At 38.9% G+C, this 127370-nt stretch overlaps 2 protein-coding genes across 5 annotated transcripts; one reads left to right on the top strand and one right to left on the bottom strand.

Moving 5' to 3' along the window:
* Window positions 1–8003: 8003 nt before the first annotated feature.
* Window positions 8004–67382, bottom strand: hcfc2 (host cell factor C2). 2 transcript variants are annotated; one of them, XM_028817563.2, is made up of 17 exons: window positions 66934–67382; window positions 65804–65952; window positions 64016–64176; window positions 63563–63771; window positions 53144–53228; window positions 49048–49154; window positions 44722–44910; window positions 41458–41688; window positions 41251–41348; window positions 37809–37920; window positions 21809–21882; window positions 21302–21415; window positions 20622–20807; window positions 14904–15195; window positions 14737–14812; window positions 12841–12899; window positions 8004–9328 (listed from the first exon to the last, which is right to left on the bottom strand). In XM_028817563.2, the coding sequence occupies exons 1-16, from the start codon at window positions 67091–67093 to the stop codon at window positions 12896–12898; spliced, it is 2247 nt and encodes a 748-aa protein (XP_028673396.1). In that variant the 5' UTR covers window positions 67094–67382; the 3' UTR covers window positions 8004–9328; window positions 12841–12895. The 2 variants fall into 2 exon arrangements, with proteins under 2 accessions (XP_028673396.1, XP_028673405.1); XM_028817572.2 differs by lacking the exon at window positions 66934–67382 and having other exon boundaries at window positions 64016–64231; window positions 65804–65943.
* Window positions 67383–72397: 5015 nt separating this feature from the next.
* On the top strand, window positions 72398–127042 carry glt8d2 (glycosyltransferase 8 domain containing 2). Of its 3 annotated transcripts, none has more exons than XM_051929117.1 (11): window positions 72398–72631; window positions 80401–80485; window positions 90046–90088; window positions 93415–93507; window positions 98441–98645; window positions 104103–104220; window positions 107513–107597; window positions 111596–111687; window positions 114405–114571; window positions 122014–122126; window positions 125306–127042. In XM_051929117.1, exons 3-11 carry the CDS (start codon window positions 90070–90072, stop codon window positions 125476–125478), a joined length of 1065 nt encoding a protein of 354 aa, XP_051785077.1. In that variant the 5' UTR covers window positions 72398–72631; window positions 80401–80485; window positions 90046–90069; the 3' UTR covers window positions 125479–127042. The 3 variants fall into 3 exon arrangements, with proteins under 3 accessions (XP_051785077.1, XP_051785074.1, XP_028673384.1); XM_051929114.1 differs by having other exon boundaries at window positions 72405–72631; window positions 111596–111708; XM_028817551.2 differs by having other exon boundaries at window positions 72411–72631; window positions 98444–98645; window positions 111596–111708.
* Window positions 127043–127370: the final 328 nt, after the last annotated feature.

Raw genomic sequence — 127370 nt, 5'->3', positions numbered from 1 at the left:
CCTACTCTAAGGTCCATGGTGCTCTGGAGCACTTATTCATTAAGGATATCTCTGTATTGCTCGGTGTATTCAGCTTTCTCTTAACCCTGTCTAGTCTTCCAGTCCCTGCCACAGAAGAAAAACCCACACCATGATGCTGCCACTGTGCTACATGGTTGGAATGGTATTGTGCAGAAGATGTACACTGCCTTGTTTCTCATAGTCAAAGAGTCCTTTAGGTGCCTTTTGCAAGCTATCTTCTGTTGTCTGGCCACCCAGATTAAAGTGTTAACGGTGGTTTTCCTTCTAGAATGTTCTCCCATCTCCACCCAGAGTAATTAGAGCTCAGCCAAAGTGACCATCTGGTTCTTGAGCACCTCTCTTACCAAGGTCCTTCTTCCTGATTGCTCAGTTTTGCTGGGTCACCAACTCTAGGAAGAGTCGCGGTGGCTCTAAATTTCTTGTAAATATTGTGGAGGCCACGGTGCTCTTTGGCACCTTCTATGCTGCATATATGTTGTTGTAGTCTTCCTCAGCTCTATGCCTTGATACATCAATCTCACGGATTGGTTTTTTCCTCTGGTACACATTGCCAACTTGGGGACCGCCTATAAGACAGTGTGTGCCTTTCCTAGTCCTGTTTCATCAAATGAATTGAGCACAGGTGGACTCCAAACAACATCTCGATGAGGATCAACGGAGTGGGATGCACCAGAGCCAAATTTCAACTGTCATTGCAAATGGTCTGAATATTTTGCATCAGTTGTTGTTAGTTAAGAGTAGATGTGAGCACAAGACTAAGACCTTAAGATACCTGAGCTCTTCCACTTGCAGGTGGCTGCTCACCCTGTACCTGTGGGGGAACAAGGCACGCTCTACCCTGAGAGGAACATGACTTTAGATTTGGAGGTGCTATTTGTTATCTCAGCTATGAACTTTTCAAGCTACCACAGTGTGATGAGGCCAAACGTACAACGAACAGAAGAGCTTCAATCCTTAGACTCCCAAACTGGGTACTCTCCAAGCTTCAGGTGGGACTTGATACCCTGTCCATGAAAATTGTAAACAGGAGAGAGAAAAGATGATCTCTCTACAGAACTCAATACCCACATTGGACAGAATTGGCTTCATTTATAATATTAATCATTTTTAATTTAAGAACACAACTCCCATGCTCTTGAAGCACCTTCCACAAAATACTACGACATACGGGCCCTAAACGTTTTCCAAATCCACAAAGCACATGAAGAAACAACTAGCAAATTTCCATTACTCCTTAAAGATCTGCACAATGGGTAAACAGTTGTTATAGTTTTCTGCAGCCAAGACAACATTCAATATTGTTCCTCTTAGATCCGAGGTTCAACTATAGGAGACTCCAGTTGAATACCCCAGCATAGGCTTTCTTAGGAGTCAGATCCCAGCATAACTGGACTATGCTCACTTGTACCTGACTCTACACAACACAGAAGACTTTTCATTAATGTGAACATCCCATCAGTATCCAGCACTTTCAGCAGCTCTGGTCCCACATCCTTCTCCCCTGTCCCCTTGTCCCTACTCTCCACAGCAACCTCAGTCATGGAGATGGACTCGATGCCATCTAATGCTTTGAGCATTGGATATTATTATTACCTGCTCAGCTTTAGGAGATTCACAGGGCGCTCCTTTCTCCTCTCAGTAATACCCCAGTTGAGGTTATTTTTTCTTTACTGCTGAGAACAGATAGGAAGTCCTGCAAGTCCTCTACCCCATCACATCACACACGTTTTCCAGTGATTTTCAGTTATATATTCAATTTTTTTTTTTTTTTTTTACATAATCTTAGCATGTCAAGAGTAGTTGTGACTCATCAGAATGAAAATCAACCATTGTAGAGATTTGCTTGTGGGCATAGGTGGCGCAGTGGTAGTGCAGCTGCTTTGCAGTAAGGAGATTATGGGTTCGCTTCCTGGGTTTGAGTAGTGAGAAAAGCGCTATATAAATGTAAAGAATTATTATCATAAGAGCGGACAACCAATTGGTGATCACCCAGAAGAACAATACATGCAATGCAGCTACAAGAAATAATGAATGGGGGTATTATGGACACTCGCAAATAGAAGAAAAGCTCATCCATCTGATGTCTCATATCAGAAATACCATGGCAGGATAGAAAAAGGTGGGGGGAAAAAAAAAAAGGTCGGAGTGCATCTGAACTCGCCATACCTGGAATGCATTTCCACAGCACTATTGCTTTCCATACAATATGACGAGATACACAATTTAAATCATCAAGATTGACATCCTCTCAACTAGTAACCATATAACGAGTTAACAACTTAACGGCTTTTCTGTAGCAATGGAAGTTAATGAAGCCAATTCCGACAGGTGTCCCATCCATCCATCCATCCACTGTCTCCCGCTTATCCGAGGTCGGGTCGCGGGGGCAGCAGCTTGAGCAGAGATGCCCAGACTTCCCTCTCCCCGGCCACTTCTTCTAGCTCTTCTGGGAGAATCCCAAGGCGTTCCCAGGCCAGTCGAGAGACATAGTCCCTCCAGCGTGTCCTGGGTCTTCCCCGGGGCCTCCTCCCGGTTAGACGTGCCCAGAACACCTCACCAGGGAGGCGACCAGGAGGCATCCTGATCAGATGCCCGAGCCACCTCATCTGACTCCTCTCGATGCGGAGGAGCAGCGGCTCTACTCTGAGCCCCTCCCGGATGACTGAGCTTTTCACCCTATCTTTAAGGGAAAGCCCAGACACCCTGCGGAGGAAACTCATTTCAGCCGCTTGTATTCGCGATCTCGTTCTTTCGGTCACTACCCATAGCTCATGACCATAGGTGAGGGTAGGAACATAGATCGACTGGTAAATTGAGAGCTTCGCCTTGCGGCTCAGCTCCTTTTTCACCACGACAGACCGATGCAATGCCCGCATTACTGCGGATGCCGCACCGATCCGCCTGTCGATCTCATGCTCCATTCTTCCCTCACTCGTGAACAAGACCCCGAGATACTTGAACTCCTCCACTTGGGGCAGGATCTCGCTACCAACCCTGAGAGGGCACTCCACCCTTTTCCGGCTGAGGACCATGGTCTCGGATTTGGAGGTGCTGATTCTCATCCCAGCCGCTTCACACTCGGCTGCGAACCGATCCAGAGAGAGCTGAAGATCACCGCCTGATGAAGCAAACAGGACAACATCATCTGCAAAAAGCAGTGACCCAATCCTGAGCCCACCAAACCGGACCCCCTCAACGCCCTGGCTGCGCCTAGAAATTCTGTCCATAAAAGTTATGAATAGAATCGGTGACAAAGGGCAGCCCTGGCGGAGTCCAACTCTCACTGGAAACGGGTTTGACTTACTGCCGGCAATGCGGACCAAGCTCTGGCACCGATCGTACAGGGACCGAACAGCTCTTATCAGGGGGGCCGGTACCCCATACTCTCGGAGTACCCCCCACAGGATTCCCCGAGGGACACGGTCGAATGCCTTTTCCAAGTCCACAAAACACATGTAGACTGGTTGGGCAAACTCCCATGCACCCTCCAGGACCCTGCTAAGGGTATAGAGCTGGTCCACTGTTCCACGACCAGGACAAAAACCACACTGTTCCTCCTGAATCCGAGGCTTGACTATCCGACGGACCCTCCTCTCCAGGACCCCTGAATAGACTTTTCCAGGGAGGCTGAGGAGTGTGATCCCTCCGTAGTTGGAACACACCCTCCGGTCCCCCTTCTTAAAGAGGGGGACCACCACCCCGGTCTGCCAATCCAGAGGCACTGTCCCTGATGTCCATGCGATGTTGCAGAGGCGTGTCAACCAAGACAGTCCTACAACATCCAGAGCCTTGAGGAACTCCGGGCGTATCTCATCCACCCCCGGGGCCCTGCCACCAAGGAGTTTTTTGACCACCTCGGTGACCTCAGTCCCAGAGATGGGGGAGCCCACCTCTGAGTCCCCAGGCTCTGCTTCCTCATTGGAAGGCATGTTAATGGGATTGAGGAGGTCTTCGAAGTACTCCCCCCACCGACCCACAACGTCCCGAGTCGAGGTCAGCAGCGCACCATCCCCACCATATACAGTGTTGACACTGCACTGATTCCCCCTCCTGAGACGCCGGATGGTGAACCAGAATCTCCTCGAAGCCATCCGAAAGTCGCTCTCCATGGCCTCCCCAAACTCCTCCCACGCCCGAGTTTTTGCCTCAGCAACCACCAAAGCCGCATTCCGCTTGGCCTGCCGGTACCTATCAGCTGCCTCCAGGGTCCCACAGGACAAAAGGGACCGGTAGGACTCCTTCTTCAGCTTGACGGCATCCTTCACCGCTGGTGTCCACCAACGGGTTCGGGGATTGCCGCCACGACAGGCACCGACCACCATACGGCCACAGCTCCGGTCAGCTGCCTCAACAATAGAGGCACGGAACATGGCCCATTCAGACTCAATGTCCCCCACCTCCCTCAGGATGTGGTCGAAGTTCTGCCGGAGGTGGGAGTTGAAGCTACTTCTGACAGGGGGCTCTGCCAGACGTTCCCAGCAGACCCTCACAACACGTTTGGGCCTACCACGCCTGACCGGCATCCTCCCCCACCATCGAAGCCAACTCACCACCAGGTGGTGATCAGTTGATAGCTCCGCCCCTCTCTTCACCCGAGTGTCCAAGACATGTGGCCGCAAGTCCGACGACACGACCACAAAGTCGATCATCGAACTGAGGCCAAGGTAGTCCTGGTGCCAAGTGCACATATGAACACCCCTATGCTTGAACATGGTGTTCGTTATGGACAATCCGTGACGAGCACAGAAGTCCAATCACAGAACACCGCTCGGGTTCAGATCGGGGGGGCCATTCCTCCCAATCACGCCCTTCCAGGTCTCACTGTCATTGCCCACGTGAGCATTGAAGTCTCCCAGCAGAACGAGGGAGTCCCCAGAAGGTATGCCCTCTAGCACCCCCTCCAGGGACTCCAAAAAGGGTGGGTACTCTGAACTGCTGTTCGGTGCATACGCACAAACAACAGTTAGGACCCGTCCCCCCCACCCGAAGGCGAAGGGAGGCTACCCTCTCGTCCACTGGGGTAAACCCCAATGTACAGGCTCCAAGTCGGGGGGCAATAAGTATACCCACACCCGCTCGGGCAACTCCAGAGTGGTACAGAGTCCAGCCCCTCTCAAGGAGATTGGTTCCAGAGTCCAAGCTGTGCGTCGAGGTGAGTCCGACTATATCTAGCCGGAACGTCTCAACTTCGCGCACTAGCTCAGGCTCCTTCCCCTTCAGAGAGGTGACATTCCACGTCCCAACATTTGTCGATTCCCACTGTCTGTATAAAAACACCTACTGCAGCATTATTTGGACAATGTTGTAAGTTATAAAAAAAAGAATTGTGTTCCCCAAAATATGGTCTTATCTGTAAATCTCTTTTCAGTTTTGGGCAGCTTTTTATCACTGCCGGTTAAATCACTGGACTTGAACTGCTTTAATTACAATAAAAACTGGACAGACGGTGGCGTTCTATAACTTTTGACATATCTTCACATGAAGACAGCGGAAGTGCATTTTCCATATAACTGCCTATATCTTGCTATTCACACGTTGCAGGTTTGCGGATGTTCTGGCTGTCTTGATTTTAGGCCTTTCACCGAGTGTTAGTTAGAGATGTCAACAACTGTGCACTATGGAGATACCCGCGATCACACAGTATCCGTCCACCATCAAACTCTTTGTTTCATGCCTTTCGACTTGGCTCGGTGAAGACAGCCCAGGGCACCCTGACACAAATCCAATAAAAATCCTTTAAGGTAGGTGTGACGAGGCTCCCAACAGGCTGGATATATAATGGGTATCAGCTTCAGCCCACTGGTCTCTTATAAATGGCAGACTGAATGTTGGGTTTGTGAGCTGGTGGCTGGAGATGCAGATATGCAATGGATAATCTTTTGGATAGGCTTTCTTTATCACAGCCATGCTCTCTATCCAAATGTATGATCTCCAGTTTATGTCCTTCCCTTTTCTATTTTCTCATTTCTTCACGTAACCAAATGTAACACAGAAAACGTTTCCGTGAAAGAAAAGCAAGCTGCAACCATTTAACATCATTTCTTCAAAACTTTTAAGAACTAACAGTTTACCTAGAAATTGTCATACTATATTATATACTGTTGCACCCCGGCATGAAAATATTATAATAAACTCAAGCATAAATCTTAGTATTCCAGATGTTCAGAGTGCCATAACATGAAATTAACCTATTCTGTGTGGCAGCCACTGCCTTTTGAGCTGATCGGCACAAGAGGAAGCCCGAATACGAAGCACTAAGCAAATATTAACTAGGTCTCTGAGCACATCGAATACAAAGGATTTAACGTTATTTTAGCTACATTGGGTTTGACATATAAGATGGGTTTTACAATGTTTTTAGCGTTACAATGCTTTTGGGAAATGCAGCCCAGATGACTCGGCTACAGTGTTGCTGAGCTTTAGCCAAATGTACTTTGAAATCACATACACTTACCGTATATACTCACGTATAAGTCGTGAGCTGAAACCTGAAAAATTGATCATAAAATCAGACCCCGACTTATATGCCTGTTCAAAAATGCGACACATTTTTTTTTTTTTTTTTTTACATCTTCTTGCCTCCTGCAGAGGAGAGATGCTGGGTATATTTGGAGAAGGATGCTAAGGATAGAGCTGCTAGGGAAGAGGAAAAGAGGAAGGCCTAAGAGAAGGTTTATGGATGTGGTGAGAGAGGACATGCAGGTGATGGGTGTAACAGAACAAGATGCAGAGAACAGAAAGATATGGAAGAAGATGATCCACTGTGGCAACCCCTAACGGGAGCGGCCAAAAGAAGAAGAAGACATCTTCTTGCCTCCTCCAATCTCGCATCAGTTTCTCAGACACATTGAAGTTTGTTGCAGCAGCGCAGTTACCAATTTCTTTCAACAACGTTTAATTTAAAACCAGCTTCATATTTTCTTGTGATCGAACGCTCCATCGTAGATAAGGGATGCTCTTACGATAAAGGTGTATGAGGGGGTGAGATACATAACACACAAATCGGTGCAAACGTCGCTTCGGAATAGTTTGGGTATTAATGTGTGGGCACATAGGCACAATACATAGAAAAAAAAGGCAGTGTGCTCCGTGGTTACTCTGTCAGGTTGGCGTTGGCGTATCATAATCTCTTGGACCAATAGGGTGATTTTTCCGCATTCGACTCATATGACCAACATTATAAGATACCAGAAGTTATACGCTAAAATCAAGTCCCGACTTATCTGCAAGTTTATACAGTACTAGTGTCCTTGTACTTTACCATTCTGTTTGTTATGGACAACTTCTAACTAAGACAGACGTCCAATAGGAAATCATTGATCAGATTCAGATTAAACTGTTCCTCCAAATCATGCCATAGCAGGCGTCTCTATAATTTCCCATGTCTCCCAGGAGGACTCCAGAATCAGGAGATGACGATAACCTTTCAAGAAGTTAATACAGTGTCTTTTAAAAGACCAGTCAAGTTACTTCTGTGCATGTCAAAGTTACCATAAGTTGACCTTGTCATCCACCAGAACAAACTCCCAACTATGTGGCACCCACTCTCCGGGGTTGTGAGCATCCCCACACCTGCCTAGGTCCTCTACCAACAGGCAACTCCAGAGTCGAAGGTGATCTCCCCTAACACAGAAGTGACATTACAGAGCTAATGCTGTGCACAGAGGGGAGTCTGATTATATCCTCCTTCATGAGCTCCAGCACCTTCCCCGCCACTAAGGTCCAGGTCTGTGCCATACTCCACCCCACCCACACCCATCACCTTGTGGGTTGTGAACCCACATGGCATCTTCACATCAATTTTTCCTGCCAAGTCCGACTGGGCCCCGCGGTTCATCAGCCACCAGGTGTTCGCTGGCACATATCTGCAAAGTGAAGGAGTGGGACAGAATAAGCATTCAGTAACTACAAATAAAACATTCAATGAAAACCTTATTAATAATACACATTATAATAAATTTAAAAAAAAAAAGATTCTCACAGACAGTCTCTGAAATTGTGATCATTTATTACAGTATCAATACAAGAATAAAAAAAAAATCAATGCTTGCCTTTTAGGCACATGAAAGTTGAAAAAACTGTTTTGAAATTGCTGCATAATTATCAAAAAAGATAATATACGTGTAAATAAAAACATGTCAGATTAATGTAAACACAGCTTGGCAGTTCAATCTTTGAACATTATCATCTCTGCCTGAAAGGAAGAAGTCAATTAACTGGAATAAAAAATATTAGAGAAAACTTTTTTTAGTGTAAAATACATTCAACTTTTTTTCTGCATTAGAAAACGGTTATTGGCAAGTGGATGTGTTTAAACGGAGACTAGTCTACTTCACAAAAATACAATAAATTATTAAGTAAAAAAAAAAAAAATTGCACTTGCCTCTAATCATTTACAAAGGAACAAAACCTGAAAATTCTCAATGGCGTATGAATAAATGACCTTGAGTTTTAATGAGGGCCGAGTAGTACCTGATATCAGAGACCCCCGTCACAGAGCTCACAGGCATGCCGCGGCTCCACTGCCTGAGTGGTCAAAGAGGTGATGGAAGACCAAGTGTCGCTTCTTATTTATTCTCTAATTGACCTACACGTAGGGCGGGCATTGAAACCGTCCTGCGCGTCACACGTGGAGACAAAATGTGTACCAAACTGTACATGGATACAAGTCCATTTTCGGTTGCAGTACAGAATGGTTAAATGGACAGCATCCTTCTGTTTGATATCTGAAGTAACCTTTTATTCATGTGAGCTCCACCTGATTAGATTTTACACTATGAGAAAAATAATGTATAAATTAGAAAACAACTGGAGCAACACCCTGAAATGCAACATTTAAAATACTGTACAAATGTACTATAAAAAGGTGCAGAGTTACATTTCACATTCACAGACACAAACTGGACCCACTGTACAAGTCACCAGACTTTTCTTGAGCTAAATACAAATCCTAAACATACAAATTTCTGATGTCCGTTCAGTAGAATAGAACGACAGAAGGAGACCTCAGTGGTGGGACACATTTCCCCTTCGGATTAAAGACAACAACAGAGATACACTGTGCATATATTAGAATGATTATAACACACTTAAATATAGTGATCCGGGCTTGATAAATATACATATTCATTTCTGTACAAAGTAATTGAAAAAGCCACATACATCAAATTAGAAAACAGTGGAAAGTACTATTTTGAATTGTAATAGACAGTAATTAGTATGTGATTTTCTTTTTTCACGTTTCCAACATAATTGTAAATGTCAGTTTGTTTCTTCCCGCTTCAGGCTGATCTTCAATGCCCATGTGCTGTAAGACATGAAAGACAAACATGTCCGCTTTAGGTCAAAGATGCATATTTCATACAATACGTGACTACCGATCATTACATTACCAATACGTAGTGTGGCATAAGACTTTGGACTTCAAAAACCTGAGGCTGTGGGTTTTAATCCTGCTACCAACACTGTGTAACCATGAGTTTGTGGTTCAAGTGAAAAAACAAACAAAATTTAACCAAATGTTGGAAGTCACTCTGGATAAAGGCATCAGCTAAATAAAAAATAATAATCTGTCATATGTGTGCATCAGAGGATCACCTTCTGGGCTCACCTGAAGTATGCAATATCACCTCCGGGATAAGATGGGTTGTAGTCACTAATAGTATCGCCACTTTTTCCCTGCACAGTTCTGAGAAGACACCCAGGGAAGGCAACTGATCCTGAGAAGCTCTTTTCCTTCCTGTCTGGATAGTAAAAAACCTGACATCCCCAAAAGAAGGCATTGTATTTTGGACTTGAGCCACCGTAGGATGGAGCTCTCGCAAAGCCAGACCCGCTCTACTAAGCCCTTTGAGTTTAACGCCCGGTGTGAGAGAAAAAAGGGAACTATCAAGGGGTAATATAGCTTTTGTATAGGAAGTGTTTTGAATGCAATATATATTAAAAGAAATATATAGCGTTTGTCTTAGAAATAGCATGAAGAAAGGGTTAAGTAAAGAGACAGAGTGTCTGGTGGCTTAAGAAATTGGCTGATGTCGTGTGACCAGTAAGACCCGCCAGTCGTCACCTACGCAGTTTTTCATAAAAGAATAACCGCAAACCGTAAGAGATATTGGAGACTTTTATTTTGGGTATGTAAGCTGGCTATGCTCTTTGCTTTAAAAATTTCACGTCTTTTAAGCAATCAGAGTAAATATTTAGAAGGTCTAAGCCAATGAACCAATCAGAGTAAATGTCAGGATTAATTCGACAGTGTTATGCAACTTCAGTTGTCTATAGCTTGTGTCTCTGCCACTATTCTGTGCCCATTTGCTGACAACCTCTGCACAGGGTGCTGCCCCTTAGTTTATTGCTGTAACAGGATGCACCCTTATCAGCATTTGCTAAAGTGAAATAAATGATGAAATGAAAAAGTTTTCTCCTGCCTGGTTCCTGACTCAAAGATGTCCTAGTCCTAGTTTCTAACTCCCTAGTTTCCAATTTAAGTTCTTACACAATTCTTTCTTGAGGCAGATTCAGCAGCAATGTGGTGTATGTGGTGTTATGGGTCCACAGCTCTTCCAGCAAAGGCCAGTTCGTTTTAAATAAATAATCGCCGCGCTCGTGGCTTAGCGAGGGGACGTGGTGGCTATAGCAAGCTGCAGGGCGATCTGCGGTGTGGGCGTTTTTCGCCTAAGTGCACAGGTGAGAATCTGCCCATATCCGTGATCGTTCCTGTGGCTAATGGGCTGCAGCTGCTATGTCCTCTCCGCATATATAGATAAGCGCGAGCCGGTTAAAGAGAGAAAAGTAAAAGGAAGGAAAGAGAGAACGGGAGGTAGCAGGAAGCAGGTGGAGAAAGCCGGTGTGAGGAAGGAGAGCGAGCGAGCAGGCAAGAGCAGGCTCGCATTAGAGAAAGCAGGCAGCTGGAAGGAAAGCCTACGAGAGGAGTGTTTGGCCGACACTCAGTGGGGCTGAAGGAAGCGGTCGCTCCAGCTGAGTGACCAGTAGAAGTATCGACTTGGCCGTTGCTAGGAGTGGGAGTCGAGAAGGCTTTGGGCAGGTGTAGCCCCAGCGTGAGTGCCTTGGCCGATGGGAAATATCCCAAGTCTCGGTCCGGTTGGGAGCCCGACGAAGCCAAGGAACGGAGGGCTACCGGACCTGTTTGAAGGACAGCTGATCCTGCAGGTAGGTGACTCTCCTGTAGAGCAGACCAGATGGGCGTAGCAGGGGAGCCGCCATGGAAGCAGAAGACACCGGGCTTGTGGTTTTAACATTACTTCCTGTACTATTTCACCTCATGGTTTTTTTTTTAGAAGAGTTTGTTTATTGATTTTAACCTCCACATGTTTTTTGGATTATTTATTTATTGGACATTGCACTATTTATGAGAACACTGATTGTTTTGATTGGTCTTTTAATAAAAGCACTTTTGCACTTTATACATCATCCCCTTGCTCAATTGTTATTGCCTCACTGTCTAGCTCATCGGTGACATTGCCGACGGTGATGGGTTCAAGGGCTCCGTAATAGAAGAGTGGAGCATGGAGCTGAACCTGCATCGTCACAAGTAATTGCCTGTTTTTGTTCCTAATGCCATCGAGCTCCTATTAATTTAAAAGTTTTCTGTGCCTATATTAAACGGAGTGGCCCTATTAGTACCCTAACTTAATTGTGATCTCCTTCTGATCTGTTACTCGTCCACATATAATTTATTACATTCGCCTATTTGCACTAAAAAGTTCTCCAATGTTTGAGCCACACAATAAATCTATTAATAAAAGAAAACAATTAGAAAATATTAATGCTATAAACCGATTAAATTAGACCTACCAAACCAGCAAAGGCTTTGTTTAAGCACATTAAAGCCCATATGTCTACACTTGTTAATTATTTCATGGAAAGGTCATGCAGTGCCAAGTGCTACTATCACTCAAAATGGTTCATCTGCAGTAGCCTCTCCTCTAACTATGACAAACAAGTACCTGCTTTGGTAGTTTAATTAAATAATGATGTGGTGTGGCTGAATTGCCTGAGGGGGTGGGTTTCCAGGTGGACTCAGCTACATTTCCGAAAAAGTTTTGCAAGGTTCTTCCGGGAGCTGTGCTAGTGGCTGCCTTTTACGGGGAGTTTGTTCCCTCTCATTTTTTGGGGGGGTTGATCAATTTTTTTTTTCTTTTTATAATTATCCATCCATCCATTATCCAACCCGCTATATCCTAATTAAAGGGTCACAGGGGGTCTGCTGGAGCCAATCCCAACCAACACAGGGCGCAAGGCAGGAGACAAACCCCGGGCAGAGGAAATCCTGTTGTCACAGACACTCATCAAAGGCTATAGGAGGCATCTAGAGGCTGTTATATTTGGAAAAAGGAGGCTCAACTAAGTATTGATGTAATATCTCTGTTGGGGTGCCCAAATTTATGCACCAGTCTAATTTTGTTATGATGCATATTGCATTTTTTCTGTTAATATCCAATAAACTTAATGTCACTGCTGAAATACTACTGTTTCCATAAGGCATGCCATATATTAAAAGGAAGTTGCTACTTTGAAAGCTCAGCCAATGATAAACAAAAATCCAAAGAATTAAGAAGGGTTCCTAAACTTATGACTGTAGTTCCACACTACTATGGCAACTTCTTACGGTATATAAAGGACATTCTACTTTATTATTAAACTAAGAAGTTCAAGTCTGAACCAGGCTCTTTGCTGCATGAATATTAATGAACTGTATTATTTCTAGCAAATTATTCCAGTACTTTCAACTATAACAGCAAGATGTAAAAACAACTCATTACTGTACAGTCCATGTTTAAAGGTAAACATGCAGTTACTTACCTGAAAATTGTTTTGTACAGCCTGGAGGAACCCAGAATTGAGACAGATCTTTACATCAACTATCAAGAGAGAGAAAACAAACCTTAAATCTTTACAGGTACATTTTCAACTGAAATATAATAATATTTTTTGCTAATTTAATCATAACTTCTAAATTTCACTTTGGAGTTAATAAAGTTTATTGAATCTACTCGACTTAAACTTTTAATCCATGTTTTCATTCACTACGAGAATTCTCTACAAATGTTTGAACTTTCTCTTTCCAAGTCACTGCTATAAGGTTAAGTTTCAAAGATTTTGCAACATTGTAACCTGTTTGGAGGCCTGGGGTCCTATTGCTCCTGACCTTACAGATATTGTATGACTATCACTATGTCATGAACCTGTCTATGTCAGTTCATAGAAAACAAGAATTGAGAAGTTGTGTGTGTGATTTGTGTGTTACAGGATCGGATTTCTTTGTTATGTGCTCAGTAAAGCGACGATGTTTTACCTCAAAAATAGGCATGTACAAGTCAATAGAGGTATCCAAAAATGATTGGACAATTGTGATAGATGTGGAGAACTTGGGATGAACATCAATGTTAACCACTGATTAAAAGCAGGAAAAATGAACAGACCACAGCTCTTACTAACAGAAGAGAAGTAATAACGGAAAGTTCACTGTATTTAGGAGAGGTCATCGATTTGCACATGATGAAACAGGCCGTGCATAACTAGCTTCATGCTTAGCCAGAAAATGTTTTCTCGGAAAGCATTCAGATATTTCTAGACCACTGGTGTAACTATACTGTAAGTAGGGAGACTTCAAAGTAATCCACTTGAAATATCTCTAATATAAATAATTTTTTTGAAAAATAAAGTGCAGAAACTTTTTGAAAACTCTTCATACCAATTTTATTCCCTCTTAAGAGTCATCCTAAATAGTCAGGGAGAAGCACAGCACAGCTGGGATCTTTGTCTAATGTGTAGTGTTATTTCTTTGCATTTTCTTACAAATAAAAATGAGGTCTACTGCTTTTCTCAATGACATATGCTATGCCCCAAGCTCATCTACATTGTTTTGTTGTTCCCTTCAAGGACACTATATTGCTACTCTGTAACTGCACTATGATCACATGTCCAGTACATTAGAAATATTTAAACGAGAATGGGCTAGTCAGCCCAACAAAGCTCGCCAGTCCCATCCACTTAAGTCCTCCTAAATAACATCAAGTCGAGTTCTGAAGGTCCCAAAAGTCCTACTCATTTTAAAATAACAATCTCGATCCACTGTACTAGTCCCCCATCATAATTTTAAACACTTCAATCATGTCTCCTCTTAATTTCATTTCACTTAAACCAAAAAGGCTTAATTTTTCCTCATGTTTAATCCCCTGCAATCCTGGAATCAGCCTAGTCGCTCTTCTCGGGACTTTTTTTAGCACTGCTATGTTATTTTCTGTACACGGGAGACAAAACTGCACACAGTACTCCAGATGAGGCCTCACCATGAGTTACAAAGCTTCAGCATAAACTTCTTGGACTTGTACTCTTCACATTGTGCTACATAACCTAACATTCTCTAAGCCTTCTTAATGGCTTCAGAACACTGTCAGGAAGTGCTGTACCCGTAACATAAAAAAGATCAAACAACAAGACTCCACAGTAAAAAAGCACTTTGCATCAACATTAAAAATCCCAAGAGTGCAACTCTTTCCAGTGATATAAGATATGCAGTATACTGGGTCACCAGTGGAATTCAGGCTTATTACTGTAGCTTATAAGTGAAACACAATATGAAAGTGACACTGTTTATACTCCAGAGCATAAAATAAATAAATAAATAAAAACAGGAACAGGATTAACTATTCACTATTCAATAGATATGGAGATTATATTTAAGAAAACCCTTACCTTACAGTCTGCTGATGAACCTGTTTACCAGTATCACCGGCCTGTAATGGATGTGCTGATTTTGTTTTAGATGGTTCTTTAAAATCAAAAATACAAAAAACAAATATCATTCTGGTGTGATGTCATTTGTTTTTATGAAAGCTGCTTTATTAACAGATCCTACATACCTTGTAACCATCTTATTTGGGTGGCTGGCCCATAACCCTGTTCATTCTTGGCAGCAATACGGAAGACTACAGCAGGCCTGGAGGTATAGTCAATATGTGCATTGGCCAGCTGGTTAGCCGTTACAGTACAGTACGTTTTCACACCCCTGTAAAGGCGGATGAAGGCTAGCGGGTTGGAATTCCCACTTGTGTTGGAACGACCTTTCTTTACTGCCAGATAAAGGGAATACTCCAGGATTCTGCCTGAAGGGGAGGACGGAGGCTCCCAGGTAATATGAATGCTTTCTGCAGCCTAGAATGAGAATACATTTCATATAAAATAAATTCATTTTGAGCAAGTAAACTACTTCATATGCATATGGCAGCCATAACGGGTGCACAGGCTGTGAACACAAGAGAAGGATGAGAAAATCTATAATATGTACGCTTAAATGCTTCTAAGTAAATAATCTGTACTCTTACATGATCTATATATACACATGCAACTCCTATGCTTTAAATGCTTGCTGTATATATACTTTTAAACTTCCATAACTCCTTAAGAATTAAATAATTAAAAGCAGAAAACACTTCCTTATACATCATAGTTTGATAAACACTCAGTATTCATTGGGAATTAACTTCCCTTGCTATCCTCTCAGAAGTACTTTAAATTTTGCTGTTGAACTTGCTGAAGACCAAGTAACATATGCTTCACCATGTATAAAAACTGCCAATGATAATAATACCAGAAATATCTAAAGTTTTGCAAGCGATGGCGATTGAGAAATTGGCACACGTGTTTACACTCAGAAATGATGACAATGAATGCAGTAATACGGTTAAAAACAGACCCATGTAGAAGCCTTAAATACGTGAGTTGTCTAAACTGGAGTTTCTGGTGTGTGTTTATTGCCATTTCATATATATTCACTGCATTCATTTCTGCATGTTATGCACTGCAATCATTTACAGATGCTGTGTACCTTTATACTATATAAGCTACAAGGGAATATATGCACAAGGTTCATCCATCCATCCATTTTCCAACCCGCTGAATCCGAACACAGGGTCACGGGGGTCTGCTGGAGCCAATCCCAGCCAACACAGGGCACAAGGCAGTAACCAATCCTGGGCAGGGTGCCAACCCACCGCAGGACACACACAAACACAAACACACACCAAGCATACACTAGGGCCAATTTAGAATCGCCAGTCCACCTAACCTGCATGTCTTTGGACTGTGGGAGGAAACTGCACAAGGTTCAAATTTGTGAAATCTAAAGTGTCCTCTGTAAGTTGTAGAAAGATATAAGGATATATACAGTGCCTACAGAAAGTCATCATACCTCTTTGAAACAGTTGCTTTTTTTTTTTTTTTTTTTTATTTACAGCACGACATCAACACCCATTACTTTTTCTAGCTTTATTTACACATTTTGCCTTACAACATTAAAATAATGAAAAAAAGGCCACAGTTCTGAAAAGGATCAATATGAAATTAAAATCTAGAATAATAGGATTGAAAAAGTGACCAGTCCCCTTTTTTAATATTTGCAGAGCTATCTTTTGCTAAAATGACAGTCAGTAGTGTGTTTAGACATGTCTCTACCAGCTTTGCACATCAACAGTGGGTAATATTTGCCCATTCTTCCCAGTAGAATTGTTCAAATTCAATCAAATTTTGTGATGACTGTTAGTGGACTGCTCTCTTCAAGTCCATCAAAAGATTTAAGTCAAGACTGTAACTTGGCCACTTAACACTAGAATTACTAGAGTCTACGAAAAAAACTCGTAGATCCGGCCCACCTTAAAACCATTCTCACCTCTCTTTTGTCTTCTAAATGTGCCGATTAAGACGAGCAGCAAAAAGCCGGCTATTCCATCCCCCACCATCACAAAACGTTCACTAAGTTTTCCCAGCTCATGCCTTGTTTGATTATCTGGGAGTGACTGGAGTTTTAGAGTGGAAATAATAGATCGTTATTTGGAACGCATGCATTTCATGTGTGTTCCGTTTCTACAGTAATCTGTATAAACACATTGTTAAAACAGAAACTTTTTCATATTTTAGTAATAAATGTTACAAAATGTAGGCATAAACTATAGAATGTGTGAAGCCTGACGGCCAAACATCAAATAAACACTTTCACAAAAGGTTCAAGGATGTAACAACGCTTTCCATGGCGAAATGCTGAGATTTGCTGCCTCAGAGCACGGCAACCCTGCAGCGTCGTACAGACCCGAGTTCGATTCCCCGCTGGGGAGGAAGTGTTTTTTTTTTCCTTTGTAGCCTCAAACGGACATAAAATTTATAAATTGGTATGCACTGTAAATCATTAAGTTTAAAATGTCGATCGCGGTTATTTCTGTTGATTAATTCATGCTTTTTTACTTAGAGTCACAACAGGAGCTTATTCAGCTTGTGATCTGACTCTAAGTAACAGCGCCAGTATAAATCACACCCAATCTGATGCTGTTCATTTTCAAATAATATTGCATTACTTCGACGATGTTTTTTGATTGGTACTATTCGCGTCATAAAATGATTTCTTCAAAACATCACATATACAGTGCATCCGGAAAGTATTCACAGCGCATCACTTTTTCCACATTTTGTTATGCTACAGCCATAATCCAAAATGGATTAAATTCATTTTTTTCCTCAGAATTCTACACACAACACCCCATAATGACAACATGAAAAAAGTTTACTTGAGATTTTTGCAAATTTATTAAAAATAAAAAAATTGAGAAAGCACATGTACATAAGTATTCACAGCCTTTGCCATGAAGCTCGAAATTGAGCTCAGGTGCATCCTGTTTCCCCTGATCATCCTTGAGATGTTTCTGCAGCTTAATTGGAGTCCACCTGTGGTAAATTCAGTTGGTTGGACATGATTTGGAAAGGCACACACCTGTCTATATAAGGTCCCACAGTTGACAGTTCATGTCAGAGCACAAACCAAGCATGAAATCAAAGGAATTGTCTGTAGACCTCCAAGACAGGATTGTCTCGAGGCACAAATCTGGGGAATGTTACAGAAAAATTTCTGCTGCTTTGAAGGTCCCAATGAGCACAGTGGCCTCCATCATCCATAAGTGGAAGAAGTTCGAAACCACCAGGACTCTTCCTAGAGCTGGCCGGCCATCTAACCTAAGCGATCGGGGGAGAAGGGCTTTAGTCAGGGAGGTGACCAAGAACCCGATGGTCACTTTGTCAGAGCTCTAGAAGTCCTCTGTGGAGAGAGGAGAACCTTCCAGAAGGACAACCATCTCTGCAGCAATCCACCAATCGGGTCTGTATGGTAGAGTGGCCAGACGGAAGCCACCCCTTAGTAAAAGGCACATGGCAGCCTGCCTGGAGTTTGCCAAAAGGCACCTGAAGGACTCTCAGACCATGAGAAAGAAAATTCTCTGGTCTGATGAGACAAAGATTGAACTCTTTGGTGTGAATGCCAGGCGTCACGTTTGGAGGAAACCTGGCACCATCCCTACAGTGAAGCAGGGTGGTGGCAGCATCATGCTGTGGGGATGTTTTTCAGCGGCAGGAACTGGGAGACTAGTCAGGATAAAGGGAAAGATGACTGCAGCAATGTACAGAGTCATCCTGGATGAAAACCTGCTCCAGAGCCCTCTTGACCTCAGACTGGGGGCGACGGTTCATCTTTCAGCAGGACAACGACCCTAAGCACACAGCCAAGATATCAAAGGAATGGCTTCAGGACAACTCTGTGAATGTCCTTGAGTGGCCCAGCCAGAGCCCAGACTTGAATCTGATTGGACATCTCTGGAGAGATCTTAAAATGGCTGTGCACCGACGCTTCCCATCCAACCTGATGGAGCTTGAGAGGTGCTGCAAAGAGGAATGGGTGAAACTAGCCAAGGATAGGTGTGCCAAGCTTGTGGCATCATATTAAAAAGACTTGAGGCTGTAATTGCTGCCAAAGGTGCATCGACAAAGTATTGAGCAAAGGCTTTGAATACTTATGTACATGTGATTTCTCAGTTCTTTTATTTTTAATAAATTTGCAAAAACCTCAAGTAAACTTTTTTCACTTTGTCATTATGGGGTGTTGTGTGCAGAATTCTGAGGGAAAAAAATGAATTTAATCCATTTTGGAATAAGGCTGTAACATAACAAAATATGGAAAAAGTGATGCGCTGTGAATACTTTCCGGATGCACTGTATTTGTTTTGAGATAATGAATAGAGCTGCAAATTTCAGGTGCTTGTTCAGTGTAATAGGAACCATAGCACAGAGAGGTGTGTTCACTGCAACAAGTACACATGTCATAAATGTAGGAAGGGAGCTTTTGGGTGAGCTATAGCACGTCTTTATGTGAAAACAGCAGTTTCAGATGTGGAGTGTCTGATGATTGCATATAGTGCTGAAGTTACTGCTCTTTACTATGCTTTCCTCTGCATGTCCTGGAGTACAAAAGAAACAACATACAGCAACATGTGGGGACTGGCAAGATTGGGGGGAAAAAAAACACGCGGTCATATGTATCGTGATACACTGCAGAACTATAGCGCGTCTTTATGTGAAAACAGCAGTGTCAGATGGGGTAGGGAAGGATCCTGAACGCGACAAGAATGAATAGTGAATTAAAAAAAACCAAAACACAGCTAACCTTTACAAATATCAGACTGAAATCAAATGTATCTTTTTATTCTAAAATAGTAAAAGTAAGAGCAGTTCACTTCTCAAAAGGGAGTCGAGCAGGATCAAACTCGTGACCTTTTGATTCCCAGTCAGCAACTGATACTGTTGCGCCACGGGGCCGTCGTAGTAACTGAGTGTCAATGTCGCACACTAAGGCGGCTTTTTTTTTTCTGCAGTTATATTTTTGAATAAAAGCACACTTGTTCTGTTATATTTGTAACTTTCGTGAAAGTGTTTCTTTGATATTTGGACTTCAGGCTTCATACATTATATACTGTAGTTTATGCCTACATTTTGTCATTTACTACTAGAATATGAAAAACGTTTCTGTTTTAAAAATGTGTTTACTGTAGAAACGGAACACACATGAAATGCGTGTGTTCCAAATAACGATCTATTATTTCCACTCTAAAACTCCACTGCACTCCCAGATAATCAATCAAGGCATGAGCTGGGAGAAGTTCGTGCACGTTCTAAGTCGGTGGGGGGATGGAATAGTCGGCTGTTTGCAGCTTGTCTTTATCTTTACATTTAGAGGAAAAAAGGACGCTGGCAGAGAGGTGCGAACGGATTTAAGAAGCGATTTACGGTGGGACGGATCTACGAATTTTTTCGTAGGCTCTGGTAATTCTAGTGTTAGACATCCACCTTCCAATCCTTAAAGGAAAAGTTTAGTACATTACAAATCAAAGTTTACATTACTTCTTCACAATTATGGTACATATTAGTTTGCCACGTGAATCTGCATTCTAAAGTGAAGCACATTTTATAAATTAAAAAATGCCTATCCTGTTACTGTGTTTTATGATGAAGCTTATGTGAATTATGTATCCAATTTAACTTTTAAATCTTAACTGTTGACTCAACTTAATAATGTTAAAGATTTGATCCATCTCTACACAATTTGACATTATATATTATGTAATAATATTATCTCCAGAGAGATCTGTAGAAATACTCTGGGAAATGCTTTAAGCAAATTTGAGGGGCCAAAATAATTTTCTATGTCTTGCACACAAATACATTGTATTAATAACAAATAACTCCTAAGCAAAACTAGAAAAAAATACCTTGGTAATCTTGACAGCTGAAGGTGCCCCAGGAAATCCAGGCTGACATGTTTTGTATTCACTGGTTTGACTAAAAGGTCCTTTCCCACAGCTATTTATTCCTGCGACCCTGAACCTGTATGTAGCACCTGGAGACAGAGCTTGCTTTGCTCTACTTTCAAAATCCTGTGCACCAACCATCTCAACCTAAAATTTAAAAAGTAATTAAAAAATTAACCTATTTGATCCTACGTATTTTACCATCAGATTTAGGTTGCTTGTTATATGTTTTAACAAACTACTACAAAAATTACTGATTTGCCCAAAAAAAGATTTGTTGATACTGATTTAAAAAAAAAAAAAAAAAATCACATCTATATCCAAAGACCTTCAGTACTCTGATCAATTAGAATCACCACATCATAACAGACTTTCAAAATTAACATCATGATTGGTTACATTTTCTAACTATGCAGCTGGGTGTACAAACATAATGGTTATGATTCTATAGCTTTCATGCCACGTACCAGGGTAGAGACTGGTGGAACTACTACCGCTCACCTTACATTAAGCACGTCTCACAAAGATGAGCTTGAAGCCAAAACAAACTGGAAATATTTAAACCAAAAATTGGTATATTCTGTATTTTATCAAAACTTTCTTATTGAAGCTACATTGGTCAAATCTTCAAATGAACTTACATTGAGTTGTCTGTCTACTGCTGGAAGGCAATAATGCGTCACATCTGAGAAAAGGGTTTTAAAGAGTCCCACATCATACCATGGCTGATCTTCCTTCTTTAAATCATCAGCTGCCTAACATAAGAAAAAATAAGGTTACATTATACTATAGTTGGGTAATATACAGTTAGGTCCATAAATATGTGGACAGACACAACTTTTTTCTAATTTTGGTTCTGTACATTACCACAATGAATTTTAAATGAAACAACTCAGATGCAATTGAAGTGCAGACTTTCAGCTTTAATTCAGTGGGATGAACAAAACGATTGCATAAAAATGTGAGGCAACTAAAGCATTTTTTTAACACAAACCCTTCATTTCAGGGTCCTATTTAATGATTGTATTATGTGGAAGAAGACAAATTACCGTATTAAAAGCACAAATACCTTCTGTTTCAGCATAACATAAGCAATAATGTTACTTGAATGAAATAAATATATCACAACTGTGTAAAAACATACTCACAGTATGAGAAACTGCCCTGGATAGTGGTTCATCCTCAGTTTTAACCAATGACACAGAAGTATTGTTATTATTGCCTGAAAAGAATGACAATTTATGTCAGCAAATAAAACTAAAATAAAAAACAAGATAAATAAAATATATGATACAATTATTTCATAAGAACAGTTACAGCATGTAATTTTACCACCAAGAATGTTTTCAATATATTTTAAATAATAATATATTGTTGTATACCTAGGTATAATTTTATGACAGACCCAAAAATTCTTTTTATTCCCTTATCTCCTGGTTGTTGCAGAATTATCAGTAAGCATAACTTAATGAATTACAAAATGTTCTATTTTTCATTTTGTCTAGCTGTGGTTGGAAATTGATTTATTTTTAATTGCTTATAATTTGTAAATGAGGAATGCGTGCTGCAGCAAAACGGACATGGCAACAGAAAAGTTCTTCAACTTTCAGTTTACCATTTTTTGTTTTTGCAATAAACAACTACTGTCAATTTAAAAACAAAGGGAATGTTACAGATACAAAGTAGCTATAATAAATTACATTTTTAGCAAAAAAATTAATCTTTTTAGTGAATATGCACTTCGAACTACAAGGTCTGTGTGCTAAATCTGAAATTCAATAGAGTATAAAATTAAAATTAGCATAAAAACTTTATGCAATATGTACACGTAAAAAACATTGAGAACTTCTTCGTATCTGTGAATTAATTAACAATTAATTAATTTTAGGGCAAACCAGACCTGTTTAGGACTTTGTGCTACAGCACAGTTGAACATTTGGGTAAATATCTAATGCTATAAATAGATGTACATTGCAAAAGTATACAAGATATTTCTCAAAATATATCTGATTTGTAAGTGATGCATAAACATATTGTTCCAACCTTCCAATTTTTAGAGAAAGTTTGTATTCAAGACATTTTAAAGATTTACTGGTTTTCAGCAGATATCGTAAAGTTAAAAAGTAAAATATGCTACTTGCACAAATACTCAGATCTAAAACATTATTTAGTGGAGTTACCTTTTATTTGCAAGAACAGTTTTAAAGTGTTTTGGGGTAGGTGTCTACTTCATTTGCACACATACACAGGCAGACTTGGTTCAGCTCATTGAAGTTTTTAAGGCAGGGGTTATGGACCATTCACAATTTTGATTGAAATGAGGTCAGACTTTGGCACTATATTATACAAACTATTTAATTTGCTAGGTCCTTTAAAAAAATTATTATACTCCTGCCTTTCAAAGTGTTTAATTGAGATTCCTCGAAAAGAGGTTGTGAAAAATTACAGCAATTGCATCTCCAATTTAGAAAAAGTTAGAATGGTATGGAAAATGCAAATAAACAGAAGGCAGCAACTTCAAAATTCACGTTGACTTTTAGTCCATCATAAATAGTTTAAAGGCAAGAAATTTAATGTTTAGTCTGGTCAAATCGTTTTTTCATAAATACACAACCTTACCATTGAGGACCTGCAACACATTCCAAAAAAAAAAAAAGCTGAGATGGGGCAATTTAGGGACAATAATGTCATAACAAAAAAATATAACAATGTGAGTAAAAACAGACGATGTTCAACAGGTAAGTGTAGTCATGCTTAAGCTGCATCCAGAAAAGACCTAATCCTTTAGGAGCAAATATGGGCAGAGAATCACCAATTTCCCCACAAATCTGTGAGAAAATCATTCAAAAGTTTAAAAATAATGTTTCTCAAAGACAGATTGTCAAGTATTTGGGCATTTCACCCAATTCATTTCAACAGTGCATATAAGTATAATTAAAAGACTCAAGAAATCTGGAGAAATGTCAGGGTATGAAGGAAAAAGGCACAAGCCTAAGCTACCTGTATGAGATCCCACAGACGGCGCTGCATCAAGAAATGTCATTCATCAATAAATAATAAAATGATATGGGCCCAGAAATACTTTGGCAAACCTTTATGAAGTAATACAATACATAGTTGCATCCACAAACTGTACTGTGCAAAAAGAAGCCATATTTTAACAGTGTCCAGAAGCACTGTTTTTTTCTCTCAAGGACTGGAGTCATCTGGGACGGACCTTTACACAGTGGAAATGTGTATTGTGGTTAGATGAATTAATACCGAAGGTCTTTTTTGGGAGAAATACATGTTGTGTCCTCTAGAACAAAGAAGAAAATGAACATCCAGATGGTTACCAGCTACTAGTCCATAAGCCAGCATCTATGATGGTACAGTGTTGTGTCAGTTCCCAGGGCAAGGGTAAACTGTACTTTTGTGAATACACCATTAATGCCAAAAAGTACATACAAATTTTGGAGCAGCATATAATGCCTTTAAGGCGACATCTCTTCCATGGACGCTGATGCATATTTGAGCAAAACAATGCAGAACCACATTCGGTACCCAAAGGAAGAGAATGCATGTACTTGACTGTCAGGGCAGCAGTCCCCAATTGAGAATGTGTGGCACATTTTGAAATACAAAATGCAACAACAAAAACCCAATACTGTCACATACCTTAAGACTTTCAAAGAAAAATGGGACAAAATTACACCTGAAACACCCAGTAAATTGGTGTCTTCAGTACCTAAATGTTTATTAAGTGTTGTGAGGATGAAAGGCATTGCTACAAAGTAGTAAATTGTTTACTGTCCCAACTTTTTTGGAAAATGATCCAAGTAACAAAATCAAAATAATCCTTTATCTTTGAATAAAAAAAAAAATCAGTTTTATTATAAAATATTGGGCTGTTATTTTCTTTTCAGGTCAAAGATCATTTACTTTCATTTACTAATCACCACATTCTTCTTTTATTTATGTTTTACATACAGTTACAACTTTTTCCGAGTTTGGATTGTTTAACACATTACTTAATTGAGTGATATTAATGTATAACATTCTTTACTCAATTCCATAAAAATTGCTTAGTAAATATGTGGCTGCTGCTTCCTACATCAATACAGTTCAAATACAAGAGCATAAAAATATGGCACATATCAAAGAACCTCCAAGGTTTACTTAAGCTGTATAAAATGTGTGTTATTGCCTTTCGAGCTAATATTTTGTGTGAAATCAAACTGAAACTTGGATGTACCCAAAGCAGTGTGTACCCAACACACTCATATCCACAGCAGTTTGTACTTCTACATTAATTAATAATTTCCTAAAGCTGTACCACTGTTTGTTGATACTTAATAACGAAAAAAATGCCAGTCCTCAGTCAAGTGCAGATAGTGGTGTACAGTAATCCCTCCTCGATCGCGGGGGTTGCGTTCCAGAACCCCCCGCGAAAGGTGAAAATCCGCGAAGTACAAACCATATGCTTATATGGTTATTTTTATATTGTCATGCTTGGGTCACAGATTTGCACAGAAACACAGGAGGTTGTAGAGAGACAGGAACTTTATTCAAACACTGCAAACAAACATTTGTCTCTTTTTCAAAAGTTTAAACTGTGCTCCATGACAAGACAGAGATGACAGTTCCGTCTCACAATTAAAAGAATGCAAACATGTCTCTCTTCAAAGGAGTGCGTGTCAGTCAGGAGCAGAGAATGTCAGAGAGAGAGAGAAAAGCAAACAAATCAATAGGGCTGTTTGGCTTTTAAGTATGCGAAGCACCGCCACACAAAGCAGTTGCAAGAAAGGCAGCAGCTCACACCCCCTCCGTCAGGAGCAGAGAATGTCAGAAAGAGAAAGAGACAGATAAAAACAAACAATCAAAAATCAATACGTGCCCTTCGAGCTTTTAAGTATGCGAAGCACCGTGCAGCATGTCGCTTCACGAAGCAGCTGCACAGAAGGGAGCAACGTGAAGGTAATCTTTCAGCATTTTTAGACGAGCGTCCGTATCGTCTAGGTGTGCGAACAGCCCCCTGCTCACACCCCCTCCGTCAGGAGCAGAGAATGTCAGAGCAAGAGAGAGAGAGAGAGAAAAGTAAAAATCAAAAATCAATACGTGCTGTTTGATCTTTTAAGTATGCGAAGCACGGTGCAGGAAGCATATCGCTTGATAAAGCAGCCATATGTAAGCCCAGCAAAGAAGAGAGCAATGTGAAGGTAATCTTTCAGCATTTTTTGAGGAGCGGCCATATCCTCTAGGGGTGCGAACAGCCCCCGTGCTCACAATATATTTGAGTTTTATTTAATACGTAATACGCGCTCTGGTTGGGTAGCTTCTCAGCCATCTGCCAATAGTGTCCCTTGTATGAAATCAACTGGGCAAACCAACTGAGGAAGCATGTACCAGAAATTAAAAGACCCATTGTCCGCAGAAATCTGCGAACCAGCAAAAAATCCGCGATATATATTTAAATATGCTTACATATAACATCTGCGATAGAGTGAAGCCGCGAAAGTCGAAGCGCGATATAGCGAGGAATTACTGTACAATATAAATTTTATTTTCAACTACTCAAGAGTCATGTGTTGAGATCCCAGCCCAGTCACTGACTGAATAGATTTAGCAAGGTAAATTCTATGGGTTTATGTGCATTTCCTCTCATATTCAGAAGACATACACTTTTGGGATGAATGGTTACTCTAAATAAAACAAGTCATAAAAATCACTAATTTCAAAACATTTGGTTAGATTGTACAATGTATCTTGTGTTTGCACATTAGCTCATATGGCTTTCATGTGTAAATGTGCTCATTCAAAAGTATCTGAATACACTTCAACATTAATTGTAAAAGTCAGTTTACTACGAAGGCTTGATTTTTTGCAACTCTAGAAATCACTATTATCAGAATTCGTGTTCGCAAAGATGAACGTGCATGCAACAGTGAAGAAACATTCCTGTCAGAAAAATTCATTTTCACTGGTGCCGTAATCTGGATTTAACAGATTAATTTAATAGATCAGTGCTGACTTGACACCACTGAGCTATTTACTGCTGCAAGTGTAAGATGCGACGACTCAAACAAGTAGAACTTGTTAATGCAATATATATGTGTCGTCATCAATTGGTAGTCAGTGGCTCTATAAGGAAGACATTTTCCTTTACCTCAACTAAGAGGATGCAGATACTTTTAGTACCCATTTTCATGCCGTGTTAGAAGTGTGTGCTTGCAGTGGCCACATAACTATTAAACATAAAAACAATAAAATATTAATAAGCAAAAGCAAAAATATTACTACAATGAAGATTAAATAACAGACTTTCACTTGTAATATATAATTCTATAATTTAACTGCTTTTATATATATATTTTTTAATTTTATTGATTTTATTAAAATCAAATAACATTCCACACACATAACTCAAGTTTTACAAACAAAAAAAAAAAAAAAGGTATGAAACAAATCAAACCCCACCCCTGAGAAAGAGCTAGGCCAGCAGTGTAAAACTTTATGCTAGTAAAAATAAGTGAAATGATAAATCTATAATAATAAAAGGCAAAGCCCTCACTGACTGACTCACTCACTGACTGACTGACTCACTCATCACTAATTGTCCAACTTCCCGTGTAGGTGGAAGGCTGAAATTTGGCAGGCTCATTCCTTACAGCTTACTTACAAAAGTTAGGCAGGTTTCATTTCGAAATTATACGCGTAATGGTCATAACTGGAACCTCTTTTTTGTCCATATACTGTAATGGAAGGCAGCAAGATGGCCGTAGGAGACGGAGTTGCGTGTCGCGTCATCACGCCTCCCACGTAATCACTTGAACTGACTGTGAACTCAGTACATAGAAAAGAAGGAGGAGACCCAAAGAGCGCTGAAGAAAACATTCATTACACAACTGACAAGGTAGCGAAACAATAAGAAGCGAGTGAGTGACGCATACAAGCATCTTCATAAGACACAAGGTATAAAAAAGCACGGTGTAAACCGTAAGTCTAAATTAACTTTATAGAAACGCTCCCGCTGCCATTTGCAATACCATATTCGCGAGATACAAGTTTAATGAGAAGACACGAGGTATAAAAAAGCACGGTGTAAACCGTAACCTTAAATTAACTTTATAGAAACGCTCCCGCTGCCGTTTGCAATGCCATATTCGCGAGATACAAGTTTAATGGGAAGACACGAGGTATAAACGAGAGTTTGCATCACTTTGTAACAGAGTTAAAATTGCAGTAGCGAGAAACTTTTAACTGCTGGGTGTTAGCTAACATTAAATAAACCCGAGGACATCGCAACATCACACAAGAGAGCGGCTCACGTGAAGTGACTGAACGCAGCAGGAGTGATCACTTCGATGAATCAAACCTGTTCAAAAAACACATTACACAATTGATAAGGTAGGAAAAGAATATGAAACAAAGCACGGTATAAACCGTAACTTTAAATTAAGTTTATAGAAACGCTGCCGTTTGCAATACCATATTCGCCCCTGCGAAGCGCGGTGATTTTGCTATATATATTAAACTATTTCAACCATTGTATGATCTGCTTCTAGCAACTGAAAGAGGGCACCGTGGCAGAAGTTAGCCGACTTGCTCACCAACCACAAGCGTTACCTGGTAGGTAACCACCCATACAATCAGATTGTGAATCAGACTACGAATGCCTGCAATGTAATTACCCCGATCTACATGCTGTCAAATGAACGAACCACACGCCGTGGCACAACGTTAGGGGCTTCGCCTCTACGTCCGAGGATCGATTCCCGTAAGGGAGTGCAGTGAGTGTGTACGCCTGATGAGCCCACAATTACGGCGAAACATGTGTCGCATACTATGCATCTTCAAAGCACGGTGTAAACAGTAAGTTTAAATTGAGTTTATAGAAACGCTCCCGCTGCCGTTTGCAATACCATATTAGATGACTTTGTAACAGAGTTAAAATTGCTGGAGCGATAAATTTTTAACTGCCGGGTCATGTCGCGTGTTCTTGGGTAGGTACACCAAAAAATGTATACATTTATGCATGTAATGGGCAAACAAAAAATGTACTATACCCGAAAGCACTACAGTAGTACTCAATGTATCTTTACTTCTTAAATGTTAATGTTTTACTGTTTAATAATTTATACGCTTCTTATATGTTGTTCAGATTCTTTTATCAAAATACCAGTAACAGCGCACTGCACGATAACGTGGAGTGAATACACTTGACATGACCATTCATAGTATTTATCCTCTTTCTCTGTACGTTTACCATTCGTGTGCTCAGAGGTTGATGCGCTTGCCGCTTAATGAGCAGCTCTTCACCCTAGCGTCCCGCTGCTTCTCTTCTTTCGTCGGCATCTTTTCCCGTTAAAACTGATTTTTTTTTAAAACTTAGTATGTTTTCTTTAATTTTTCAGTTAAGCTGGCACTTAAGTCTTCAATCTGCCTCAAGAATGATTAGCGAAGGTGGTAGAGAATGAAAACGGCAGCTGTACGCATCCGCCACGGACGCACTGGTGCGCGCAGCTGTGAGTTGATTCTACAATAAAATAAAATAAAGATGAAAAGAGTAATAACTTGCAGCACCGCTATTCAATTACACTTGCCTAACGCCTCTCCTAAGGGGAAATACTGTGGGATCTGGGCATCCGTCAAAGCAGCAATCACAGGCCCGATTAGAAAGTGGGAAGCTGTGATTTGTCGTCTCCCTCCCATGTAACAATCACAGCCCGCGTTGCAACGCACTATGTATGTATATGTATATATGTGTATGTGTGTGTATATGTATGTGTATGTGTGTATATATATATATATATATATATATATATATATATATATATATATATATATATATATGTTCATATGTGTGGGAAAGCGAATAGTAGACATGACGTAGTACAGTAATCCCTCCTCCATCGCAGGGGGTGCGTTCCAGAGCCACCCGCGAAATAAGAAAATCCGCGAAGTAGAAACCATATGTTTATATGGTTATTTTTATATTGTCATGCTTGGGTCGCAGATTTTGACAAGACAGAGATGACAGTTCCGTCTCACAATTAAAAGAATGCAAACATATCTTCCTCTTCAAAGGAGTGCGTGTCAGGAGCACAGAATGTCACATAGATAGAGAAAACAATCTCTAGCAAACAAATCAATAGGGCTGTTTGTCTTTTAAGTATGCGAAGCACCGCGTCACAAAGCTGTTGAAGGCGGCAGCTCACACCCCCTCCGTCAGGAGCAGGGGGAGAGAGAGAGAGAGAGGGAGAGATAGAGAGAGACAGAGTTTGTTTTTCAGTCAAAAATCAATACGTGCCCTTCGAGCTTTTAAGTATGCAAAGCACCGTGAAGCATGTCGTTTCAGGAAGCAGCTGCACAAAAGATAGCAACGTGAAGATAATCTTTCAGCATTTTTAGACGAGCGTCCGTATCGTCTAGGTGTGCGAACAGCCCCCCTGCTCAATCCCCATACGTCAGGATCAGAGAAAGTCAGCGCAAGAGAGAGAGAACAGTAAGCAATCTAGCTTCTCAGCCATCTGCCAATAGCGTCTCTTGTATGAAATCAACTGGGCAAACCAACTGAGGAAGCATGTACCAGAAATTAAAAGACCCATTGTCCGCAGAAATCCGCGAACCAGCAAAAAATCTGCGATATATATTTAAATATGCTTACACATAAAATCCGCGATGGAGTGAAGCCGCGAAAGGTGAAGCGCGATATAGCGAGGGATCACTGTATATGTGTACCAAATTTCAAGTCAATAGGTGAAACGGTTTGCGAGCTACAGCTGATTTAAAATCCTGGACAGACAAACGAATAGCCACGGTAGCGTATTATAGAAGAACATTTTACTGTTTAATAATTTAAATTTAGATGCAATGTGCTTCTTATATATTACTTTATATTCTCATATGATAATGATGTTAATGTTGTTTATATTGATTTCTATGTTATTGTAAGTGCTCTTTATTTGTGGAAAAATAAATTTGGCAATTAACAAACTTATTTTATACATACTACATTTTATTTTTTTCTCTTGCACTCAGTGAGCGAATCCACTGGGTAATCAGCTATATATATATGTGTAGATATGTATATATATGTGTATATATATATGTAGATATGTATATATATATATATATATATGTGTATATATTTGTAGATATGTGTATATATATGTAGATATGTATATAGATATGTAGATATATATATATAGATATATAGATATATATATATATATATATATATATATATATATATATATATATATATATATATATATATATATATATATATATACACAGTAATCCCTCGCTATATCGCGCTTCGCGGCTTCACTCCATCGCGGATTTTTCGCTGCTTCGCGGGTTCCTGCGGACAATGGGTCTTTTAATTTCTGGTAAATGCTTCCTCAGTTGGTTTGCCCAGTTGATTTCATACAAGGGACGCTATTGGCAGATGGCTGAGAAGCTACCCAACTTACTTTTCTCTGTGTCTCTTGCACTGACTTTCTCTGATCCTGACGTAGGGGGTGTGAGCAGGGGGGCTGTTCGCACACCTAGACGATACGGACGCTCGTCTAAAAATGCTGAAAGATTATCTTCACGTTGCTATCTTTTGTGCAGCTGCACGGTGCTTCGCATACTTAAAAGCTCAAAGGGCACGTATTGATTTTTGCTTGAAAAACAAACTCTGTCTCTCTCTATCTCTCTTTGTCTGCTCCTGACGGAGGGGGTGTGAGCTGCCGCCTTCAACAGCTTTGTGCCGCGGTGCTTCGCATACTTAAGCCAAACAGCCCTATTGATTTGTTTGCCAGAGATTGTTTTCTCTATCTATGTGACATTCTGTGCTCCTGACACACACTCCTTTGAAAAGGAAGATATGTTTGCATTCTTTTAATTGTGAGACTGAACTGTCACCTCTGTCTTGTCATGGAGCACAGTTTAAACTTTTGAAAAAGAGACAAATGTTTGTTTGCAGTGTTTGAATAACGTTCCTGTCTCTCTACAACCTCCTGTGTTTCTGCGCAAATCTGTGACCCAAGCATGACAATATAAAAATAACCATATAAAAATATGGTTTCTACTTCGCGGATTTTCTTATTTCGCGGGTGACTCTGGAACGCAACCCCCGCGATGGAGGAGGGATTACTGTATATATATATATATATATATATATATATATATATATATATATATATATATATATATATATATATGTGTGTGTGCTGTTCTAGTTAAGGGTTGAACCAGAAGAGGCTTAAGATTAGCACCATCTAGTGGTGAAATTAAACATTCCTATACTGTACTTGAGGAACAGCCTGTCGCTGGGCGATGATGTCATAAAGCTGCGCCCCAGAGAGTAAAAACAAAACAGAGAGCATGTTTGTCTCACTTCCTGCTTTGAACGTTCAGTTTGGCTTAAAAGGCATTGTCGGTATGTAGAAATGTTTATAGAAGTTCAATTCTCTGTTTTTGATGCATGTTTGTGAATCTGTTATTATTTAAAGAAGTATTTTAAAGGTTCTAGCAACTTTCCGCTGTTATAAGTTTTCACTGCACTATAAAAGTACTTGTGAGCTACCTTTTTCAGACTTTAACAGCTTTGCCAGTGCGCATAGATAACGTGTCATTCAAGTGAAGTTATTTATTTATTTTTTATATGTTTGTAAAGAATAAGTAATTCTCACATTATTGTATTTACAATTTATTTGTAGTTTTACCCTATTCCAACTGGCTTCAGTAAAGAAAGCAAACAGAAAACTCTTGTCTGTGTGGTCATTGGAAGGGAGTTTATCTGACTGTCGACTCAGGCAGGGCGCTTGAGGCAGAGGGCAGGACAATGTGTCTGTGTATATATATGTGTGTATGTATGTATGTATGTGTATATATATATATATGTATGTGTATGTATGTATGTATGTGTATATATATATATATATATATATATATATGTTGATATGTGTATATATATATATATATATATATATATATATATATAAATATATATGTGTGGATGTGTGTATATATATATATATATATATATATATATGTATATATATATATATGTAGATATGTGTATATGTAGATATGTGTATATGTATATATATATATTTGTGTGTGTGTGTGTGTGTGTATATATATATATATATATATATATGACAGCAACACTCATAATAACAACACAATTACATTGACAATCATGTTACGTTATTTTTAAAGTGTTTCCTTTTCTTTTTCATAACCTGTTTAACACACTACTTCTCCGCTGCGAAGCGCGGGTATTTTGCTAGTTTATAAATAAATAAAGATAGGTGGAGTAAAAGAGGGGAGAGAACCTGCTTCATCAATTTAAATGCTTATTCTAAAATGTTATTGATTAGATCCTGCCAGGTTTTGAAAATGTTTTGCACAGATCCTCCAAGTGCAAATTTGATTTTTTTCCAGTTTCAAATAGTATATAACATCAGTTACCCACTGACTTAGAATAGGTGAGTTAGGATTCTTCCAATTGAGCAAGATAAGTCTACATGCCAGTAGTGTAGTAAAGTCAATTACAGTTTGTTTGTCCATTTCCACTTTAAGCCCATCTGGAAGTACAGCAAACACAGCTGTTAATGGATTAGGAGGGATTGTGACTCCAAGGCTGTCTGAAAGGCATTTAAAGATTTTGGTCCAAAAAATTGTTAATTTGGTGCAGGCCAAAAACATGTAGCCCAGTGAGGCCGGAACTTAACTGTAGCTTTCTCATGGTGGATCTTGCCCTGGAAACTTTATGGACAGTTTTAAACAAGAGAGATGCGCTCAATATATAATTTTGAGTTGAATAATTCTATGCTTTGCGCATATGGAGCTCAAGTGAATTCTGTGCATTGCTACTTTCCACTCTTTTCTGAAATGTTGAGTAAGAGATCCTTTTCCCACTGTTCTTTTGGATCTTTGAAAGAGAGGGACTGTAAAATGTTTTTTTATGTTACAGAAATGCTGTCTGAGTCCTCGAGACTGAACAATATTTTCTCTGGCATAGAGATAGGTGGGAGGTGAGTTTCGAAAGTTTCGAATTTGATTGTAGTGAAAGAGATGTGTTGCTGGAAAGTTAAATTTGGAGTGTAATTGTTCGTAAGATGCAAAGACATTGTCTATGTACAGATCTCTAAGTGATTTAATCCCGAATGTTTTCCAGGCATTAAAAACTGCACATGTTTGAGAGGGTGGAAATAGGTGGTTCTCATGCAGAGGTGCCACAGATAAAAACTTCTCTATCTTAAAGTACTTCCTACATTGGTTCCATATTCTGATTGAGTGAAGCACAATTGGGTTGTTAGTATATTGGCGATAACTTGTATTTATTGGGGAGCAAAGCAAGGAATATAAAGAAGTACTGCAGGATTTTATTTCTATTGCGGACCAAGCCTGTGTATGTTCACCTATTTGTGTCCATGTCCATGTTTGTATGTTTGCTAGCCAGTAATAAAATTGAAAGTTAGGTACTGCCATACCACCTTCTGCCTTAGGTCTTTGTAGGACCATCTATGCCAAGTCTTGCTTAATTTTTTCCATACAGACGGAAAAATGTTGTTGATAAACAGCTTTATATTTACTTGTGATGTTTACATCTAGGTATTTAAACTGATCTGCGATGATAAAAGGGAAGTTGTCCAATCTAATATTGTATGCTTGAGAATTCACTGGGAAGAGCAAACTTTTATTCAAACTGATTCTGAGACCAGAAATCTTTTGAAATTCTGTTAGTGCTGTTAGGACTGCAGGCACAGAATTTTGTGGATCTGATATATACAGTACCATATTATCTGCATATAGAGAAACTTTCTGTTCCAGTCCTTTTCTGATAATCCCCTTTATCTCAATAGCATTTCAACAATGAATTGCCAGTGCCTCAACGGCAACTGCAAAAAGCAGTGGTGACAAGGGGGAATCCTTGTGTGGTACCACGCTCTAGTTTAAAGTAGTCTGAATTGATGCTGTTAATACAAACTGAAGCTTCTGGATTGATACACAGTAGTTTGATCCATGCACAAATGTTCGGACCAAACCCAAATTTCTCCAATGTAGTGAAAAGGTAGTTCCATTCAACCATGTCAAATGCTTTTTCTGCATCCAACGATAATATCATTTCCAGGGTATTTGACTTTGTTGGTGAATATATTACATTAAACAGGCGTCGAAGACTGGAAGCTGTGTCTGCCTTTAATAAATCCAGTTTGGTCTTATGATATTACCGAAGTCAGCACTTTCTCCATTCTCCTAGCTAGGACTTTGGAGAGTATCTTAATATCATTATTCAGAAGTGAAATTGATCTGTACGAATCACATTTTAATAAGTCCTTATTTTGTTTAGGAAAGACGGTAATTAATGCTTGACAAAAAGTTTGAGGTAGGATTTTATTTTCTCTAGCTTCTGTAAATGTTGCTAATAGAAGGGGAGCTAGATGAGTTGAGAATTTCTTTTAAAATTCGGCAGGGTAGCCATCAGGGCCTGCTGCTTTACCACTCTGCAGTGAGTTTATAGGATCTAGTAATTCTGATAGTGTCAGATGTTTACCCAATTCCTCTGCACTAAGACTATTTATTTTTGGTATCTGTAACGTGTGCAGAAATGCATTAGATTGTGTCTTGTCTTCTTTAATCTCAGTAGAATACAAGGATTTATAGTAGTCTCTAAATGTGTGCATTATACTTTTATGGTCAATGATTTTGTCTCCAAAATCAACTGCTTTTATATTTTAATACAAAAACATATCAAACCTTGCCTTATATCACAAGCACACCATTTAACAGCTCTACTTTTAGTGACAGTTGAATGGTTAGTTCCTGGGCTTTTGATAAAGAATTTCATGCAGGTCGACTTTTTGCAAATAATACCATACAGCTATTAAAATATGTCTTAAGGCTGTGCCTACTGTCTTGTGATTTCCACTTTAAAACATTCTTACAGTGAACACTACACATAGCATTTTCAAGCCTTGTTCAGTGTAGATCCACACTTCATTAGTCGTTTTGTTCCAGGTTCTTTCAGATGACAAGCAGATGAAATTTCACATTGACAGCAATAGGACACTAAGATTTTTCATCTTTCATCGTAAGGTACCATTAAGCCGGGATTCACAACAACTTGAAAAGAGTGTCTCTTACAGTCTTTGCAAGAATTTAATTGTTTGCATTTTAAACAGGCATGTTAGATAACTGAAGTACTGTATAGGATGCTATTAATGTAAAAATGCAAAAAGATTACAATTTCTACCTGAATCGTTTGTTAAGGTTATGCCAAATTATGTGACTTTTCCATTTATTTTTCAATCACAGCCTTCATTAGTGAAGCGAAGGAGGTCAGTGGCACACTCCCATGAAGTCAGCTACATAATGTGACATACTGTATTACTCTTTCCAACTAGTTCTCTACTTGCACCAACAAACTCTACAGGGCAAGATCAAACCTGCGAACGTTACAATCGAGTTCCAGCCTCACTGGCTCACATGTTCTGGGCCTGCACCAAATTAACATCATTCTGGACAAAAATTTTTAGGTGCCTTTCAGTCAGGCTTGGTGTCACAATCCCTCCTAATCCACTAACAACTGTGTTTGGTGTTCTTCCAGATGGGCTTAAAGTGGAGAAGGACAAACAAACTGATTGCCTTCACTACACTATTGGCACGCAGACTTATTTTGTTAAACTGGAAGAATCCTAACTTTGCTCTTTTAAGTCAGTGGGTAACTTATGTTTTATATTATTTGAAATTGGAAAAAATCAAATTCTCACTTAGAGGTTCTGTGCAGAACTTTTTCAAAACCTTTCAGGATCTAATCAATAACATTTTAGAATAAGCTCTTAAAGCACTGAGGAAGTAGATTCTCTCCATTTCTTTTTCTTCTCCATTTATCTGTATCCGCCTATTAAACTCTTCAATTTATTTATTTTTACTATTTTTAAGTTTCAGTCCGTTGACCATGCTCTCTTTCTCAAGGGTGGGGGTTGATTTGTTTTCAATCCTTTTTTTTTGTAAAAATTGATCTATTTGTATGGAATGATTACAATAAAATCAATAAAATAAAAAAAAAAAATCTAACAGACTTGATTTTGTCTATAGGGGTGGGCTTTGTATGCTTGACAACTGACAACAAATGAATGCTCATCCAAAAATATAATGTAATAATATAATATGTTTCATGTTTTACAAGCAAAGACAGATTGGAAAAAATAAAAAAAAAGGCAGAGACTGCAGCTAAACTCATTGCTCACTGTACCAGTTAACCCTTCATAGGCTATCAAGGAGCATGTTATTGGCTGTAGCAAAAGTTACAACATGGTCAGAGATTTTCAGTCATTTAAATTGACATGGTCCAGTGACAAGATAAGCAATTACAGTCTGCAAATCTGTCATACCCTAAGACTAGAAGTCACAAGCTTCAGCTTCTCCAATCTGATTAACACAGGTGTGAGGCAAATCTTTTACTTGTACCCATAGGACACCTGCAATTATTTTTTCCTTGTAGCCATGGGACTGAACCTGCTGAAAACTCTATTTTGGGCTAGTTTAAGTAACAAAATGAAATACAACTTTTTTTTTTTTTTTTTTTTGCAAAATATGCCATTTTATCTATTAATTTTTTATTTTTATTGTAAAATTTTTATTTTACTGTATAATTTTTATTTGTATACTGTATTGAGGATTTGTTCTGTTCTGCATGTTGTATTGTCCCCCTTCTTTTTGACACCCACTGCACGCCCAACCTACCTGGAAAGGGGTCTCTTTTTGAACTGCCTTTCCCAAGGTTTCTTTCATTTTTTTCCCTTCAAGGGTTTTTTTTGGGAGTATTTCCTTGTCTTCTTAGAGAGTCAAGGCTGGGGGGCTGTCAAGAGGCAGGGCCTGTTAAAGCCCATTGCGGCACTTCTTGTGTGATTTTGGGCTATACAAAAAAATTGTATTGTATTGTATTATATTTTTACTGATTGTTCAGCTAGAAACCCAGAACACTGACTTTTATCTATTAAATAGTTCAGTCTGCTGATAAATGGAAACAGGAAATACAGAGGAAAAACAACACTTAACTGTAAGGTCTCATAATCATGACACAAAACTAACCCTAACCATAATAGCTGGCAATGCACCTACACCATGCAGGATTGATTAAACATTTTTTAACTTAATAATTACCTGAAGTACAAAGCTGTTCTGTTGTATGACACAGGTTCATGTGGTCAACAGCATTTCCTGAAGTATTAGTTCCAAACTCAAGTTCACTATCTGAAGAGCCTGATAGAGGTACCTAGACATATATACAGACCCATGTTATGCTTATCAGCAAAAGAAAATCAAAACTCAGATTTACTCTAATGAAAAATACAACGCACAAGAAAAGAAATGCTATTTGTTTAATTAAGAGTGAAAAACATTAGTGTGCAAAATGTCCTTCTAAATTTTTTACTCACATGTACAAGATCTCTTCAAATGACAGAAAACGTCTGAAGATAAAATGTTTTTATAAAAACAAAATTAATATGGGATTACATACCTACAGTTGAAAATGTGAAGCAGAAATCAAAAAGCATTCAGTATTCTGTGGCATGCTTTACCTTACTTTATGGATTCAACATTTAAAATTACATTATGAAAACTGCTTAACAATTGGAAACTATAACTTGATGCGAGTATAATGCATGCTATAAGGTTACCTCTTTCTTACCAAAATAATAGTTATGCCACCTATGTATGTTTTTCAGGCTTGCTTGTGCAACAGCATTATTTCTTCCTTTACTAATAAAGGTTAGCCACTTTACAAAAAACTGTGTGACTGAATAACCCAGTAGTTTAAGAAACAATGTTTCTCTGTACATCAAGAAATACAGAACTGTACTATGCATAGTGGAAGCCTTAGTTCAACAATATCCAGAAACACTACCAACTTTTCTTGGTTCTAGGTGATCTGAAATAGAGTGCGGAGAAAATGTGCTATGGCCTAATAAGTGAACCTTTCAAATTGTTTATGGATAAAACAAACAATGTGTTCTTCAGGCAAAAGAAGAAAAGGAATATAGTGACTGTTACCAAATCTACCATGGTATGAGGTTTTGTTAGTGCCCACAGCATAGGTTTCAAGGACATCTCTGAAGACACTATTAACACTCAAGAATATAGATGCACTTGGAAGCAAAATATTCTGCCTTCTACAATGCATCATTTTCAGGTATGACGCCACTTATTTCAAAAAGATTATGCCAAGCTACATGACAATAATGGTGCTTCACAATCAGAAAGTGCAGGTGTTAGACTGGCCTGCATGTAGCCCAGACCTGTCTCCCTTTGAAAATGCACATTACTAAAAGCAAATTATGACAAAAAAGACCCTGGACAGGTGGACAGCTGAAGACTTAACAATTCTGTCTGCTTACTAGTAAAACTGGTGTCCTCAGTTCACAACCAATTACTAATTACTAATAAAGGGAAATATAATAGAACACAGTGGAATACATCTCCCTTCATAATTTTGTTTTGGAAACATGTTGTAAGCATCACTGAATAAAGCTGACATGGGATAATATTTAATCTCTTTACTTTTTATTATATTCAATTTAATACACATCAAAGGAAATTAAAAAATCACCACTTCATGCTTTTATTTGAATTTTACATACTGTGAACACTTTTGGAATTTGTTGGAAATAGTTTTTTCACAAAAGAAAACTGAAATACAACTTACAGGACAGTATTAAAGGCATCTTTCCCTAATACTTCATTGTTTAACCCTTTGGCAATGATGACAGCCTTCTAACATTTCTTGTAGACATCTGTAATCTTATTTCACCTTTCTCCTAGTCTCTCCCAGTCTTCAAGAGTTAAAACAACTTTTAACTGAGTATTTGCAGTATTCCCTTCAGCAGAGTTCAGTTGTTTCTAAATGTTTTCTTAATTCATACAAGGCCTTCAGTACTAAAGGCAGCAAAGCCACCCTAAACACTCTAGGATATACACCATATTTAACTGTTGGTAAGGTGGAGTTTTCCTTACAAGCTTAACAAATTGCCTGTCTGCAATTCAAAAGAGCTTTATTTTATTTAATCAGTCAGCAGAACATTTTCCCAGAATTTTAGTTTCTCTAGGTAAGAATAGGCAAGGATCAGTTGTGTCTTTTATGAATCTTAACTACGAAAAGAAAATCCGAACACATCTCTCCAGTTTTGATGTCATTACATTGGTCACCTGTGCCATTATACGGCTTATGGTTTACAAAGACTTAAATAATCTCACTTCATCCTATATTTTGGAATGCCTCTCACCTTACACTCCAAATCATAACCTTGTATCTTCAAATGAGTGTCTGCTTTTAATTCCAAGAGCTAATCTTAAAAGAAGTGGTGAGGCAGCCTTCTGCTGTTATGCACCTAAAATCTGGAAAATGCTTACTGATAGAAATTTGCCAGGCTAATACGGTGGAGCACTTTAAAAACCCCATTATTTTAACATGGCTTTCTCATGGCTACATTTTAGTGTAACCCTGATATACTCTTTATACATTGAAATATTGTTTTTAATCATGGCTTCGCAACCCTTACTAACCCCTACTCTCTTTGTTGTTCTTTTTCCGGTTTTCTGTGGTGGCAATCTGCGCCACCACCACCACCTGATCAAGGCACGATGCAGTCCCTAGATTGATTGATTGAAGGCCAGATATCCACATGACCATCATCATCTAATTCTTCCACATGAAACCTGAAAACCATGAGGACTGATTTAAATCATTTATATTAGGTAGAATGGCCAGTGGGGGCTGGGCGGTCTTGTGGCTTCACAACCCCCGATTTTGTTTTTTTTTTTTTGTTTCTTTTCTCCAGCCCTGCAACAACAATTACTTCTATTCAAACAGATTTAAATACTTAAAAAAGTGCTATTAAGTATGTTATGGCAACTTTTCCGTTTTTAATAATAATAATAATTCATTACATTTATATACTATTTACATTCCCATTTTTTAATTGAAATCCTGTGCTGCTCTGTTTCAAACAATATATACAGACCACTGTCCAGTTTTTTCAAAAGATATTGTATGTGATATGTATAATTTACTGTTTTCTTAAAAAAATCTTTTAAGTACTATTTGTACAGTTCAAACAAAATACCTACAGCGAACTCATGTTTCTTCAAGAACATCTACAAGAAAAATCACATGATCAGCATGAAGTGGGAAGGTGTGATGTCAAAAGTGGTAACTCTGAAACTTTCCATCACACATGAATGCAGGACTCTTGTCTGATGGTAACAAGAACAGTACATGCCCATCATTTACCTGGTATTTCAAAGCTAAACATAAAGGTAATTAAGAGAAGCCATGCCAACCAATATTTCACTTTCAGAGTTTTCTTTCCCCACAACTGCTTTGCAAGGGATAACCAGTCTTCTTTTATAAAACTCCTACTGAGTTTCACTCTAAAAATGTGGAGCATGCAATGAGCAGACTGTGACCCAGTGGATAGTACTCATAACTCACAGATCCAAATTCACAGGCTTAAAGTCCAGCATGGGTACGCTCTCCATATATGCATTTTTTTTCCTGGATACTCCAATTACCTCCCACATTCTGAACATATACAAAATGTCTCACCTTCAAATTATCCACAGGATGCTGGGACATTAAAGGACTGAAGCTATATGTGATGGCTGCAATGCCCACATTTTCATTCTGGTTCGTGCTTGAGTGATCTATGGAAAATATACACAGTAAAGAAATAAATGTACTTTTATTGCTTATGTTCTCCACATCATTATTAAAATTTAATAAGGAATAAATACAAGGCTCAAAAATCCTTACTTGTTATGGATGAGAGCCTTGGCAGTGTAACTCCTTCTTCAGGGCAACCCTCTTTTCTTGGCATTTCAGTGGAATGATTTAATAAAGTAAATGGTGCTGAGGTAGGTAATGGGAAGACCGGCTGAATCTGAAGTAAGTAAGAGTCTGCAGCAGTCAATGGGTGCCAGGCCACATGAAGTGAATTAAGAGTTGCTTTCACTAAATGTACAGGTAAAGGAGTTGTAGGTTTTCCTAAAACACAACCCATACATTTATAAGTCATAGTGTATTATTTTTTCATTAACTGATTCTCATTTCATAAAGTCTTAAATAAAAATGTAGTCATTCATAAGAGGCTAACTGCAGCAAGTTAAATAATGGAGACATTTTATTCAAGAGTATATGTAAAATACAGGAACAAATCATTAACTGACAAAAGTGAGAATTTTATTTAATCATGAAAATTTTATAGTATCAATTTAGAAATTAATGGTAGAGGCCATTTTATCATGAGTCACTGTAACAATTCAGAAACTGCTATTTAATAATGCAAGCTCTATATAAATTATGACATCATTACAACAAATACCAAAACCATATTCAACTCTACGAACAATTTTTATTTGTGGTTTGAATCATAGTATACATTTTAAACAATATCTTTATACTGTAGATGCTCCAGAGGACGAGTGGGCATCCCGCCCATGACAATGGCAAATTCCTTACCTGGACGGGATGCCAAAATGGAAGAATGGAATAAGTGGGGGCAATACCTGGCTGGTACGCCTTATGATTCCCATCCTGATTGGGATGCCCAAAGATGTCAGGAACCAGCAGGGGAGCAACTCATCCCCCACCTTTCCAAGTGGCAGTGTCGGACATGTAGGGTCCCTGCCTGGATACCCACTGGGCTACATCAGAGTTGGAGTCCGGAAGTGCAGTGCTGTAGGGCTCCATAGGGGATGGTAGAGGGCACTGCCAGGGGAGGATCTCCCTGGCTTTCTTGCAGCCACGTAAAATCACCGGAAGTACTAGAAAGTTTGCTTTAAAAGGAGCCCACTTCTATAGCTCTTGAAGTCAGAGTCAGGCAAAAGTGGGCAACACACAACAGGAGGATGGAAGGAGGAAGATTAATTTGTATACTGTGTTTGTAATTGTATTTATATATTGTTATTGGAAGGGGAGTTGAAGAGGTGCTTGAGGAACAAATAAAAATCTTATTTTATCTTGTCAACGTGTGGTGCTTTACTATGTTTGTGGTATGGGGCTCTCGTTACAATATCTGAAAAGGCTCTATGGTGTACATGTTGAAATGTAACAAAATTTCAAAGGGTAACCTAAAAAATTGGGACTTGGTACCTTAACAGTACAAAAAAAATTTTTTTTTCCAGTGTATATTAAGTCGCCCACAAACACTAAGCAACCTTGACACAAGTGGTTGTGAACGATGCAGATGGGCAAATATCACTAGAGGTTTATGCCCTTTCCTACTTGCAAGTCTTCATGATTTGAGGCTAAACCACAGCATTTGTAGTAACCAACAAGAACACATGAGAAATGTATACACACACAGGTACTACCTGAGTGAAAAACCAAACCCAGGACTCTCATATTTTGAGCAAGCAGTGTAAACTGATGCACAATATACATAATGTTCCAGCCTTAAACTCAAAGTTGATGGAAAAGGCTTTGGCTCTCCATAATTCTGCAATGGAAAATGTGGATTATAATACATTAATTTACTGTATAAGGTTGTATAGGTTTCTTTTTTTCATTCTTCCTTTCTATCAAGGGCCTCCTGGTTCATGTGGGCAGAAGTATGACATGCACACACATTCACATTTGCAGTGGGGTTGCAATTAGACATCCAAGTACATGGACAAGAACACTAGAAGGGGGATATAATAAGTCCATAAATGTGTCAGTTTGTAGACAAATACTTTTCTGGATGACATCCATTATTCTATGGGTGCCTGACCTTCTGACTAAGGTCAAAAAGAACATACTGTAAGACATTTTGTCATCTTGGAGTTAGCAATGCCAGGCTAGGGGGATTGGAACAATATTGCTCCTTTACGGGCACAGATATTAGGAGAGTTTTCTCTGAGGTACATTTTTTGAAGGTTATCAATGGATAAAGGCATTACTCACTAGTATGAACAAGTCTACAATAAAAGACAATTGACCATGTAGTAATAGGAGTAAAACTAATTATATAATGTTATCCAAGAAGCCCAGTTCAGGGTCTTGTGAAGCACTCAGATACTGCCACAGGGACAGCACTCTCAACAGCATCTGCAGCAAAAACATGCCCAACCACAGTCTCACATCTAGTTTGACTTGGCTATAAATCTTATGACTGTTGAAAACAAAAGTGAAGATTGGGAAGTCATGCTTATTCTACCAAGAAATAACCATAGTTTCAGTATCAATGTTGTGAATAACTTCAAATTTATCAAGTGGGTAGTTTCAAAATTGATCCTAATGGACTGCAATACTGTAACTCTGCCTGGTTAAGTTTCAAATGTTCCATACCAGTGCTCGTTAAGATCAATGAAGACGACATACATTCTTCCTTTGTTTTTTTATGCTTTTGTTACTTGAGTGTGTCCTTTGGGAACAGGTAAGGCTTTGAATTTTAAGTCAAGAGAATTTCAAAAACGGAGTTTACTTCACATGCATTTTTTGCAAAAAAAATTATTAACTGCTGATGACGTAGATCGTTTTGTCTGTGCTGAAATTCCAAACAGAGAAACCTATCCTGAATTATGCTACAAAGTCATTATACACATGTCTCACTGACCTCACTAAAAAGATTCAGTACATTGGGACTTGAAAGATTCCAAATATTGTTTTTACAGAAGTTCAGAAATAAAACTGAAACTAATGAAATAGCAACAGTTCAAAGAAAAAGAAATATTAAAAGTGTGTATCTGGAAAAACAAACGGGGGTTGGCGAGCAAAGCAAGCAGGGGACGAAGCCCCTAGTACAAACTGAAAAAAACTTTAATCTTAGTCCTTCTAAATGCTATTATTGGTATTATAATTGAGACACAGAAAGGCACTAAGTACTGAGGAGCTGTCTATTTGTTTTTTGTTTACTCTATCTTAATCTTCCTCTTTCTAAAACATTATTTTCTTTTTACACAATCCTTATCAATAAAGCACAAAAAAAGCTCATTCTAAAACAATACTCATGCCAATCACACATATCCCCATAATAAATTGCCTTTACAAATAAGAATATGCCATTTTAAAAGCTGCATTAAACTCTTCATAACCTACCAGTCTCCAAGTACCACAGGTCCTTACAGCACACTTGATAATTCCAAGCTTTCCGATACCCGTCCCTTCCACTCCAAATATAAAGTCGTGAGCCAATGGTTGCAGCACAGTGACCAGCTCTAGGCCTTGGACCACTCTTCTTTCCATCTTCTTGCATTTCTGGCTCTAGGCAACTCCACACCATGCTATCTGATATAAAATATATACCTCACTTTTCTTTTTCTAAAAGTAACTCTTAATACATGTTTGCATTATAGATTTTCTATTGCGAAATTAGGAAAACTTACTGCATTTACAGTTTTTATTTTTTACCATAAAGAGTACATCAAAAACGATGAAATAATACTTTTGGACATATAATAATAACAAACCATAAAACCATGTCTTTTAATTTGGTTTGGTGTATTTATATTCAACAGAGCTACTGGAGAGTGGCAAGTGAACTACATGTACTAGTTAAACCACTATGACTAGAAAAAGGTTCCTAATCTTATATAGACACAGATAAAGAAGGCAGCTAATGAGTGAAAATACATCCTGTAGACTGTGGAAAGTTAGTCAGAAAGTTTGAAATTTAAAGAACACAACATCACATGGTCTAAGCTACACATGTCTTAAGTGAGACTAAAGGATATACTGTCATATGAAAAAGTTTGGGAAACCCTCTTAATTCTTTGGATTTTTGTTTATCATTGGCTGAGCTTTCAAAGTAGCAACTTCCTTTTAATATATGGCATACCTAATGGAAACAGTAGTATTTCAGCAGTGACATTAAGTTTATTGGATTAACAGAAAATATGCAATATACATCATAACAAAATTAGACCGGTGCATAAATTTGGGCACCCCAACAGAGATATTACATCAATACTTAGTTGAGCCTCCTTTTGCAAATATAACAGCCTCTAGATGCCTCCTATAGCCTTTGATGAGTGTCTGGATTCTGGACGGAGGTATTTTTGACCATTCTTCCATACAAAATCTCTCCAGTTCAGTTCAATTTGATGGCTGCCGAGCATGAACAGCCTGCTTCAAATCATCCCATAGATTTTCGATGATACTCAACTCAGGGGACTGTGACGGCCATTCCAGTACATTGTACTTCTCCCTCTGCATGAATGCCTTTGTTGATTTCGAACTGTGTTTTGGGTCATTGTCTTGTTGGAATATCCAACCCCTGCATAACTTCAACTCTGTGACTGATGCTTGAACATTATCCTGAAGAATTTGTTGATATTGGGTTGAATTCATCCAACCCTTGACTTTAACAAGGGTCCCAGTCCCTGAACTAGCCACACAGCATGATGGAGCCTCCACCAAATTTGACAGTAGGTAGCAGGTGTTTTTCTTGGAATGCGGTGTTCTTCTTCCGCCATGCAAAGTGCTTTTTGTTATGACCAAATAACTCAATTTTTGTCTCATCAGTCCAAAGCACTGTGTTCCAAAATGAATCTGGCTTGTCTAAATGAGCATTTGCATACAACAAGCGACTCTGTTTGTGGCATGAGTGCAGAAAGGGCTTCTTTCTCATCACCCTGCCACACAGATGTTCTTTGTGCAAATTGCGCTGAATTGTAGAACGATGTACAGATACACCACCTGCAGCAAAATGTTCTTGCAGGTCTTTGGAGGTGATCTGTGGGTTGTCTGTAACCATTCTCACAATCCTGCGCATATGCCACTCCTGTATTTTTCTTGGCCTGCCAGACCTGGGTTTAACAGCAACTGTGCCTGTGGCCTTCCATTTCCTGATTACATTCCTTACAGTTGAAACTGACAGTTTAAACCTCTGAGACAGCTTTTTGTAGCCTTCCCCTAAACCATGATATTGAACAATCTTTGTTTTCAGATCTTTTGAGAGTTGCTTTGAGGATCCTGTGCTGTCACTCTTCAGAGGAGAGTCAGAAGGAAGCACAACTTGCAATTGACCACCTTAAATACATTTTCTCATGATTGGACACACCTGTCTGTGAAGTTCAAGGCTTAACGAGCTAATCCAACCAATTTGGTGTTGCAAGTAATAAGTATTGAGCAGTTACATGCATTCAAATCGACCCAAATTTTTGCACAGCCAGTTTTTCACATTTGATTTCATACAACTAAATACTGCTTCACTAAATATCTTTGTTTGGAAAACACCCCAGTACTCGGATTTTTCTAGGAAATGAAAGACATTCCACTGTTATTTTTTTGTTGAAAGTAGAGTAAATTATTATGCAGGCTGAGAGGGGTTCCCAAACTTTTTCATTTGACTGTATTTTGTTATATAATAGTAACACATATAAGTATACAGTGCCAGAAATTATTCAGACCTCTTCTCTTTTTGCACGTCTTGTTAATGCTAAAATTATTTAAATTCATTTTTTAATTTATAAAACAAACACTCAATACCCCAAAACAACATTGAAAATAGGCTTTTACAAAAATTTGTAAATTAAAAAAAAAAATAATGAATCTCATTCTCTTGATGATCGTCTCAATGTTTCTACACTTAATTTGAAGTCCACCTGTGATACAATTCAATTGACTGGAAATGATTACTAAAAGGCACACACCTGTCCATATAAGGTCCAACAGTTGACAATGTATATCAAAGCAAAAACCCAGCCATGAGTTTGAAGGGACTGCTATAGAATTTAGAGACACAACTGTATAAAGGCACGTATCTGGGGAAGGCAACAAAACTGTTTTGAAGCATTGGTTCCCAAGAGCACAGTGACCTCCATAATTCTTAAAAGGAATACGTTTGGAATGATGACAACTGTTCCTAGAGATAGCTGCTAACCATATTGAGTAATTGGGAGAAAAGGGTCATGGTACAAGAGGTGACTAAGAACCTAATGGACACTCTGGCAGAGCTCCAGAAAACCTGTGTGGGGAGCTGAGAAATTTCCACAAGAGCAGCCAACATTGCAACACTCCACTAATCTGGGTTTTTTGGTAGAGTGGCCAGATGCCACATGAAGATTGGTTGGAGTATGCTAAAAGACACGTCAGACTATGAAAACAAGACTCTCTGGTCTAATGAAACCGATATTGAACCGACTGGCCTCAACTTTAAGTTACAAATACCTGGAGGTAACTAGGCTGTGCTCATCAACTGCTCAATACAATTCCATCTGTGAAGCATGGTTGTGGCAGCATCATGCTGTGGAGTTGTTTTCTGTGGCACACACTGGAAAATTATTCAGGGTTGAAGGAAAGCTGAATGGAGTAAAGTACAAAAATGAAATCCTGCTCCAGAGTGCTCTGGACCTTACTGACCAAAGGCTCACCTTCCAACAGGACAATGACCCTAAACCCAAAGCAAAGACAACAAATGAATGGCTTATGGTCAACTCTGTGAATATTCTCAAGTGGCTCAGCTGTCCAGCGACAGTCTCCGTCGAACCTGACAGAGTTTAAATTGATCTGCAGAGAATAATGGCAGAAAATTCCTAAATCCAAGTTTGCAAAGCTTATTATATTACATCATATCCAAGAAGACTCCAGGCTGTCTTGCTGCCAAAGGTGTTTCAGTAAAGTACTAAGTAAATAGTCTGAATGTGTGTCTCAATATAATATATATATATATATTTTTTTTTTTTTTTTTTTTAATACATTTGCAAAATGTACTAAAATCCTGTTTTTGCTTGGTCATTTTGGAGTATTGAGTGTTGTCTGACGAGGTAAAATTGATTTTACATGATTTTAGAATAAGGCTGCAACATAAGAATATGTGTAAATAGTTCAGGGGTCCGAATACTTTCTGAAGGCACTGTACATATCAATAGAAATGTTTTACATTATATACAAAAATCTAGAAAACTATATACAATGAAAAAAAAAATTTGTGCAGAGAAACAGGAACTATGATTAACATATCAACTCATTTGTAAAGCACAGTCAAGGTAGAATCATAATTTGTATGACCATCTCTGAAAATGTCTCACTGCTCTTTACTGAGCATGCACGTGATGATGGCATCACTAAAATGAACTCTGAATTGTGGTGAAAAATCTTGTCTTTTTAAAAGAAAAGTTTTCTTCAACACCACTAGTGAGTAATTCACCATGTAGGCAAACAATAACCCAAAATACACTACAGATGGCATGTTGTGCAATGGCTAGCAACTGATACTTATGGAGTGCAGACAAGACATTTATGCATATAAGGGCTACGCTACAAAAGGTGGAGGAATCAGGGTGAAAAGAAGACACATTTTCTAACATGGTTTATTATACTGCATATGCAAGTCAATACTTAAATAAGAAAGCTACCATTTGGTACCAGAAAACAAAAACAAAAGTAAATTTACATGATAATCATAAAAATGCTTGAACTGACCTAGATTCAGGAGAAACAGGGAATTGGTGCATGACCACTCGCTTTCATACTGGTTTGTTTTAACTTCACTCCTTACAACTGGAATCCATCCTCCAAAAACATACATCCTAAGAACAACAAAGAGGCACATTTAAACTACTGAAGGTACTATTTTAAACTATAGTTAGTAAAATATTAGAAGAGAATTTTGTACTTTCTGAAATATGTGTTCAATAAAACACTCACCCTGTGCCTATACTGTAAACATTTTTTTTTAAATGCAGCTTGTACCCAAGATAACTCTTGAAAAGACTTATCCTTACAACAGTAACTTATTTTATTATAAAACCACCTTTAATATTTCCATTCACAACCATAGCTGTAATAGCCTTAATAAAGTGTCAGAATATTATGCATTAGATGTGTGTGACGTGACTCTCTGCAAGCCAACTAATTGTTAATACCTGGTTTTATGTGAAATTCGCTCATAGTTGTCTCCAAACACATCTGACGCAGCAAGTGTAGACTAGTAGGACAGACTAGTATGCATGCACACTAAGAGATTGAGTGTGCTAGTAGAGGCATAAACGGTCACCACTCCAAATGTTACGCTAGCATAGATATTTAAAAATAAGTGAATAGACAGCATCATGTGACAAAATACAGAGGCATCCATACTTGCAATCTACATTGTTTAATTGCTAGAAGTGGATCATCCTTTCTTGCATGGAGGTGGCTTGGCTTTGAAAAGATGGATGTGGCTCAAAAGATGGCAAAATGCAAACTATGCTGGAAATCTGGAAATCAGTTGTTGTTAGAGACAGCTTGACAACTAACTTATTTCACTGACATGAGTTAAGTGAGATTTTTTTTTCCCATGGACGTTTTTCACATCCTTTGACACTGCCCAGCATGGATCACTTATCAGAGGCATTGAGTTTGAATATTCAATATTTAATTTCTTATGAAAAGTCCACTGCTCTTCACCCTGCTGACCACGACTGCACAGGAATTGCCGAGGAATTAAACACCATTTCCACATTATATAAAATCCTATTAGAGTCCCTACCTTTCAAAGATCCAAGAGGACATTGGGAAGAAGATCTCTTAATCAATATATCAGAAAAGGAGTGGAAGGTAGCAAAGCAGAGAATTCACTCGAGCTTCATATGCGCAAAGCATAGAATTATTCAACTAAAAATTATGTATCGAGCTCATCTGTCTCGCTTAAAACTGTCCAAAATGTTTCCAGGGCAAGATCCAACCTGCGAACGCTGCAACCAAGCTCCTGCCTCACTGGGTCACATGTTCTGGGTCTGCACCAAATTAACATCATTTTGGACAAAAATTTTTAAGTGCCTTTCAGACAGCCTTGGGGTCACAATCCCTCCTAACCCACTAACAGCTGTGTTCGGTGTTCTTCCAGACGGACTTGAAGTGGAAAAGGACAAGCAAATGGTGATTGCATTCACTACACTTTTGGCACGCAGACTTATTCTGTTAAATTGGAAGAATCCTAACTCTCCTCTGATAAGTCAGTGGGAAACCGATGTTTTATATTATTTGAAATTGGAAAAAATCAAATTCTCAGTTAGAGGATCTGTACAAATTTTTTTCAAAACCTGGCAGGATCTGATCAATATTATTTTAGAATAAGAGAAATAACTATTACCGCATTTAATTCCCTTTTCCATCTCTTATTTACATATATATTTATTTCTCCCTTTCCTTTGCTTATTGTTGTCTTATTAAAAAGCCCTAAGCAATTCTCCTTTAGCTAAGCTCTCCTTCTCAGGGGTGGGGTTTGATTTGTCTTTAATTTGTTTGGTTATAAATTGATCTATTTGTATGGAATGATTACAATAAAAATGAATAATAATAAAAAAAAAAGAAAATCACGTCCTGCCCACATCCCACTCAGCATCAATGGTTTAGATGTGGAAACTGTTAGGATTACCAAGTTCCTCGGTGTGCACATAACTGAGGAACTTACATGGACACATAACACCTCATCACTAATCAAGAAAGCCCAGCAGAGACTACACTTCCTGAGACAACTGAAGCGAGCAAGTCTTCCCCCTTCCATCCTCACCATGTTCTACAGAGGCACCATTGAGAGTGTTCTGACCAGCTGCATCACTGTCTGGTATAGCAACTGCAACATATTCAACCGCAAGCGCCTACAAAGGATAGTGAAGACAGCAGAGAACATTATTGGGGTGCCTCTCCCTTCACTACAGGACATATTTTACGAACGCAGTGTTCGCAAGGACTGCAGCATTGTGCAGGACCCCTTACACCCCTCACATGGACTTTTCACACTTCTGCCATCCAACAGAAGATACTACAGCATCAAAGCCAGATCTGCCAGGCTGCAGGAGAGTTTTGACCCCCAAGCCGTTAGACTCCTTAACACCAGGGTGCCCCCTGGGACCTTCTACACTGCCTCAACCACCTCTAAAAACAGAACTTTTATACATTAGAGCCACTGTCCTGCAAAGACTATTGTGCTTGTAGAAAAGAACTGAAAATCTCATACTGACCTTTAAGTATTTTGACACTCTTGTTATCCTTCTGCTGTGAAACATTCTGACCTGTCATTGTTTACACATGTCTTAAACAACTATTATCATACACTGATCATTTCAGTATTATCTATTATTTATTATATTACATATCTTACACATCAATATTGCTGCTACTTCTTTGTCCTGTCTTTGCACAATGTCTTGTCTTGTTTGTGTTTTAATTTTTTAATTTAAATTTTAGTTCTATTTTTAATTTATTATTTGCACGTCATGTTGTTACACTGTGGACCCTGAGCTTCGCAATTTCGTCTATCTGTATACTTGTATATGGTTGAGATGACAATAAAGTTCACTTTGACTTTGACAAGCATGAGATTAAAAAAAATTCTCAGCCATCACTACAGACTACATGCAGTAAGCAACATTTAAAAATATCTTTAGGGTGTACTTTTTCTTTAAATATGTCAAATCCATTAACATCACTAATAAGCAACAGTTAATGTTCTATAAATAGAGCGACCCAGAGCTAGTACAATATTAGAATTTTACAAACACATTTTTGAAGATGCAAAATGTTGTCTTTATATTGCACACCTCTTCTATATATTTTTTTAAGAATTTCACTAGCTCAGAATTTAACTTTTTTTCTTTACATTCTGAAATATAAGAAGCATATCCCTTACCAAAGCATAAATTGTAGAGTGGATGGGTCAATTGAAAGTGACAGTAAAATAGAACTTTGTCACCTAGAGAATGGTAAAAGAAACTTATTGTAGACTACCACCGACAAGAATCTTTTTCTAAACCATCAACATAAAAATATTTTGCAAATGTAATGCATTTTAGGCCATTTTAAAAATAAACCTTCGACAGGAAACAATATTAATTATTCAAATCCAAGCAACAGACCTCAAATGGTGTAAAATATGGAGACAGAACCCCTCTACTAAAATACAATTTGTCAAGTGAGAAATAAAATGCATTTCTTGGAGAGGTTTGTGTACAATTTGTGTCCATATATTGGACTCTTTTTAGTAAGGGTGTTTTTTTAAAAATATTGGAAATAGCTTAGGGTGAAGGGCTAGTTTCAGCTTTATTCCCCCTTACAAGGTGGTAACGTATTATTTGTACTTGATTGTGTCAAATATAATGCAAGAGAGAGATATTTAAATATTTACCCATATGAAAGATTTGGTGGAAAGTTTGCTGTTTTTCGCATCAGCTAGAATATTTGAAGAGAGATTAAAGTATGTGACAGAATATATATGAACATTAAAAATGAAGATACAACATCAGAAAACTCTATTACTTTAAAATTGATCTTCCATATTTGACAAGCTACTGTGATGTCTAAATCAAAGCACAAGTTACAACAAATTATAAAGGCTCATATAACACAGTATATAAATTTAAAGAATGCAAAAACTAATGCATGTTTAGCTATTGTCGGCAAAGTTACGTTCTGGCTTTTATATAAGTGTTCAAAAATGTGAAAGTGGTGGCAATCAGACTAGAGAACTGCATTAAACTCTTTTTGTCATAATCAAATGGTCAGTGACTCTGAAAAAAAATGTAGCAGTTTCACTTACTTATTTCCAATTATGTTAGACGAGTGGAGACTCCTGGGGAGGGGTATGGGTCCTTTTGCTTCAGGCACTGTCCAGGTCATTGTGTCTTAAAAGATAAAACGCCCTTAGTTATACTACATTACATTTAACCCATTCTTGAATGTCAACTATTTCAAATTAAAATTAAACAGACTTTTTGGAATAATACTTTTTTGTTTCCAAAACATTTCCTCCCTATAATGTGAGGCGTTCAACGGGTCTGTATCGAAGGAGTGACATAACAAAGGAGTGACATGAATACCGTATTAAAGGAGTGACATTTTATTGGAGTGACATAACGATGGAGTGACAAATTATGATTAAAATTTTATTTAAAAAAAAAAAAAAAAAATTATAAAAATTATTAAAATTAACACAACTGAAAGTACGCTCGCCAAAACAATCATTGTCGTCTCACCACTTGGATGGTGGTCACTCCTTTGAAATTTATATCTGAGGTTTCACTCCTTTGTTATGTCACTCCTTTGAATAGGACCGCGTTCAACATGTGGCTTATCATAGCGAACATCACATTTTTAGTAGTAAAATACCAACAGCCAGTGTGCACAAAAAAAATAAAAGTATAAGCATTATTTCTGTAGGTCAATATCTAATGGAATTAACGATTACTTAACACATCATATGCACAAAAATCAGATCCTCCAAAGTCGTCAAATCATGTTTAAGAATGCCTAAACCATGTATTGTAAACCTGTTGAAAAATCATATATTATATACAGTATATATAATTTCTATAAAATATAAGCATATCTATCTATGTATCTCTCTCTCTCTCTCTTATATATATATATATATATATATATATATATATATATATATATATATATATATATAAAATCATCATCAGTTGTGTTTACCCAGATTTCAACATTAAACACTTTACCCCCTTTATTTTCATTTACACCATATAAGAGAAATGTATATGAGCCTAAAAGTGGCTTTTATGCACTGTTGCCAGTCATTGCCTATTATGATATTGTGCTTGACATCATCTACACAGCAACATTTGCTCCTCATCATACTCAAAGTGCTCAAGCATGCACTTTGTTTTACTGTGTAAACCATATACAGTACTGTGAAAAAATGCTGTAAACAAATAATGCTTTCAGAAATATAAATAATGATTGTTTATTGTTATCAATTTACAAAATGCAAAGTGAGCGAACAAAAGAAAAATCTAAATCAAATCAATATTTGGTGTTACTACCTTTTGCCTTCAAACTAGCATCAATTCTTATAGGTACACTTGCACAAAGCCAGGGATTTTGTAGGATTATAGTCAGGTATATGATAAACCAATTATACCAAACAGGTGCTAATGATTATCAATATCACATGTAGGTTGAAACACAGTCATTAACTGAAACAGAAACAGCTGTGTAGGAGGCTTAAAACTGGGTGAGGAACAGCCAAACTCTGCTACCAAGGTGAGGTTGTGGGAGACAGTTTCATGTCATGGCAAGATTGAGCACAGCAACAAGACACAAGGTAGTTATACTGCATCAGCAAGGTCTCTCCCAGACAAAGATTTCAAAGCAGACTGGGGTTTCAAGATGTGCTGTTCAAGCTCTTTTGAAGAAGCACAAAGAAATGGGCAATGTTGAGGATCATAGACGCAGTGGTCGGCCAAGGAAACTTAGAGCAGCAGATGAAAGACACATCAAGCTTATTACCCTTCGAAATCAGAAGATGTCCAGCAGTGCCATCAGCTCAGAATTGGCAGAAACCAGTGGGACCCAAGTACACCCATCTACTGTCTGGAGAAGTCTGGCCAGAAGTGGTCTTCATTGAAGAGTTGCAGCCAAAAAGCCATACCTCCGACATGGAAACAAGGCCAAGCAACTCAAGTATGCACGAAAACATAGGAACTAAGGTTCAGAAAAATTGCAGCAGGTGCTCTGGACTGATGAGTCAAAATTTGAAATATTTGGCTGTAGCAGAAGGCAGTTTGTTCGTCAAAGGGCTGGAGAGCGGTACAATAATGAGTGTCTGCAGGTAACAGTGAAGCATGGTGGAGGTTTCTTGAATGTTTGGGGCTGCATTTCTTCAAATGGAGTTGGAGATTTGGTCAGGATTAATGGTGTTCTCAATGCTGAGAAATACAGGCAGATACTTACAGTATCCATCATGCAATACCATCAGGGAGGCGTATGATTGGCCCCAAATTTATTCTGCAGCAGGGCAACAACCCCAAACATACAGCCAAAGTCATTAAGAACTATCTTCAGTGTAAAGAAGAACAAGAAGTCCTGGAAGTGATGGTATGGCCCCCCTAGAGCCCTGATCTCAACATCATCGAGTGTGTCTGGGATTACATGAAGAGACAGAAGGATGTGAGTAAGCCTACATCCACAGAAGATCTGTGGTTAGTTCTCCAAGATGTTTGGAACAACCTACCAGCCGAGTTCCTTCAAAAACTGTGTGCAAGTGTACCTAGAAGAATTGATGCTGTTTTGAAGGCAAAGGGTGGTCACACTAAATATTGATTTGATTTAGATTTCTCTTTTGTTCATTCACTGCATTTTGTTGATTAATGAAAATAAATGATTAACACTTCCATTTATGAAAGCATTCTTTGTTTACAGCATTTTTTCACACCTGCCTAAAACTTTTGCACAGTACTGTATATGACCCAACAACCAGTGTAAACACTTTCTGAAGTAAACAAAATACAGGTGGAATTTTCTTTTAAAAAAATAAAGAGCAAATTACAGAATGGAAGTAAGCCACAACTATTGCTCATGGAGATGCCATTTTTCAAAATGTGACTGAAACAGACCAAAAGAAGACAGTGCATTTCAATGAGTAACAGTAATTACAAGCTTTAATTGTTATGGATGGTAGACATCCATTCAAACCCACCGTATAATAAGTTGCTACTAATTTATTCAGCTCTATCATTATATTTGTGGATGTCACACCTATCAATCCCTCTTATTGGAGGACTATAGGTCTGTGTGTTCCACTGGTTATATATATGTACATACTCATACACACATATATTTGCATGCACATACAAACACACATCCACATATAAATATTTGAACACACTTGCCAATAGTTGGAAAAAAAAATAACATACATACATAAAGACAGGGATAAATATATAAAAAAATACCTAACAATATAATTTACAAAGCTGAAACACCCCGATTCATAAAATGCCAAAACCAAAACAACTTTGTTTTTTTTCTAAAATTATTTTTTAAATTGTTTTTATTATTCTTCTTTTGCTGTTAGATTTTTTTCAAAAACTATGAACCAATGGTGTCCTAATTGTAAATTCTCTAAGCTTGTGATGAAACATATTGGGGTCTGTGGCAGCAGGCAGATTTTTAAATAAAAACAATGTGGCTCAGCCTCCTTGGATCCATGTGTTTTCATGCAACCCAAAGATGTTTATTGGGGGAAATTCCGGCTGACTGTGCTTGCACGTGATAGCGCAGTTGGTTCCAATGTCCTCACTGACTTTCTAAGGGTCGTAATGAGAACACTGTGCCACCTGAAGTATAAAAGAAGAGTTTGAATAAGTTTTTTTGGTTTTCAGCACTGTGGTGAGGATGTAGATAGATGGTTGGTGGCCTTACAGAGTGTAAAAAAATAACAACTGCGTTTAGCGTGTTTAAGCAATCATGGGTGATTTTGCCTGGAATTCAAATGTGCATGTTAGGCAGTGCTAAGTGTGTGTGGTTCGACTTTTTTATGATCATGTCACATTGTATGCACAGAGAATCACATTTTTTTCTCAAAAGTTGTACCAGAAAACTCAGAAGTATCCATTGTGTAACTTAATTTGACAGCTGCAGTATTCACTAACCAATGAATAAGTCAAAGCTCATCAGGCTTTCCAACAAAAAGCATAAAGTTAAAATATGTATATTAATGTAGCAAGGCACACTGCCAGTACATGTGGCTCTTTAAGGATTTAAGCTCCCTCTCATGGGTTATTTTATGATTAATTATCCTAACAAGGACTTTCCCACAGTGTCATCAGTACTAGATTGAAAACAAGCTCTGTGGATGCTTCCCTTTTATAGGGAGCAACTGCACAGGATTTTGAAGGCCATTATATTTGAATTAGAGCTGCCCAAGGACTGCTATAATTATTTCTTATTTGAGGAGTTAGCTTTAGTTCTTTGTGTTGCTGTATTTTCTTTAAAAATAACCAATGACTATATTAACTGTAGAGGTGAAGTAACAAGGACTACAACTCTGTGTTATAACTTAACACTAGAATCCCTGAAGCCTATAAAAAAAGTCATAATTCCGGGCCAGTCCCTTTTACTGTTTGTGAGGCAAGAAGTGTTTAACACAAAACTAAAACAGAATTTTCTTTCATTTATAGTAAAAATTAATATGTGAATACTGGAGTCAAAATATCAAATAAACACTCTCATAAAAGGTATAACAAAACAAATGCACCTTTATTCAAGAATTCAAGAACCAATGAAAAAAGAAATTATTCAATTTACATGTTGCTGTCAATATGGAAAAACTGAAGCCCAAATATCAATTGCATGGCTGTTGTAAAGGTAAGAACTTCTACTTCTAAATCAAGAGATTTGATTTCGGGTCTTCTCCGCATTTACCATTATGAGTAGTGAGCTGCTGTTATTATTACTATTATATAATAAAGACATACATTTGCTTTGAGTCTGTAACAGCCGGTGTAAAGTTTTCCTACTTGTAAAAGACATCACTGAAGTAATTAAGCAGACATGCAAACTGGTGAATCATGCTTCTTGGTATCTTGTTACTTGAAATTTTTTAATTCAGTTTTATTCTTGAATAAAAGCACACTTGTTTAGTTATACCTTTGTGAAATATGTTTATTTTATATTCCAGTAACCACTTGAATGAGATCAAATCTTTCTCTGCCTTTCTCATGCATGCACACACACATTCATACATAAAAATGCTATGCCATTTGAACATTGGACAAGATCAAAAAAAAAACACAATCTCTGCATTATGGTGCATTATACTGGTAATGCAGACAGTAGGGGTGGGCGGTATGACCAAAATTCTATATCACAGTATTTTTCTAAATTATCCCGGTTTCACTGTATTGGACGGTATTTTTTTCCCCATGCATGAGTGAATGTTAACCACATTTTCCACTGCAATTACTGCAGTAGACTGGCTAAGAATAACCTATTCCACTGTTATGAGAATTGTACATTGTACAAAAAATCATTTGAATGTGCACACAAGTATTAATACAGGTTTGCATGGCCCCATAAAGTGATAGTTTTCAAGGGGGTGACACTAATGAAGAGAAGGAATCACATTGCATGACAGTTGCTGTCAAAATATAGAACCTTTTTATTGAACAAATTTTGCAAAAACTTAAACTATGATTTTGACAAAATATTTTCAACCATCCAAAGAGGCATTTAGACTTAATAAAATATCCAGAGGTGCTTGTCAAAAGTTGTATTGCACTGAACATGTCTTAGAAAAGTAATAAATAATAAATATTTTTTGTGAACCAACTACTTTGTTAACGTGTCAGTGGACAGAGATGGTTAACATTAAAGTGACTTTTTCAACAACTTTACCATCAATAAACTGCATAATATTTAATCTAATAAATAATAATAAAATAAATAATAGTATTATTACTGATAGCTGCACTATTACTTCAAGACTTCAAGCCACGTGCATTACACAGTATTCACCAAATTAAAATTAAATAAAATAAAACAAGTGCAACTTTGTGATGACATCCTTACCAACTGTACCATCATTTAGGCAAACTGCATTAATATGGACCTTGCTTCAAGCTAAGCTATATACATAAATAAAATAACTGCAACTTGCATTTACTGTATAATGCTATTTGTGGTATAGCCCTATGGAAGTGCATTAGGGCCACGGTGAAGAAAAAAAAAAAAAATACAGTAAAGAGGGAAGAAAAAAAACAAACTACCGGTATATGTCAAGAATAAAGTCGACATGCTGACTTTATTCTCGACATTTCCACTTTAATTTTGACGCTTATGTCAAGATTAAAGTCGACATTTCCACTTTATTTTCATAGTTTACTTAATAATTAAAGTAGAATGTCATAAACTAAACTTCATCCTAAAATCAATGTTTAATTTACTCGATTTTCTCAAACCCCGTCATAAGTTAATGCAGCACATTAAATGCTTTGTGTTGTGTTCCCCGACCCAGTTGTTAATCACTATGCTTCTTAAACTGACTTCCTCCGCACTAAGAGGAGGCAGCAATCACCGCACAGAATCCATTCATTTCATGGTATTCCTGCTCTCTAAAAATTTAGAATGCGAAGATAAATACATGATATCATTTTCATGATGAAATCCATTAAAGCAGGTATTAAACAAGCACGGTAGTGAGGCGGTAGTGCTGCTCCCTGGCAGTAAGGGGTCCCCAGGTGTACGTTCAGTGTAGAGACCTTTATGGCAGGTGTGACAAGGCTCCAAAAAACTGGATGTATGAATGGGTATCGCACAGGTTTAACTTAAATATTGTGTAAATGTTGGGTTTGTGATCTGGTGGTCGAAGACACGAACACAGAATTCAATGCATGTTCTTCTGAGCGGACTTTCTTAATTGCACGCGTGCTATCTGCCTGACGTACCAAAACACCAGTTCCTATCCTTCCTTTTACTTTCTCCACATAACCAATCACCACACGATAAATGTCTTTGTGAAATTGAAACTAGTTATAAACTTAGCCCACGGAGTGTTCAGAACTTTAAAAATATCTTCGCTATACATGTTTAATTATGTCATCCATTCAGGGTTGCGCCCATCCCAGCAAACATTGTGTGCAAGGCAGGAGAAAATCCTGAACAAGTCGCCAGCACATCGCAGGGTGAATACGAGCAACACATACACTAGCAGGGTCAATATAGAATAACAAAATCCCACATCCTACATGACTTTGAAAGGAAACTGAAGCACGACGAGTAAACCCACCAGAAACAAATGCAAATACAAAGCAGGGAACACCCAGGACCCCTTTGCTGCGAGGCAGCAGTGTAACCTCCATGATTAATACATGCTTTAATGCATTTCATCATGAAAATGATATCAAGTATTTATCTTAGCATTCTAGATGTTCTGAGAGCAGGAATATCATGAAGTGAATGTATTCTGTGCGGCGATCGCTGCGGGTGCCTCCTCAGTACAAGAGGAAGTCAGTTTAAGAAGCACTTACTCGATTTAACATGGCTCGGGGAACACTTAACACAAAGCATTTAATGTGCTATATAACTTATGACAGGGTTTGAGAAAATCTAGTAAATTAAATATTCATTTTACGATGTTCTACTTTAATGGCAAATTACGAGAATAAAGTCAACATGTCGACTTTAATCTTGACATAAACGGCGAAAATAAAGTAGAAATGTCAAGAATAAAGTCAACATGTCGTCACACTATTACACAGTACCCAGGTACATTGCACAGTACTGAAAACAAATAAAGTACAACTTGGCTTGCAGTATTATCCAGTAGTATAGAAAAAGTATTTACACATTTGAACATAATGGTCCACATCTGACCTTTTAAAACCAAAGCATCTCCAGATAACGGACACGACTCCTTTTTTTCACCAAAAGTTATTCTGTGTCATCATGTTCAACTTTATCGTCTGCTACAGCTTCAGTTTCAGTTTCGGAATGTTCTCTGTCCATTTTCAGAGTGCAATACCTACACTACCACTACCTATTTAGCGGTGTAGCAGTGAAAAAGGTCCCCACGTGAACAGTTTCCTGCTGCGTCACGTTCCGAATGTCGTTTAGGCAATTTAAACCGATGTTGCAGTATAACAAAAATCCATATCATAACAAAAATAAAAAACGGTTTTCGGTAAGAACCGGTATACCACCCAACACTAGCAGACAGACTTCTTTTTGGGCGCATACGCTGTCAGCATGGCACTGCCAGATCTAAACACTAGCGAGGAGAACTGCACGCGTACTGAAGTGACTTTAGCTGCAGGTGGAAGTTCCCATCCCACTTTATGGTGCCAAGCAGAGTTGTGTTGCAGTGCATTAATTTATTAGCCAGTGAAAGTGACGTGCAGAAGTTGTCAGTTGTTACGGTACTGCCTTTGTCCAGAAATGACTTTATGACAACGTGGGACGACTGGGATCTCTTCTTAAATAAGGAGTAGCATTGCACATGCACATACACATCTGTTGTTTTCACACATTCTGCACAGGTGTCTTTGTTGTCAAAACGCAAATGCCACATGATAGTCTGATAGCGGTCACGGGGCATCACATCTTTGATTGCTGGTACAACAAAATACTTCTGAACAGGCATCAACCACAGCACCAACTGTGGACATCGCTGCTCTTTTGAAAAGAATGGAGATAAACAGCATCAACTCAAAGAGAGAGAGGCAAGTTCATTGTACCTGATTAACGTGACTGAGAGAAAAAAACTGAGTAAAAAAAACACAATAACTTTTACAAGTAGCAAAAATTTACAACAGGTGTTACAGACTCAAATCAAATATGTGTTTTTATTATACGATAGATATAATAGCAGCTCACCAATCAAAACGGAAAATGCGGGGAAGATCCAAGATCAAACCTACAACCTCTTGACTTAGTCGTTCTTACCTTTAAACCACGCATGCAGTTGAAAAATGGACTTTGTTTTTTACATATTGACAGCAACATATAAATAGAATAATGTCTTTTTCTTTGGTTATATTCTTGAATAAAGGCGCATTTGTTTTGTTATAGCTTTTGTGAAAGTATTTATTTGAACTTCAGTCTTCACACATTATACATTTCACATCAACATTTTATTAATTTCTATATATTAACATAAAAAAATTCTGTTTTAGTTATGTGTTCAAGATTTCTTGCCTCGTGTTTCTTGTCATCCTACATTTTGTTGTAGACACGGAACACACATTAAAATTATGTATTCCAATTAACAATATATTACTTACCCTACACAACTCCAGGTACCTCAAACCCAGATGAACAGACTTGAGCTGGGAGAACTTCAGCTGTGTCAGTGGGGGATGGGATAGCAGGCTACTGGCAGCTTGTGCCAATTGACGAGGTGCGAGGGAATTTAAGGAGGCCCAGAATTATGACTTTTTTCGTAGGCTTCTAGGTATCTAGAGTTAACAATTCTATGACAAAGTCCAAGGAATAGTATTGCATTGTTATTAATTTATAGACCATATTCACTTATACTTGGGCAAACAACTTTTAACAATTTTTATACAGTGGAACCTCGAGATACGATCACCTCTGTATACGAGAAATTCAAAATACGAGGAAAGTATGAGCGAAAAATTCAGATCTAAATGCGAGCATTGGCTCGCGTAACGAGCCACGAGCCAGGCTGTGGGTATAGCTCGCGGCTTAGCAAGGGGGCGTGGTAGCAGTTGCGAGCCGCGATCTGCGGTGTCTGCGTTTCTCACTTAAGTGCACAGGTGGGAAACTGCCCACATCCATGATTGTTCCTGTGGCTGATGGGCTGCAGCTGCCATGTCCTCCCTGCATATATAGAGAAGCGCGAGCCGGTTAAGGGGGAGAAGAAGTAAAAGAAAAGAGAGGGCAGGCAGGCAGGCAGGCAGGCAGGCAGGCAGGCAGGCAGGCAGGCAGAAAGAAAGAAAGAAAGAAAGAAAGAAAGAAAGAAAGAAAGAAAGAAAGAAAGAAAGAAAGAAAGAAAGAAAGAAAGAAAGAAAGAAAGAAAGAAAGAAAGAAAGAAAGAAAGAAAGAAAGAAGTCGGTGCGGAAGAGCGAGCGAGCGAGTGAGTGCAGGCTCGCGTGTAGCTGAACAGGCGAGCCAAACAGCTGAAGCAGGACGGTGTAGAGAAGGTCAGCTGCATTAAGAGTGTCTCTCCTGTTGCAGAGCCCGCAGGTGAGACGCTAACAGAGAAGAAGCACCGGGGATTGTCATCTGTTTTTTAAAGACTGCATCCTTTTGACGTTTTAACCTCGTGTTAAAGGATTGTTATTCTTGTGTATTTTAAACCTCCACTTCACAACTGTTTTAAGGATTATTTATTTAAAGATTTATTGAATGCTCTACTGCACTTTGGACACCTGTTTTGATTCTTTTAATAATCAGTTATATTATTTACCAGTGTTATTTATTAAAGGTAGACTACAGTATATATAATTTATCAGTGTTATTTGTTAGGAAAATTGATTTTTATGTTAATATATTTGGGGTGCGGAACAGATTAACTGGATTTCCGTTATTTTCAATGGGGAAGTTTGTTCTAGATACGAGAAATTCGCTATACAAGCTCAGTGCTGGAACGAATTAAACTCGTATCTAGAGGTTCCACTGTATAAGTGTCATATATGGAATACTATGTTAAAGGAAACACATATTTGTTTTATGTTTAAAAAAATATAAATTTTACCTAGATCCAGTTGCCATAGGTCTCCCAACCTATATCCTCGCATACCCCCAAACAAAAAAAGCTTCGGGGAATAAGATCCTTTCCTGCTGTAGATCACAACTGCATGTGATTCCCGTGCTGAAGGCATAGGTCCTTTAGTTTCTGGAATATTCCAGCCTTTCACCCCTGTCCCAGCTTGTAACTCCAGTTCATAAAAATCATTTAAGTACCTGAAAGAGGTCAGTTAAGGTATTTAAAACTTAGCAGTGCTTATTTTTATAAAGCTGTAAAAATGAAAACTGAACCTAGCGATTGTCTCATTCTCTAAAACAGGTGTCTCTGTACAAACTACTTTAATCTATGGAACCTACAGCTAAATTAGCTACTGTAGTCACTGGTCCATTACCCATAAACTTTAAGGCACAACAATGACAATTACAAGTAAAACCAAAGGTATATAATACTCACTCATACCTTGGTATATTATTGTTGGGATCTTCACTGTCATTTGCCAGCCCTCCAAACAAATAGCACTTGTTCCCAAACAAAGTGAAGCTGTGGCCCAGACGAGGACAGGGAGCTTCACCATTCCTTGGAGGTTTAGGCTTCAGCTTTTTCCATAGCCATCGACTTGCCTGAAAACAGTCAGAATCCATTGGGTGCGTTTCATGTCAAGGCTTCCATATTCCGCTAAATTGCAAGGATTACAAAATTTAACACAAAAACTAGAAAAGTGTCAAAATAAGGTATTCTGTACTAGTAACATGTTTAGACTTACAGTATTCTGAGTTCAAAATGTAACGAAGCTATATATTACATATATATATATATATATATATATATATATATATATATATATATTATATATATATATATGAAAAGCAATGGTCCTAAACAACTGTTTGTTTGTCTTGTTTTTTTTTTTAAATGGGTTTGTGCAAAAAAATCTGCATAGGAATCAGTGCATTTACAATATGTGATCTGATTTAGGTTATTAAAAAAAAATTGTAGAAAGCTGTGACACTGTAAATCATCTGAACCTAGTTCATTTTCACTCAGGATATACTTTGTGTGAACACTGATTTTTACTCAGTTTCACACTATCAACCATAAACTGGCCTAAAAACAATTATGTGAGGAGCATGTGTGGCACCTTCTAAAGGACTAGCACCTTGCACCTTTCTCTCCTAGAAAGGGTTTTAGTTCTTCAAAAGCTTAAACCATACAGCGAGGATGGGTGTAAGGATACTCAACAGGTACTGAAAAGCAATGTGTTTAAAATCTCAGAACAAATGTCAACAATTCTTAAATGGTCTATTACACAGTTTTAAAAAGCAGCAGCAGCACTGTTATTAATTTTGCTACTCCACCTGTGTTGCATGGTAAAATCATTAATGTTGTAGCATCATAGATCATGAGTTTCCTGAATACTAACACACTGCTTGCATGAGATTTGTATGTTCTCCCTGCATTTGTGCAGATTGTATATGAGCACCCTGGTTTCCCTTCTGCATTCCAAATGTATGTAGTTTATTAAGTTAACTTACAACTATAAAATATTACAATATGCATAAGCACAGATGTATGCCTTGTAATGATCTGGCTCCTCAGCCACGATTGATCTGCACTCATTTCTGTCAGCATCTGCTGTGTGCAACTGCAACCCTGTATTGGAATTACTAGCCCATGCAATGCTTAAAAATTATCCATCCATCCATCCATTTTCCAACCCGCTGAATCCAAACACAGGGTCACGGGGGTCTGCTGGAGCCAATCCCAGCCAACATAGGGCACAAGGCAGGAAACAATCCTGGGCAGGGTGCCAACCCACCACAGCTTAAAAATTATGTACTATTCAATAAGGAAAAAAATATGAAAAAGGGTAATAAACTATGGCAAATGTGTTTATCTAAAGCCAATTGGCTCAAGATATAATAGCAGCTATAAAACTACTCAAGGAATAGGTTTGCAAAACAACTGGGATTTGCAAAAACAGACACATTACACCGGGGTGTATCATTTTAACCTCATTCACCTTAAAATTTCATTAACTGGATTTAACTTTAGACTTAATCTTGCTAAAAGTTTGAAATGTGTAATAATGAAAACACATCTCAAACAATGAAGTTCAAACATGTTCAACATTCTGCTTCATGGAAACACAAATGAGCACAGAAAAGACAGAAGAAGGTATCTGGTGAAAGTAATAATCATGCAGTACAAAGTAACAAAGTAATGCAATTGTGTGCATTGTAGGCTGACCTGTAACTCATAAAGGTGGTTACTGTATTTTCCATACTCCATCATTCCACCAAATACAAGGATCCTAGTGCCTTCACACACAAATCCATGGGCAGCACAACCAGGAGGAATGTCTCCACGCACAGCTGGCAGAAACCACTGCTTTGAGACTGAAAGCAAAATGGGGAAACAGAAAAGCCCAGTCAGTCAGGTAGCAATGTTATTTATTTTTTCATTGTAAAAATACCTCTGTCATCGTTAACTGCAAGTAATCCATCCCATCCATCTTCTAAACCCACTCTATCCTGAAACCCTGCTCTTCATTTATACAGTCACTTTATACAGTCAAAGTTAAAGACCCAAATATGATCAAAACTGAAAAACGCCCCCGCTACAATGAAATTCTTGCTTACATGTGCTAATCAGCATACACCACTTCGCCACTCTTCGGGTAAATAATTATTTACTGAATATCAAAAGTTCCATTTTTATCCACCGGTTCTTCTAATTGTCAATATTATTTTTGGCCATATTGCTACCTCTGTTGAGAAGCTTTTTTGATAGAGTGCCCATTTGACAGACTGTAAATTATAAAACAGAGTCACCTATATTAACTACGCCCCTCCAAAGCGTCTTGGATCGATCTCTTCTTCGTCCGCATGCGATCATGCAGCTAAAGTGACCCCCAGAACACGACTTTCGCTCTGTGGGGCACCATGTGAGACAGAGTTGCGATCGGAACCGGTGACTTTCAGGTTTCCTAGTCATAACCGGGAAGCACACTGCATCCCCCATTTCAGTTCTTTAACTTCACCTTTTTCTGTCTGTTATAATGGGTGAGCACAGGTGGTCTTGAACATGAGGCTGCGCGCGAATGTGCATGTTTTTGACTCGCCCCACTGCAGCTGGTGCACGACCTCAAGGTAAACAATACAAAGGGTACCACGCCTCCAGTCCAGCGTTTCTCCTGGTTAAGTAGCAACGTGGGAGAAAATATCTTTATTAATCATTTTGCTGAGTGCAACAGACTTCCAAATACTTGAAGAAAACGTCTAGCATTTTGTGCACAGCCTAGGGAGAACTTTCGGAGGCGACCCCGAGTTTTTATTTTAAATATCCGATGCACCTCCCTCCCATCCTTTCACCCGTACCAGTATTGTAAACGTGAAGTTCCTCCGCGATTCCTTCATTTCCCCCGCCGAAGACAATGAGGAGCTCTCGGATAGCCACTGCTCTATGTCCGTGTCGGGAACGCGGGATCGGGCCGCTGAAGGAATGCACCTCTTTCCAAATAGGACTCGGAGAAGCCATGGTCCCGCTGTTATCCCATTCCGCCAAAGCTATCCCATACTGCCCCGTTGTGACTGTCTATGGTTTCCGCTAGAAATGGTTACCATAGTAACGGCCACTTCACGAGTTCATTGTTCTAAAAGATTCATTTGACGCCATCTTACTTGGGAAAGAACAAATGTTAACGCGGAAATGGAGAGTTGAGTTCGTGTCAATCTGCATCATTTTATAACATTAAATATAATTAGTCCAGTAATTTAAGTTATTAATACAGAACTAAATAAAACAAAAATAACGAAATATACGACAGCATTTTTACGCATACGAGCCTTATGTGCAATGAAGGCAAGACGTGGGTATCTCCTCGATGGCAAACCTGGTGCACAGTGGAGTGCGTCCTCCTTGGCAGAACTCGGTACAGGGACGGCGCCTGCTCAGTTGAGGACCTCAGAGCACCACAGAGAGTGGGAAAATTGGCACTGCCTCACAGTTTAGGGTTAATCACAGTCCTCTTTCTGTGTAGTTGCTAAGTGCTGTCTTTGGAAGGACAAAATGAAGTTCAGGTTAATTCATAAATATAGGTGATATGTTCATATATTCATATTTTAAATATTTAAATCTTATGCGTCATTTTGACCCTGCATTTACTGCATTAAGTAAGTTTATTAACGTTTATTAAGTATGTTCAGTGGTAGTAGTTTTTATTTCATTATGATTGATAGTAGTAGGAGGAGGAGGAGGAGTATTAAAATTGTTTCTCATGTTGTGTTACATATTACCATTGATACTGTTGGCTATATCAAGTAACAAAGAGAAACAGCACATTGATACAATGGACCATTATAATAATAATTATTATTATTAATGATTATAAATAAAGGCCCAATTAGTAATAAAAATAAAGGAATCAAATTGGTTGGTATATCATTAACATTAAATGCCATTGAAGCCCAAATCTATGGGTTGCCCTCCAGATTGCAGCAACTCTTCTAGTTACCAGATTGTTAAAGCCCTTTAAGACATACTTGAGGTTATCCATGGCAGAAGAACGTAGAAGCAGCTTGGCTATCATCCGCACCAGCTCAGACATTCTGTCAATATTCTGCTTTCTAGTTGTAATACATTTTCAGTTTAAATTATACTAAGGAATTTGTCAATTTGATTTTGTTTTGTAAATTTGCTTACATGGTAGATGGTTCACAATATAATTCAAATAATGAACGTCTGGTTTGAATGACCTGGGGCCTCCTGTATAATGCCTTGCATAAAATTCACGCTAAAACATGGCATACAGACAAAACTACAAATGTGTGTCTGCACAAAAAAATTCAGACGCATAAAACTGTGCATAAGCAAAGTTCTACACATTTTCCTTTTATAAATTCCCTATCAATGTGAATCTTAATGCTCATGTACAACCCTACAGCTCCACTCCTCCCAGAATTTTGCCTACTTAAATAAGCAAATCATACGTTTTTGTTTAAAGACAATGGCAAAAGCATGTGTAAAAAAGGTGAATTTCAGTAAATGAAGGTTCTGCACAGTTAAGTGGAGGCAAGGAAAAACATACTATTTGGTGGCTTTAGCAGTGGTATAAGCAACAAAAGAAATTGATGGAGTGGCATAGTGTGGCGGAGGTACTCAAAAGTTCAAGTTCAGAAAGTTGCACCGCGCCCAAAATAAAAAAGAAGTAGTCAGATATCAAAGTTGACGTGAAAAGGTGAGTTGCAGCCCACCATGTGCATGTCAGCACCACTGGAGGAGGTAGTGGAAATTCCGGGGCTCACACCGTTTAAGCAGTGAGCTGCTGCAATTATTGGCGAAACAAACACTTGTATATCTCACCACAACATTAATGAAATGCATTTCTGCATCACATATATTTTTTTTAATTAATGGAATGGAAATGCTTTCTGTTTACATAGCAAATTCATTTTCTGGATGCACCTTTATAGCAATCTGCGTGCAGTTAATTCCTCCAATTACATTTGGGAAAATGGATGTTTCTGCAAATTGCGCTTTAATGTTTGCCTGTTCAACCACAGTGTAAAGAAATCATATACAGTATATCTGGATAACAAGCAGTTAATACCTTCCCATACAGCTGGCATGGTGCGACTCAGTGATGATTGAGAAATACCCGATTGGTCAGCCAGTTCATGTTGAAAAGCTCCTGTGGCTAAAATCCTGAGGGAGGACAGAACTTGCAAAGGAGCAGGTAGAGCACAATTCTCAAAGTATGCCTTTGTAAAGCCGGCTCCAGTTCAGCACACAGCTCCAAGAGGATAGCTCTTCGAAATCTAAATCGACTTAGAAGCCAGTCATCATCCTGGGACAAGAAAACAGGATGATATCTAAATACGCACTCTCTTCTCATTCTTCCATTTCTGAAGTTTTCTAATAATAAAAGCAGCCATACTGATTGATTGATTACAATCGAGTGCTTTAAATTTGTAAATGATATGCAGTTAATTTCAGTGTATTTGATAAAGCCTGCGTCATGGATGAGAATATGAAAAAGAAAGGGGAACCACACAGAAATTGTAGCACTGTTTTGACTCTGGGTGCCACCTGTTTAAAAAACTAAGCAAAAACGTGTGAACGTTTTGGCACTGCGCCAAGTTTAGGCTTTATACATCTCTACATGAGCATGGAATCGAATGTACACAACATTTTCGTGCATACACACTATTTATGTATGAGCCCCCTGGTGGCTATTCCAGGCCTGGTTATCACCTTAAACTTAACAAAATCATTTTTTGACATTACTGAACAGGAGGAAGCAGCATGAGAGCATATATGGAAGCATACTCGCAGTAAACAACCTTCTGTGAAATCAAATGTTATCACTTCTGCAGGACAATCCAGTAACCTCAATGTAGTAAAGCCAAAGGTAACTGAGATGAAATGCTGTGTCTCCTAAGTGTCAGTTGCAAGTTCACCAGTAGGAAACAGAAATCACCTTTTCATAATGTTAAAAACTATGTTAGGAGACCTCTAGGAACCCACAGTGCTGTGAATTTGATAGAAAAACAGGATGTTCATAGCTAGCTCAGGGGGCTACAAGCATCAGCAAAATGTAAAAATAAATAACTGTAATAGAAAATGAAATTAACGTGGATGTGAGTTAAATTGGAATGCTATAGCTAGAATGTATACACACCTTGGGGACTGTGCAGAACTCTGAATCTGTGAGGCTGCCACACTTAGGAAGTCAAAGTCAGAGGTCTAAAGGAGTGCGACTTCTGCAACTTACAGAGTGAAATTTAATGCAGTACCTGATGCATCTGGACCTGTAGTTTGGGTCCTGGAAAATGACTGAAAATGGCTCCAGTTTTAGGGTACAAGTAAATTATTATTAAGCACAGAGCAATGATATAAATCATGCCCTAACATCAAGGCAACCCTCTGTCTGCATGTGCAGTCCGCCCTGCCTCCATCACACCTTTATCAGTAAGTGCTGCTTCTTAAAATAAGGAGAAAAGATCAACCTACTGTATGTATTTTCAGACAATCTGTTCTTGGCTAAGTAATGTTTGGAGTGTGAATTTATATAAAAGCACCTCGTGAAAGATGATATACAGTTTCCATAAATTTTGGGACAAATACACGTTTTTCCTCAATTTATCCCTATGCTCCTCAGTTTAAAATTACAATGTAAACATTTCAAATGTGATTAAGCAGTACATTGCAGACTTTAATTTAAGGGTATTTGCATACATTTTGGTCATACCTTCCAGAAACTACAACACTTTTTATATATGGACCCTCCATTTCAGGGCACCATAATGTTTGGAACAATTGGTGTCACAGGTGTTTGTGATTACTCAGGTGTGTTTCATTGCTCCATAATATACCTAGGCTGGCTCTACCCTTTGGAGTCTGTAGTTGCTATTGTTCAACTTAAGGACAAGAGTTATGCCAATGAAACTGAAAGAACCCATTATGAGGCTGAAAATCAAGAATAAAACCATTAGAGACAATGATAAAACCTTGGGATTATCTAAATCAACTGTCTGAAATATCATTTAGAAGAAAAAATGAGCTGGCAAGCTCAGTAATCTCAAAGAGACTGGCATGCCAAGGAAGACCTCTGCTGCTCTTGACAGAAGAATCCTCACTGTGGTAAAGAAAAAGTCCCAGATGCCTGCCTTACAGATAAGAAACAGTCTTCAGGAGGCAGAGGAGTATGTGTAAGACTAATATCTGCAGAAGACTTCATGAACAAAAATACAGACGCCACAGTGCAAGATGCATACCACTAGTTAGCCACAAAAACAGGATGGCCAGATTATAGTTTGCAAAAAAGTACTTAAAACAGCCTGCAGAATTCTGGAAAAAGGTTTCATGGACAGACAAGATGACGATGAACCTGTATCAGAGTGATGGCAAGACTAAAGTGTGGAGACGAAAAGGAACTGCCCAAGATCCAAAGCAGACCACCTCATCTAATAAACATGGTGGTGAGGGTGTTATGGCTTAGACATGTATGACTACCACAGGAGCTGGCACACTTCTCTTTGTTGATGATGTACCTGCTGATGACAGTGTCACAGTGAATTCTGAGGCTTATAGAAACATCTTGTCTGCTCAAATTCAAACTCTTCAGATGGCGCTTCATCCTACAGCAAAATAATAATGATGCCAAACATACTGCTAAGGCAACACAGGAGTTTTCAAAGCTAAAAAATGGAAAATCCTTGAATGTCTTAGCCAGTTACCTGATTTAAATCCAATAGAGCAAGCCTTCCATATGCTGAAGAGAAAACCTAAGGGGACAAGCCCCTAAAACAAGCATTAGAGGCTTGGCAGAGCATCGCCAAAGGAAATCCTCAGTGCTTCATGATGTCTATGAATCCCAGACTTCAAGCAGTCATTGCATGCAAAGGATATACAACAAAATATGACTACTTTACTAGACCTGCCACTGCTATGTCCCAAGTCTTATGGTGCTCTGATAAAAAGTGTAATTTCTACATGCTGCAACCAAAATATATGCAAATACCTTTAAATGAAAGTCTGCATTGTGCACTTTAATCATGTTTGTACTGTTTGATTTGTAATTTTAAACATTGGAGTAGAGGGGTATATCATGGAAAACAATGTGTCTTTGTCCCAAACATTATGAAGCACACTGTATCAGGAAAAAAACTGCAATTGGGACTGTGATGATAGGCTTTTACTCCATCCATGACTTGCCAACATACAGCTTCCCAGGTTAATCTTTAGGGTGATTTAGCCACGACTGAGCAGACCGAAGGAAGTGTCTTCCTGACTAACTCCTAAAGCAGCCCAATCTCAGAGTCAGAGCTGTGAAGTTTAATACAATACTCTGGGGAGACTGAAAGCAAGATTGAAAACATCTGGAAATATTTCCTGTAACCTATCTGGCAGCAAGCTTACTGCCTCACTGCACGCGCATCAAAAGTCTGAAAAAGAAGCGAAAAAAGTGCAGATTGTTTTGAGCTCAGATCTGGTCGAGGGACTGTATGCAGAAAATAGAGAAGAAGTCATTTTCACTTCCTGACAGGCTACAAGAGGTTCAAATCGGGGTGAGAGGTAAGTGAACCTGACCTCCTCGGGTCCCAAAAAGAGAGAGAGCGGTGGGGAGATGGGCTCAGTACTAATGTGATTTTTTTTTTTAAATGGTAACATTCACTAAGAATGACAAATACCTTTCAGTTTAAGAATGCTGTCACTGGGGGTTAAGGTGCCTTGCATTGTTCATTATTCACTATTTCGCCAGTGGGGTTGGGAGGAGGCTGCAGTCTGTTACAAAGAGTTAATAATCATACTGCAGACAATACATATGGAAACAGGCAATGTGCTGTGTTATAAAATCATTCTTTTAACTTCTAAATCAATCTTAGTTCCACTTCCCTTTTTCCTAAAATCTGCAAACTGCCAGCTGTGCACACATCTATCTTTAAAGGTATCCTTCGAAGGGAGTTCTAATAAAAGTTTGCAAGCTAATAAATGACGTGTGGTAGGGGAGAAGAGTCATGAAGTAAGCAAAGCCAGATGGCACTGTTGTGTCCTTTGAGTATCTCCTCCAGAAACTGAAGTGGCTACATCATCACTGCTAATGTTGTTTGTTTAAAAATGTTCAAATATGAAAGCTTGAAGTTCAGAACGTTATAGTTGATGCAATCATTTTATAGTTGACACATCTATCTATCTATCTATCTATCTATCTATCTATCTATCTATCTATCTATCTATCTATCTATCTATCTATCTATCTATCTATCTATCTATCTATCTATCTATCTATCTATCTATCTATCTATCTATCTATCCTAATTAAAGTGAGTTTATTTTCTCTCCAGAGCACAATGCAAGACCCTTGCTGCTTGTCATTGTGTCCTATGTTTTAGGCTGTTTTGTTGTGGCTGACACACAACAGTTCATATTTCCCCACCCGCTTTTAAAATTCATTGCAGCCTTCCAAGAAAAAACACCACATTAAAACAGAAATGCGTCTTTTGATTTTTAAAGAATTGGCAAAAGCCAAGTTAGCAGGGAATGCTGAAAAATGTGCTTCAGAGTTGTAAAGTGGTTCTAAGCTATTTGGAGAGTGGCTCTGAAAAATTATGTACACTGATTGTTGTTTTGTTGTAGGATTCAGTTCCTTCACTGCTGATGAATGCAACAAACTAGTAAGTGATGCTAATGAAATGAGTTTAAAAGTGACCATGGGTATTTGAATTGCAGACTCAGTATGGAAATGCTTTATTGCTCGTACACTTAAAGAACTTCTTTCACGTTCATATCATTTCATTGTTTTTTTCTGAACCTACTCATTTCTATGCTAGGTCACAGTAGCTGAATCCTACCTTAATAGCATTAAGATGGATGGAATGCCATTTCATTACAGGGTCCATTCATTGACACCCCCACATTTGTTCATACTGGCACAATTTCTTTAGCTTAACCTGCATGTCTTCAGATTGTTGGAGAAGACCATAGTACCAGGTGAAAAAAAGCAAAGTGGACATAAGAGGAACATAGTGAGTGTTTTAACCTGGTTTTATGAGGCTATGAGGTAGCAACGATCATCACTGAATTGTCTTCAAATAGAATTTTGAAAGAAAGCTCCAAACAGTTACATAACATACACATTAATATGTGCGTAGAAATATATCATAAAAGCATACTTGACTGACAGAAACTGCCAGAGCCAAGGGTGCTATCTGGCTCACACAGGACAGGGTAGAGTTAGAAGACTGCCAGGCATCATGGTGGTTGAGCAAGAAGTCAGAAGACCTCTTGGCTGCTAGAGGGTACAGCAACAATATTTATTTCTATAGCAATTTTCATACATAGGATGTAACTCAAAGAACTTTACAAGATGTTACAAGAAAATAAAAATCAGAAATAGCTAAAAATAATGCATAAATACCAAAAATAATAGCTAAGAATAAATCAATGCACATTTCTAAACCACAAATATATAAGTAATACATAAAGTAGAGTTCTTCATTCTCACATCTCTAAGATAAGTCTGATGGTCAGATGGCCAAAAACAAAACTCCAGGCACGAGAAGCTAGAGAAGAAAACAATTTGCAGGGGCTCTACCTAATGCCCGCTGGACGTTCTACCTAAAATAAATGTACTTAAGTTGTTCTTTATTTCTCTTAGAAGATTTGATGCAGTGGGTGTCATCAACAGTTGGAATACCACTTATGTTCCAACATCACAGATGGCTTTACGGTACTTTGATCAGATGGTGGTGGGTTTTTGAAAAAATGGAAAAGAAACCAGAGGAAAGTAGAGGTTAATAATGGTTGCATATTTAAATGCATATAATAATAATATTAGAACTAAAATGCATCTGAATAAAAGACAAATTAAAAAAGTGCTTTCTTACAAGTCATTTAAAATAGCCTGGTGTATTTCTATTGGTAAAATATTCTACAATTTTGTGCATAACAGTAAAAGGCTGCCTCATCACTCTTTTTATGCTTAGCTCTTGGTATAATAAACAGGCCACTATTAAAAGGTCTAAGGTTAGGACTTGGAATGCATGTGCACAGACATTCCAAAATATCGGAAGGAGCAAGATTATTTAAGGCTTATATACTATTAGTAGCATTTTAAAATCAACTCTAAATGGGCCCACATTTACAAGGGAGAACAAGAGGGAACATCTTGTTTCTTTAAGGAAACTGCAGTTAAGTACGGAGCTACTCCTCAGAACTGTCCCTTTTAGTGAATATTGAAGGCTGAGGGGTGTAGGGACACCAGGAGCCACTAGAGGGAGATCTGGAACTGATCCTGGGCTTTGGCCAGGAATTTCTACAGCAACAGAGATGGACTGAGATCAGAACTTAATTGTTTCCTTTATTAATCTTATAGTTCTATGAATGTTAGATTTTGAAGTGCTGCTATTATTAACACACCTCAAAGGTTTGGTTCTTAACTGAGCTTTTACTGGCTCAGTTTTAAAAACAGTTTTAGTTATCTTTTAAATTATAACTATTCAAATAATAAAAGAAGAAAAGATAAGTGTTTGAAAAGAGCACATTGTCTTCTACTGATTTACAGGGCACCCCTGTTTCTGATAAAATAGTATGCAATCTTGAACAGTTAATATTCAGTATAGATTGAAAATGATCAAAAAATACTCATGCAACAGATACAATACAGTAGCTTAATATGTGTTTATTTTGGCTTCTTTTCTACTTCACTATTGTTCAGTTTTTATGATTTTAAAGTTTAAAAATGGAAGAATAAAACCAAAATTAATAAATAATCACAGATTAAAAACAATGTTTAAACACCAGTGGGACTAGAACATATATATTTCATTGAACTGTAATGTATAACAAGAATTAATGACCTGTAATTATTTAAACTTTCTGAACTTACCGCCATCATTATAATAACCTACCATGTCTTGTCCATTTGTTTCTAAATTAGTTTCTGTGCCTTGTGTGTTGTTTTCCTCCTCTCGTTATATTCTTTTCATAAGAAGAGTTAGCAGTTGGACAGTTTGTATTTATAATGAATACTGGCAAGTGCAGAGGCTACATAATATCTTTGTTACTCTCACCTGCATCACTGCACTTAATGGCATCAAATTTCACTATTAAACAAAAGGCCTTCAATCTCTCTCAGTCTTATTTCTGGTTTTGGGCTTTAGGGTGCTTCAAAGTATTGCAAGATGAAATCACCAGAGCACATGAGACAATATGACTGAACTTATGTATTTGTGAGATTGGCACTCACCAAGCACATTTGAAAACTGTTCCAACCTCAGCCTTTGTAACTTAAAATTCAGGTTTGCAACACAAAAAGTATGCTAAATTACTTTCTTTGTACTGTGATAAGGATGACTCTGAGACATCATAAAGGTTTGGGGCAGCCACCCGTATATTGTGTCCTGGCTGCAAATGCTTTTGAAAATAATAAACAGATCTTAACAGATCGAAGTCCACAATTGAACTGAACTCAGTGACTTAAGATGGCGGCTTTAAAGGCCAGTGGAGGAAGTGAGGTCATCAGGGCCGGAACCGGAAGTGGCATCATCTGGACCGGAACCAGGCAGGATTTACCGAGAATGGTCTGAAAGGGATTGAGAGAGACAATTTGCGCATCTTACTGCTCCCTGGTCAGACATGCAATTACAAATTCAGGCCCTTTAGTTGTCTCCTATTCGCACGTGTGTGACAGTATATACACACTTTCATGAAATGGTTGCACATAATTCAGGGGAAGCTTGTATTTCAAAAAATTAATTTACGCTTCTGTTTTCCTCAATATCCTGGAATGGATTTCCAACAGAAATGCTCTATAAAATATGGGTTGATTGTTGTATTTTTAAGAAAGACCTTTTCAGCTTATTACTTTGAAATATATCCAAAAGTTACTAATGGCCTTATTAATGTCATACTGCTTATAACATAGTTTTTGTCAATGGTCAGAACACCAGGTTGCTAGCAGAGTCCCAGCCTCTGATTCAACATAAGCAGATCTCTTAACAAAACGGGCTCAGATTAAACACCATTGATATGTGTTTGACAAGGTCAAAGGTACAAATGAATATAAATAATCTGCCACATCTGCACCATTTTGTTAATAATACTTTTTTTAATTTTTTTTTTTTTTTTTTGAAGAAAATAACATTAATTAATTGAAAAAACAAAAATGAAAAGGAAATCAGAAAGTTAAAAAGGAAAGCAACAAAACAGAATTCAACCTCCACCTGATACATAACATCCCAGATGTTCTCATTTGGATTCAGGTTTGAGGAACGTGTGGACCAGTCAATGGCATCAGTGCCTTCATCATCCAGGAACTGCCTATACATTCTGGCCACATGAGGCCAGGCATTGTCATGCACCTGAAATAACCCAGGGCTCACTGTACTAGCAGAAGGTCTAACAATGGCTCTGAGCATTTCATCAGCAGTCAGGGTACCATTGCTTAGTACATGGAAGTCTGTGAGACTCTCCAAGCTGTGCCACCCCAGACCATCACTGACCCACTGCCAAATTGGTCATCCTGGATGATGTTGTAGGCTGCATAATGTTCATCACAGCATCTCCAAACTCTTTCACTTTTGTCTCAGTGAGAACCTGCTCTCATCTGTGAAGAGAATGGTGCAACAATTGTGGTATTCTCTGGCGAATGCCAGTCGAGCTGGACTGTGGACTGTGAGCACAGGACCCACTAGAGAACTTCAGGCCCTCATGCCACCCTCGTGGTGCCTGTTTCTGGCAGTTTGGTCAGAAACATGTATACCAGTAGCCAGCTGGAGGTCATTTTGTAGGGCTCTGGAATTGCTCCTCCTGTTCCTCTTCACACAAAGGAGTAGATACCGGTCCTGCTGCTCGGTTGATGCCCTTCTTCGGGCCTGCCCAGCTCTCCTCATGTAACATCCTGTCTCCTGGTATCTCCTCCATGCTCTTGAGGCTGTGCTGGGAGACACAGCAAACCTTCTCTTCTTGCGATGACAGGTATAGTTGTACCTGTGCAACCTGAATCGGCTGCAAGTACCGCCTCATGCTACCAGTAGTGACAAGGACACTAGCAAAACGCAAAACTAGAGAAGAATGAGTCAGTAAGGAGAGCAACTGTGTGTGGCTATCCACCTGTAAAACTATTCCCATTTTGAGGGTTGTCTTGCTGTTGCCTCTTAGGTGTACATGTTGTCATTCTCATTTGCACCAAAGCAGGTGAAGTTGATTCACACTCACATATGCTTCCTGACTGGACAGACTGATATCCCTGGAGCCTAATTGAATTGGTGTTTGACTTTGATGATTAAGTGTTCACTTAATTTTTATGAGCAGTGTATACAAATTTGGAAAAAAATCAAATTCTCACAAATCTTACAGGATCTGTTTAAAGCTTTTTCAAAATGTGGCAAGAAAAGGCAGCAGTGAAAAGAAAGAAATTGGAATTGATCAGGAGGAGGAGAAACACTGGTGAGGAAACAGGCTGAATTTCGAACTGAGAAATTTAGATTCAAAGCCAAAACAATAAACTGAAGTGTTAAGAACCAGGAGCATTAAATCACCGAATTAAATACGTTACCAGTTTTGAATGTATCCACAAATGTGGACAACACTGAAGTGCCTGATGCTGACCAGATTATCCTGGACAAGATTATTTCATGTGCTACCTAGTTTTAGTAGATCTTACTTAGCAGCACCATAGAAACAATAGATGCAAAACATCTTGAAATTGTGGTGCCCAAACAAAACGAAAATGACACCGCTTCAGAATGTAATTCATTTATAACATATGGAAAAATCTACTCAAATAAAAAAGTAACAATTTGATTCATTGGTCTCTTAAACCCCCAAAACAATGTTTGAAATGTTTTTTAAAGACCAAACAACAGCTTTGAAACATTAAGAAGCAAAATCCAGATCATGATGATTAAGGAAAAACAGTTCACAAAAAATTTGATTTTTTTAAATAAACAAAGTGGAATTCTGTCTGCAAAAATCTATGGCAACAGCAGTGCAGTGATTCATTCATACACTTTTCATACCTGTTCATCCTGATGCAGAAGTAATTGTACAAATGTTAATGTGAAATTTTGGCCTTTGAATGAAACATTTGGCAGCCTGAAGTGAGGGAGACACCAAAATTGAGTCTAGGAAAATATTAGCAAGGTGTTATATCAGAGGGGGAAACCTAAAACAAAGAGAAAAATACAGCGATCATGAGCTATGGGAATTTTTGCTTTTACCACTTATGACATCTCATCTTCCAACTCTATTTTACTCATATGTATTTCCTACCAGTAATTTTTGGAGAAGTATAATGCAGATGTTGATTTGCTATTCCATAAGTTCAAAAAGCAGTTAAGAATTAACTCTATTTTGTGAAAAAGACAACTCTGAGCACATGAAACATGAATCTATGCATTAGTCCAAATGCAATATAACTATAAAAATGCTATTTCCTGTTGACTTTGTATCATTGTGTGAGATTAGATATAAAACACACTGGTGAAGCCTCATCTGGAGTACTGTGTGCAGTTTTGGACTCTAGGCTACAAAAAGGACATAAAAGTTTTGGAAAAGGTCCAGAGAAGAGCAACTAGACTCATTCCAGGGCTACAGGGGATGAATTATGAAGGAAGATTAAAAGACCTGAGCGTTTTCAGTTTAAGCAAAAGAAGATTAAGAGGTGACATGATTGAAGTGTTTAAAATTATGAAGGGAATTAGTACAGTGGATTGAGTCTGTTATTTGAAAATGAGTTCATCAAGAACACGGGGACACAGTTGGAAACTTGTTAAGGGTAAATTTCACACAAACATTAGGACGTATTTCTTTACTTGGATAATCATAGATACATGGAATACGCTACCAAGGAATGTGGTAGACAGTAGGACTTAAGGGACTTTCAAAACTCAACTTGATGTTATTTTAGAAGAATTAAGTAGATAGGACTGGCTAGCTTTGTTGGGCTGAATGGGCTGTTCGTCTAAATTGTTCTAATGTTGTAGATTGTTCTAATTAACATTACATGCCAGCAGAGCTAATTTGGAGTAGAACTGTTTTCTCCAAATTGTCCAGCTGAGAGGTACCATTTAAAAGAGTGTTCATGTGAAAGTTTTCTCTCCCCTCTGGATCTATAGCATATGAACACAGCACAGAGTGAGCTGAATAAATGCTTGAGAAGATAACAAGTGAATGGCAGGTTTTATAAAAGGAGACAGACTTTTTGAGAGCACATAGACAAAGTAGAGAGATAAAACACCTCTTTGTCCCACTCCTGGCATTTTGGTCAACTTGGATTGTTTGTTTGTGTTTATTACCTTCTGTCCCTTCTGTTCATCTTTGCATTTTGGTTGTCTCCCTAGTCATCAGCTTCCTTCAGCATTTTGAGTGTTACCATGGAAGATCCTTGGTGTTGGCTCAAAACCTGACCAACTAGAAGCCATAAAGGTATGTAAAATCAAACCTTTCTTTATTTACATGGTGTGCGAGACATAAGATAATCTCTATTTTACAGGGTGGTCCAGATCTAACTATGCAACTTTTAATGCAATGCAATACAATAATTGCATAGTTAGATCTGGACCGCCCTATACATAGCATAGGGACGTTACAGTATGTTTGATGATCCATTCTTTACTTTTGTTATGATCTTGTTTATTTTTTATTTTTTTATTTATTTCCTCAGGGATCCAGCATCCTAGTTTTGAAACTAACATTCAGTTGTTGTGTCTTGTCATCACCAGGAAGTGCCCTCCAGACACCACTTCCCACACTAGTTCTAGGTTAATAACAGTTTATTTTTCCACAAATACCTGCCACAGGCTTTCCATCATACTTGGGACTGTACAAAAACAACATAAATTCGATCTTTCACTTTAATTTTTTTTTGTCTTCCTCCAGCTTTTCTTCTTTTCTATTCCACTCCTCCTCAGGCGTATCCATCAACTATGACCAAACCCTTGAGTGAAGGGAGGTGGCTCCTTTTATGCCAGACCCAGGAAGCACTTCCAGAAGTGCATTTACCCACTGGGGAAGTTCCTCTGGGTCAGGGAGACCCCAATCTGGATAGGGACACTTATTCTGAGCAGCGCCCTCTAGCTGTACTCATAGCATCCATAAGGGTTGCACTTCGGGACTACAATACCCAGGTTGCCCTACTGGTATGCAGTTCACATGGGGGTTCCATCCTGGCAGCATGGAGGAGCATACAGTTACGATAGCCATTCTCCCCCATCCATCAATTTTATGGGAATTTTGTGTGGACACAATTTCCACAAACCTGGTCAAGAGGCTGGTTCCACCCAAGCTGTTCATCATGCCTTGAAAACATGGATGTTGACTTAATTAGGAGTTCCAGAGTGAGTGAGTGATAGTGAATGTGTATGTGAGTAGGACCTGCAATGGTGCTACCTCCAAGGACTCCTGCCTTTGTGGAAACTTCTGGTGTGAGAGTTTTGGTAATGTAAGGTGCTTGGTATCAGAGTACCTCATACATCTGACAGGTTTGTTCCGGTTAGGCATCATAAACTGGGATTCTGCAAGGTCTGAATTTGTAGAAGTCAGTGGCAAAGATAAACAGATAGATGGTAACCTAATTGGCAATACCAGGGCAGGTGAGTGGGCCCAGCAATGGTGCTGCCTCCGGGTTAATTTCCTATGTTGCACACTATAGACTCTGGCTATCATCTCCAGTAACCCTAAATTTTACTAGTACTGTATGATAATGTTATTTTACATTGTGTTATTTGGTGTGTCACTAATGTACTTTATACCTCATAGTTTAAAGTTCATTAGGTAATACTGCATGCTTAGAATGAGCGGTATATAAAATAGCTAACACAAAGCAAACCTTTGTGGAGATTTCTGGAGTGAGTGTTTTGGAACTGTAAGGGGGGCCGGTATCAGAGGACCTCATACATCTAACAGGTTTGATCCAGTTAGGCAACTTAGACTGGAATTTTGCAAGGTTCGAATTATTGAAGTACAAATCGTTGGTAGAGATAAACAGATACTTGTTGACCTAATTCACAATTTCAGAGCGTGTGAGTGTGAATGTGTATGTGAGTGGGCTCTGCAATGGTGTTGCTTCTGGAGTGATTTCCTGTGTTGCACATTATAGACTCTGGCGATCATCCCCAGCAAACCCAACATTTATTTAATCATGTATGATAATACTATGTTATATTGTGTTATTTGGTGTGCTACTAATCATCTTTATACCTCCCAGTTTAGAGTCCATTAGGAAATAATGTATGCCCAGGATGAGTGGCCTACAGAGTAGGTACCACAAAGCAAGCCTTTGTGGAGACTTCTTTGGTGAGAGCTGTGAGAACTGTAAGGGGGGACAGTATCAGAGGACCTCATATGTCTAACAGGTTTGATCCAGTTAGGAAACATAGACTGGAATTCTGCAAGATTTAAATTACTGATGTACAAGTCAATGGTAGAGATAAACAGATGTAATGGATGAAGCGTAATGTGGTCATAGCATTTGGTTTGCATCAGGCAGTAGTATTGTTTAACCTGTTGCAATCAATTGGAAGAAATCTAATAACAGAATAGAAGTTATCATACAGAAAGATGACAAAGGAAAGGGGAAGGACTTTTGAAATAAAGCAGTATGGTAGGACGGTGAGGTTTTGTAAATCAAAATAATGCATTTTAGCCACAACTGACCCGTAAGATTCAATAGTTAGACTGCTGTCAAGTTAAAGTCTGAAGTAAAACATGAGACACAATGTTAGTATTCATGTTTCAAAGAAAAGATTAATTCAGTTAGCTTTAGAAACAATCTAGCCTGGGTTATATAAAGCTGTGAAAATCTTGCATAGAGAGGTGAAAAAGAGGAAAACCAATGCACACAGAACCTAATGGTTCAATAAATTTCGCTTTTCAACAGTTCTGTCTATGACTGACAAATGACTGCCAAAGGTTAAAGAACACACACGCAAGTCCTGGCCGCGTGTGACCACACCAGTTTGTATGGATCCCCCTATGGGATGCATTACGTTATGACAGCTATAGAAGAGAGTTTGCACAACCAAGACAAAAAATTTTATATTAAGTTGCAATGGAAAAACTTTGTGTTCGTGGAGATCAAGTTGAAAAGTAAATCTTTTCTGGTTGTCCTGGTACTTACCTTAATCTGTAAGGCCTAAAAATTTTTGATTATTCCAGATAGATACTGAAAGTCACTATATGAAATACGAAATATGGATATATACTGTATAAGTAATGAAAGGCACTTCATAAAATAACCATTGAAAGGCACTCTATAAAATAATATATACTGAAAGTTACAATACAAGATAGAAAGACAGATAGACACTTTATTAAACTGATAATCTGCTACTATAGTTAGATAATGAAAGGAATTATACAAAATAAGGATATAAAGGTACTGAAAGTCACTATAAAAGACAGTGTAATAACCCAAGTAACTTGACAATGTCTCAGGTAATAGTTGGGGAGCCAACCAGGCCTCCCAGTTTAATCTGCAAACTCATATAAACAAGTGCGCAATGACACTGCATAACACTTGAATAGAAAATGTTGTTTCTGGCTCCTTTTTAACATCTCTTAAGGCAATCTTTACAACACTTCTCCTTCTAAGAGAGAGGATCAATAACTGGGAGCTCTGTCCTCGTGGGCTCAGGTCCAAGAAATGACAGGTCCTTCCTGGGTTGATCGACTTTTACAAGGCTGGGACTGAAAGGGGCGGTGCCTTATTTGCATATGTCATATGTCCTCACTGGGCATCTTCTCAGACCTGCAAAAAGAAGAGACAGAACAGTTTGCAACAGTGTCCCCCTCATGTTCCAGAATGTTATTACTTGCTTCATTTGAGCCCTGAAGGTGATCCTCAAGTACCCATGCATGAAATAGAGAGACAGATACTGAAATGCATTATAAAATCAGAAAGAATAATTACAGTTATGTAATTACATTTGTAAGGTTTTTAAATCAGGGGGTCACTAACATTCATCTTGATCTTCCCAAGTTCTACAATTAGATACATCAAACCCTGAGTGAAAAATAATACATGAAAAAGTTTACAGTGTCATTCTTTATTTAACAAAAAATAAGAAACATGGAAGCCATGAATGAGTACGTTCTTATTTCTTCCTATCTGTTAAGCACATAATTTAGAGTGATAAGTGGTGCAAATCAAGAGCACTCGATTAGCTGATAATCAGAAACAGCTACCACTGTGATGTTAAAGCAGAAACCATCAGGGACTACTGTAAATCCTGCAAATGGTTAACATAGGTGGATTAATACTCTGCTGAATCAGAGGACCAAGTGCTGTCTAGCCAGACTCCCCCAGAGCCTCCAGAGCAGGAAGAGTCTTTGTTTGTGTTGGGTCTAATGCCTTTCACTTTTATTTTATAACCCTCTATGATTCCTTCCAGTACGTCCATTTGAATATTAAAAGCTTGGGTACGAGAGATAGTGAAAACATAGAAGACGGTTGCAAGTTTTCTAGTGTTACTTATGGCGTCTTCCTGTTTTGGGCCACGTTGGCTTATCAGGCATGTAAAGCTAGAAATTCAATACGTCTGTAGCTGATGTGCTGGGAGTAAGGAATTAGATATGATGTGGCGGAGGTAGAGGCAGGGAGGCTGGGCTTTCAATATGAGCAATAAAGCAGTTGAAGCTATTTGAAGCTGGTCCAATACTCTGGAAAAAAAACTGGAAAATGTTCAGCTGTAATAAGATCTGTTCAGCAAACAAAGTTGCAGTCCTTCCCTATTCTGAAGTGCGATACATGTCGCTGAGGGCCTAATTATTACCATGTGTTCAATGTCCTCATTTTATAAGAGGCTTAGATAAAAGGAAGACAGGAAAAAGGGGGAAACCTTTTACTTTCTTATTCTTATTCTAACTGGACACATCTCAGATTCCAATTATTGTTGGCTGCAGAGTAGACACAAAACATTCCTAGTCGTTTTTATCTTTAAATAGTTCTGACTTTAGTAAATATACTTGTTAGCAAATCAATCTATCAATCCATCCATGTTTTCCATGTCAAAGGAATACAGAGCCAATCGTGGAAGCATTTTGAGCAAAGCATGAGGCATTCCATTGCACGGTACTCACACACACATTCCCACAATTAACCCGATGTGCTTATCTTACAGATTGTGAAGAAACTTTTGTACCATGAAAAGAGCCTCAGATCAGTTCAGTTTATTCTTATATAGTGCTACTCTCTGCCACTACTGTTATATTAAAGCAGAACCCGTCAAGAACTACTGTAGGTCTTTCAACTGGTTAAGAGAGGTGGTTTAATGCTCTGCTGAATCTAAGGACCAGATGTTGTCTAGCTATATGGACTCATTCATTTGCACAGATTAAGAAAAATAAAACTGACAGAAAAGAATAAAATAATTCCACACTTACATTCAGTCTTCACCATCAGACTGTTTTCCTGGTTTGCCCAGGTTAGCCGGAACACTTACATACAGAACATCCATCCATCCATCCATTTTCCAACCCGCTGAATCCGAACACAGGGTCACGGGGGTCTGCTGGAGCCAATCCCAGCCAACACAGGGCACAAGGCAGGAACCAATCCTGGGCAGGGTGCCAACCCACCGCAGGACACACAAAAACACACCCACACACCAAGCACACACTAGGGCCAATTTAGAATTGCCAATCCACCTAACCTGCATGTCTTTGGACTGTGGGAGGAAACCGGAGCGCCCGGAGAAAACCCACGCAGACACGGGGAGAACATGCAAACTCCACGCAGGGAGGGCCCAGGAAGCGAACCCAGGTCCCCAGGTCTCCCAACTGCGAGGCAGCAGCGCTACCCACTGCGCCACCGTGCTGCCCCATACAGAACATACACATTTTTAAAATAAATAATAGTAGTGTATAAAAAAGACATATAATGACATCAGCACTGACCCTTGTATCTAACTATAGCTATTATGATTGGTAACATTGTTTAGAACACAAGGTGAACTAGCATCCGCTTAAAGGGGATATGGTTGTTTACTGTCATATAGCAAGCAGGGTTCAGTTTCACTAAACCAGAAATCAGAAATCCACAAACCAGAAATCCAAGTAAAAAAAATCAAAATGAGAATCAAAACAGGAAAATCATAGGTTTTGATCAGATGCTTTGTTTGCCTTGGTTCAGTCTAGATTTTTTCCCTTTCTTAATGTGTTTTCTTTTTTGTTTAATCCTTTTTTATTAATTATTAATTAAATCAGTGTTTCCAGACCTTTTTTTTGTGGTGGCACACATTTTGTAACCAAAAACATCCCAAGGCACATCACTATTCTACTACTCACATTTTTATCTCATACACGTGCTCAACTGTCCAAAGGAGAGTGACTACCGGTTAAAAAGCAGCTCCGGGACACACCACTTACTGAGAACTTTGGTGGCATCTTCCAGCTTCTTCATCCCTTTGCCCACCCTTCTCTGCCTCAGAGGTAATTCACATGCCCATTATCCACCGGTCCTGCGAGAGTCACTGGCAACCACATACCCAGGCAGATGGACTCTAGCAGCTGGGAAATTCACCTGAAGTGCTCTAAGTGTTGTGTCTTCAACATAGCGATTGCAGAAAATAGAACAGGTAATCATAATAGTAGGCAAATGTTTTTCTTTTTATATTAATGCTTTTTTTGAAATGTTCATAAATCTAACTAAATTGTTAATCATTAAAGGAACTTTATTGTGGGCCGTAGGGTTGTTTGTGGCTTTTCCTCTCTTACTTTGTGGATATTTGCAACTTTAAAGCATTTGCCACACTATTGGACTTGTGCAGGCCATATGCCTCCACCTTGAGTTTGCAGATAGGCTACTTGGTGTTATGACTCAAGAGTCCCAAAGCTCATTAGTCCCAAACAGTTCCAAAAATACCGACAAGAGAGGAAAACCCTGTCAAACCCAGGCTAGATATAAGAGCAAACATATGATCTTTATATAATTAAAGGTTTATTCTCACAAAAACGCTCTTCAACATATTGAACAAAAGGCAAAATGGAGTTGCCTAAACAATAAAGGCAATTTGAAACAAATTCTCAATACAGAAATCCAATGGCAAAGTTAAAAATAGAGCAAAGAGGCCAAACATCTAGAAAATAACAAAACACAAGAAAATCACAATACTAAGAACTCACCACAATGCAAGCACATTCAGATGAACCGCCTGGAACTGTGGAAATCCCTCAACTTTACAGGGCTATGGGAAGTCACTGGCGGTGATGGCAAGTAGTCCCACCTTTTTGGAGAGGCCACCCACAGAACACAAGGCATATAACAAGGGCTTAGAGATTAAAAACAAAGAACAATGCAAAAAAAAGTAACATTAACATAAATAAATAACTAACTCAAAACTGAATGAAAAGGGCATGGAACAAGGATTTGATCCTCAGGCAGCAGTGGAACCCAGACCGAAACATAACAATTGGGAGTGGTGAGACCTTCACTTTTTGTTCAGATTTGTGTGGAAGTGTAAGTCTGACGTTCATTTTTCATTTTTTTTTTTTTTTGCGTAGGCAGGAATCAGAACATTGCTGTGCACATCTCCTACTTTTAAAGTGCAATTATGCCACTACATTACACATCTGTGTACCATGCTGCTCAGGAACACAGTGTCCGTGGCTATAAAATATCAATGCCTACTGCAAAATAAACAGATAACATATTTCAAAATAAAACTAAATAGTGTTCAGTAACAAGACAAAATTAACTGCACACACATCAAAACATTCTTTACATTTCTCTACATATTGAAAACTATACGGCAAGTATGAATTAAGGCATACAAGAACAGCACCTGGCAGCCCAGCATAATTCTTACATGAATATTATGGAATTTGATAGTCTGTTGTGTCTAAAACTGAAAAACCACATAATAGTTGTGGTGTGTCATGCATCGAGGCAAAAGCTAGACTGAAATACAACACTCATTGTTGAACAGAAGTGTCATCCTTCATTTCCCATTTTTCTAGCATCTCTCTGAGATTATTAGAGGTTAGGAAGAAATTCACCCAAAAAGCCCCTTAAATGGCGCTTGTGTTGCTCACTCTTTAATCCTCTAATTGTCTCTCTTTCTTGCTGCTAGTGGACTGCTTACTGAATTATTCAGAGCCAGCTGTTACCTCTTTAGTTTGCTTTCCAACTCCTCTGACTACTTTACCATCATTCTTGTTTTCAGGGACCAAGCTGGGAATTGACTACAGCCTGGAGCTTTGAGGTAGCAGTGCTAATTGTTGTATCACCATGTTGCGTCCCTGTTATGGATCAGATTTATATATTTTGTGTTCAGCCATAACCTGCAACAAAGAGTGCCAAAAATAAGTTATTTAATAAAATAATGATTTATTTTAGAAAAAAGTAATAAAACAGAAGGATAAATAATGAAAGAACAAAAAGTCCAAACATAATGTTCTCCAGCCTACTTCATCCAATTAAAGGTCAGAAAAGGCTGTGTCTGTACTCACACTCAACCACACTCCCACTGGGAGGAATGAGCAGTCACAATTCAACCTAACTTGCAAATCATCGAGGATATGGGAGGAAAACATAATTACCAAAACTCACACAGACACAGGGAGAACATGCAAATATCTGCATAAATAACGAGTGGATGAAGGATTTTAACCCAAGGTACTGACCAACCTGCCACCCAGCCACATTTTCCTGGATTCCTTATTCCCTCATCTTAAGATTGTGTTTATTAATGCAAAAGAATGCTCAAAGAGCAGTGGTTTACATAAAAGAAAAAGAATGTGCCAGGGTCACTCGAATAACACTACTAAAGTTTCAAATATTTAAAGCCAGAAAAAAAAAATTAACAGTGTGGAATTTTTTAAATTAGAACCAACAGTTTGACTTGCATCCCAAACTATCTGATTCACTGTGCAATATATATATATATATATATATATATATATATATATATATATATATATATATATATATATATATATATATATATATATATATATATATATGTATATATTGATATGTACGTGTGTATGTATATATACTGCACGTTGAATTATTTGCTGTATTTGGCATCATATACTACAATTGGACCCCAGAGTGCTATTCCTCAAGATATGTCTACAATAGATTTACGTTTTTATCGCCTGCTCCTGAATTGCCATAATGGAACCCTTGACTGCAACAGTAATAATAATAGTTGCCACATCTTGCCATTTTTAAACCCATTATCCATTCTATCTAATCTACTTGAAGGTTGTGGGGGCTGAAGCTTATCTCAATAACCAACCCTGTCCGTCACAGGCCACATTCACACAACCCTACTTCACCCACTCATTCCAGGCCAGTTTACAGTTGTCAGTTGACTTAACACAAGCGTCTTTGGGATTGAGAAGAAACCAGAGTACCTCAGGCAAAGCATGGAGAGAACTTGCAGACACCATATAGAAGTTCAGCCAAAGCTGTGTTCTCCAACTTTTGATAAATGCCTCCTGGGACTCAGGTCTTAATTTAACACAACATAGGATTAGTAAATTTAGGAATTAAGCCTTTTTGTTTTTATATGTAAAAAGTGGATTGCTATACCTCCTTTTATTTGACAAATTCCATGTTTTGTGCATATAATGCAGATCAGATGAATCCATAACAGTTTCTCTTTTACTTTACACTTTTCATAGTGTTCTTGGGACAAACTGACTTCTTCGATAAGTCATTACCTGTATAGCATATGTTGAATTGTTAACAGACTGAGACATTGGAAAGGGAAGGTCAACACAAAGGCAGACACAAAGGGTGTGAATCACAGATAAAAGGTCATGGGGTTGTGTAATTTCAAGTTCTGTGTTTATAGCACTAGTGTTATTTCCATGGTATTGACCCCACCACATTTCCTTGAAGAAAACTCCGATGTGCATCTTGATTAAAGGTCATCAGTAGTTAATTTCCTATAATTCTGTTGGGCTTACAGCAAAAATGGAACAAATGTTGCTTGCATAGCTTCTTCTGATATATTTCCTGTTTTTTTATTTTTCAGACTTTTGCAAAAGTTAATGAGAAAATGGCGCTCTTGAGAAGAGGTGAGTTTTCCATGTGTGGCGCTTAGGTCCTCTGATCTGGAGAGATGAACAATAACTTCTATCATTTACTTTTCACTATTGTCATCTAACACTCTTTGGAAAGTTAGTCCAGATGGATACAAATAGGGAAGCGAAGTCAGTCGCTGCAATGGCCTGATCTCAAAATTGCTGTTGGGAGAAGGCGCCCTTCAAATCTGAGAGACCTTGAGCAGTTTTCAAAAGAAGAGTGGTCGGAAATTCCAGTTGAGAGGTGTAACAAGCTTGTTGATGGTTATAGGAAGCGCTTGATTTCAGTTATTTTTTCCAAAGGGCGTGCAACCAAATATTAAGTTCAGGGTGCCAATAATTTTGTCCAGCCCAGTTTTTGAGTTTTGTGTGAAATTATGTCAGATTTGGCTTTTTTTCTCTGTTTTTTTGTGTTGTTCCAACGCACATAAAAGAAATAAACATGTGTATACCAAAACATTTGTAATTGCAACAATTTTCTGGGAGAAATGGTGCATTTTCTGGGAAAATTCCAGGGGTGCCGATAATTTTGGCCATGACTGTAAGTTTCCTCCCTCCCTTCAAGTCAGCCTTTATTAGAAGCACCTTTGGCAGCCATGATACAGTCTGTGTGCACAGGTTTCTGTGCCTATCAGCTTTGCATATATGAACACTGACATTTCTCCCATTATTCTTTACAGAAACAGCTCTTTATCAGGCTGCCTAGGGATCATGAGTGAACAGACTTTTTCAAGTCCAGCGAAATCCTTAATTAGAATAATCAAGGCTGGGGGGGCTGCCAAAAAACAGGCCCTGTAAAAGCCCATTGAAGCATTCTTTGTGTGATTTTGGGCCATACAAGAAATACAACGCTGTTGTTGTTATTGTTGATTGAAATCTGGACTCTGACTCTTCCATTCCAAGACCTTAAAATTATTATTTTTTCAGGCCATTCCCATGTAGCTTTGGCTTTACACTTGGGGTTGTCTTCCTTGAAAACATACCTTCTCTCGAGGTGCAGATCTGTTGCAGTCTGCGTCAGTGTTGTCTTGTATTTTGTTGCATGCATTTTATGCTCACAGTCATTCAGGGCCTGCTACAGAGAAGCATCCCCATAGCCTGATGCTGCCACCACCATGTCTCATGGTGGGGATCATGAGTATTTGATAATATGTAGTTTTCAAACATGATGTTTAGTCTGACAACCAAAAAGCTCAATGTTGTTCTAATCACCTCATATATCTTTCTTCCGACTGATATCAGAATCTCCAATAGGCCTACTGGCAAACTCTAGCTGAGATGTCATGTGTGTGTGTTTTTAACAATGTCTTTCTCACTGTCACTCTCCCATAAAGTGGTAACTGGAAAAGCACCTCACCAACAGTTCTTGTTTGCACAGTCTTGCCAAGCTTATCCACTGTCTTTATAACTCCTTTAGACTTCTCATAGGTCTTTTTTGGTGGCCTTCTTTCACTAGTCTTCTTCTTGCATAATCACTGTATTTTTGTGGATGGCCTGCTCTACTCTGATTTCAGCTGTGCCATACTTGTTCCATTTCTTAATGACTGATTTAACCGGACTTAATGGAATATACAATGACTTGGACAATTTCTTGTTGTGACGATGTAGGTTCTTGCTCCATGCTCCCACCAGTCTTCTGGGAGCCTCTTGAACCCGACACCATCGGTAATATAACCGGATGAGCTGGACAATGAGGACACCAAATGAAACAAGGGGAAAGGTGCAAAATGCAAACAGTACTTTTATTTAACAATCCAAACAAACTGCAGTGTTTCATACACCATTAAATAAACAATCCATTAAAAACAGAGTGATAATATGGAGGTTAAAATCCCAATAAATAAATCCTTTAAATACTGGCTGGAAGCAGTGCCTTCTTGAAAAAAAAAACACAGTGCCTTCTTCAGCTGGTGGCTCCCCTGTTTTTTCCATCCGGGCCCTGCACCAGGGGAGCCGCCCTACCTACAGCTGACTTCTTCTACTGGTCTGGTAACCTTTTGATCCCTGGGTCCTTAGGGCTCCACCAGACCGAGACTCGGGTTCTCCCAGCGACCTGGGTGCTCACACTGGGGCTTCCACCTCCCAAGCCTCCGACTCCCACTGCCTTCCGCGACCTTATGCGGCAAGCTGTCCTCGATCGTGGTCACTCCTGCTCCTCTGCAAAACTCAGCAGGAGTGACCCAATCCATCTGCCCGTGGGTGCCGACCAAACACCCCGCTAGGGCTCACTTCCCAGCTGCGTTCCGCTACCAGTGAGCTTACTCATCCTGCTCGCTTGCTCGATCATTCACACCCAAAACGGCTCTCTGCTTCCAGCTTCCTCTTCTTCCTCCTCTAACCTCCATTCTTTTTTCTGATCTTTTTCCTCCCTCTGCTCTCACGATCCTTCTATATATAATGGGGATGTGGCACAGGTGCGGCAATTATCAGCTCTTGGCATCAATTACGGATACAGAAAATTCCTCACCTGTGCACTTAAGTGAAGTATTGCCCGCACCACGTCACGTCCGAGAACTGCTCCGGCCACACTACCATGCCCTTTCTTTAAGTTGCGAGTGTGGCAAATATTTATTTAAAAGCTGGCCTTTTCTTCTAAGCCATGGACCCGCTATACCATACTTGTCTCCATCCTCTGACTTGTGCTTTCGAGTTTCTTGGAGTATCCCTTTGTCTTCATTGTGTAGGTTAGGCCACAATTCTGTCTGACCACAAGCTAGACTTTCCAGTTACAGGTGTATTTATACAATAATCCATTAAATCCCTATGACTATGGACCAGCAATCTCTGTTTAACTAATTATGGGACTTTTATAACCAATTGGCTGCAAGTACTATTATATAATTTGCTTGCTTTGTTGAGGGCAGCTTCAAAATGTAGTAATAAAGCAACCAAACTAAGTTAGTTGAGAGGGCTTTAGAGTGTGAGTTTGGAGTATACAGTGGGTCTGAGCATGGTGAGCATAAATAAGTAGAAGAATAATTTGTGTTGATAAGTGTAGAGGGGATCCCCTTTGCCATGAGTAGAAATTTGGGCCGAACAAAATGCCTGCTGCAAATGTGTGACATCGTCAATAGTGCTAGAGAATCCTTCAAAGCTATGGGCGTATTTCTTTAGCTGAATGGTTTGGATGCTCAAGCATTAAAACAATGAGAATAATATAGAATCTGACACTGAGGAACTGCAACTCATGACGAATGCCAACAGAGCTTTTTGACATCCCATAATACCACTTCCATTTCCAAAGGCACAAAGCAACTGATAAAATATGCCATTTTCAACATCAGACAGATTTCTAATGGTACAATATTTTTATGTTTTAGTGAACCAGATTCTGCTGTTGCTGCTCATTGCAATGGTCTGCCTCATCTTCTACAACAAAGTTCACAACAAGGCATTACGGAAAAATGTAAAAGGTAAACTAGACCTTCATTGACCTTTTTAAAGTTGTCTAGCTCAGGTCATTTCAATAGGTCTGCTTTGAATGTCATTAGTGTAAGTGACTCAAATAGAAATGTTTCATTAAGTTTACAAGTCATTTCTTCTGTCCCACTCCTTATCCATGAGGTTCTATTACACAGTGAGACTTCCAGGTAAGATTTTGGCTAGCCTCCCCACAGCAGAAGTAAATAGGGCTCCAGCGGCTCCCTTCGTATGATAACTGATTTCATGGCATAGCTTGACTTCTTGAATCCCCTCAGCGGGCCCCCTATTGTTTGGCACACCCTATACTCTGTGCTGAGAGTCAAGCTCCACTCCACGGGGTCATTTAGCTGGGCTAAGCCAAAGCTGTCGAACTTGGCCAGCATAAGCACTGAGGAGATGAGGCAACCGCTTCGGGCGTTGCTTTGGCAAGGGCGGCTGTCATGTATCTTTTTTCTGTAACATTATGAAATAATAAAATAAAGAGGTTAAGTGTAAACTTTAAGAATGACATACACATTTAGTGTCTTATACTATCTTTAAGAATTTGGATGAATATTTTCATTACAATGTTTCAAATTTCACATAACACAGTTTGCAATGCCTCCCCACGGCTGTGAGAGTCCGAGAATTAAATGGGTGAATTGGCTGCTCCAAGCCACATGTTAGTACAGTTCATTTTCTTGATTTTTGGATTAATCTACAGGCATCTTCTATTTGAGGTGGTGAGAAGGGGCTTGGGGGATCATTGTTGTTGGAGGATGTTGCTGGTAAAATGAATTGAAAAATCCATACTGACTACCTAGGATGCACTATGTTGCTAAAGGCTATGAGGGTACATTCAGATTACAGTATCCCAATACTGTTGTTTTTTGGCGGCACAGGCGATTTTTTTGTTTGTTTGTGGGGTTCATGAGTTTTTGATAATGTGCAGTGTTCAAACATGATGCTTAGTCTGACAGCCAAAAAGCTCAATTTGGGTCTAATCAGACCATATACCCCTCTTCCGATTGACTTTAAAGTCTGCAATAGGCCTTTGACAGTTCAAATTAATTTTCCAGGTGATTCAAATCTCTATTGTGAATTTAAAAAAGTTATTAAAAATTAATTCATCAGACAGTTGTGAACCAAAAGCCTCAAATTGTTTTCAGGACAGGACGTCTGCGAATTGGTCAGCTCACGAGGTGAGTGCTCAGAGATGGAATCGTCACTGCCCAATATGTCTGTAGAACTCTTGTGTAAAAATAAGAGTTTGAGGGGCTTGACATAAAAGAAGTAACAAAGGGGCTGTATTGGCAGGGTTTGGGTTTGTTTTTTTTTTTCATTTCATATTTCTCTAAGAAGATCGAACATGAGTGAATAAATATGTTTTCACTGAATAGCAATAAACATATGCTATACTAGGAGTAGCTCTGTATTTGAACCACCAGCACAACATTGATGGTGATAGCATAGGTGTAATTTTGCTATCTAATTCCATTAAGTACAACCATACAGAGGTGCAGCGACATGACAGGCAATTGCTGGAAACCTGAGCTCTGAGGGAACTCCTAAGGGCATCCATTTCCACAGTCAGAAATCCCTGGGGGAGCTGGCCCAGTGTCCATTATGAGAGAGTTTGTAATTAATGTTACATTTTTTAGAAATGTTAAATATAAGCATAAATCATGAAGAGAATGTACATGTCTGGAAGGAAAAAGTGGAAAAAGAGCAAAACAGGAAGAAAAGAAGTAGGACAGTGATAGAGAGAGGTTAGGAGCATGAGCTGATACAGCACATTGCCGCACCCACCACATGAAAAACCACCTCAAGATCCCAGATTAGGACCCGAGTGCAGCCATGTGATGGGGGACACCTCAGCACCACACTAGTTCAGATGGAGTGGAACACTGTGAGGTTTTTAATGGTGGCTGGAGTACCAATTCTGCCACCAACCCCCAGGTTTTTCCATGCAGGTTGGAGGGTCTACTTGCAGGGCTGGCTGCAGATGAACTTCATCCCCAGGACGGAGCAATTGCAAATTAAGGGCCTTACTCAAGGGCCCAACGGATTAGAGTCATTTCTGGCATTTACGGGAAGTGTAGAGTTAAAGATGCTACGATTTGCTTTGGGTGTGACGAGGATGGATAGTATTAGAAATGAGTACATTAGAGGGTCAACTCAAGTTGGATGGTTGGGAGACAAAGTCAGAGAGGCGAGATTGCATTGGTTTGGACATGTGCAGAGGAGAGATGCTGGGTATATTAGGAGAAGGATGCTAAGGATAGAGCTGCCAGGGAAGAGGAAAAGAGGAAGGCCTAAGCAAAGGTTTCTGGATGTAGTGAGTGAGGACATGCAGGTGATGGGTGTAACAGAACAAGATGCAGAGGACAGAAAGATATGGAAGAAGATGATCCGCTGTGGCAACCCCTAACGGGACCAGCCGAAAGAAGAAGAAGAAGATAAGTAGTATCATACAGTATATAGTTGCGAGACTTGGACACTATCTAGTGACCTGAACGAAGACTGGACTCCTTTGGTACTGTGTCTCTCTGGAAAATCCTTGGGTACCGTTGGTTTGACTTTGTGTCTAATGAGCGGTTACTCATGGAGTCCCGAATGAGGCACATTACCTGCATTGTGAGGGAGCTTTCGTTATAGCACTATGGCCATGTGGAGCGTTTCCCCGAGGGTGATCCAGCTCGTAAGATCCTCATTGTTGGGGACATAAGTGGCTGGACCAGGCCAAGGGGTCGCCACGTAACACCTGGCTGCGGCAAATAGAGGGTCATTTCCAGAGGGTGGGACTGGACCACATGTCTGCCTGGGGGGTTGCTAACCAGGATCCTGAGTTGTTTCGTCATGTAGTGGGTGCAACAATGCATTGTACCAGTGCATGTTCCCCAGCTTGACTTGACTTGACAAACATTTATAGTAATGCATTCTTTACTACATGCATTACAAAATGCATTCCGACAGATTACTCACTGCTTACTTTAACGCTGAGGTCTACTCTGATTATTTACAGTTCAACCCGTCTTACACAGGTAGCACAGCTAGTACAGATTATATTAAGACCATTGACCTAAACTGATTAGCTTTGTATAATCACAATGAAATTAAGTATAATGATTACCTCTAAACATTTACCCAGGTTTCCTGTTTTAACACACCTGACTAAATGCAAATTAGTCAATCACCAGCCAATCAGTGCACCCATCAGTTTTCCCATCGAAACACCACATAGGTGAAGAGTGTAATCAGTCAAGTCATTGATGATGGTGAATAGCAGAGGATGGGATTTGTGGAGTTTGAGCACCAGTCCTTATGTAAGCCTATATTGGAGATGCTTATACTTTGGCCGAAATCAGTCTTTAGTGAACTATTCAAGGTATACTGCTTCAGACCTGTTGCCGGGTTGATTGTTTCATTCTATATTTCCATGTATGTATCTCCTATTATTATAATTATTTTTATTATTATTATTATTATTATTATTATTGATATTGTTGCTGTTTCGATGCTTTTTTCTACATTGTAGCCTGTCAGTTTTTTTGCCCTCTTCCACACCGTGTTTATGATGGGTCAGCACCCATGCACATCGCATTGTGCATATACTAATTTGTCACATTTTGTTAATTTCATGAATCTGCTTAAGCTAATAGTTGCAATGTCTGTTAAAAGTCTCTTAAGTTTGCACCACGTGTGTTAAGTTAAAAAGGATAGACACCTTTCAGCCTGCAGAATGATTTGAAACTGCCATATTTCGAGAAGCGTGCAGGAGGAGCATTTTGAGCGTTCAGTTGTTTTAAATTTGTACATTTTTTCTGAAAAAAATATCAATGTTTTTTTTTTTTTGATGTTCAGAGGATGCACTATTTCAGGAAACCAGTACATCAATATAATTAAGTGTATCATCTCATGCCTGTACCAAATATATATAGGGTTTGGGGTCAAATGGCAGCAAAAATGTATCTTGCCTCAGGTGACATTATTTAATGTGCCAGCCCTGCTTTTGCATAGACTGTTGCATGTTGGATTTTTAGGACATTATCACAACATGTTTCTCAATAGTGTTTCAGATACCCCTTTACCATTCTGGTCTGGAGTCAGAGCTGCTGAGGGTGCTGATTAAATACAATGGGATTATCACCCCCTGACAGGAGAGCCAATGTAATCCATTTCATTAAATCTTCTTTCAAATGAAACGTAAAGTGTGCCTTGCCATAAATTGGATGTATTTTTTTTCATTCTACAGGCCTGTTGGGTTCTGGATGCTCTCATTGCATGGGCTACTGCATGACAAATTACTATTGAGTGGTGAACACTCACAAAGATGCCATATCATGAAGAGTCTGATTAGTTATTGTATAACACAAGGCAGGTTTGAGCACTTTCTGCTTTCTCACTCCGCATCTGGGGTATCCCAATAATCATTGAATGCTGCTAAACCGTGTTACTGTAACCTTGACCAGCAGGGAGCAAGGCTGGAATCACTATTTTTAAGATGATGACTGTAGGTCATCTTCTGTTTGTCTACATTTCTTTGAGACATTCATCTTCAAAAGGAGTTCATTCTCCCTCCTTCCGGGGTAGCAACTTGATGTCTATTCTGGATTTATTTAGGCCTATTTTGGACACATAGCCATCAGTTTTTCTGTCCAAAGGTGTCTTGAGGAAAGATGTATCCAATTGACATCTTTGATTTTTTTTTTTGAAGCAGTGGAACCAGACTGTGAGGCTGGACAGAAACACATGCTCAACTATGTCATCAGGATGTCGCTCCAATTTTTGTCACTGGAGCTATGGCTGTATTATTTGGATAATGTAACCAGTCATGATGTGTTTAGTGTCTCTTCACCCAAATCTGGGTATAGTCAAGTAGAAAGTCAATTAATAACAAAAAGGCAGTATAACTTTTTTCTTTGTATTTTACACTCTCTTAAGCAGGTTTTGCACCTGCCTTTGAAAATACTACAGGGGAGGAAGAGGAGGAAGAGGAGGAGGAGGAGGAAGAGGTCCCTGTGGTCATCTGTGCAGCTGAGGGTAGAATTGGTGCCACCATAGCTGCCATCAATAGCATCTACAGCAACAGTGATGGAAATGTGCTCTTCTATATCGTAGCAATGGCAAACTCTCTCCAGCATGTCAGGTAACTGCAGCCCCTTAAAGTAACCGCAGTAGGAGAAAAGATTTGGAGCTCATCATTAAACGAGTGAACCTCCTGGTTTCTTAAACTGGTTTTACTTTTGTTTTGTTTAGTATATAATAGAGTGCAGAATGCTAGTGCTGCTAAGTCTAAATGTATTTGTTGTGAAGAAAATGGAAAGGTTTCAATACTAATTATCAGTTGTGTCCACCAGGTAAGTGAATTTCAGGTTGTTTCAGAGATTTATAGAATTTATTTTCTTTGTTTCCTATTTTTTGTATTGGGTGGTTGGTGATCTTACATTGTTCTAGGGCTCCAACACGACCAGTACATCATAGCGTCACAGGTGTTGTGGCCAAACAATTGCCATCTGCTGTTATGGTGGCATGATCATGAAGTTGGCTTCTGACTTTGTTCCTGAATTAAAAACAGGTCTGCACAGTTGCAAATCGTTAACCTGACTCCGTCTGTTGATGAAAACTTTTGTACTAATTAGTTATTTTGTACTCCTCTGAAGTTTTAATGGTTGCAAGAGTGTTGTTAGTTGAGGGTCGTTATAGAGTCGTTACTGTCATGTACACAGAGTACACTGAAATTCTTTCTTGCACGTATTAGTCAACATGCAACACATCGTCATTCTCTGTTGCCATGATTATAGAATCATATCCTAGTATCCTTGAGATGTTAAACAGCCAAGCTGATCAGATAACATTCTCTGTAAGTCTTTTAAGCATGGCTAGAAGATGAGATTTTGTAGGAGGACTTAAAGTACATTAATCAGAAGCTGCAGTGACATTGAAAACAGCTCGACATGCTGATGGTTCATGAGGAATAGGTTATCAGTCTGACCCTCAAAGGGAATGATCAACGTCCTTGATTTGGCTTAATATAAGTAACTCTAAATCAACTGTAAATTTTTAAGTATGAGCAAAGAACCTCTACAAGAATGGCTAATCAGGATTCCAACAGAGCAGGATGCCATTCTTGGGCAAAAAAACCCAAACCTACTTATTACAACCAGAATTTAGAAAGTTTTAGTGAGATCAAGCCATTCAGTTCAAGCAAGCTCACCAGTGTTATCCACTACATTCCTCCAAAATAACACCAAGTCGAGTTTTGAAGGTCCTTAAAGTCCTACTGTCTCCCACAATACTTGATAACTTATTCCATGTGTCTATGTTTATCTGTGTGAAGAAAAACCCTTATCAAGTTTCCAACTGTGTCCCCGTGTTCTTGTTTAGCTCATTTTAAAGTAACAATCTAAATCCACTGTACTGACTCTGAGCACCTCAATCATGTCACTTCTTAATCTCCTTTTGTTTATACTGAAAAGGCTCAGCTCTTTTAATCTTACTTCATAACTCATCTCCTGTAGTCCTGGAATCAGCCTAGTCACTCTTCTCTGGACTTTTCCCGCTGCTGCTATGTCCTTTTTGTAGCCTGGAGATGAAAACTGTACACAGTACTCCAGATGAGGCCTCATATGTGCATTATAAAGCATGAACATAACCTCCTTGGACATGTACTCTACACATCATGCTATATCACCTAATATTCTGTTAGCCTTCTTGATGCCTTCTGAATATACTATCTGGCAGTTGATAACGTAGATTCCACTATGACTCCTAAATCCTTCTCATTAGGTTTACTTTAAATTTTCAGACCTCCTATTTTGTATTTAAATCTACCCTTTTAACTTTCTACATGCAATACTTCACATTTACTTTACTTTACTTAAATTAAATTTCATTGTCCACAAATCTGCCCAGGCCTGTATGTTGTCCAACTTCCTCTGTAATGATTCAACGGATTGTAGATTATCTTCCAATCCATGTAGCTTGTGATACTTAACCAGCTTGTTATTTATATTCCCACGTTGTTTGAACTGCAACATTGTGCCAATTTACTATACAATGTCGCAGTTTGAGCAATGTGCTAACATCAAGTTCATGTGCAAATTGGGGAAATCAGCTTCAGATACGTTAGCGGGACTGCAGCACATGTCTCAATATGGCTGCTCAGTTGTGCTCTTCTGTGTGTGTGTTCTTCATGGCCATGGTTTGTGAGTGGGACAGGGTGGTAAAGTGACCAACTTTATAGATTTCTGTAAAATCATTGGGCCAATAGGGTGCTGTGGTACCGAATCGTCTCTGATTCAAAACGAATCCCATACAGTCAACTTTAGACCAATAGAATCATGTCAGTCCTAAAGACTCAGGGGGGTTGATTAGTTAGACATGAAAGCATTGCTGTTCTCATCAATGAAATCCTGAAGCACTAATATTACATTTGCTTTCTCTGACTTACCAGGTTGGTCTACTCTCACACCTTTAACACATACACACAGACCCTAACCACATACCTGCTGCATGAATGACTCATACACAAGCAAATTACTCTCAAGCACTTTAACCCACACAAGTACTGTATGAATAACACATGCACAGCTCGTCTCTCTCTAGCACTTCAACAGACTTACTTATCATTGGCATGAACAACGTACAATGTCTTAAATAGAGATCTCAAACTTAAATATTCCTTTTTGTCTTCAAGAATATATTTAAACATAAAAAGGCTCAACATTCTTGTTTACAGGCCATTTATCAACCAAAGATGTCTTACTTTACATGCTGTTCGCTATTGGATAGAGCTCTCATCCTCAGTCTAATAAATCTCGCAGTTCGGATCATTGTTACAGGTGCTCTAAATATTTACCTTATTACATCAATCACTCTAGATATAAAGACAAAATATAGAAAGTTAAAGAATAACAATGCCAGTAGGAGGAAAGTATAAAAGAAAATATAAATAGCAAAGTCTGGATATATAAATAGTCTGTAGAAAAAGGTTACAAAGAATTAGAGATGTCAAAGATGAATTAACTAGGCTGCTTTTTGATTCAGCAGTTGGCAAAATACATGAGCTATGCTCCCCGATGTTTAGATGAACTGGACACATGTGTCTTGGTCTCTTCTTCTAACATCGTCTTTTTGTCGTCTCTGTTTCTTCTTCTGACGTAGCTCCTCGTTTGTCCCTCAGACAAGGCATATTTATTTTAAAAATCCACTTGCAATTCCAGAGCATGTAATGTAACACACATTTGATTGGCTGGCTGTCAATATGATGGATGATTTCGCTTACAGTTTTTGATCTGTTTAGAACCTTACAGCATTTCTTCCTTTCCCAAACTGTAAACCTATTTGGCTATTCCTAGTCCCATGGCATCCATCTATTTGAAGGTTATAAAGTAATCAGTACAGCCAAGGTATCCCAGCCATTTCCCGGGCTTCTGCTTTGTTTGCACTGATTACTGGTACAACTCAGGAAAATAAGGTGGTTTGATGTTAAATTGCCCATGCAAGTATCCTCTATTGAAGTTCATCTTGTTTGTCTTGAGCAAAATATAATGAAAATATAGGCATCTATTATTGAAAAAATTGCTGCTCTTATGATATTTTTGGTAAACCCCTTAACTTATAGCCAAAAGTCTAGACTTAATTACTGCTTATTTTCAAATCCATCATTTATTCACTATTTATTCAAATCCATTATATATCCATTATCCAATCCAAATATTGTATTTTCAAATACAGAGCCAAAATTATGAAAATTGTGTCACTATCCAAATACTTATGGAACTAACTGTATATATATATATATATATATATATATACTGTATATATATATATATATATATATATATATATATATATATATATATATATATATATATATATATATATAAAACAGCACATATATAGCAACTATATACAGTATATATATATATATATACATATATATATGGTTGAAATAGTTTACTGTCAAATAAATGCAAAGAGTACGCGACACGTGTTTCGCCCTCATTATGGGCTCATCAGGCGTACAAACTCCACTGCACTCCCTCTCGGGAATCGAACCTCAGACGTCAGCGCCAGAGGCGATGCCCCTAACGTTGCGCCACGGCGTGTGGTTCGTTTATTTGACAGCGTGTAGATCGGGGTAATTACATTCACGGCATTCGAAGTCTGTGTCACAATCTGATTGTATGGGTGGTTACCTACCATACAATCAGATTGTGACACAGACTACGAATGCCGTGAATATATATATATATATATATATATATATATATACATATATATATAATTAGTATGTCTGTATAGTATATATATATATATATATATACAGTGATCCCTCGCTATATCGCGCTTCGCCTTTCGCGGCTTCACTCCATCGCGGATTTTATATGTAAGCATATTTAAATATATATCGCGGATTTTTCGCTGCTTCGCGGGTTTCTGCGGACAATAGGTCTTTTAATTTCTGGTACCTGCTTCCTCAGTTGGTTTGCCCAGTTGATTTCATACAAGGGACGCTATTGGCAGATGGCTGAAAAGCTATCCAGCTTACTTTCTCTCTCTTTCTCTCTCTCTCTCTCTCTCTCTCTCTTGCGCTGACGTAGGGGGGTGTGAGCAAGGGGGCTGTGTGCAGCTGCTTCCTGAAGGACAGGCTGCACGGAGCTTCGCATACTTAAAAGCTCAAAGGGCACGTATTGATTTTTTTTATCTGTCTCTCGCTATCTCTCTCTCTCTCTCTCTCTCTCTCTCTCTCTCTCTCTCTTCCTGCTCCTGACAGAGGGGGTGTGAGCTGCCGCCTTCAACAGCTTTGTACCGGCGGTGCTTCGCATACTTAAAAGCCGTATTGATTTTTTTTTTGACTGCTTGCTTTGCACTCCTTTGAAAAGGAAGATATGTTTGCATTCTTTTAATTGTGAGACAGAACTGTCATCTCTGTCTTGTCATGGAGCACAGTTTAAACTTTTGAAAAAGAGACAAATGTTTGTTTGCAGTGTTTGAATAACGTTCCTGTCTCTCTACAACCTCCTGTGTTTCTGCGCAAATCTGTGACCCAAGCATGACATTCTAAAAATAACCATATAAACATATGGTTTCTACTTCGCGGATTTTCCTACTTCGCGGGTGGCTCTGGAACGCAACCCCCGCGATGGAGGAGGGATTACTGTATATATATAAACAGTACATATATAGCAGCGGGCCTAGCACTGACCCCTGGTGGACACCACTCTTAACATCATGGCAATTCTGATAAGGTTCAGAGTCAAGATAAATAATATCATATTCACCACTCTGGTTGTATCCTTTTGTTGTTTTCACAGTAGGAATGATAAAGGAAAGAACACACTACTAGTGGTATGTGATTGTCCAACTCCATATTTAATGGTGTTGTTACTTCCATCCTTCTTGGTACTACCTGTGTATTTAGTTTATAGTTAAATATGTGTGAAATGAAATAGCTCTTCTTTGGTTCTCAAAATTTCATCATGTGTTGCTTTGGATTGGATTCTTGAGTGCACTATATATTTTTCCCATAAAATAATTGCCAATCAATTGATTAATGCTTTTCACAGTCATCCTGTTTTTGTGTTTATTGTTATTGCAGAAAGTGGATTGAGAATTCCAAACTGAAGAAAATTAAATTTAAAGTCATTGAATTCAATCCGATGGTACTGAGAGGCAAAGTGAGATCTGACTCCTCAAGGCCTGAGCTCCTGCAGCCTGTGAGTGTTTCTCTATACAATAATGAAGAGTGCTCTTGGATTGTTGTTGGTGATCTTTCTATTTTTCCAAACCCTTTTAATTCCAATACAAGGTAACAAGGGGGCCAGAGGACAGAATGGCAATATCAGGCACAAAGCAGGAATCACTCCTGGCCTGGCGCACCAAATTTTACTTCTAACAAATTAACATAAGTAACATAGTCCACTAGTTATAAGATAATGGCTGATGAAGTGAATACTGATAGTGAGCCTAGTTACATTTACCCAGAGACGAATTCCATAGATATACAAGTGGTACCTCGGTATACATCCTTAATCCGTTCCAGATCTTTTGACTTATACCAAACAGGACGTATACCAAACAAATTTTTCCCATAAGAAATAAAGGGAAAATGATTAATCCGTTCCCATGAAAAAAAAAATGCTATTGTTATTGGCATATTATACATTGATGGGGTTGTATAAAATAATTTAAACACTGCTTAATACTAAAATACATAAGTACAAAAGCAATTAGATGAAATAAATTAAAATTTAACCTCACTTTACTTTTTAATAACGTCTTTGTTTTTCACAATTGTAGATACCGTCGTTCTTGGCATACGGTATGCAGCAGCCATGTCCCGGATACGCATGCCACCTTCATACTTTTCAACAATCAATTCAAATTTACGCGAAAAAAACACAAAATCACGTGAAAATTCACAGAGTTATAGCGCGGGTTGTTCACTAAATGCTAGCAACTGGCGTACTGACACTCGTGGGCAGTGTAGGGTAGTGCGCGGTGTGACGATGCAGGTCCGCTCCACGCTCCCATATGTCCTTATGGGGAGCCCTGAACCCGATAGTGTTGGTAATGTCACCGAGATGAGCTGACAAATGAGGACAATTTTCAAATGAAGCCAGGGGATAGTGCAAGAATGCCAAGTGCTTTTATTTAAAACAAAAATCAGTGTCCAAACAAAAAGTGCTGTGCATCTGGTTTCAATAAATAATTATTTAATAAATATCTATAAAAACAAGTGTTCTGTGGGGATAAAAACAACAATAAATAAATCCGATAAATCTAAGGTTAAAAATGCAGTCTCACTCTTCCCGATCACAGCCCACCTGTGCAGGTGCGACTCGCTCCAACTTCCTCATTAACTCCCCCGCGGTCGTGCAGTCGCGCCCACGGAGAACGACACGGTGTTCTAGCACGCGAGTCATATTCCAAACAAAGGTTGTATACCAAGCAAAATTTTTCGCATCCAAACGGGACTTATACCAAGTTGGACTTATTCCAAAGCAGACGTACACCGAGGTACCACTGTACTGTGAGTCTCATCACACAATACCCAACAACAACATTTATTTCTATAGCATATTTTCATACAACAATGTTCTTTACAAGATAACAAAGAGAAATTTACAAGAAAAGAAAAACAACTAAAATGAGGCAATAATATTACAGAATAAGTAAAGCAAAACAAGGTATGGTCAGATGGCTGGGAGGACAGAAAAAAACAAAAAATAAAACTGCAGTTAGGCTGGAGAAACAAACAACATCTGCAGGGGTTCCAAGGCCAAAAGACTGTCCAGCCCCCTACTGGGCATTCTACCTAACAAAAATGTTCCTAAATCAGTCCTCTTTCATTTCATGCTAACACATGCTAGAATTCTGATGAAGTTGGTCTCATGGACATCTGAGACATCCGCCTTCATTCCATCATCTCAGGGGGCTGCATGGTGCCTTGATCAGGTGGTGGTGGTGCAGATCGCCACCACAGAAGAACCGGAAAAGACAGCAGAGAATAGTGGGGATTAGTACAGATTGCATATCCCTGAAGAATATGATAATTCTATACCTATATAGTCTATTTGGAATACAACTAAAGTGTAGCTACAAAAAAGCCATATTAAAATAACGTTTTTTAGCATTTCTTCAAAATATTTCACAGTATTAGTTAGACGAATTTCTATCGGTAAATGTATTCCAAATTTTAGATGCATATCAGCAAAATTCTGCCTCACCACTTCTTTTAAGCTTGGCTCTTTGAATTATAAGACGACCTCTATTCGAAGATCTAAGGTTACGACTTGGAGTGTAGGGGGATAGGCATTCCACAATATAGGATGGAGCAAGATTATTTAAGGCTTTATAAACTATTAGTAATATTTTAAAATCAATTCTGAGTGACACAGGTAGCCAGTGTAACAATGCTAAAACTGGTGAAGGGTCTACATTTTACTCTATTCCTCAAGTGAAAAAATGTAGTCCTAGTAATCTGGTTAATATGTGATTTAAAGTTTAGGTCAGAGTCAATGAGTACCTCTAAATTCTTTACCTCTGCCTTGATTTTTAAACCTAAGGGATCAAGTGTATTTCTAATGCCCTCACTATATCTGTTTGCCAATCAATAAGATTTCTCATATAAAATACATCACATTGCCACCTGTAAAACTGTGTAATGTATGCCTGCTTATCAGTACAAATTAACTGGCAAGAGTAAGAGGGCACCCGAACACATGAGAAAATTGGCTATTGTACTCCTGTCCTTAGAAAAAGCATAGAAGCTACACTTGGTTGCTTGTGCTCCCAATCCTGATGTCACTCTGTTACAAAACAGCAGAAGGCATTACTGCCCCTTAATTTTCTTTTACGCTTCATACCATCCGTAGCATCATCTTCAAGAGTATTATCATATCCTCTATAAAGGCTTGACAACCACTATCAGCTTGAGGGCCATCACAATCGAAGGTTTACCTTCCTTTATGGAAGTCATTCTCTTTTTCATAGTTTTTTTTCCTCAAATACCCTTCTGGATTTATCTCTTTGGACATTTGTCTATCTTAGGTTATTCTGTACTCCTGTGTCTGCTGTTTTTGAGGAAGGTGAGGCTGGACTATAGAGTTGGACTATAAAATGTATCCGATGCTGGTTAAGTTCCCACCACTAACTCATTGTCTGACTGTGAACAAATCATTTCATTCGCTGGTTCTCTAGTACTGTAGAAAGATGGAAACAAGTAAATATGAAATTAGTACAAAAAGATTCATGGAATGGTGGTTACTATGGAAAGTGTATAGAAAAAACTGAAGGTGTCTGTTTGCCATTAAGAAATGGTTGGTCCTCCGTAATGCTCCTGTGCAGTCTTTTACACACACACCACACAGACACTGATGCTATGTAAAGTACAGAGTCACTATTCAGAATAAGAAGAGTACTTTTTGCTTTTACTTGGCTTGTTTAACAAAGTTGTTTTAGAAAGTTTTAACAGGTCTAATCACGTGTTTTGCTCCATTTTTGTAGCTGAACTTTGTCCGCTTCTATCTCCCACTTCTCATTCTGAAACACGAAAAGGTCATCTACCTGGATGATGATGTCATTGTGCAAGGTAAATGGCGCTTGAACTGGTAAGAAAATATATTTTTTGGTAGATTTCTGCATATAAAAAGGTAAGAAAATTTAATTAAAACACCTGAGAAAAAAAATATATGTAGGAACCTTTATGCTTTATGTAGTGCCTTTAGAGAAAGCATGGCAAATATGGTGGACTTCGTCAGCAGTGGTGTTGACCTATCCAAGCTCATCACTTGTGAGTTATTTTATTATGCTACAATTGACAGCAGAGTTCATGTAATGCTGACTTAATGCCTCCAGCAGGGGGTGCGTGCTCCCTGGGAATGTTTCTTTAGAGATTGCAGCTTTTACTAAACCAGAAGCCTATACATATATTTATTAAATTAAAAATATAACATATTATTAAAAAATAAAATATTATATCCTTTCCTAGCAATATGGCGGTGATTCTAAAATGAAAAAGAAAAAATAACACTAAAGAAAGGATACACTTAAACTTCTTATAGTATCAGCTGGACACTCACAATAATACAGATTTCGAAGGAGAGCTACTGACGAAAGTGTGCACATGTGGGGTTCCTGCTGTCGGCTCTAACCTGCTTCAAGAGAGTGCAGGAGGCATGTTTTCTAGGTACCGGCAGGAACGATGTCTTTCATCCATCCATAGGTGAGCTCTAATGTTCAGTGCAGTTGCCAGAACTTTATACTTTTCCAAAATAAGAACATGAATTTACCAAACATGGACTTCATTCACAGGGAAATTCTAATTAGCAGACAGTAGTCCCCGACCATATATATGAACCATCACCAATCAGGGAGCACATCAGAACTTTTAAATAGCCTGCCTGAGTTCTCACCACTTGTCTCTTCCCATTTTTATTATTAATCCACTTTGTGCCGAAAGGTGCAATGATTTGCCTCCATCTGGTCCTGTCTTGAGCTACGTATTCTACTTCTACCCATGTTAGTTTCACCTCCTTCAGCTCATTTATTGCAGTTCCCCACTAGGTTGTTTTAGGACAACCTTGTTTGCTTTTCCCAGGTGGTGTTCACCTCAGAGCAACCTTAGGTCCATTCTGAGGACATGACCAAGTCATCTTAAGTGTCGGCACTTGATCTCCAGCAACTCACTCTGGCTCTTAGTGTTCTTGTAAAGGTCTTCATTAGAGATCTTCTTGGACCAAAAGATGCAACAGATCTTCCTGAGACATCCATTGTGGAAGGCATTGATTTTATTCATGTCCCTCTTTACAATAAGGCAGCATTCAGAGCCATAAAAAAGAATAGGTTTGACATTGCTGTTATAAACTCTGACCATCATTCTCAGGCTGCAATGTTTGGACTTCCAGATGAGCTGAAGTCTTGCAAATGCGCTGTGTGTTTTCCCAAGTCTTGCTCTAATGTCCTTTTGTGTTGCACTGTCCTTATTAACGAGACTGCCAAGATACGTAAACTCCACGTAATCGAATAGAGCATCATTAACTTTGATAGATGCACCAGGGTTGGCATTTATGCACATCACTTGTGTTTTAGAGGCACTGATGTTGAGGCCTATTCAATTGGCAAAGGTATTCAGTCTGTCAGTCTTCTCCTGCAAATGATGTAATTTTGAAGAGAGGGCAGCTAGGTCATCAGCAAAGTCAAGACCTTCAGGCTGGGATAACAGGGCCCACTGAATTCCTCTAGGTTTGTCAACTGTTGTCCTCCACATGATCCAGTTAATGGCAAGCAGAAAGAGGGTGGGAGAGATGATATGTCACTGTAGCATGCCAGACTCCATCAGAAACCACTCCAACAGCTTGCTGGAATGGGAACCATTGAGCAATAGGCTGATCAGAGCACACTTTAATTCTAAACACTGCAAACTTAACACCCTGCATTGTTATGCTCCAACAAATGAGGAGGATAAGGAATACTGGTATGAGGCACTACAACAAGCAGTCACTAAAGTTTCTGAACATGATATGCTACTGATTATGGGTAATATGAATGCAGAGGTCGGAACTGACAACACCAACCGTGAGATAGCTATGAGCAAGCATGGATGTGGTGTTATGAATAAAACAATGAATGTTTTGTCAATTTCTGCATAGACATCATCTGTGTAATTGGCGGTACCATCTTTCCATACCAGAACATCCATAAGCTCATATGGAAGTCGCCTGACAGTTCCACTACCAAACAGATCGACCACATCTTGATAAATGGAAAGTGGTGCAGGTGAAGTTACTTACATGGCAGTAATGGTCCTCCCCGTCAGCTGATTTGCATAATTTAGATATTTTCAGCTGTGTCAATTCATGACCTTATTTTAAGTAAGACCTCTCAATACGTTTTCTCATGCAAAAAATAATTTAGGTAACATTATACGTCTGTATGGCCTGTATTAATAAGCCTTATCAGGAAGTCTTAAAAATGTCAAGTAACTTTGAATATTGAGATATAAGGGGGCCTTCTAGCAGCTCTCCTCATCCAAGATGTACAAAGTACAAAATTATAGTGCCTTTATTAACAGGAATAAGCAAAGGTATTGATACTGAAAATGCCTAGAAAGTAAACACAACACTACCACTTCCTGGGCCTAACTACACAGGTTTTGAACAGGCGGAGTGGTGGCTCTGAGGCTAGGGTTCGAATCCCGTAAATGCCAATAGGGACTCTGCTCTGTTGGGCCCTTGAGCAAAGCCCTTAACCTGCAATTGCTGAGCGCTTTGAGTAGTGAGAAAAGCACTATATAAATGCAAAGAATTATTATTATTACTATGTGTCCAGAGGTCTTGTTTGCACTTTTACTAACCACAGCACTACCACCTTCCCCTCTGCTACCCTCTCCCAGACCCCAGTGTTCTCATATTAATTGCAGTTGACCGTTCACCCCACTCTCCTTCCATGTTAGAACCATCTCTAGCAGTCTCTGGTACCTCAGAGCTCTCAGGTGAACTTAAAAGGCCATGTCTAAAAATGATGCCTATGTTCTGTTCTGGGACCATAGTGTCGCTTATTACTAAGTGGTATCACAACCTTTGGCATTTCCTCCCTTGTCTCATTCCCTTTACAAGGAGATAGTGAGGTGTCATTGTTATGTGCTGGGTCACCCACCTCTAGCCTTCCAGAGGAGCATTAGATGTTTTCATCAAGGCTTCAGCTTTGTCATTCCCATGTCCCCTCTTATATTCCTGTCCAGGGCACACTGCACACATACATCTACAGGATCATTCATACCACAATCTCTTTATGCCCTGAAGGTTGGCTATAGGACTCAGCACTATCATCTGTCAACCTGATACAGCATTTGCCCCAGAAAACCTAACAAAAGCCAGACAATTTATAACAAAAAAACACAAATTAATGGAAAATTTGAACAGAAAGTCTTTACTAGAGGTGAATATGAGGAGAGTAAAGACAATTTTATATGTGACGAATAATTAATTGAAGTAATTCATTGTCAAACTCATTTAAGAGTCACATCTGCCAAGACACATCTTGGCACAATCAGACAAGGCAAGGTGGGAATCATCTCTGACTAGGGTGCCAGTCCATCATTGGACACACTAGCATACGGACATATATGGGACTAATTTAAAGTTGTCCATTAACCAAACACATTTATCTGTAGAAGGAAAAACTTAGATTTTGGAGAATATCTCACACAGATATCCCAGATAGCAACCAAGTTCAAACTTAGGATTCTGGAGCTATGAGTAGAAGCACTAACCACTGAACTCCCATAAACTCGTCCATGTGTGATGTTCAACTAATGACTATCCTATCAAGAAGCATCCAACTGCAGATCCGCAAAGCCATGTGTCACCATAGTTTTTGACGGCAGTTTCTTGGTGGAAGTCACTGACTACTGTATAATGAGCAGAAGAAATGCGACAGTGTCATGAAAATAAATGAGAAGAAAGCATGACTGAAAAAAAATGTGAAAATAATGTCAACACCCTGTTAGTCTATAATACTGTACCTAGAAGACCTTGAATAAAATATTCTATTCTCCTTTCTTTCATATTTTTGTATCTCATAAACCAGGTGATATCCAGGACCTGTACGACACTAAGATTCAGCCGGGCCATGCTGCAGCCTTTGCGACAGACTGTGATCTCCCTTCCACTCATGAAATGGTGAGAAGTATTGGGATGCAGGTAAGCTCATTATTCTTCAAGCCCCACTGCCAATGCTGCAGCAGTGCTGGCCTGATCACCATGCATAAATCTTCACTATTCTGGTTGCTGGAATTAAAAAGCTCCAAGTTGTCAGCCTACCCACCATCAGCCATTATAGTTAATTCCTTTTTTATTTCTGAAACACTCCATTATACTGTCTAGCTTTATAGAGTTCAGCTTTTTATATTGCTACTACTCTTCTCTCTGCAATTCATCTTGTTTCTTTCTAAACATTTTCAGCACATTCACATCTTCACTTGGCATCTCGTTATTGCCATCTCCTCAGTCATGATCTGATCTGATCTGATATCGGTTCTAGGCTGGCTCCACAATCTTCAAACTTTGCTATCATGATGATGTCAGTCTGGGACCTTTTTATGTGTCTGTCATCTATTGAAAAATATTCACTACTGCTGTAGGGACTTTAGTCTTAGAGATATGGGGATCCACACTCATTCGCACAGTCCCCATCACAACACAATACTTTTCCTTCCCTTTTCATTTTCTTTCTTCTCCACTCTCCCTCTGGCAAGCTTTGTCCTCCTCCTCCTCCTGACTCTGGGTCCGGGAGTAGTGGCTGCTGGCTTCTTTTATAACACACCTGGAAGTGCTGCAGGTGCTTGACAACTTATTTCCGGTAGCACTTCCTGGTGTGGCGGAAGAGCTGCTCTGTAGGGCCGAGCAGCAGCTACAGCACCCCCCGGTGGCGCCCACGGATCCCAACAGGACTGCACCAAACTCCAACTCCCATGAAGCGCTGTGGGAGTCCAGGCACTGATGCAACCCAGGGGGGCTGCCGGGAAAGGTACTGTCCCGACCAGGCTTGCTGCCCTGGTCCATACAAGAGAGAGGCATCCCAATCGGGCAAGGGCCTCGGTCACCAGCCACAATATACATATATATAGTGGCCTGTAGGTGCACACCAGGTCTCCAAACCCAGCACAGACAGATGCAATCACAAGATCTTTCACACACACAGCTTTATTTCTTGTGGGAAACACTTTCCAAAACTGTTTCCCACCTGCCCAGCACAAAGCACAAACAAAAAAAGAGCACACAGCACTGTCTTTTTTTCTTCTTCTTCCTCTCTCTCTCTCTCTCTGTCTCTAATCCACCTCCACTTTTCCTGGCAAGCTTCATCCTCCTCCTCCCGACTCAGGCTCCTGGAGCAATAGCAGTGGGCTCCTTTTATCTTGCAGTTAGGAGTACTTCCAGCAGACAGTTAGCGTGGTCCAGAAGCACTTCCATGTGAGGTGGAAGCCAGACAAAAGTAAGGCTCCACAGTCCCTACAGCACCCTCTGACGGCACCCCTGAAACCCAACAGGGCTGTGCCGAACTCCAACTCCTATGAACCCCTGTAGGAATCCAAGGCACCTCTGCAACCCAGAAGGCTGCCATCTAGTGCTCTGGGGTAGGTAGTGCCCTGTGTCTGCACTCTCCCCTGGTCCTTCCACTAAAGAGGTGTCCCGACCTGGCCGTCCACCATTATATATATGAGACTGGCTCGTTGCATTGTTTTAAGTTACGACACAGATGCTTTGCACTTTTCCTTCCTCAAAGAAGGTAGAAACGCCTTGTAAATATTAATAAATCTTTTATTATTGTTGTTATTTCACAGGGTCACATGTGTTTTCTTTCTCTAGAATTTGGAAGACTCCTTTAAGGTTCATTTTGAGATCGTAGCTGGGGAAATGGCTAATTTTGCATGCAAATTAGCCATGCGCCGCTGCACTGCCAGTACTCAGGGCACAGCATTATATGTCCAGGGGCAGTACTCATAATATTCTCACTATGGTCATCTAATGAGTCCCTCAAATGAAAATTCTGCATTTTTTTTTCTTTTTTAATTGCATGCAAAGTGGAAGTATGGAGTACTGACCTGGTGGTGACATCACGCAGCTCTGCAAGGATCTTACAGTATGCCTGCATGAAAGTAATGCACATGGCTGATACAGTTCTGTGATGTCAATATAGGCCTAGCAAAGCAACATGGGGAAGAGTGAAAAATAATTTCACCTAAGCCAGCCACAGGGTGAATTTCCAGGAAAATTTTCAGCGAACAAAGTCACCAGCCCATACAGCATATTCGCTGTGAAAAATGCTTTGACAAATTTCGCCGATCAACACTACTGCTTTGTTACAAGGCTCCTAACTGACTTTTATGCCAAGTAGGGTTCCGAATTTTCCAAAGGCGATAACTGATTTTGTTTGCTTTTTATTCTGATTGTTAAAATGTTGGTTTTCAGTTAGTGTGTACTTCATTAGCCTTAATCTCCTGGTATTTTGAAAGTGTCAAATCAAAAAGATATGAAAAGAGTTAATAACCTAATAAATGCTAGAGTGAGTTTCTTCATGTTTTCACTCCATTGTGCTGGAGCTAAAAGCTCATGGTGCAGCTTTTATAATTACATTCACTGCATCAAATCACACATCAGAACAATGTTGACAAGCAGTCACCAATCCCATTTGCCAAAATGACTTTGAGTTTTGAATGTCCCTACAGTACCATACTACTTGGAAGTTGTCAACCGATTTGCACATAAATAGCCAATGTAATGACTCATTACTTTGTATAAAAGCATTTCAGTGACTGTCTAGTGAGTCATTAAACCTCCACATTTGTACACTAAATAACTTCTCCATTTACGTTAACTTTTTTCCTTTTCCTCCACAGACCACATACATGGGTTTCTTGGACTATAGAAAACAAGCTGTGCGAGACCTTGGAATCAGTCCCAACACCTGCTCTTTTAATCCGGGGGTGTTTGTGGCCAATATAACCGAGTGGAAACGACAGAAGATCACAAAGCAGCTGGAAAAATGGATGCTCAAGAATGTCCAGTGAGTTCGGCATTTTCCATAAAAAACATGTTTCCCAATGGGGAGAGTGGAAGATAGCACTTCAAAATTCCCAAAACTGGATGTGTATTGCAGTGTGTAGTTTTTCTGAGCTCAGACCATTTTCAGCATAAAAAAAAGATAGCATCACTGCAGTGTGTTTTAGATGGCACGTGTTGAAAAAGGTGAAATATCAGCACCCACATCAAAATGAACATCTTTGACTGCTATTAAGCATTTTCTACATCTTCCTCCTTTTTGCTTTAATGCGTCCACTATATCAATGTATATTTTGGTAACTGCTAAGCAGGGGTCGCCAAGTCTGGTCCTGGAGGGCCACCATGGCTGCAGGTTTTCATTCTAACCATTTTTTTTAATGAGTGCCCTGTTTGTGCTGCTAATTAACTTCTTGTGAATCCTTTTTAATTGAATTGCTTTCTTAAGATTTGTTCCCCTGAATTTCTTCATCATTCCTCTGAATTGCTTCATTTCTTTCCTTAAATGGCACCCAAACAGAAATGAAATGTGAAGTGAGTGAGCCAACAGAAGACCAGCTAAGTTAGGGCCTCAAACTCCAACCAATTTCACTCCAACCAGTTCCTTAATTAGGAACCAATGCTTGTTGTTAATTAAACCCGCTCTTTAATTCCATGGCTTGTTGCTGCTCTCATTGTGCAGTGGCATAAAAGTCCAAAATTATTGATTTTCTCTTTTCTAAGAGCACTGTTAAAATGTTTTGGGGACCTGAGCAGATCGACATTCCTGAGACCTTCATCTTTCTTTATTTTCAGATATTGTACGATGGACACCAGTTGTTTTGGCACATTTTGTATCTCATTATTGTTTGGCTGCTAATTACGGAAAAAGAAACAATTAAGGGGTCTGAGTCTTCCAAAACAAGTCAAGTAAAAATAGCTCAAAAGAAGTTAATTAGCAGCAGAAACATTTCACTCATTAAGTAACGGGTTAGAATGAAAACCTGCAGCCACTGTGGCCCTCTAGGACTGGAGTTGTCGACCCCTGTGCTAGAGTAGGGGTGTCCATCTTAACATCCCTCCAGGAACTTGTTCAGCCGTTTTCTCCAATAGTAACTAATCACTCATGATAATGGCACATACTAGGTTGCCTTCATTTTAATTAACGTATGTTTTCATTTCTTCTTTAATGAGCAGCCGGACAATAAAGAGATGCAAAAGATGACCGGACTAGCTTAGCTCTCATGTGCACCTGTGTGTTTCATTCAATTTCCTTCTCAATAAAATGTATGAAATTAAAAAAATGAAGCTCTGAGAAATACTGATCTGCTCAGGTCCAGAAAATACTTTTATGGCGATCTCCGGAAAAAGAAAACCAATTTTGAAAATGACTGGTGTGGCACAATACGAATAATAATAAGCCATTGAGTTAAATAATCACCATCATTAACAGTTAAACCAGAGATTGGTTGGAATCAACATGGTGCCACTGCCGAACTGTTCAACACCCTTGAGTTAGCTGGTCATCTGTTGGATTGCTTTGTAGCTCTTTCTGTTTGGTTGTAATTAAAGAAAAATAATTAAGCAAATAATTATAATTTAGGCAAAAGAATTGTGATAAATTAGCAGTAGTAACTGGTTAATAAATTAACCAGAAAAAGAAAACCTGCAGTCACTGTGGTGCGCAAGAAACTAAGTTGGTCACCCCTGCCCAAGAGGACAGACATCACAGTTTTTATTCCCTTTTACTGGCCAGTGTTGTGGCAACAAGTGTCTCCATAATTCTGACCAGACTTCCCTTCAAACTTGGGGTGTCCAACTCTGATCCTGGAGGGCCGCAGTGGCTGCTGGTTTTCCTTCCTGCCTCTTTCTTCATCAGGGACTCATTTTTGTTGTTAATTGACTTCTATCCCCTTCATTTTAACTGCTGTGTTTTTAAAGACCCCATCCTCTGAATTGATTTTTTTTCCTTAAATGGCAGCCAAACAAACATGACATGTGAAGTGAGACGACAGAGGACCAGCTAAGTGCAACCTATTTCTTTCCAACCTGTCTCTTTTTTTAAATATATTTTATTAATTTTTATTGTAATCATTCCATACAAATAGATCAATTTATAACCAAACAAATTAAAGACAAATCAAACCCCACCCCTGAGAAGGAGAGCTTAGCCGAAGGAGAATTGCTTAGGGCTTTTTAATAAGACAACAATAAGCAAAGGAAAGGGAGCAATAAATATATATGTAAATAAGAGATGGAGAAGGGAATTAAATGCGGTAATAGTTATTTCTCTTATTCTAAAATAATATTGATCAGATCCTGCCAGGTTTTAAAAAAATTTTGTACAGATCCTCTAACTGAGAATTTGATTTTTTCCAATTTCAAATAATATAAAACATCAGTTTCCCACTTATCAGAGGAGAGTTAGGATTCTTCCAATTTAAACAGAATAAGTCTGCGTGCCAAAGGTGTAGTGAATGCAATCACCGTTTGCTTGTCCTTCTCCACTTCAAGTCCATCTGGAAGAACACCGAACACAGCTGTTAATGGGTTAGGAGGGATTGTGATACCAAGGCTGTCTGAAAGGCACTAAAATATTTTTGTCCAAAATGATGTTAATTTGGTGCAGACCCAGAACATGTGACCCAGTGAGGCAGGAGCTTGGTTGCAGCGTTCGCAGGTTGGATCTTGCCCTGGAAACATTTTGGACAGTTTGGAGCGAGACAGATGAGCTCGATATATAATTTTTAGTTGAATAATTCTATGCTTTGCACATATGGAGCTCGAGTGAATTCTCTGCAATGCTACCTTCCACTCCTTTTCTGATATATTGATTAAGAGATCTTCTTCCCAATGTCCTCTTGGATCTTTGAAAGGTAGGGACTCTAATAGGATTTTATATAATGCGGAAATGGTGTTTAATTCCTCGGCATTGAGCAGTATTTTTTCCAGCATTGTGGAGGGTGCAAGGTGGGGAAAATCAGGCAATTTCTGTTTAACAAAATTTCTAATTTGAAGATAGTAAAAGAAATGTGTAGCTGGGAGGTTCAATTTTGAACGTAATTGTTCAAAAGATGCAAATATGTTGTCTATATAAAGATCTCTGAGCATTTTAATCCCAAAACTTTTCCAGGTATTAAAAACTAGATATGTTTGTGAGGGTTGAAAGAGGTGGTTTTCTTGCAAAGGTGCCACCGATAAAAGATTTTCCATATTCTGAGTGAGTAAAGCACAATTGGGTTATTAGTATATTTGCGATAACTTTCATTTATTGGAGAGCAGAGCAGGGAATATAAAGAAGTACTACAGGATTTTACTTCTATTGTGGACCAAGCCTGTGTATGTTCATTTATTTGTGTCCAGGTTTTTATGGCTTGTATGTTTGCTGCCCAGTAATAAAACTGAAAATTAGGTAAAGCCATGCCACCTTCTGCCTGAGGTCTTTGTAGGGTTGCTCTTCGGATACGTGGGTGTTTTGAGTTCCAGATGAATGAGGTTATTGTTGAATCTGTTTAAAAAATGATTTATTGATATATATTGGAATGTTTTGAAATAAAAAAAGAAGTTTAGGAAGGATATTCATCTTAACAACGTTAATTCTTCTGGCTAGAGTGAGATGAAGGGTTGACCATCTATGCAAGTCTTGCTTAATTTTTTCCATACAGATGGCAAAATTTTGTTGATAAAGAGCTTTATGTTTACTTGTGATATTTACCCCTAGGTATTTAAACTGATCTGCTATGGTAAAAGGTAGGGTGTCTAATCCAATATTATATGCTTGTGAATTCACTGGAAAGAGAATACTTTTATTCAGATTAATTTTAAGACCAGATATCTTTTGAAATTCTGTTAGTGCTGTTAAAACTACACTGTCTCTTAACTAGAAAACAATTCTTGTTGTTAATTAAACCCATTATTTACCTCCATGGGTTGCCGGTGCTCTCATTCTGCCATAGCAGACATTTCCAAAACAGGTGGTTTTTGTTTTTTACTTTCTTGTATACGAAGTATAGGGAAAGTATTGTAATCGTCCAAAGATTCGATGTCGAGATTTTGATGAATCTTGATGTTTTAGACCTCCCTGATTTTCCTGTATACAAAGTACAGGGAAAGTATTGGAATCTTCCGAAAATTCCATTTTGAGATTTTGATGAATCTCAACGTTTTAGACTGACAAGTCCAAAAATACCATTTTTGGAATTATGTCTCTGTGTCTGTCTGTGTGTGTGTGTGTGTGTGTAAACACAATAACTTGAGCGCAATTTCATTTAGGTCAACCAAATTTTGCATACAAGCATTAGGTACAAAACGCTGATTTCTGTCAATTTTTGGGCTATGTCTGTTAACCGCAAGTGGTACTTTACCTTTTATTCATGCAGCTGCAGAATCTGATTTATTCAACTTTACTTTTATAATAATTGTTCAATATATTATTAATTTGATTTGATTTGTTGTTGATGGTTCTTTAATGTATAGAATATAAAGATATAATCATCGTCTTGCAATTTACTCCTCATATATCCATCCCCATATCTGAGTATATGAGAAAGTCTAGGGGAGACCACTCCCGATTTTTTCTGACAAAACCATCAAAATGTTTTATCGACCTGAGCAGAGTCACATAGTGTCTCATTATTGTTTGACTGCTAATTAAGAGAAAAAGAAACAATTGAGGAAGCTGTTTTTTAAATAGTAAGTCAATTATGAATATGACAAGAAAAGTTAATTAGCAGCAGAAACAAGTCACTAATTAAGAAAATGGTTAGAATGAATGCCGGCAGCCATTGCAGCCCTCTGGGATTGGTGCTGGGCACCCCTGCTTTAAATAGTTACACTTCTCACCTCCTTCTGGTGAATTCACAGGTGTCCTGGAGGACTAAAAACAAAAACATATATACAGTAGATATTGGAGGATTTAGGAAATGAGAAAATTATGAGAAGGCCGAGTTTAAGGATAGTCAGAAAACACAGGCTGAAGATCGACACCAGGAGTACATGCAGGCGAGAATTCAATTCAAGAGTGAAAAGGAAAGCTGAAATGTCAAAGCCATAACTAGAAGCAACAAACCCTCATTAGACTCAAAATCAGGAACCAATTTTGATTTTCTTTTTTTTTAATTCAAAAATTTAGATGCTACAACTCTGGGTGCTACCATGTTTTATAAGGAAATGATCATGACATAATGGAGATGCAGTGTCCGATAACATAATTGGTAGTAGCCCTAGAAAACGTTATAAGATGGTAGTGCCCATGAAATTGAAAGGACAGTGGTGAAGATAAAACAGAATTCTGTCCCAAAAAGAAAACTAAACAAATACAGGGAAAAAGTTTAACACCTTCAGGGGCCTTATGCCAAAACACATTTCTCTGAATTGGATTCAGCAGCAACTACAACCTGACATCTTCCCAGATTTTTGAGTACCACCCTCTGACCCTACAATAAGGGACCTTGCAGCCCCATGGAGGAACTTCTTTTTGTGTCTCTCTTTTCATAATCTCATTGTTTTTCAGTCACTTCCCACAGCTTATAACATTGCTGAGAATAACCTCATGCATCCCGGGTCCTCCCTGCGTGGAGTTTGCATGTTCTCCCCGTGTCTGCGTGGGTTTCCTCCGGGTGCTCCAGTTTCCTCCTACAGTCCAAAGACATGCACGTTAGGTGCATTGGCAATCCTAAATTGTCCCTAGTGTGTGTGTGTGAGCACGCCCTGCGGTGGACTGGCGCCCTGCCCGGGGTTTGTTTCCTGCCTTGCGCCTGTGTTGGCTGGGATTGGCTCCAGCGGACCCCCGTGACCCTGTGGTTAGGATATAGCGGGTTGGATAATGGATGGATGGATGGATGGACCTCATGCATGGTCTCTGTTAAGCAGTACTTCCACTTAACCTTTCATTGCTCACGAAAAAGGCCTGGGTTACTTTCAACTCCATCACTTGGCTGCAGTCGTGTCCCCACTTACCTGCTAAGAATAAACAAGAACTGAGCCATGAGCCCAGACTTGGATCCCTGATCCCTCCACAATCATTTGTGAACAATTCTGGTGTGGGCTTCGTCATTAAATTTAGAGCATATTGTCCTCCACACACAACAGAGTTGCAACCTTCAGTGTTTAAAGCTGGGTAATTTCTTTATGTCAGGTGCACAATTCTGTTTATGAAAATCAGAATCAGGAGGCAAAACAAGAGAGTCGTATGTCCACCATTAACAGTTTGCTTTAATGCCAAGAGCGCAGATGCAACTCTCACCTTGCAAGTGTGGGGCCAAACAATACTCAACTTTATACGCCGGCTGCACTTGCGAAAATAAAATATCCTCCGGTATATGTCAAATGAAGGAGACTCCTGCCTGATGTGTTCAGGATGATACACTGAAGGTTCTAGTGAACAATGGTTTAAAAAGTGGCATGGAGGGAAGTCTTTCTGATGAGATTAGGTAAACAGATGGAACTTTATTTGTCTCCTGGGGACAAATTTGGCAAAATAGTCATGAACAGGGTTTGTTACCCTCAAAAGTCCTCCTTAATTTTTCAACTCTTTAGTCATAAAATGAACCAATGGTCCAAAAAACTTTTCCACCCCTATTCATTTGTTGTTTTTGTTCTGATTCTAGTTTTTTGTCTCTTGACTGCTATGTCTCTGACTTTGCTTGGTCGATGTTCAGACCCCTTCGCTGTGTGTACTACCATTTGTAGCATGGTGGTAATCGACATCATGCACCACACCACCTGTGCGCATCATAGTCACCACCACAAAATCACCAAATCACAGAGCATAAAGGAATATCTGGACACACAATGGTGATGCAGCGACATCACTGGGAACCCAATAAAAGAGTCAAAATAATATGAAAAAAATCTAAATGTGTTTAATGTTGGAACAAAACAAAACATCAAAAAATTTGGATGTGCTCCTGCAAACAACACACAGTAACATGTTTCTGCTCACGCTTCATAAACATTAGCTAGCTTTGTCGTTTGGTTACTAGAAAATATGACAATCTTTGATGGAGCAAAAACTGAAGAAGATAGTGCTGCATCAATAGCTGTGATACTCACTACCTGTGGCTCTACAAACTCCTTCAAAGACATAGATAGATAGATAGATAGATAGATAGATAGATAGATAGATAGATAGATAGATAGATAGATAGATAGATAGATATTGCATTAATTTTTGCAATTATGAAGTGCACTTTAAAGTAGCAATTTGCTTGTAAACATTTGACTTTATGCCCATCTTACCTTGTCTGCACTTGAACTATTAGAATTTGTATCACTTGTAGTTTATACTTCTAAAGCCCTCTGTGAACAGTTGGTTCATTGAATTGCACACTCCAAATTCTGAAGAGTGATCTTAGAAGAAACAACAGAATTTTTGTTTTCCTTCAAAATTGTTAATGTGGTAGAATTCTGCAGCTGCACTTTGCTTTACTTCCACCTGACCTTTAAAATCTCTTGTGGTTTCGTTCACAGGGATAACCTCTACAGTAGTGCAATGGCAGGAGGTGTAGCCACACCTCCAATGTTGCTTGTGTTCCATCAGAAACACTCCACGATTAATCCAATGTGGCACATCCGACACCTGGGTAAGAGCTTGGTCTTTTCTTCTGTTTTCTGGAATCCATCAGTTCACTCACTTGTTGGTTCAGAGGTTGCCCAGATATTCTGCTTCCTTTTACCAAATCTATCCTACTTAGTGGCCTTTGTCTTACTTTGTCTTTTTAAATGATCAGCTGCCAATATCATCTCAAACTGGTGGTCTGAAAGGTTCAATTGGTTAACCGTGTTATGATTACAGCATCCCAAGTGGCTACCAGGGGCAGTATGGCTTAGATGCAAATATGGTGTGAGGATAACCCTCTAACTTAAAATGCAATTCCAAATATGACATCAGAATGGACTTGAAATGGTGAATGAGCTTAGAGTTGGAAATACAAAGAGCAGTGACACACTGACATGGAAACCAAAGGCGAGAGGATTAGGAGATTGCAAAATTGATAGATGGACACATCATGAGGCATGTACTGAAGTCATTTCCATTTAAAGTACCTCTTTGACTGTGATCACTATGAAGAGAACTATCTACTATATAACAAAGCACTAAGGTTTATGTATCCAGTCCTTCAGGGCAATTTGATTGGTCAGTTTGGCTTTAGTGACGCAACAAAAGAGGGTGAGACAAATGAGTTGGAGTAAAAGCATGCGAGACACTCTGAGAGAGTTGCCTTCAAAGACAGCAGGTAAAAAACCAGACAGGAGGTGAGAAAGGTGTCTCAAAAATATTGACAAAGTCTGAGAAGAGGGCTTTACGGGACACACTTGAGGGACAGAGCACTGATGATGAGACGTTCACACACGCATATTCAGAAGAAAGGCACTGGAGGTACAAACAGTGCAAGAAACAGCAAATATTTTTTATTCGATTAGCCATCTTCGACAGGTACTGTGGCTAGTACCAAACAAAACTGAATGATTTTTTACAGCTGCAGAAGTTCACTTACTAACAAGCCTCAAACACTAGCAATGGAAAATTCTACAGTATATCCAACGACGAGAAGATCAGAATGAGCCTCGTTTAAAAAAAAAAATTTGGCACACAAACAGCGGCTTCCTGTTAGAGGATCTTAAAAAGTCTGAAACGGAAATTAAGCAAATCAATATCTTTACATGCCTTCTTGGAATACAATTTTTGTTAAAAGCCCCGATTTGAAGGACTGGAATCACAGAAACTTGTTGTGTACTGGACTGGGTCAATGGTGAAAGGTGAGATAAAAATAGAGTCTAACCTGCAGGTAGCATTACATACACTTAGGGTGAATTTTTTAAAACTCACTTAATAACCCCTCCACAGATTTTATACTAACAAACTATACATTTGGCATATCGTTTAAGACATCTACTTTGTGCAGGGCAAAAGTAATTTTTTTTCCAACAATGTTCACATGAGTATTTCACTTTTTATTGACTATATCACAGTTCCAGTGGATCACAGGTTTACATACACTTTGTTAATATTTGGTAGCATTGTCTTTAAATTGTTTAAATTGAGCCAAACGGTTTGGGGTAGCCTTCTAGAATCTTACAATAAGCTGGAATTATGGCACATTCCTCCAGACAGAACTGGTGTAACTGGGACAGATTCATAGGCCTTCTTGCTCACACATGCTTTTTCAGTTTTCCCCACAAATTTTCAATCAGATTGAGGTTAGGGCTTTGTGATGGCCACTCCTTGACCTGGTTGTCCTCAAGCCACCTTGCAGGTATGCTTGGGGTCATTGCCAATTTGGAAGACCCTTTTGCGACTGAGCTTCAAGTTCTGCTGCTTTGCAGTAAGGAGACTGTGGAAGATTGTGGGTTCGCTTCCCGGTTCCTCCCTGTGTGGATAGCGCTTTGAGTACTGAGAAAAGCGCTATATAAATGTAATGAATTATTATTATTATTTGCTAGGCTCTTGAGATGTTGCTGCAATATACAGTAGCTACATAATTTTCCTTCCTCATGATGCTATCTATTTTGTGAAGTGCACCAGTCCCTCCTGCAGCAAGGCACAACCACAACATGGTGCTCTCACCCCCAGAGTTGATGGGTGGGATGCTTTTCTTTGGCTTGCAAGCCTCACCCTTTTCCCAAACTGTTCAATCTTGGATCCATCAGACCAGAAGACATTCCTCCAGAAGGTAAGATCTTTGTCCCCATGTGCCAATACAGACTGCAGTCTGGCTTTTTTATGGTGGTGCTGGAGCAGTGGCTTCATCCTTGCTGAGCAGCCTTTCAGGTTATGTCGATACATGACTTGTTTTACTGTAGATACAGATACTTGTCTACTTCTGTCCTCCATCATCTTCACAAGGTTCTTAGTTGTTGTTTTGGGATTGATTTGCACTTTTCATGCCAAAGTACGTTTTCTAGGAGACAGAATGCCTCTCCTTCATGAGCGGTATGGCAACTGTGTGGTCCCATGGTGTTTATAATTGCATATTATTGTTTGTACAGATGAACGTGGAACCTTCAGGCATTTGGAAATTGGTCCTAAGGATAAAACAGATTTTTGGAGGTCCATATTTTTTTTCTGAGGTCTTGGCTGATTTCTTTTGATTTTTCTCATTATGTCAAGCAAAGAGGCAGTGAGTTTGATGGTAGGCCTTAACATACATCCACATGTTGACTCCAATTATTGAATTGTCTAATTGCTTAAAGACTTGACATCATTTTCTGGAATTTTCCAAGCTGTTTAAAGACACAGTTAACCAAGTGTATGTAAACTTGTGACCCACTGGAATTATGATATAGTCAATAAAAAGTTAAATAATCTGCCTGTGAACATTGTTGAAAAAAATTACAATGCAGATGTCTTAAACAATATGTCAAATTTACAGTCTGATAGTATAAAATATGCGGAGAGATTATTAAGTGAGTTGTAAAGAATTCACCCCAAGTCTATGGAAACTTCTGATGTCAGCATTAGTCCATTCATTTTAGGCAGAGCAATAAATTGCCCTTTTTGTGTAGGACCTTTCACAGCATCACAAAGTAGATAAAAGAAATAATGATATATTGTATAAAACAGTTGTTTTGTTTGTGCAGAAAATGCAAACAGAGATTAGGAGGGAACATGAGTGTACAGCATACCAACACACATTACGCTGACATCTGTTGCCGGCAATTGTCCTATGAGGAAATCATGTAAACATTAATGAGCTGAATGTATGGAGGATATGCTTAGCGAGAGACCCACTCTATGATTCACTCTTCTCTTCAAACTCAGGGTGGAGCCCCGATGCCCGCTACTCCGAGAACTTCCTCCAGGAAGCTCAACTTCTTCACTGGAACGGCAGATTCAAGCCTTGGGATTACCCCTGTGCCCACCAGGAACTCTGGGAAAAATGGTACATCCCCGACCCATCTGGAAGGTTCACGATCATGAGGCCTAATAGCTGACCCTCCTGGCTGAATGTGGATGTGAAGGGAAGGAGAGGAGTAGCCGCTATACCTTTGCATTTTTGCTTTTTCTTTGTTAATTTTTTACTTTACAGCAGAGCAGCAGGTAAACAGAAGAGCAGCTGAACTCTTCACGTGTAGACTGTGAACCTCAAAGCAGATTATTTGTACACACTTGCTGTAGATCAATGTTAGTTCTATCCAAAAATTAGGATCAAGGCTGACTGGGAGCTGACTGTCATTGGGGTCTGGCATGGGATGTGTGGACATCACGTTTTAGGCTTGCGTGTACCCCAAAAAGCTCAATGCAATTTAAACTGCCTCGTCTGTGTGTATGCATAGGAAGTGTCTACACTGGGGAACTGCCAGTCAGAAAGCCTGCAGGTTCAGTTCCCACCAGGGAGCAATGTGGTGACCCTCAGCTTAAATGTAAAAGTAACTGGATTTTAAGACACCGGAGCAACAGTCTCATCTTAAATACAAGCATATTTCAAAATTAAAGGATGGTAGTTTAAATTAAGTTGAACATAAAAGCAACCTCAACATTCGATGAACCGAAAAATAAAAATCCCCAAATTTGAAACCACCTATAAAAATCATACAAGAACCACTGTATTCAACATGGGTCATAAAAGCCTATAAATAACTTATTTTTCCAGGCCTTATGAAATTACTTAAATGCAATACAGAATATCGTACAATTGTCAGATTTAGAATATAATAAAATTCTCACCAGAAACTTGTTGAAAAGCAGTCCGTTGTTGCAGCCAAATTTATTACTTAACCAGGGAGTGAAGGAGTTGGAGGTGCAGGGTGTGTATCGACATTTGATGAGCACATGCTATAAAAAATGACCAGCATCTCATAAATGAAATATACAAACAGCAAAAAAAAAAAAGTTAATAGCAGAATAAACATGAGAAACATCAAAGAAAGTGTGCTGTGTCCACCAGGGGTGTCCCATGGAACTCTGGGCAAAATATATGAGCAGTCGCTGTGGGCCCCTTCCTCTTGATCCATGTCTGTCACACATTCTTTTCATTCCATGCTTTGAAGCCCCCCCAAGTGGACCCTGGGTAATGTTTCCCCCCTAACTATGATGCCCATGGTGTGCACTGGTGGTACATCATTCCAGCTCAATTTCTGAATGTGCCGCTTGAGCACAGGACCCGTGTGTGTGTGTGTGTGGACCTACACAAGGAAAATGCCAGGCCAGACACACAGCTGTCTTAAGGAATTCTAGTGTGGAGGAGCTGCCTTCCTGCCTTCCATTCAGAAATTATCATCACCTTTGGGAAGCCCTGCATCACAACATCCCGAGACAGCGACCCTCCATTTGTGAATGGCCACCAACAGCAACAGACAATAACAGGATGGCATCCTCCAACTGCAGTCAGAGGCTTACTGACTCAGCAGCTGCAAAATGCGGTCACACAAGATGAACAGAGTAGAAGGCGACTGGAATTGTCAATAGATTTGCCAACGTTTCCATCATTGTACTTTTTTGTTTTCCTATTATTCTCATTTGTGTATTTAAACAATGAAGTTTGAAATTTCAGCCCAATGAATGTTGCATTTTTTTTCTCCATAAGCCCATTGCAACTCATACAGTACATTCATACTTTTCTGCACACTTCATTGCGATATCAATTAAATTTTAAATGGAGACATTTGCCAGTTTTTGCCTCTCCATCTACACTACATAAACCATAGTGACAAAGTGAAAACATGTTTTCACGAAAGCTTACAAATTTATTTAAAATCCAAACCTGCAATCTGTCATTTATTGAAGTATTCACCCGTGGGGCTCCAAATTGTAATGATGTACATCCTGATTGAAGTCCAACCATCTGTGAACTAGATGTTGTTTAGAAAGGCACACGTGTCCCTGT

This window comes from Erpetoichthys calabaricus, chromosome 1 (assembly GCF_900747795.2).
Source record: "Erpetoichthys calabaricus chromosome 1, fErpCal1.3, whole genome shotgun sequence".
NCBI lineage: Eukaryota > Metazoa > Chordata > Cladistia > Polypteriformes > Polypteridae > Erpetoichthys > Erpetoichthys calabaricus.
This window is presented reverse-complemented; position numbering and strand designations above follow the sequence as displayed.

What these genes read in the sequence shown, in the direction of transcription:
- hcfc2 (XM_028817563.2), bottom strand. Translation starts at nt 67,093, where the DNA reads ATGGCTTCTCCGAGTCCTATTTGGAAAGAGGTGCATTCCTTCAGCGGC. An exon ending in CCTATGGCAACTGGATCTAG is followed by an intron (nt 53,229 to 63,562) that starts GTAAAATTTATA and finishes TTATCTTTTAAG; the next exon opens with ACACAATGACCTGGACAGTG. An exon ending in CCAGGGCAGTTTCTCATACT is followed by an intron (nt 21,416 to 21,808) that starts GTGAGTATGTTT and finishes TTCTTATGTTAG; the next exon opens with GCAGCTGATGATTTAAAGAA.
- glt8d2 (XM_051929114.1), top strand. An exon ending in ATTACGGAAAAATGTAAAAG is followed by an intron (nt 93,508 to 98,440) that starts GTAAACTAGACC and finishes CACTCTCTTAAG; the next exon opens with CAGGTTTTGCACCTGCCTTT. An exon ending in AACTCTCTCCAGCATGTCAG is followed by an intron (nt 98,646 to 104,102) that starts GTAACTGCAGCC and finishes TTGTTATTGCAG; the next exon opens with AAAGTGGATTGAGAATTCCA.